Source organism: Lactuca sativa, chromosome 4 (assembly GCF_002870075.4).
Source record: "Lactuca sativa cultivar Salinas chromosome 4, Lsat_Salinas_v11, whole genome shotgun sequence".
Classification (NCBI taxonomy): domain Eukaryota; kingdom Viridiplantae; phylum Streptophyta; class Magnoliopsida; order Asterales; family Asteraceae; genus Lactuca; species Lactuca sativa.
The window spans coordinates 359973674-360117852 of NC_056626.2; the positions used below are offsets into that span (position 1 = coordinate 359973674).

At 36.5% G+C, this 144179-nt stretch overlaps 7 protein-coding genes and 1 non-coding gene across 8 annotated transcripts; 5 read left to right on the forward strand and 3 right to left on the reverse strand.

The window, feature by feature from the left end:
- The first annotated feature begins 38082 nt into the window (after window positions 1-38082).
- On the forward strand, window positions 38083-40323 carry LOC111909897 (uncharacterized). Its single transcript, XM_023905680.3, has 3 exons — window positions 38083-38631; window positions 38767-38873; window positions 39423-40323. The coding sequence occupies exons 1-3, from the start codon at window positions 38251-38253 to the stop codon at window positions 40126-40128; spliced, it is 1194 nt and encodes a 397-aa protein (XP_023761448.1). The 5' UTR covers window positions 38083-38250; the 3' UTR covers window positions 40129-40323.
- A 21-nt stretch (window positions 40324-40344) lies between these two features.
- Window positions 40345-41573, reverse strand: LOC111909898 (protein IRX15-LIKE). The gene has a single exon (XM_023905681.3). The coding sequence runs from the start codon at window positions 41483-41485 to the stop codon at window positions 40553-40555; it is 933 nt and encodes a 310-aa protein (XP_023761449.1). The 5' UTR covers window positions 41486-41573; the 3' UTR covers window positions 40345-40552.
- Window positions 41574-63764: 22191 nt separating this feature from the next.
- LOC122197553 (putative F-box protein At5g52610) lies at window positions 63765-66899 on the reverse strand. Its single transcript, XM_042901766.2, has 2 exons — window positions 66880-66899; window positions 63765-66375 (listed from the first exon to the last, which is right to left on the reverse strand). Exons 1-2 carry the CDS (start codon window positions 66897-66899, stop codon window positions 65529-65531), a joined length of 867 nt encoding a protein of 288 aa, XP_042757700.2. The 3' UTR covers window positions 63765-65528.
- Window positions 66900-68883: 1984 nt separating this feature from the next.
- On the forward strand, window positions 68884-71780 carry LOC111909899 (probable inactive receptor kinase At5g67200). Its single transcript, XM_023905682.3, has 2 exons — window positions 68884-70560; window positions 71017-71780. Exons 1-2 carry the CDS (start codon window positions 69087-69089, stop codon window positions 71595-71597), a joined length of 2055 nt encoding a protein of 684 aa, XP_023761450.1. The 5' UTR covers window positions 68884-69086; the 3' UTR covers window positions 71598-71780.
- A 44-nt stretch (window positions 71781-71824) lies between these two features.
- Window positions 71825-82626, reverse strand: LOC111909900 (kinesin-like protein KIN-4A). Its single transcript, XM_052770648.1, has 26 exons — window positions 82455-82626; window positions 81785-81931; window positions 81544-81693; window positions 81205-81455; window positions 80094-80269; window positions 79856-79980; window positions 78362-78398; window positions 78190-78281; window positions 77989-78096; window positions 77627-77698; window positions 77284-77397; window positions 76832-76892; window positions 76625-76752; window positions 75868-75981; window positions 75685-75795; window positions 75478-75588; window positions 75320-75400; window positions 75178-75249; window positions 74695-74791; window positions 74586-74620; window positions 74349-74440; window positions 74094-74198; window positions 73282-73536; window positions 72930-73206; window positions 72528-72668; window positions 71825-72270 (listed from the first exon to the last, which is right to left on the reverse strand). The coding sequence occupies exons 1-26, from the start codon at window positions 82572-82574 to the stop codon at window positions 72043-72045; spliced, it is 3300 nt and encodes a 1099-aa protein (XP_052626608.1). The 5' UTR covers window positions 82575-82626; the 3' UTR covers window positions 71825-72042.
- Window positions 82627-86496: 3870 nt separating this feature from the next.
- Window positions 86497-89079, forward strand: LOC111908493 (uncharacterized). The gene is made up of 8 exons (XM_052771241.1): window positions 86497-86517; window positions 86608-86751; window positions 86832-87200; window positions 87656-87712; window positions 87824-87955; window positions 88044-88310; window positions 88385-88564; window positions 88666-89079. Exons 2-8 carry the CDS (start codon window positions 86623-86625, stop codon window positions 89077-89079), a joined length of 1548 nt encoding a protein of 515 aa, XP_052627201.1. The 5' UTR covers window positions 86497-86517; window positions 86608-86622.
- Window positions 89080-103029: 13950 nt separating this feature from the next.
- Window positions 103030-105931, forward strand: LOC111909901 (SUMO-conjugating enzyme SCE1). The gene is made up of 5 exons (XM_023905684.3): window positions 103030-103224; window positions 103329-103412; window positions 104272-104424; window positions 105500-105613; window positions 105736-105931. The coding sequence occupies exons 1-5, from the start codon at window positions 103156-103158 to the stop codon at window positions 105796-105798; spliced, it is 483 nt and encodes a 160-aa protein (XP_023761452.1). The 5' UTR covers window positions 103030-103155; the 3' UTR covers window positions 105799-105931.
- Window positions 105932-109641: 3710 nt separating this feature from the next.
- LOC111909905 (U6 spliceosomal RNA) lies at window positions 109642-109744 on the forward strand. The gene has a single exon (XR_002856411.1). It is a non-coding gene; the product is annotated as a U6 spliceosomal RNA (small nuclear RNA).
- The last annotated feature ends 34435 nt before the right edge of the window (window positions 109745-144179 follow it).

Consider the following 144179-nt stretch of genomic DNA (forward strand, 5'->3'; position numbering starts at 1 on the left):
TAAGGTGAGTTCATACCCCCTTGTTTTCTGTTTTTACTTGTTTTTTTTTTTTTTTTTTTTTGGGGGGGGGGGGGGGGGGGGGGGGGGAGAATACAAGTCTTATGTGTAGATCTATGTATATATGCATGATTATTATGTGTGTTTTCTTGAAACATTTGGTGATTATGTGTTGATTTCTTCATTAATCTAAAAATATGTTAAGAAACTTGAAGTTTATCACTAGGATCTTCATATGAATCTTGAGAAAAGTATGTTTTATCACAAGTATTACATGTAAACATGTAGATCTGGGATTTGTACACTTGATATAGCAAAAATAAGTGTTGTGTTCAAAGATCTATAAACTAAACTCACAAAACAGCCATTGACAGAAAACTTTTGGTCCAATCTCGGACTGTTTTGACCATCCAAATGGAAGTATTTTTCAAAACTGTTTTACATGGATAAAGTTCAGATTTATACCTTTAAAATGACTACTCTCACGTTTTCATACGATTTTTCTACAATATTTGGCGAATTTTACAAAACTGCCTAGCATATTTGAAATAATTTCGGACCAACCTGTGAAGATGAGTAATTTCACACTAGTTTGAAGCCATCAAAAATTATGAGAAAAATTGTGAACAAGGTAGACAAAATTTCCAAACTTCCAAAATTTACGGATCCAGATTTCAACTTACGATGAATTTTCTACAAATTTTCTAAAAACTAGTTCGGAAATGCCAAAAACCAGAAAAATATGTATTTTCACAAAACCAAGACAAAAATGATATTTTTGACAAAAATGGGTTTAAAATGCTATTTCTATCACAAAGTAGTCATCAACACAAGTTTTTAACAAAAATTGGGCCTTAATTGTAAACTTTTGGCTTATTGGGCCAAGAATGTCATTTTTACAAAAAGTGGATTTTAGATATCAATTATGTAAATAATCAAGCTAAAATAAACAAAACGATAACAAACAGGTTAAAAACGATATTCATATCCTTATTGGGCCTGGAAATAATATACTTGTTTAGTGGGTCTTAGTGTCCTTTTCCATGTATATTGGGCTCGGGATATGTATTCATATCCTTATTGGGCCTGGAAATAATATACTTGTTTAGTGGGCCTTAGTGTCCTTTTACATGTATATTGGGCTTAGGATAAACATTCACATTCCTTTGAGCCTGGAAATAATAGACACGTATAGTGGGCCTTAGCGGTCCACTTACATGTTTATTGGGCCTGGGAATGAGTTTTATATGCCTTCTTCTTTTTATGCTAGTTTAGTGAACACTTGAACTAAAACCAATGATAAACCAACAAATGGATTTAATTTGATCATTTCTAGGTTATTGGGCCTTAGTGACCCATTTTTATGTGTGAGAGGTCCTGTATATGTTTATTGGGCCTCATTGACCCTTTAACATGTGCGACGGACCTTGGATACTATTCGTGTGCCATTTGGGCCTGTAAATTCTTTACACGTGAAATGGGCCTTAGTTGTCCATTCATATATATTTCGGGCCCATGTTATATAATCTCATTCCCTTTAGGTCTTGAAATGATTTACATTTTTAGTGATGCCTTAGTGGTTCACTTACATGGATCATTGGTCCTGGAATGAGTTTATACATTTTTCTTCGCGTAAATTCGATTAAGGATCTAGCGAGTTTTTGTCGGTTGGCACCTATTAAGTGTACAATCGTAGCCTGTAGTTATAACCAGAGTCTCTTTGAGGGAGAACGGGGATTTGTGTATAGATCTATACGGGGATGACACCCCACACCTCAGTTGTTCGCTACAGTTAGACTAACTCAGTCTAAGGTGACGAAAACCTTATAGTCAAAGTCAAAATCGGCGTCCAACGACGCCAAGACAGGTGAAATTGTCATTATTTAGTATGGTTATGACGACTCGCTTAGAGGAATTAACGTTATGAAGTTTACGGAAAACTTTTTTCTTTTATAGGCAACATCGGGTTGTCTGGGAACATTCTCTTTACATGCTCTTACATTCTCTCTATATTTTCTTTACCGTTTTAGTCAAATAAACAATAACATACATGCATTAATACAAGATCTAACACAAACACACTAAACAGTTTTTCAGAAAATATCGGATTTTCTGGTGGTTTTCAAAGTTATACAAATCATTTTCACAAACATGCTTATGAACTCACCAACATTTTTATGTTGACCGTTTTCAAAATAACTTGTATTCTCAGGAAACCGTTGAAGCAGGATGAACGAAACAAACTAATGGAAATTGTGTTATATTTTGTTTCATCATACTCTTACTATTTTGGCATGTAATATTCAAATACGATACACGATGTAAACAATGAATGTTGTAATATTAGATGTGTGATGATGATGATGTTATGTTTCAATTATATTCACTGTAATGATATTTCAAGATGAAGTCACGCACAATCCCCCGGACGTTTCCGCCGTCTGGTTTGGGGGTGTGACAGATTGGTATCAGAGCATTGTTTATAGTGAACTAGCATATCTAATCATACAGGATGTGCAACTATAAATACAATGGGACTAAACAACTCTGAACATAATAATTTAAAATACATACCTTTGTGTGCATTTTAGAATAATAACACAACAAGAACAATAAAAGTCTTTGGAGGATTTGAACATCGCTATTAAACTTGGGTAGTTATGTAATCGTATTGGGGTGAATGTAGCTTGATCAACTACATTCATTCATAATACGACCAACATGTATTCGGGAGTAATTGTGATGGGCAATGAATCAAAAACTTACCATTTAATTATCCAAAGAGCTTATAGAACCAAACCTAAACAAAATTAAATTACTATAGGAGTAATTGGTATGCTATTTGTTTCTAGTATTTATACCCCTTCGTACAATACACTATTGAAGAGTATCATTAGCCAAGGAACCCCTATCTCCTTAGTCAGGGAATAACAGGGTGGCTCGACTTAGAGAAGGAACCACAGGAGGAACACGAATTAGAACTCGCAGATGGACCCGCCGAGTCATTAGTGGGCCTCGAAGGGGAAGAGCCAGAGGGCAATGGTGATGATGACTCGAATGCAGAATCCGATGTCATCAATCCTCCATGTAAATCCAGAGTACCAACATATCGTGTGGGACCCGATGGCCCCATGCCCCCTTGGGCATACGATATTTGGAGATAGAGTCACCAGCAGGGGATACGACCACACTAGGGTAGGAACCGAGGTCTCTCCGACCATTAGCCATAGAGGACCAGCTGACCGGGGCCTCCCAGTCATGGTCCGACGCGCCCAAGGTATTGATAACCGAGCTCAGGACACCCCAAATCGAACGGAACAAATGCGGTTTGCTATTGAAAGAGACAAGAGACAAACACAGGAAGTGAACGGAGACTCCCGAGCGAGACAGTCAGTTTGAGAGGTACGACTACGAGATACCGAGCAACAAGTAGCTCATCTCCGAGGTGCATCCACTTCATCAGCACGACCACCAGACATTTTCTGCCACGATTAGAATCATCCCTTTTCTTCCCCCCCCCCCCCCCTTACTATCCGATATGACTCTCTTTCGTGTACTAAGATGGTACTTAAGGATATCGAAACCGAAACAATCCATATCCTCTAAGGATAGATATGACGATCGTGCCAAATCTGTGATTACTTACTACCGCAAATACATCATAGGGATGTATATGGAAGCAGTGAGAATTATACAACAAGATGCAAAATTTATAGAGTACAACTAGGAATGACGATCATTACTTGCGATCTGGATTATCAACGTGCAGCAGGAAAATGCCATCCCACAAAAATAACAAGCGCACCCGCGAGACACCGCTCCTGCAGATGGACTCTACTACATTCCAAGCTGCTATAACGGCGACAGTAACCGCTGCGATGGCGCAAATCAATGCAAACAACCCCAGTGGAGGCGGGAACAGCATTGACAACTCCAGCCAAAGGAACGAGCATGGGAACCAACAAGTGACAACCTATCAAGGAACTCCAAACCCTAAGCTTAAGAGCAGGAAGCTGAGGTCTGGAAGTAAGAGAAAGGGACAACACACTCAAGGGTTCTCAAGGAAGAAACATGTTGTTGTTGTTCATGCGACCATGACCCCTATTATACCAACAACCAGGAGACCATATGCTGGAAGCCTTCCAAAATGCAATCAATGCAAATTCCATCATAATGGAGCCTGCCGGGAGATGCATTGTAACAAATGCAACCGAAAGAATCACACCGTCAAATTCTGTAGAACTTATCCATGTCAGAATCGTCAGCTAAATGAAAACGACAACAATCGCAACAACCCTAACAACAACACCAATGATGAGACCAGTCACACCTGCTATGGGTGTGGAGGAACCGGTCACTTCAGGCGCAATTGCCCCAAGGATAACAATCAAGGAGCAGAAGGATCAGAAATGGTCCTGACCTTGGGTCAGGGCGAAGCAGTCCAAGACCCAACGGTTGTTATTGGTACGTTCCCACTTAACAACTCTTTCGCTTACTTCTTACTCAATAGTGAAGCTGAGCGAAGCTTCGTTAGTAACCAATTTCAAACGCTTACTAAAACAACAACCCCAGAATCTAAACGAAGCCTTTACGGTGGAGATGGCTAATGGGAAAAACCGTATTAACCAAAGATATTCACGTACGGTGCACCTTAACACTAAACAACCATTCATTTCAAATAAATTTAATGTCAGTAAATATTAGGAGTTTTGCTGTGATAATCGGCACGGGTGGGTTAAGCCCCCACCATGCTGATATTATGTGTCGCGAGAAGGCCGTTTACCTTCACCTTCCCAATCACGAAACTCTAATAACCCATGGTGATAAACCTAACATCAATCCGCATCCTATCTCGTGCATCAAGGCACAGAAGTGCCTGCACCAGAAGAACTACGTTTTCCTTGCTCATGTTGTGGACAAGACCAAGGAAGAAGTAAGCATACAAGGTATTCCAATAACATGCGATTTTACGGATGTAATTCCCGAAGAACTTCCAAGAAAACCCTAGATAGACCGGTCGGATTTCGAATCGACCTCATACCGGGAACCACATCAATTGCCAATTCACCCTATAGGTTGACTCCCGCCGAAATTCAGAAGTCATCCAGTCAATTAAGAAAATATTTGAGCAAAGGATCCATCAGACCAAGCTTCTCACACTGGAGAGCTCTGGTCTTGTTCTTCAAGAAGACGAATCCTTCAAAAGTACATTGATCTTAGGAAATTGAATAAGCTCCCTATCAAAAATCGATACCCAGTCCCTCGGACTAACGATCTATTTGGCCAGCTCCGAGAAGCTAGTTACTTCTCTAAAATAGATCTAAGAACCGATTATCATCAGCTTTGATGCCGAGAAGACGACATTCCAAAAACTGCCTTCCAAACTCGTCGCGACCATTTCAAATTCATTGTGATACCCTTCGGTCTAACGAATGCTCCCACGGTATTCATGGACCCTACAAACCGAGTTTTCCCAACCATTCCTAGTCATGCTTTTCATTATTTTCATCAATGACATACTCATCTACTCACGAAGCAAGAACAAAACACTGCCAACATCTACGACCAGCCTTAAAAGCATCAAAGTCGAAGAATATCGCGAAGAAAACACTACGCGGATGGATAAAACTCTCGGAGTTGAAAGACGAAGCTTATATGTATGCGAGTTAAATTGGGCGTTATCTGGGTGATTGTCGATAGGTTAACCCAATCTGCCCATTTCCTGCTAATACAGAAATCAAATAAGAAGGAATTTTAGCATGGATCTATATCCAAGAGATTGTGAGACTCCATGAAATATCAGTATCTATTATCTCGGATCGGGATAACAGAATTACTTCAAGATTTTGACAGTCACTTCAGAAGGCCATGGCAACATAGCTAGACACGAGCGTTGTTTACCACCCTCAAACCAATAGTCAAAGCGAACGAACCATTCAACCACTGAAATTCATGCCACAAGTCTGGGTGTTTGAATTCAGCAAGTCATGGGATACCCGTTTGCCCTTGATTGAATTCTCATACAATAACAACTATCGCACGAGCATCAAGATTGCTCCTTTCGAAACTCTTTATAGTCATGAATGCAGATCACTCGTCAGTACTCTCATGAGACCAAGAACCATTTGCGAAACAACAGAGAAGATAATCCAAATCAAAGCTTGACTTCAAGCATCGCGAGACCTACAGAAGAGTTATTCTGACAAGCGGCGTAAGCCATTTGGATGTCAAGTCGGGGATCGCATGTTGTTACAGGAATCTCCTCGGAAAGGAATGATTCGCTTTAGGAAACAAGAAAACTAAACCCATGATACAACGGACTGTTTGAGATTCTTGCTCGGACTGGTCCAAAGACTTATAGGTTGCAGCTATCTGTAGAGCTCAGCAACGAACACCCCGTGTTCCACATGCCAAATTCGAAAAAGTGCTAATCTGATGAAACTCTTGTCATACCTTTACAAGAACTCGGAATAAACAAGAATCTCATGCTCGTCAAAGAACCAGTCGAGGTATTGGATAGGAAAGTAGAGCATACAAAACAATGTCGCGTTCCGATTGTGAAGGTTCGATGGAACACCAAGTGTGGATCAGAATTCACATATGAACGTGAAGACCAGATGACGCAGAAGTACCCTCACCTATTCTACCATTCATGAACCCACCTTTCGAAAGAATTTCGGGACGAAATTACCTCTAACGGGGGGATGATGTCACAACTAGCATTTTTGCTAGGAAATTCTACTCTCATGCAATCATTCACCTAGTGTAATAAATTTTACTCTAAGGGAATATCATACTCCATTCTCATTCAAATATATCTCATATGTTCAAATAAAGGTTGGAAGCCCTAGAAATCGCGACACAAGTTCATTATTGACTAGGATTCTCTTATTGGGCCTACTGGACCAATAAATCTACAACTTCACCATCTTGGGCCTAGGAACCCTAAATGGGCTCTAATTGGACCCACCTTCATGAAACTTTAGCATATTGGGCCATGAGGGCCTAGGATGATCCTTCTTATTTCTAATGGGTTGAAAATTTTTATTGGGCTTCACAAACTCGAGCATAACCAAGATTGGGCCCAAATTAATGCATTTCCTCCTTTCTAATCCAACTCTCGGCCCATCTATTAAAAAAAAGGAATTTAAGAAAGGGTGCTTAAGAGATGACACCTCCCTAATATCTAGAGGTTAACCAAGCACAAATCTCATACATCTAGGACTCTAAACCTTCATGTAATAACCTTATTTCACATCACTCTCCTTCTCCTACATAATCTCAGCCAAGGTAATCCCCCATTTCTACCTTCAAATCACAAGATTTCTCTCAATAACTACAAACAAAATCCATCCATTCTCCCTAAAATTTTCGTGTGTGCTTATGAGAGTCCAAGGATAATCCATCAAAGATCCGTTCATTTTGGTAAGTTATCATCATTCTAAATTGATTTGGTTTCATTTCATGTTAAATCCACACTCCTAAACATTTATTTCGTGATTCATGTTCCTTAGAACACCCTAAATTCGAAAAACCTCTTCAAGGGAGCTTGTAAGGCCGAAAACTCTTCTTATCTTCATCAAAACCAAAATCCAAACCCTAATGTGAGTTCATACCCCCTTGTTTTCTGTTTTTACTTGTTTTTTTTTTTTTTTTTGGGGGGGGGGGGGGGAGAATGCAAGTCTTATGTGTAGATCTATGTATATATGCATGACTATGTGTGTTTTCTTGAAATATTTGGTGATTATGTGGAGTCATTTTGTTGTAAAAGTCGAAGTGGCTATGTCTTTGTAATATTCGCATTTTAGTTATTTTACTAAGTCATTTATATGCGAAACCTTAGTGTTTAGACTTAGTATACTTTTTGTACACTCAGGTTCCCTATAAATAGGGACTGAGGTTAGAAGTAGAGGATAACTTTTGCATCTTAAATATCCTTCTGCTTATTTCGTGTAATCAGTCTTTCTCAATACAAGATCTGATTAATATTTACTCTTTGTGTTCTTATTTCATAATGATTCAATTGATAATTGCATTCATAATCTCGATAACAATTCTCTACAATTGGTATCAGAGCAGGATTCAAACTGCATCGATCTGATTTTCGTGTTAGAATCATTTGCTTTTTGAGTTACAACTTTACTCAAAATTTTCCGCGCATTTTGGTTTTGAAAATCAAATTGATCTTCAGATTTGAATTGATTCTGTCTTTGAATTGTTTAGTCGAGTAATCGATCGGTGATTTGGGATCAATTCAATTGATCAATTCTCAATTTCATCAAGTTTTTCAAGCTTTCTGAAAATTTCTGTGTTCATCAATGGCGAACTTCAACATGAATAAAATGACTTCCTTCTCTCACTTGCTTGGTTCCTCAACCAAAATTCCGATGTTAATTCCAGAATACTATGATCAGTGGGCTGATAGAATGGAAGATTACTTAAATGGAATTGATGAAGAACTTTGGAATTGTATCGATGGAACAGTGCAAGCTCCTGCTAATGTTCAACCAATTGGTCCATCTGCTGCATCTGCTGAAGTTGCTGATCAAGAAAAACGGTTGAAGAATAATGAAAAGAGGTGCATGAGGGAACTAAGAGGTGCTCTTCCTCCTGTGGTTTATAACTACATTCGTAGTTGTAAAACAGCAAAGGAGATTTGGAACACTCTAAAAGAGAAGTATCAAGGTAGCGAAAAGACGAAGATCAACTCTGTGAAGCAATGTCTAGTTGAACTGAAGGAATTCAGACAAAAAGATGCTGAAACTCTTGAAAATTACTATGATCGTCTGAATGAGCTTATGTTTCGCTGCAATAGGTATGGAATCACTAGGTCTCTCATGGAGTTCAATTTAACTTTCATTATGGGTCTTCGCAAGGAATGGCGAAGTGTGAGCATGATGATTAAGAATCAACAGAGTTTTGATACAACTCATTTGAATGATCTCTACAATCAGCTGGAAACACATGAAATTGAAGTTTCGGAAATGTATGAAGAATCAAAATTGAGTATTGGAGGTCCTTTGTCTCTAGTTTCAAAGGTATCTGAAGTTGATGTGAATGAAAAAGATGATTTAGATAATGAAGGATTTCTGATGAATTCGGATGATGAAGCTGTGGCATTCTACTCAAACAATAGAGTTAAGAAATTTTTCAAGAAGCCATTTAATCCAAAAGGAAAGGCTACTGATGCGAAGAGTGGAGTCACAAAAACTGGAGGAGAGGAGAGGAAGAAAATGGAGAAAGCTGAGGAAAAATCAAAAGATGCGAAAGAAGTAAAGAAGCTGAAGGGTGACTCAGGAATTTACTGTCACTATTGCAATGGTGCGAATCACTTCGCAGCCGATTGCATGTTGCGAAAGAAAGAAGAAAAGAATGAGAAAATTAAAGATGAAGCATACTATTCTGAAAAGATTGAAGAGATATGTGCTAAGACCAAAGGAGTGTCTTTGGTTGCGAAAGGTGAAACTGATGATGAAAAGAATGGTACGTATCAGATCTGGTCTTCAGGATCTGATGATGAGGAAATGAGACATCCCACACATGGAGCCATGTTCGCAAGTTTTGAAGATTGCGAAGAGGAAATTTCAGGGAGGTGCTTCGTATCCAAATCCACGGACAAATCACCCATGACCACCAAGGTACGTCTTATACTTGAATCTTTTAATATTCCTTTATCTGCTTATGATGTTGAACTCACTTCATTTGATGATATTGTGGCTTATTTTGATTCTGTAATTGTGTCTGCTAGTACTGAAGCTCAAAAATTAAATATGCAACTACGAAAGACACGAAGAGAATTAGAAATAAAAAGAAGCAGAGTAGACAAACTTGAATTACAGCTCAAAAATGTAAATTGTGATAGGGATAATCTTACAAATGATGTTAGGTTATTGCTTGCACAAAGGAACATATATTGTAATTCAGCCAAAAGATTGTATGCAAAATTAACTGCTTTACATCAGTCTTCGGATATTAGCAAAGAACAACATAGGAAACTTTTACCTTTTCTTGAATATGAACGTGAAAAAGTTGATGTTGTTTCTTATGATTGCGAAAGTACAATTGCTCAATTTGACAAAATACCTGATGATAGATATGCATATGGTATTGTCAAAATTAATGAATTCTTGAATGCTGATGAGTTGGTTGATATTGTCAATGAAAGTTTGACAAAGAGTGAACAAGTGAAAATTCTAAAGAAAACTGAAAGTTCAACTCTTGATTCTCAACTCAATTATGTTGATGTCAATGACAATTCAGATAATGTGAGTGAGATCAGTGAAATTGAAGAAGAAGAAGAGGTTGATTGTTCTAAATTGTCAATCATTAATATCACATCTAAGATCAAAGGTAAAGAAATAATAGTTGATTCAATAGTTAAGGATGAAACTGATAAATCTTCAACTTCGCAACATTGTACCTTTGATAATGTGGAGGTTGAAAGCTGGAAAACTGATGAAAAAGAGGAAAACAATGAAGGTGTGAAGGATTCACCTAAGACATCTCCAAGAGTTGTTGTAAATCAAGTGTTTGATAATACAAAAAAATTTGACAAAATTCTAAATGAAAAAGGTGCACATTATTTGGAAACCAACACAGTGGTCTATCCAAATTTTAAATGTACAGATGACATCATTTTTCCAAATCAAGTTTTTGTCACAACTGGAAATGTTGAGAACATTAAACCTGAATTCATCAAAATGGTTGAAAATGATAATCAAAAGTCATCAACCGCAGGGTTCTTTTCAAATCAAAATACCGAAGAAAACAATTTAACGAAAAAATTTTATGTTTTTCAAGAGAAAAAGCCATCACAAAAATGGGTGGCTAAAGGAGAAAATTCAAACAAAGTTTTTGAAAAAATTGAGAAATCAAAGGCTGAAGTAAAATTAAATTCTCATGAATTTAAATTGATGGTTGGAAATTATTCAACAGAAAATAATATTTCAAAAAGAAAAGCAACAAAAGCAATTTTCTGGCAAGTTATGTCTAATGATAAGCCAAAAGTTGAAAACGAACAAATTTTGAAACCAAAATCATCAAACTTTCAAAGCAAAAACAAACAAAAAGATACAAGTTTTCACAGACCAATAAATTATGTTGATAAAATTCCATTTGTTCGCAAATATGACAACAATCGAACATTTGAGACTTCATAAAAATTTGTGAACAATCAAAAGTTTCGAAATGTTGGAAAATTCACGAATACTTCATCACCTTTGAACAATTCTAACAAAGCTAAAGTGAAATTTTTACCAAAACAACCAAATTTTCCAAATCCTTCAAATTCACAACCAACCAAAGTTTCATACTCAAAAGGAAAATCTGATGTCCATACAATCAATCATTGGCTTGAAGGAAAAGGCAGAAAATATCAAAGTGCGAAGTTTTCAGAGGAACAAATCAAGAATACATTTGACAAGTTCGCAAATAATTCTTCCACTGCTAGTTCATCATCTCATCATTCGCAAGTTCTAGTTCAAAAATGGAAACCAGTTATCAAAAATGCGGATGTTGTGAAGGATAAGATTACAATCAATGGAAATCCAAAACTATTGAACAACTATATTTCAATATCTAGATCTAATGATGTTGATATAACAGATTCTGTCACAAACAAAGTGAAAATATGGTTTTTAAATTCAAAGAATTTGTTTCATTCTACTAATGATGGACCCAACAAGTCTTGGGTTCCTAAATTTTTCCAATAAATGCAGGTGATGTGTGACGAGCAATATGATACGAAATGGTATATTGATAGTGGTTGCTCTCGTCATATGACTGGAAGAAAGGAAAACTTGCAAGATTATAGAAGCTTGGAAAATGTTGGAGTAGTCAAATTTAGGAATAATCACAAGTGTCAAGTGAAAGGCTATGGGAAAGTCACAAATGGACAATTCACTGTAAACAGAGTTGCTTATGTTGAAGGACTTCAACATAATTTGATAAGTGTGTCACAACTTGTTGTTGGTACTGGAAACCAAGTTGTATTTAATGAAGAAGGAAGTATCATTTCAAATGCGAAATCAAATGAAGTACTTCTCAAATCCAAAAGATATGGTGATATGTTTACACTGGACATCAAACCAATTGTGGGAAGACCTGCTGTATGTTTACTATCAAAAGCATCTAATGATGTCAGCTGGCTTTGGCATAGAAGATTGTCACATTTGGACTTTCGCAATATTAACAAACTTGTCACTAAAGATTGAGTTCGAGGGTTACATGTACTAAAATTTGACAATGATTCTTTGTGTGCAGCTTGCGAACAAGGAAAACAACATAGAAAAGGTCATCCGATTGTGATCGATTCAAAAATCGTAGAACCATTGGAACTTCTTCACATTAACGTATGTGGACCGTCGACTGTTGCTACAATCAATAAAAAGCGGTACATTTTGGTTATTGTAGATGATTTTTCTCGATTCACATGGGTATTTTTTCTCAGGTTAAAATCTGAAGTTGCTCAGATGATGATTGATTTTATCAAAAAGATTGACCTTAGTCTGAAAAAGAATGTTCGCAAAATTAAAAGTGATAATGGTTCTGAGTTTAAAAATCAATTTCTTGATTCTTTTCTCACAAGCAAATGCATTTCGCATAATTTCTCATCACCATATACTCCGCAACAAAATGGAGTTGTTGAAAGAAGAAATCGATCTCTATGCGAAGCAGCCAGAACCATGTTAACATATGCGGATCTTCCTCAATATCTGTGGGCTGAAGCAGTTTCAACTGCATGTTTTACTCAGAATCGATCATTCATTCATCGAAGATTCAATATTACTCCATATGAAATAATCAATAATAGGAACCCTAATGTCAAATTCTTTCATGTTTTTGGTTGCAGGTGTTTTATCATGAATCTCAAAGACAATTTGTCCAAGTTTCAAGCTAAAGCTGATGAAGGCATATTCTTAGGATATTCGCACAATTCAGTGGCATACAGAGTGCTCAACAGAAGAACAAGAAAAATTTAAGAAACTTTCAATTTAACATTTGATGATTACTATCTTAAACAAACGGATAGTAAATTTGAAAATAAATCAATACTCGTTGATTCAAATACTCAAATTGATAATTCTGAAATAAATGATTTTGATTATGACTTAATTTTCGGAATTCTTGACAGAGCAATTGATGCGGAAAATAATGCTCCTGATAATCATACATCGGCATCTTCAAAACATACTGATGATTCGACAATTACTACAACGTCAACATCTTGCAAAAGTGTGCCTGATGTTCGTATGGAGGGGGAGCATACGATCAATAATGCAGACAATCAGCCAATTTTCGAGGGGGGGAATGAAAATAGGAATCATTAAGTTGAGGGGGAGCATTCACAAAATCAACAAGAATATCAAGTTGAGGGGGAGCATTCACATAATCAACAGGAACATCATTTTGAGGGGGAGCATGATGAAACACAAACAATTAATCTTGATGAAAATGATGAGTTTCATGAACTAAATGATAATTTTTCTGTTGCAGGATCTGAAAATGAAGATATATATGAAGATGCACCATTGGAATTTGATCCTAATTTTCCACCACTTGAGAAATGGACAAGAAATCATCCAAAAGATCAGGTAATTGGTAATCCACAAGATGGTGTGTTGACAAGAGCTCAAATTCATGCGAAAAATGAGGTACTGAATGCGAACCAAGAACTATGTATGTTTAATGTCTTTATTTCAAAAATAGAGCCAAAGACAGTGAAGGATGCTATGGAACACTCAGATTGGGTTCTTGCTATGCAATCTGAACTGGCTGAATTTGAACGAAACAAGGTTTGGAGATTAATTCCTAAACCTTCTAATGTTTCGATTGTCGGATTAAAATGGATTTTTAAAAATAAAACCGAAAAAGATGGCAATATTATTCGAAATAAAGCTAGACTAGTGGTTAAAGGGTATTCGCAACAAGAAGGAATAGACTATGAAGAAACATTTGCTCCTGTTGCAAGACTCAGAGCAGTTCACATATTTCTAGCATATGCAGCACACAAAGACTTTGATGTTTATCAAATGGATGTTACGTGTGCTTTCTTAAATGGAGAACTTGAAGAAACAGTGTATGTTGAACAACCACCAGAATTCATAAACGAGGAACATCCTAATCATGTCTACATTCTTCACAAAGCTGTTTATGGGTTAAAACAAGCACCGAGAGCCTGATATGCAACTCTTACAAATTTCTTGAAACAATCTAAATTTAAACAAGGATCAGTTGACCCCACTTTGTTTCGCAAGAAAATTGGGAATCATCTTATGATTGTTCAAATTTATGTTGATATTATTTTTGGCTCAACTGACCCAGCATTGTCAATTGAATTTGAAAATTTAATGAAAAGTCAATTTGAAATGAGCATGATGGGAAAAATTAATAATTTTCTTGGATTGAATATAAGACGGAACAAGGATGGAATCTTAATCAATCAAGAAAAATATACGAAGAACTTGCTTGAAAGTTTGGAATGACAAATAGCACGAAACTAAGAGTACCAATGGCAGTGGGTACAAGATTAACTCCTTCGTTAGATGCTCCTACTGTTGATTTAACATTATATCGAAGCATGATAGGGTCTTTATTGTACTTAACTGCTAGTAGACCTGATATTATGTTTTCGGTTTGTAATTGTGCTAGATATCAAGCTAATCCCAGAGAACCTCATTTGACTGCAGTGAAAAATATTTTTCGCTATCTTAAGGGTACAATTTCGTTAGGACTTTGGTATCCTTCAAAATCTTGATTTTTCATTCAAGCTTTTTCAGATTCAGATCTAGGAGGATGTACTTTGGATAGGAAAAGTACAAGTGGTGGATGTCAATTATTGGATGGAAAGTTGGTAAGTTGGCAATCAAAGAAACAAACTAGTGTTGCAATTTAAACTGCTGAGGCTGAATACATTGTTGTTGCTGCTTGAACTTCGCAAATCATTTGGATTCAGAGTTAACTTCGTGATTATGCAATCAATATGAAAAAGATTCCCTTGTATTATGATTCGCAAAGTGTAATTCGCATTTGTCATAATCAAGTACAACATTCAAAGACAAAACACATTGTTCTTCGATATCATTTTATCAAAGATCATGTGGAAGATGGGAATATTGAAATTCATTTTGTTAAAACAACTGAACAACTTGCTGATATTTTTACAAAACCTCTTGATGAAAAATCATTTGTTAGAATTTTAGCAGGGTTGGGGATGATTGATGCGAATTCAGTTCCAAAAACTCAAGCATGAAAGTCTCGTTCAGCAGTTATGAGTCAAACTTGTTTAGATGTTACTGTTCATCCAGAGGCTTCGCATGGCTTCGCATCCACATCTTTTCGCATTTGCGATCATAACAACTAAGGTTAGGTTTACAATTCATTTTGTAGTTTTTAATTTTTGAAAAATCAAAAATCCAAAAAGATTTTATTTTTTTTTTTGTTTTTGAAAAATTAAAAATCCAAAAAGATTTTATTTTGTTATGTTTTTAATTTTGAAAAATTCAAAAATCACAAAAATATTTTTTGTTGTTCTTTAAATATTGTGTGCTGAGAACTTAGTACAGGGCTTAATGCGAAGAGGTCATGCTTAGGTGTTTCTACGGGAAGGTATCAAATTTTTTTTAAAAACTAGTTAGGATGTCCCTAGAAGCATGTTGCTGTATGTAGACCAAAAGCCTCAACAAGACTCTATGTGTGAGAAAAGAAAGCCTTAATGAAATTATCTCATGAAAATTCTTCACAAAAGGCTTATATTCGCATAAGTCAAAAGAGCTACCTTACTCTTCTCAAATGAGTTAAGAGTTTTCTGTTTTGTCCATTATAACAGAGGTACACTTCGATTCTTAACCAATCTTTTTATACCAAACAATTCTTTCAATCCGAATTTTCGAAGAGATTTGTCCTTGAGGTCTTTGATCAAACCAATCAAAACCTAGACAAATCACAAGTATGTATTTATGATCTAACATCATGAGACCGTGATGGAAGTGAAACCCAAATATCATAAACCTTAAGGAATTGACGGGGAACATCGTTCCAGATTTTAACGAAACCTTTGTTTCAGTATCAAAATTTCGAAACTCCAAATCATATTCAATTTGCATGTGTGGTCTTGATCAAACATTCACAACCCACGATGTTTGTTACCCAACAAGATCCAGTTAATTTTTTTTTTAATATGATTTCTGTGTGAGTTTTATTCGCAAATCCTAGTCATGATAAATATTTTCAAAAGCCAACTTGTCACTGACTACACTGGTCAAACAAGTAATTTCATTTACAATTTCTCACCTTATGTTAAGGCTGATATGTAATGAAATTCGAAATCAACCCAAAATATCTTTTAAAAGAAGCCCTTCGATACTTATCAACAATTATTCGATTGTAATTCACGGGAAACTACATAAGCTGTTGATTGTCTCTATTGATGATTAACGAAGCAACCTTTGCCTGGGGTTTAACTGCATTCATGTCAAATTAAATTTTTGACATCACAGAATTCCAAAAAAATTTTGTTTCTCATCTTATTTTGTTGACACAATGCACACACGAAATCCTTGAGGTTCTGAGTAAAACCAACTCAGGCTGATGATTTCGCAAATCTGGCATATGACTTCACTTTACATCCCAAAAGTGAAAGAGCCTTGCCTCCATGCGAAGGGTTTTAACGGTTCAGATTCTATAACAGGAAACTTGACAGGCTGTGTACTCAAGATGGTTGGTATTCTATCTAGTTTTCAAGGAGATAGGACAGTTACTTTTTACAGCATGCTTATCTTTTACAGTATTGATCCGATTTTCAAAGTGCCACATCGGATAACATTAAATGCATCCCGCTTTAATTTCAAATCAATTTTGGGTAACCTATAAAAGGGAGATTAAGAACACTATATACGGTTACGCGAACAAAATTCTCACAAACCTCCAAAGATTCAAACTTCTTCATCTTCATCCTTTCTTTCAAACCCTAGAAATGGCAGGAACTCAATCCAACACTGACGAAGTTCTTTCTCACTCCCTGATGAAAATCCAAAGCACAAATTATCAGGTTGATCTGAATGTTTCTTCTTATCCCGAAGAATTGAAGATGCTTATCGTTGCTTTGAAACGATCCTCTCTGGCCATTGTAATGTTCAAATCTTTCTCAGTTTCGATGACTTGGTTGTCATTGGCTGCATCTTCTGCTTCTCACAACTTCACCACAGATGTCATAACCTTCAACCTCATCAACAACAAACGGGTGAAACTCACGAAGAAGATGTTCGTTGAGTTTTTGGAAATTCCCAACAACCCTCTATTTTTCAAACCCGTTAATTCTCAAATCATCCATATGTTTAATGAAATGGGTCATCAACCAGAGCTTGAGAAGATAAGTGACTTTCGAAAGTCTGGGTTGCCGTGCATATGGAATTTCTTATTTGGAATTTTTCTCCGATGCCTAACAGGAAGAACAGTTGGTCTGGATAGAGGGCGAATGGAAGTATATGCCATGGTTATGGGCTTGTATTACGATATCAGTGTCGATCATGCAACCCAGTTGTGGAAGGAATTTGTCAAGAGTCTAGAAAACACAAACTCTGAAAAAGGAATTTCGTGTGCGAGGTATTGGAGTTTGATTCTAGAAAAGGTGTATGGAAGAGAAGGGATTGTTGTCCCTGAGGATGTTGAAGTTGTTGAATTCTCTTTATATCAATTTCCGAAGGTAATAGAAGATGAAGAGGCAATTTTTACTCATGCTGCTCGCATTCCAGATGCGATGCTTCGCAAGGTCTCTCAAACTCACAAGGTCTTAGTGAGATATTTGAAAACAATTGATCAATCGGTGCAGAATGGAGTGTTATTAGAGGTTGTTGCATCATCAAAGAAGAAGAAATCTACAAAGAAGGATGTGAAAGGTCCATCTTCGCAATAGGCTCCGAATGCAGATGTTCATATTGAAGAAACTTCATCTCAATCAAAGAAAGAAACAATACCTTCCAAGTCTGGGGTATTGAAAAAGATTCGCAAGACTGAGGTGAGCAGTAAAGGAGTTACAATTCGCAGTATTCCAGCTCTGGTCTCTCCATGAAAGAAAAGGCAAAGAGCTGAAGACGTTGCGAAAAACATGCAACGTACTCTAACAAAAAAAACAGAAGCTGGCGGTTCGAAATGAATCGTCTGATGAAGAGATAGTTCTAGAAACTCCACCGGTGACGTCTACGGTAAATGTTTCCTTACCCATCATTTCCGTTCAACCTACTTCGTAAATATCTACCACCACTTCACTCACATAACCACTTGAAATAGTCACTACCGAATCAATTTTTGAGGAGGTACCTATTTCTGATACGGTTGTCAACGTATCTGATACGGGGGCACCTATCACAAGTGTTGATACAACAATGCCCATCAGCCTACCAATTACCTTTCCCATTTCCACTATCACTGTTTCCACCTCATTACCACCTTTTTCACTTCCAACATCTACACTCACCTCATCTTCGATATTTGACCATGTTTTGTAACACCCTTTCACCACTCTTTTTCCTTCGCAATCACCTGAAACTCCTCATCCTACACAGCACATGTCCGATGATGAAACGGAAGGAGGAGGTTTCGGAGGAACCTTTGAGGCGTTACACTTTGACTCTGAAGAGGAGGAAATACCGGATCACATGCTTATGTCTGGTAAACAGTTTAAGATTTTGAATCGCAAGTTGAATGCGATTATTCAATCACAAGCAGACTCGGGGTCTAAATCTTCTATGTCCAGGGTAGAAGTGGAATACTTGATCAAGGAGGCTGAAAAGAATAATCTTGAAAAAGTTGATCAAGTTGACAAAAATACAAAGCTTCGCATTCAAGCTCAAGGGAGTACATTTTCGGGTGTAGTAAAGGAGTTAAAAGCTGTCACAAAAGAACGACATGTTCTCTTTGTACAGGTTGTGAAGAAGGTAAAGAGGACGTAAATTTCAAGATTCATGAATTGAATAATGAGATTGAGAAGGAGCTTAAGGATATTCATTCTAAACATATTGAAGTCCAGAAGCAGGTTGATGTGGTGGCTACTGAACTCAGCAAGGTTGTTACTGCCCCTATTCTTGAAGCTAACCACGACGAGACCAAAGAGAAATTTGATCAACTTATTAAGATGCTAACTGATCTCAAACAGGTGGTTTCGCAATCTTCACCACAACAAATCCTTACCCCTGAGTTCTTGTCTCTGAAGGTTAATAGTTTAGAGCAAGCAATTCAGAAAGCATTAGCACCCATCGCAACTTTCACTTCTATACTCCCAAAGAATGCCCCACCTGCTTTCACAGGGGTGCAAGGGGGAGAGACGGGTAAAGAAGATGCGAAGACGGTTGGGAAAGTTATTTCGACCCAACTCAAGAAAACTCTTCCTACATTCAAAATGCCTGTTTCCTCGACAATTTTGACCACGAGACCAATATCCAAAGGTATATCCATTGGGTCAAAAGAAGGAGAGAGTTCAAGTGCGAAACCTCCAGCTGATAACGTGGGAAAAGGGAAGGGCATTGCATACGAAAAGTCTAAGGAGGAGAAGAAAGCCGAACCTGAAGCAGAGATTGAGAGAATGAGGAAGGTACATAGCATTATGTGGCTCAGGGCTGGTGATCCTCCCACAATGAACAAAGGTGATCCTGAAAATCTTTATTCATATGAAACAATTGAATCAAAGGTTGTGGGTGTAGAGATGTACGAATTTGAAAAGAAGCCTAAGGTGAGCTATGACATTGCTAATTCGGACAAATGCCAACTGGATTTTCCGATAAATGAGATGCTCTTTATTACTACTCAATACAAGATCAATGAGAAGTTTGACAATGCTGATGATTATATTGTTGGATTAGTGTCTAAGTCCATAACTATTTTGGTATGTACTTGACCCGATGGTGCATGGTCCTTTTGGGTTGCCTTCACCAAAGCAACTTGATAGGATGAATTATGGAGAGAAAGGATTAAATATGATTTATTAATATATTATGGGAATAATATATTAAAGGAGAAATCATATTGTTTAATTAATATTATTCAATAATTAATTGGTAATTAGTTTTGTGACTAAAAGAGATTAATTAAACTTAAGGGACTAGAATTGTAATTATAAGATAATTGCAATTTGGGCCATGGATTGTCTTAAATCAAGAGGTGGACGAATTCTTATGGGAATCCCATAAGGAAATCGTCCAAGGGCTTGATTAAAGGAGTCTATGGGTTGCTTAGGGCTTAAACAACCAAATTAGGGTTTCCTTGTTAGATAACCCTAATAGCCTCACTATATATAGAACCCTTAAGGCTCAAAAACGTGGGGAACTTCTTTTCTAGGGTAAGAACATGATTTTGGCAGCCTCCATCCTCTCTCCTCTTCATCCTCTTGCTTATGGTGTTTGTGAGCCATTAGAGGAGTGACACTTGTGACTCTAAGCCTTCCAAAGTCAATTCAAGGAGGAATTGGGATTGTTATTACTACATAACAATCAAGGTAATATCTTAAACCTAATTATATGTTAATATCGATTTCCATATGCTAGAATTAGGGTTTATAGTCTTGGATTCAAAGCATGTACAATAGAGAAACCTAGATCCAAGCATTAGGGTTTGTATGAGCACATAGGATGTTCTTAGGATCAAAACCCATCATATATACACATGAAAATCAGATTTCATGCTGTATTGTCGAAGAATCCGGAGGAAGTGTGGTCTTTAATGAAAATAAAGAAAGTGCTAACTATCAAGAAAGACGCAATGTTCGAAGATATGCTACAAAATTTTCGATATTTTGTCATGCGAGCTGATGACAAACAATACGACTTCACCATTGCTGATTTTCCTCTGATGAATTGCTATGATCTAATTCAAGTAGCAATGATTTTGAAGCATATGGATGATCACAAGCTCAAGGGCTCAGAGACAGAAGTGTTCAGAGTCAGCTTCGCACATATCAAAGTCTTCATTAATAGTTATTACGATTGCTTAGCAATGACTGATGAAGAATTAGCCACGAGCTTGGGGAGAAAGGTGATAGTTCCCTGGGAAACCACATTAACCCAGTCAGTATTATCAAAATATGTTGATGGGGAAATTTTCCTTAAACCTTTTGGCATGGTGTTCTCAGGAAGCGATACAAAGGGTAAACTTAAGAAGTTTTTGTTCAAGGTCTCTGAGATAGAAAGATATACCTCTGCGCAATATACGAACTTTATTGTTCGTATGAACAATTGCAAGAGAAACAATGAAGGAGACAAGAAGGAGCTGAAGAAGGTGATCAATTGGTATTCCGAAGTGCGAAATGCTATCCACTCAGCTGTTTAGAGGCTTATATCTGAATAGCTTCGACTGTTTACAAAGGGGGAGATTGTAGAGTCATTTTGTTGTAAAAGTCGAAGTGGCTATGTCTTTGTAATATTCGCATTTTAGTTATTTTACTAAGTCATTTATATGCGAAAACTTAATGTTTAGACTTAGTATACTTTTTGTACACTCAGGTTCCCTATAAATAGGGACTGAGGTTAGAAGTAGAGGATAACTTTTGCATCTCAAATATCCTTCTGCTTATTTCGTGTAATCAATCTTTCTCAATACAAGATCTGATTAATATTTACTCTTCGTGTTCTTATTTCATAATGATTCAATTCATAATTGCATTCATAATCTCGATAACAATTTTCTACAGATTATGTGTTGATTTCTTCACTAATCTAAAAATATGTTAAGAAACTTGAAGTTTATCACTAGGATCTTCATATGAATCTTGAGAAAAGTATGTTTTATCACAAGTATTACATGTAAACATGTAGATCTAGGATTTGTACACTTGATATAGCAAAAATAAGTGTTGTGTTCAAAGATCTATAAACTAAACGCACAAAACAGCCATTGACAGAAAACTTTTGGTCCAATCTCGGACTGTTTTGACCATCCAAATGGAAGTATTTTTCAAAACTGTTTTACATGGATAAAGTTCAGATTTATACCTTTAAAATGACTACTCTCACGTTTTCATACGATTTTTCTACAATTTTTGGCGAATTTTACAAAACTGCCTAGCATATTTGAAATAATTTCGGACCAACCTGTGAAGATGAGTAATTTCACACAAGTTTGAAGCCATCAAAAATTATGAGAAACATTGTGAAAGTAGACAAAATTTCCAAACTTCCAAAATTTACAGATCCAGATTTCGACTTACGATGAATTTTCTACAAATTTTCTAAAAACTAGTTCAGAAAGGCCAAAAACCAGAAAAATATGTATTTTCACAAAACCAAGACAAAAATGATATTTTTGACAAAAATGGGTTTAAAATGCTATTTTTATCACAAAGTAGTCATCAACACAAGTTTTTAACAAAATTGGAGATTAAAGTGTTATTCTTACAAAAATTGGGCCTTAATTGTAAACTTTTGGCTTATTGGGCCAAGAACGTCATTTTTACAAAAAGTGGACTATAGATATCAATTATGTAAATAATCAAGCTAAAATAAACAAAACAATAACAAACAGGTTAAAAACGATATTCATATCCTTATTGGGCCTGGAAATAATATACTTGTTTAGTGGGCCTTAGTGTCCTTTTCCATGTATATGGGGCTCGGGATATGTATTCATATCCTTATTGGGCCTGGAAATAATATACTTGTTTAGTGGGCCTTAGTGTCCTTTTACATGTATATTGGGCTTAGGATAAACATTCACATTCCTTTGAGCCTGGAAATAATAGACACGTATAGTGGGCCTTAGTGGTCCACTTACATGTTTATTGGGCCTGGGAATGAGTTTTATATGCCTTCTTCTTTTTATGCTAGTTTAGTGAACACTTGAACTAAAACCAATGATAAACCAACAAATGGATTTAATTTGATCATTTCTAGGTTATTGGGCCTTAGTGACCCATTTTTATGTGTGAGAGGTCCTGTATATGTTTATTGGGCCTCATTGACCCATTAACATGTGCGACGGACCTTGGATACTATTCGTGTGCCATTTGGGCCTGTAAATTCTTTACACGTGAAATGGGCCTTAGTTGTCCATTCATATATATTTCGGGCCCATGTTATATAATCTCATTCCCTTTAGGTCTTGAAATGATTTACATGTTTAGCGATGCCTTAGTGGTTCACTTACATGGATCATTGGTCCTGGAATGAGTTTATACATTTTTCTTCGCGTAAATTCGATTAAGGATCTAGCGAGTTTTTGTCGGTTGGCACCTATTAAGTGTACGATCGTAGCCTGTAGTTATAACCAAAGTCTCTTTGAGGGAGAACGGGGATTTGTGTATAGATCTATACGGGGATGACACCCCACACCTCAGTTGTTCGCTACAGTTAGACTAACTCAGTCTAAGGTGACGAAAACCTTATAGTCAAAGTTAAAATCGGCATCCAACGACGCCAAGATAGGTGAAATTATCATTATTTAGTATGGTTATGACGACTCGCTTAGAGGAATTAACGTTATGAAGTTTACGGAAAACCGTTTTCTTTTATAGGCAACATCGGGTTGTCTGGGAACATTCTCTTTACATGCTCTTACATTCTCTCTACATCTTCTTTACCGTTTTAATCAAATAAACAATAACATACATGCATTAATACAAGATCTAACACAAACACACTAAACAGTTTTTCAGAAAATATCGGATTTTCTGGTGGTTTTCAAAGTTATACAAATCATTTTCACAAACATGCTTATGAACTAACCAACATTTTTATGTTGACCGTTTTCAAAATAACTTGTATTCTCAGGAAACCGTTGAAGCAAGATGAACGAAACAAACTAGTGGATATTGTGTTATATTTTGTTTCATCATACTCTTACTATTTTGGCATGTAATATTCAAATACGATACACGATGTAAACAATGAATGTTGTAATATTACATGTGTGATGATGATGATGTTATGTTTCAATTATATTCACTGTAATGATATTTCAAGATGAAGTCACGCACAAGCCCCCGGACGTTTCCGTCGTCTGGTTCGGGGGTGTGACATTCCTCCCTCCACACAACGTCGAACCAGTTCCCTCCGCCGACCACCACCTCTCCCGCTGTTGTCTCAAATAGAGCTGCCAACCTCTGCCTATCCTATTTCAGGTACTTGAACTTCTCCCTTTTATTGGTAAAAATCGGAAATCTGATGTAGGGATTGTTTGCTATATTCTTATTCGATCCCCGATTTCCTGTTTGTTTAACGTTTCCACGTCTCCGTTCTTTCTGATTTCTGACCCACTTCTGTTCGCTACTAACCTCCACTAACTAGATGACAATTTTAAACCACTCATGTGTAACGCCCGTGTTTCTGGGCTTGCCATTTTTTAGCAATGTAATAGTCGAGGTTAACCTTTGTAACCCAATTTGAAATAATAAGAATGTAATATTTGTGAATTATGTGAATTATGTGTTTATTTTCTTAATTATTATAATTTAATAAATTAAGAATAAAATAAGCGTCAAACTTAAAGTGTGAGATATGTCCGATATCTTTGCACGAAGATGTAGTGGTTGAGGCGAGGTTTCCGAATATATAATGAATGCCGAAATCCGAGTTATAACGAAGAAGTTATGACCTATCGAAGTTTCGCGACAAAACCGGTGTGGCACAGCGTGACGTAAATAGTGAATTTACGAAGGAGTGATATTTAGACTTAGTGATCAACACAAAAGACATAGATAATGTTCAACCGAGAGCATGCATAAAAAGAACGCCTAAATCTGACTTCATATGAGGAAGTCATGATTTTTCGAAGTTTCAGCTTAGCTGTAAACAGCCCAAAAGTTCGAATTGAGATCGATCGAGTTTTAGCCAAAACAATCTAAACGAGAATCGAAGATCTCGTTGATAGTAGTGCTTTGGTGAAAAGACAGACGGAAATGGACGTCAGACGAAGAAGTTATGAATTTCTAGCGAAGTTTTTCTGTCCCGGCCTACTAAAAATAAATAATAAAAATAAATTCAAAACTAGCCAACGGAGTCTAAATGAAAGTTGTAGAGTATGGTCTGACTTACGCGTGGACATAAAGAACGTCAAAAACGGAGCTCGTATGCAAAAGTTACGCAATTTAGAAGTTTGACGAGTCAAATTACGCCGAGCGTAATTTGAGTACGCCCAACGTATTCAGAGGGGTGCAAGTTGCCTGACCAATACTCGAGTGCCACCAAATGACGCATGCAGTGACATCGAAGTACGCCCAGCGTAACCAAATTACGCCCCGCGTACTTGGAAATTACGTCCAGCGTAATCCCAGACCCAACAGCCTATAAATAGAACTCGAGATCAGCCATTTTCCTTGCGATTTTTCTTCCTTTCTCTCTAGTTTTTGCCTCGATTTGCATGCCAATCATATCCCGAAGCCCTGGTATCATTCCCGAGCCCCGAAGCAAGTTCCGAAGCCCCGAGGATCCTGAGAAGTGAGATTTCCGAGCCGAAGCCCTGCCCGCGAGGAGCCCGGTTTTTTTGTGAAGATCTTCCAGATCTACCGAAGAATACTACTTCTGCAAGTCGTAGTGCTGTCCGATCATCTTCTGATCAGGTGAGTGTATAGTCCCTTTTCAATACACGATATTATACAAGTAATCGTTGAATGTATTTAAGAATACGGGTTGTGTGAGGGTATTATTATTACCTTCTAACACATAGACTTATATGACTCTCCTTGAAATTTCTTGTTATGTGTTTAAGTATTACTTTCTATTTGGATGGAGTATTGAAAGAGCATGCTATACAGTTTTTCTTTTAAAAATTATGTATAAAACATGTATATTTTTATCTACTAATATGTTGGGTAAAACATGGGTAGACAGTTGGTGTGCAATGAAATAAATTGATGAGAGGCCTCGGTGTTGGTGTTATTCTAGTCATTCAGCAGAGTATGGATGACGACCACAGACTAATCTAGACAGTCATGTGGAACGCTAGCAGGCTCATAATCTATAGGTGTTGTGAACGATGTGTTCACCGGTGTACTCTATCCCCCACATGGTTGCCTTTAGGACACTTATTGTTGAGGAAGCCCCTCTACAGTAATGTCCGTCTCGATGAAAATCCTAAATTAAGTTCCTTATAACAGATGTTGTTTTAGGAACGTAAAGTGAGGATAACGGGAATGGGTAATCGGGTTATTGTTGATTGTTGAAATTAAATATAATTATTTATTGTGGGTTGAAAACCCTATATGCTCACCAGGCCCCCAAGCCTGACCCACTCAGTTTATTTGTATTACAGGAAGTGGCGCAAGAGCATAAAGATGGATGAATCATCAACTTGTTTTGTTTACAAGTCTGTATATATGTATATATTTGTTGAATGACTTGTAATGTTATCGTTTATGCTTTATGGTCTGTATCGGAACATGACATCCCGAGTTTTGATTATATAATGAAAATGCATCTCTTGATGAAATGCTTTGATAAATATTATTTTATTGTAACAGCCCGGAATTCCAGGTATTGTTATATTTATGATTTTGGGTGTTTTAAGAGGGGACTCGGCGAGTTGGAGCTCAGACTCGCCAAGTAGGATCGCAGATCTGGTCGCGGGTTCGCGACTGGACTCGACGAGTCCGGATATGGACTCGGCGAGTCCGTGCTGTTTAGCGAAACCCTAACTGTCCAGGTTTGGGACATATATCAGGGGCCTTATGGCCGTCATTGTTCACCCTAGTCCTTTGAGAGAAACCCTAATTCGATTGTGAGCATCTGGAGCAAGGTAGAAGACCATTATTGATCTTGGAAGTGTTATTGTGCAAGGAGGAAGAGGCTTGGTTAAGAGAACAACAGGAGAAGCCATATTCTGAGGGTTGGGGACACAGAGCAACGTTATTCAGGTAATATTCTGAGTTGTTCCCTTCTATGTTGATGTGCATATGGATTTAGGGTTTATTGAACCCTTTTGTGGCTAGATTGAGTGTTTCCTTAGTCCCCCAAGCGATTGGAACCCTATATTGGGACCCTTGGAAGTCCAGAATGTCCCATGCCTGAGCTTTTCGGGAATCAATGGAGGTTTTGGATTGGAATCCTTATGCCTTAGGTCAAAATGTGAATTATGAGTCATGGAGTGTATTATGAGCACCGAAATGAGGACTTCACGTGATGAACCAGTCTAGGAAGGCCAGACCTATGAATTGTCGGAGCAGATCTGACCTTAGAAAGCAGTTTGAGCGGTTGCATGGCATGGACTCGCCGAGCCCGATGCACAGACTCGGCGAGTAGCTTGAAGATTAACTGGGACTCGCCGAATTGTTCTTCAGACTCGGCGAGTTGAGTCGGGGTGGCCCCGCGATTCTTCCAGGAGGAACTCGTCGAGTCAAGGGGGATACTCGACGTGTAGAAAGGGAATCTTAGAGAATCGGTGAGTTGAGGGCGAGTGGACTCAGAGTTGTTGAACATGGCGAGTCTCAGGGTGACTCGGCGAGTTAGATCGCGGATTGAGTGAAGTTCTGATTATGGGGACTCGGCGAGTCATAGGGTTGACTCGGCGAGTAGGGTCAGTCAGGGGTTGACTTTGACCTTGTCTTTGACCAAGGGTTGACCAGTGATTCCAGGGGTATTTTGGTAATTGTTGTTTATTGTTTGAGTTCAGTGCATTGGTGGCTGTCCAGAGGTGGAGATCATATCAGTGATCGGAGCAGCTTGAGCTATCTGTTCAGTCGGCAGTTTCGAGGTGAGTTATCCTCACTATCTCGCTAGGGTATGGCACCAAGGCCAACCTTTTATCGGATGGAAATTCAGGTGGTTGTCAGTTGTTATGATATGGGCCGGAAGGCGTTATATGTTGCAGGCCGGAAGGCATTACATGTTGTGGGCCGGAAGGCATTGCTATGTGGACCGGAAGGTCATGGCCTGGAAAGGCGTATGTGTGCATTTAGTATGTTGACTGATTCGTAGGGTGATGTTATGCTAGTGACCGGCTAGGCCGGTATCTTGAATAGAGTAATGCTATGTTATGTGGTTTGTTGATCGATTGCTGACTGTGAACTGTTATATGATTATGTGTTATGCGTATGATTGCTAGACCTGGGGTGTGACCTGGTATGCAGGGTCGTTCTATGTCCTGTTAGGTTATGTATGCCTTTATGCTGATATGTATGCTTATTATGCTGTGGGCCGGAAGGCAATATGTTATGGGCCGGAAGGCAATATCTTATGGGCCGGAAGGCATTGCGTTATGGGCCGGAAGGCGATATGTTTTGGACCGGAAGGTCGTGGCCTGGAAAGGCGTATATGTGGTTGGTATTTTGGGGTTATCTCACTAAGCTTTCGGGCTTACAGTTGTGGTTTTATGTTCTCAGGTTCTCAGGAGTCTGTGACAAGGCAAAGGCGTGATCGTACCGTTCCTCGCGTTGATGTTTTATGATATGAACCTGGGAAAATACTCTGTTAAATAATGTATTGAAAACCTTTTTGTAACAACGTTATTAAAATGAGTGGTTTTTGAAAAGTTTTAAATTGTTTTGAAATTTTGGTCGTTACAAGTTGGTATCAGAGCCTTGGTTTGAGTGAATTGGGGGAACATTCGTGTGACTCCAGTCTCAAATCGAGGAGGATTTTAAAAAGAGAAATTAAGATGGTTTTCAAATTTAGTAAAAGGAGGACGCGGAGGTACGATCAGCCGGAGCCAATAAGTAACCCCAAGATACCATACATGATATTTGTTTTATTGAGCTTGATAGAACAGCATGCTAGAGTTAGGCTAGGGATCTTCAGGAATTCATGATAATGTTGTCTGATTTGTGATGCCTGTAGCCTAGGGTCCCTTATGGGAGATTCTCAGTGTTCCTCTAGTGGTGAGGGTTGATAGTCGTTATGCATGTTCTCTAGGGTATTGTGGTAGTACTTCATACAAATATGGGTAGGTGTGGAAGGTAGTATGGGCCCGTACTACTGAAAGCACAGGACCCATACGCGTATCAGGGAAACCATAATCTCTAGGGTTGGGTTGCGAGAGTTGGATCCCAGGTTTGTGGGATGAGTCTGAGTTTTGGTTTGGTGTCTTCCAGTATGGAGATTTTGAGGCATGAGGAGAGTGGATCCGGATCAGGATCGGGAGCTGGAGAGGGAGTTCCGGGTGGATCGGTACCGTCTGAGGTTATCGATCAGATGAGCACGAGCGAGTTGGATGCGAGGATTCGCAAGATCCTGCATGATGAGGTTGCTGCATTGTTCCGGGCTGAGTTGCCGGAACTGTTTGGGTCGATCAAGACCGCCATGGTTGAGTATTTTGATGAGCGCTATGCGGCTCTCGCAGAGACGGCTGCCGCGGCGGCTACATCGGCTGTAGCAGCGGCAAGGGGAGGAGCTAGTCGGGGTTTTCAGTATCGGGACTTCTATTATACGAAGCCTCCCACATTCGATGGGGTTCAGGACCCGATTGTTGCTATGTGATGGTTATCAGACGTGGAGGGGTGTTTCTCCACGAGTTTATGCCCTGCTGATCAGAGGGTGAGGTCTGCTCTGAACCTATTGAGGCTCGGGGCGAAGGATTGGTGGAGATTGACCACGGGGTCATATTTCAATGCGCAGAGGGCTGCGGTTTCATGGGATCAGTTCAGAGAAATGTTCAGTACTCGCTATGTTCCGTGGGATGAGAGAGAGAGATTGGCTCGGGAGTTCCTTGAGCTGAAGCAGGATTCGGAGTCGGTGACTGAGGTCACCAGGATGCGTGTTGAGAGGGCGATGTTTTGCCCTGAGTTCGCTTCGGAGCAGGCTCAGATGTCCCGATATCTGAGTATGCTCAAGGGTGATATCAGACAGTTCGTGTCTGCGCAGAGGTGCGAGACCTTGTTGGAGTTACAGGAGGCCGCCATGCGGCGTGAGTTAGAGGTTGAGTTGCAGTTGTGTGAGCTGAGGCAGGCTCCGATGCAGTCGCAGCCGGCGCCGAAACGGTCCAGGACCGTTGATGTTAGAGTGGGGGATCGGAGCGGCCACACTTGTGGGAAGTGTGGGAGGGGTCACACCGGAGTTTGTTGGTCCGGTGGTGCGTGCCGCAAGTGTGGAAAGGAGAGGCACTATGCGCGGGATTATCGGCAGTCAATGCCGATTCGGGATTTGAGGATTTGTTATCATTGTCGGCAGGTTGGACATTTGAGGGTCAACTGTCCACAGCTTTCTGCAGGACCGGTGCAGGCTCTAGCACCGGCTACCTTGAGGAGTTCAGGAGGAGGACAGGATGGAGCGGAGCCCCAAGGGCTCAGGGTCGTGCTTATCAGCTTGCGGCAGAGGGAGTCGGAGCAGTGCCGGAGGCAGCTGCGGGTATGTTGCTTTCTTGATGTCTTGTTATCTTGCGTTTATTGTGGCGTATTGTTTGTGCTGGTATTTGTGTGGATTTCGATGCGGTATTCGTTGTTTCGCGGGTTTGGCATGGTTATGGATTGGTGTTTCGGGTTTTCGTTTTGGTATCCGTTGTTCCCTGAAGGTTGGTATGGTTATAGTTTGGTGGTTGTTAGTCAGTACTTTAAGTGGGGGAGAACTGGAGAATTCTCCGGGAGATCGAAGAGTATGTGAGGGTGCTTAGCTGTTGGGATTCAACAGTGTTCTGTCAGCTCAGAGAATAGGCTGACGAGAGCGAGCGTCGGGTATGCGGGGCGGGATACAGACCTAGGGCATTTGATTGTGGAGGCCTGGGAGCAGGCCGGGATCAAGTTTGAGTAAGTAACCGGGGTTATGTGATCAGAGTATTTGTATGCTTGATGTACGTGATGGGTTGTACTGCATTAATCCCACGGGATTTATGGTGTGCATGTTTCTAGAGTTGGAACCGGAAGGTTCCCAGAGTTAGAACCTGAGGGTTCACAGAGTTTGGGTGTACGGACCCACAGAGATATAGCCTCGAGTGGCTAGTGTGTGTTATGAGAGTCGGTCCAGTCATGCTGGGGATTCTGATGGTATTGTTGGATCAGTTTGAGATTTCGGATTGTGTATGTTGCAGTGTGATTACATTGGAAGGTCTGGCCCCGGGCTAGTGATTTTGTTTAGTTGAGGTAATGATTTTGTGGAGTGGAGAGAGTGCATGGGCTTGAGAGCCCCTGCAATGAGAGCCAGAGTATGTGAATAGCGGTTACGCAAAAAGGGTGGCGTCGCTTGGGGCGAGCACCGTGGCACCGGTAGGGGGTGGCATTATGGCCAAGAGGGTTCCTTGGAAAAGGAAAAGAGAAAGGTGTGTAACTCCAAAGGGGAGTGCAAGTTCACGAAAGTGAAAGCTGCAGAGCAGAGTTATGGTTAGAGTATTTTGAGTATGGTTTTGAGCATCGTGTTCGCGGCAGTGAAGTAGGAACTCATCCGGTTTGGGATGTCTGTTGAGGCTCAGAAGGGATGCATGGGGAGAGAGAATCTTGAATTTTCAGTGTGATTCTGATCAGGGTATAGGGTGGATATTAGTGGTTCATCCTGGGAGATGTTCGAGGATATCATCAGTGTATCGGGTCTTCCAACCTGTGGGTGTTGGGGCTAGTTCAGCATGTGTATGTGATTGCAAGAGGAGAACTCGTGAGAGTTGCCCTGAGAGTGAGAATGGGTCTCTCAGTCGGTCCGGAATGGACAAAGTGGGCTTTGGATCGGGGATCCGGTGGTTCATGGTTTCCTAACCCTTATGGGTCGAGTGATCGTTGAGATTTAGAGCAGAGTTGCATCTTGGGTAATTCTCGGTTACAGAGAGTGATGGGCAGTACAGAGATCGTGCTTCAGTCGACAGAGCAGATTCAGCAGGTTAGACAGAGGTTATTGACCGCCCAGAGCCGACAGAAAAGTTATGCAGACAGACGTCGGTCCGAGCTTGAGTTTCAGGTCGGCGACTTCGTACTCCTGAAGGTCTCTCCTTGGAAAGGAGTGATTCGATTCAGGAAGAGGGGCAAGTTGGGGCCTCGGTATGTTGGGCCTTTTCGTGTGATTGCGAGGGTAGACAGGTGGCCTACCGTTTGGAGTTGCCAACGGAATTGAGACAGATCCACGACACTTTTCATGTGTCGCAATTGAGAAAGTGTATAGCCGATGAGACAGCAGTAGCTCCATTAGAGGACATTCAGGTGGATGCGAGCCTGAATTATGCCAAGAGACCAGTGGCTATCAGAGATCGGAAGATCAAGGTTCTGAGGAATAAGGAGATACCTCTAGTGTTAGTTCAGTGGCAGCACCGGAAGGGATCGGAAATGACCTGGGAGCCGGAGCGTGAGATGCGGGAGCAGCATCCGGAGCTATTTTCAGAGTGAGACTTCGAGGGCAAAGTCTAGTCCTAGTGGGGGAGAGTTGTAACAGCCCGGAATTCCAGGTATTGTTATATTTATGATTTTGGGTGTTTTAAGAGGGGACTCGGCGAGTTGGAGCTCAGACTCGCCGAGTAGGATCGCAGATCTGGTCGCGGGTTCGCGACTGGACTCGACGAGTCCGGATATGGACTCGGCGAGTCCGCGCTGTTTAGCGAAACCCTAACCGTCCAGGTTTGGGACATATATCAGGGGCCTTATGGCCGTCATTGTTCACCCTAGTCCTTTGAGAGAAACCCTAATTCGATTGTGAGCATCTGGAGCAAGGTAGAAGACCATTATTGATCTTGGAAGTGTTATTGTGCAAGGAGGAGGAGGCTTGGTTAAGAGAACAACAGGAGAAGCCATATTCTGAGGGTTGGGGACACAGAGCAACGTTATTCAGGTAATATTCCGAGTTGTTCCCTTCTATGTTGATGTGCATATGGATTTAGGGTTTATTGAACCCTTTTGTGGCTAGATTGAGTGTTTCCTTAGTCCCCCAAGCGATTGGAACCCTATATTGGGACCCTTGGAAGTCCAGAATGTCCCATGCCTGAGCTTTTCGGGAATCAATGGAGGTTTTGGATTGGAATCCTTATGCCTTAGGTCAAAATGTGAATTATGAGTCATGGAGTGTATTATGAGCACCGAAATGAGGACTTCACGTGATGAACCAGTCTAGGAAGGCCAGACCTATGAATTGTCGGAGCAGATCTGACCTTAGAAAGCAGTTTGAGCGGTTGCATGGCATGGACTCGCCGAGCCCGATGGACAGACTCGGCGAGTAGCTTGAAGATTAACTGGGACTCGCCGAGTTGTTCTTCAGACTCGGCGAGTTGAGTCGGGGTGGCCCCGCGATTCTTCCAGGAGGAACTCGTCGAGTCAAGGGGGATACTCGACGTGTAGAAAGGGAATATTAGAGAATCGGTGAGTTGAGGGCGAGTGGACTCAGAGTTGTTGAACTCAGCGAGTCTCGGGGTGACCCGGCGAGTTAGATCGCGGATTGAGTGAAGTTCTGATTATGGGGACTCGGCGAGTCATAGGGTTGAATCGGCGAGTAGGGTCAGTCAGGGGTTGACTTTGACCTTGTCTTTGACCAAGGGTTGACCAGTGATTCCAGGGGTATTTTGGTAATTGTTGTTTATTGTTTGAGTTCAGTGCATTGGTGGTTGTCCAGAGGTGGAGATCATATCAGTGATCGGAGCAGCTTGAGCTATCTGTTCAGTCGGCAGTTTCGAGGTGAGTTATCCTCACTATCTCGCTAGGGTATGGCACCAAGGCCAACCTTTTATCGGATGGAAATTCAGGTGGTTGTCAGTTGTTATGATATGGGCCGGAAGGCGTTATATGTTGCAGGCCGGAAGGCATTACATGTTGTGGGCCGGAAGGCATTGCTATGTGGACCGGAAGGTCATGGCCTGGAAAGGCGTATGTGTGCATTTAGTATGTTGACTGATTCGTAGGGTGATGTTATGCTAGTGACCGGCTAGGCCGGTATCTTGAATAGAGTAATGCTATGTTATGTGGTCTGTTGATCGATTGCTGACTGTGAACTGTTATATGATTATGTGTTATGCGTATGATTGCTAGACCTGGGGTGTGACCCGGTATGCAGGGTCGTTCTATGTCCTGTTAGGTTATGTATGCCTTTATGCTGATATGTATGCTTATTATGCTGTGGGCCGGAAGGCAATATGTTATGGGCCGGAAGGCAATATCTTATGGGCCGGAAGGCATTGCGTTATGGGCCGGAAGGCGATATGTTTTGGACCGGAAGGTCGTGGTCTGGAAAGGCGTATATGTGGTTGGTATTTTGGGGGTATCTCACTAAGCTTTCGGGCTTACAGTTGTGGTTTTATGTTCTCAGGTTCTCAGGAGTCTGTGACAAGGCAAAGGCGTGATCGTACCGTTCCTCGCGTTGATGTTTTATGATATGAACCTGGGAAAATACTCTGTTAAATAATGTATTGAAAACCTTTTTGTAACAACGTTATTAAAATGAGTAGTTTTTGAAAAGTTTTAAATTGTTTTGAAATTTTGGTCGTTACATTTATCATATTTTGTTTTTGGGAACAAATTCCGCAACTCTTTTAAATCAAAAGAAATTACTCTAAAAATGTTTAAAAAGCATAAATGAAACCGGTCTTTTCTGGCCGAGATTTTGGGGATGTCACATCATGCTTTGATATGTCACCCATTCCTTTATTGTATTGCCCTAATTTCCTCAATCAACTAATATACTTTTGGATTTATGTTGTGCTGTCGAGTGTACTGTATTTGGATGCACGTAAGGGAAACTGTAGTCGCGTATGGTTTGAACAAAGGCGGCAAAACAAAAAAGAGCAAAAATTGTTATTCAATCGTACATGACCATAAAATTACCTTAAGTGGCCATCAATAATTTATTTTTTGACAAATATCAAAGAATACCAAGAGATGGTGGTTATAGCAACAGTGAGCAACATAGCTTTTGGTCTTGAAGCGCATAATAGAAGCTAAACTGATGGGTAGACATCACTTGTAATCAGAGATGGAGGAAGGAGAACCCAGATGCCCTTCTTCAAAGTTTACTACTAAAGAAATTTCATATTAATAGAAGAAACAACACCCCAAAGAAAAAACAGTAAATCATTTGGATTTGGAGAAGTAATTGAGACTTGAAAGTAAATAATATGTAAAAGATTACCTATGTGGGGTTCCGCTGGTAGCACCGGTGGTGTAAGACTTTCTGAAAATCTGATGGAGCAGATGATTTCGATTGCTCTTCGTCTTCTTCGTCGTGAAGGTTTTGAATGTTCAAAAATAAAAAGGATATAACACAAAGTCGTTATGTCGGTGAAAGAAGGAGACAACGAACAAAGCTGATACTCCCAGCTTTGAATCGCAGTAAGAAACCCTAGCCAGACGACGGGTTGGAATTACATACCGTGTATTGGAGTGACGGTCCGACCATCTATATCCAACTTCCCCCATCTTTCTTCCGCCTGAGTTGAGTGAAACGGTGGTGTGGAATGGATTCGTAGAATCTAAAAAGCGGACGTCCTCTGTAGTCAACACCACCATTGGTGAAGATGTTGAGTAGCAGTAAGCGTTGGAGCAAAACGATGGAAAGCAGTCGGTTAGGAATTCGTTGATTCTGATCAACCGGAATCAAGTTGGTAGTGAGGTATAGAAAAAGAACATAATATTTGAGGTATAGAAGAAATACAACAGAGTGAGGTGGTGGTTTTGGAGGCGGGTAGGGAATGTAAGGAATCGTCTCCAAAAGACGGAGTCAGATGAAAGGAATAGAAGACGGTGGAAGCAAGTGTATGTGATTGGGCGAGGGAGGCGGTGAGTAAACGTAGATGAACGGTGATGGGGGCGGTTACCATGGTTAGGAAGGGAACCCAAGGAACAGTACCCTGGTTAGGTATTGTTCCTAAGGATTGTCCAAGTTTAATATGTATATATAATTATGTTTCTCCACTCATTCAATTTGAAAGTAGATTTAAAGGAAAAACTTCCAATTTGAAAAACATTTACGATTTGAATATTTGATTGTATGGTTTTTGAATTTGGGGTTATTAATCATATTGCATAATTCTGATAAACTGTTTATGTTTCTTGCTGCAATAAGCAATGGTTCATTCACATTCACAGGTTAGTTTCATAATCACATACATGAAGCAATTGTTTCTTCATTTTCTTTCATATATATTAATTGTATATTCTTTTTACTTGAATGGATTTGACCGGAATTGGAATTCAATTCCATTCCGAACATGTGTTTGGTTGCAAGAAAGAAAGGATAGATTTCAATTTCTAATTTGTAACTAATTAAAATATGTTTTGATTTTAACAATTAGAACTTTAGTGTCGTGTCAAGATGGTGGTGCCATTGAAAACCACTTTCAAATATTCTCAAAAAATAATTGCATAGTCCACTTTCAACTTTGATGTTTTATATTAAATTTTATTGATGGGAAGTGTTATAATTCATGCTAAAAGGATTGCAAATATATGGTTAATTTGTGTTTGATATATTAGGTTGGATAGATATATGATCATTCTAATTCATAGTTGAAGCAAAGCAAGAAAGTGTACTTTATAAAGAACATTTTAAGAGTATCCTTCTAAATACAAATAACTTTTATTTTATTTATGGATTTTCCAAGGAAATACAGGCTAGAGGCTACCACACCTTCGTAGTTTTCCTAATCAGATAGGCTTTCTGTATTACCTTATTTATTTTCATGTTTTATGTAATTATATAATTGCATATGCTGACTTTTTAGTTGACACTTTTGTTTTGCTGCTTGTAGATTTACACATTCTTGACCATTGTTACCCTTCTCCATTTGATAGTTTGTCTCACAGTCACTATTCAGTTTGATATTTGTTGCAGAGTGTTATGGAGGAGGAGTTGGAGAACTTAAAGGAAGTTGTAATGAAGCGTGATGATGGATCGTTGGGTTTACTTTCATTACTTGTCAATTTTCATAAAAATTGTTGCGCTTTTTCCTCCCTCCTAATCGTCGTTTCAAGGAAACCCTATATATGTAATGACCAAAAAAACTCTATTTAACTTTGTAAAAAAATCCTTCCGTAGTTTTGATATAAAATCTAAGTAAAAACATATGAAATTAAGATGGTTCGCAAAATACATTTTTTTTTCTTGAGAAAGAACAAAATAAAAAAAACTTCAAAGCTTGAGTTGGAGAATCTTAAGATTTTCCTAAAATATCATTCAAATAAGAACTACGAGTCTCATTTATATAATGTGTCGTGTTTTTTGTTTGACACAACAAAGTTTTATATGACACGGACACGACACAACATGATGTCGTTTTTTTTTTCACTAACACGAAAACAAACCGATTAAAACCCAACAGATACGACACAATACGACAAAGATAACATAAAATAACGATTATTTTATTTAATTAACATTTAATCATAAATAACACGAAAACCACAACACACAAATGCTAAATCATGTTAATTTCATATTGAAATTTAAACACAAACAAGCACGATATAACATTGTGTTTTTTACACTTGACGCATATCTAAATTTCTATTCGGTCCAAATTTCATTTCTTGCTGTCTACTTTTATCGTGTCCGTCATTAATTCTCGCCTTTATTTATATAGAACTAGGAAAAGGTCCGTGCGTTGCACGGGTGAAAATTTAGTGGCAAAAATATAAAGAATTAAAAATAAAGTGTAGAAATTATAAAGAGGAAAAGTTTGTTGAAACTTTAGTGGCAAAATTAGTAAAAGTAAAGTACAAAAACTATAAAGAAAAATAGTTTGTTGAAACTTTAGTGACAAAATTATAAAAAAGTAAAAATAAAGTGGTAAAATTATAAAAGAATAAAGAAAAAGGGTTTTAAAGAAGTAAAAATGAAAGTTTAGTGACAAAAATATGAAAAAATAAAAATAAAGTGGCAAAACTATAAAAATGAAAAGTTTATTGAAACTTTAGTGGCAAAATTAAAAAAAATAAAAATATAATGTTAAAAGTATAAACATGGAAAGTTTTCTGTTGAAACCTTCCATGTGCTTTAATATATATATATATATATATATATATATATATATATATATATATATATATATATATATATATAAAATGAGCCACATAAATGGGCTTATAAAATGAGCCACATAAATGGGCTTAAAAGGGTCAGTAATTTCATATTCGGAACACATTGGTTGGTTTTTAAATTATGAAAATAATAGTTACTTTTGTTAAATTTATAAAAAAATAATAATGAAATAGTTAGTTTAATAGTAATATTTTGGTGTATGTGTAAGAGGATATAAAGTTTGAATAATATGATCTAAACCGAACCGAACCCGGTCCACCCGATTTCACAGGTGAAGATGAAATACACCAAAGAGACCTACCAGGCTAACTGTATCCTGGACGGCGTTGCTTTTCCTATCGCCGCCTTCTCATGATATCCGGACCTTTCCCCGGAAAAAGCCATCGTCTTCATTAGCTTACCAATCAACAATCCAGTCATGGCGTTTAGTTCCGTTACTCAAACCCTAGATCCATGCCAACACACCTCGGAATCCATACCCGACAACCCCGACGACCACATCTGCTCCGAAACAACAAACCCCTTTTCTCCAGAGTCAGTAGCGAATCACGAATCTTCATTGTTGGATAATCCGAATGGCTGCTTGACAACAGGTGCCAGAATCGAGAGAGCATGGGCACATTGGAAGAAGCTCGGTGAGCCCAAGCTAATTGTAGCACCGATGGTCGATAATTCGGAGCTTCCTTTCCGATTATTATGTCGGAAATATGGCGCTGAAGCTGCTTACACTCCTATGCTTCACTCTCGTATCTTCAGTGAGAACGAGAAGTATCGATCTCAGGAATTCACTACCTGCAAGGTAAGAACAATCTGCACATACACTCATATTCAACCTTCTTCGTTATTAACATCTGATTGCAACTGTAATTCTTAGAAATTAAGATGCTTGTTATGTAATATACTAATTATGGTTCCTGTTCGCTGAAATATGCAGGAAGATCGGCCATTGTTTGTTCAATTTTGTGCGAATGATCCAGACACTTTACTGGAAGCAGCTCGAAAAGTGGAGCCTTATTGTGATTACGTTGACATTAATTTGGGGTAAGCTTTTCGAATTCTCTTTAAATATTTCATCAAATCTTAACTTTCATTACTTAATCAGAGCAATTTAGGGTACTTGTTTGACTAATTTACCATGTAACATCAGATGCAACAATTCTAATAAGACATCAAATAATATCAGTCAAGAAGATGATCCAGAAATGGTTGTAGTAAACAAGTAATAAGTAATAACCACACATTAGATTTTTTTTTTCTTTTTTTTTGTAAAGATAAGATGTTAATTTGTGGCACTAGGTCTATTAGATCTGAATAATATTTTAGCAAACTCACTTATTTATTAAAACTCCTGCACAAAAGCTAATACATATCCATGAAACTGAACATGTTGTACTGCATTAGACTGAACATGTTGTACTGCATAAAACACGAATAAACCTTCACTATTTATCAATTTAGCTACTAAACTATTATTTTTTATGGATTTAACCACCGTAATTATAATAATCATAAAGAATATAATAGTTAAGTGGCTAAATCGATAACTTTTCAGTATTTTTCCTTATATACACACATTTCTTCGAAATTCAGGTGCCCACAACGTATTGCCAAAAGAGGAAACTACGGAGCATTCCTAATGGAAAAACTCCCTCTCGTGAAATCCTTAGTTGAAAAATTAGCTCTTAACCTCAACGTCCCCGTATCTTGCAAAATCCGACTCTTCCCAAACTTACAAGACACTTTAAACTACGCAAAAATGTTGGAAAATGCCGGTTGTGCCCTTTTAGCAGTACACGGACGCACCCGTGACGAAAAAGACGGGAAAAAAATCCGCGCAAATTGGGACGCGATTCGGGCGGTTAAAAACGCGCTTCGAATACCCGTTCTTGCAAATGGAAATATCCGCCACATGGATGATGTGACACGTTGTTTGGAAGAGACGGGTGTCGATGGGGTGCTTTCAGCTGAAACCCTACTAGAAAACCCTGCGTTGTTTGCAGGGTTTAGGACCGTTGATTGGGTATCCGACGGTGGAGATGGGATTCGTGACGCAAAGTTAGATCAAGCGGATTTGGTTGTTGAGTATTTGAAGTTATGTGAGAAATACCCGGTGCCATGGAGGATGATTAGGGCTCATGTTCATAAGATGTTAGGGGAGTGGTTTAGGGTTCATCCGCATGTGAGAGCTGATTTTAATGCTCAATCGATTCTTAGCTTTGAGTTTCTTTATGGTATGGTGGATCGGCTTCGAGAACTTGGTGTTTCGAGGCCACTTTATGTCAAGGACACTGTCTAGACTCAGACAGGATAGCATTGTACTGCGTTTGGTGTGCATTAAACATTTAAACTAAAACCGTAACTCATGTCGATAGGACAAAAGTTGTATTCTTTGTCCCATTAACAAAATATGAAACAATGCGGGACGTTCAAAATAGACCTAGAAAACTTGTCCAATTTGTCATAATACAATGAGAACTCAATATTTATGTTATATTATGTTTTTCTAGTATCGTAAAAGACTGTTATTTTGTATTTTACTGATATCAAATTTGTTGTAGATGACGAAAAAATCTATGTGCTACAAATGGTTTTTGATTACAAAGGGTCGAACCGCATTTTATGGAGAGCCCTTCGATGCATTATGAGAAAATGACACGATTAATCAAATTTTTACGCCTCTTTATGTCAAATAAAATGTTGGAGCCAGAGTGGTGGTCCGCCTACGATGCCGCCGGATGGCTGTGACAAAACTGGTTTTTGCCACCCTCGTCCACCACTCTCTCCACCACAAAATGAGCCAACAAATCCTTAGAAGACTTGACCAAATTCTCTTTACATAAAAACTCTTCACTAGACACTCTTTCAACTTCTCTATTGTAATCATGCACAAAAACATGTGTTTTATGGTTGCCACCTTTTTTGCTCCGGGCAAGTACACCGGCGGTGAAGATGGCTGATATACTCCCTGGGCCCTCCGGCCAATATCCACGTGGACCATCCACTAAAATCACATCCCAATCCAATTCATATAATTGATTAGGAAGATCATTTAATCCAATTTTACAATCAGAAAATAACAAATTTTGAACCGGGCGACATTCGTTGCGCGTTTGTTCTCGCACGGAAGTGATAAGTTCTTTAAGCTCACTAATTTTTGTGGTGTATTGAACATCATACGCTTCAATCTCCGGGAACTTCTCCTCCACGTAGGCGGCATAGTAGCGGTTTTCATCAATGAACACCGTCCGTCCATGGTGGTTCAAGGCGTTCCAGAGGAGGGTCTCCGGCGTGAGCCCAAATACAAGGAGGTTACACGGGGTTGTGCATTGTTTTAAGACATCGGAGATTTGTTTGATGTCGGTTTGTGACATGTGGTTTGTGGTGTTGGCGGTGGCGGCGTAGTGGATGAGGGCTTTGATTACCGATTTGGGAAGTGGTTCGTGGTGGTGGTTGGTGGTGGCAGTGATGGTCGTGGTAGTGGTGGTGGTGGTTGTGTGGAAGGATTCACGGGTGTAGACTAGGGTTAGCAGGGAGGCTATGGTGAACACCGAGATGAGAGCGATTAGCCAGAGGCGATTTGGATGTGTTTGTTTTTGGATGTAGGGATGAAGAAGAATGAGCTTTGTGTTGCCATTGTTAATGATGTTTTTCATTATGTGTTTGTGTGTGAGAAAATATGATGGAATGAAAGGTTTTTAAGGAAGGATTTTGAGAGAACAAACTAATAATTTAAATATTTTAAAATAATTTTTAATTAACATATATCTAAATATAGGTTGAAAGTATCTATATAAATATGATTGGTTTTTTAGACTTATCATATAAATATTGAGAAATTAGTTAAAATATAGGGATAGGTGATGACAATAAAACGGCACCAATCTGTGATAGTGAGATAGTAGCTGCATTTGGACACCTAATGTTTGCTTAAGTATGTTGACATTTCAAGCTACCCAAATAAATATATATTATAATTTTAAAAGTATATATTGTATAATATTTCGATTATAAGCATTTACTAATATATTACATGCGTATTGGTGATCTTTTTGAGTTCATTGATATATTTGTATATATAATGGAAGTGACAACTGTGAAACATATAAAATTAATTATATAAAAATTAATTACATATGCAAGGATTGATACTTTTTATAGCATATTGGATTTAAGTACATATATAAACAATGTATTTTAAAGTAATACCTAGGGAAAATAGTTGAAAAAAAAAGGTCACATTAGTGTAAAAAAGGTTCAGAATCCGTAAACAAATTGTTTTTTGCGTCTTATAAATAATAATTATATTAAACATTGTTATAAAAATGTTATAACTTAACAATAATAATAATACTTCGATCAATCAATTTGGATCTTTTATGTGACCAATTTTATTATGGCTATAAATCTATTTGATCTGGTTTCATTTTAACTAAATTTTCTAGTGTCTATCAGTTTATCTGTAAATTGATCAATATTATCACCTTTCATATTTTTTTTTTTGATATTTTTCCAAAATAGAATATTGATCAACACTATTTCAATAAATGTACGAATTTAGATTTGATTGTTAAAGGAAAGGTAAATTTTAATTAGAAAATGGTTGAAGGTGTGTTTGTCAAAGCTATCTATAAACCGAAAGCTATAGTTTTTATTTTTGTAAAAATGTTCGTCAAATCAGTTGGAAGTTTTTAAAAATGTAAAATTACATAAAAAACTGAACATTAAAAGTTCCAAAAACCTACTTGAAATAACTTTTGGATTATAAGTTTTTTATTTAAAATAATAACTTTAAGTTTATACTTTCAAACAAATTTTTTTCTTTAATTAGAATTTTTTCTTAAAAGCTAAAAGCTTCTAAACTTTCACATTGCCAAATACACCTGTATAATTATAAACAAGTGGGAGAGAATAGATTCTTTTATGCAAACAGAATTCTTTTAAGAATTAGATGTATTATCGTAAATTCATGTGATATTATTAATGTAAATATGGATTGAGAATAAAGAATGTGAATAGGGAGATTTGGGTGTTTCGTGTCTTGAGGAGCTGCATACTGCTGCATAGGGTAGTTGGGAGGGAGCCGTTTGGCAACATTTGAAGCGACTCCTTAACTAATTGCAATCCTAACATCACTTTCACTCTTTTATTTATTCATGAGTAAATTACAGAAATGGTCCTTTTGGTTTGGTCCATTTTATAGTTTGATCCAATTTTTGAAAATTTGATAGATACTTTCATTGTGGTTTGGAGAAATTACACTAACGGTCCTTTGATCATTAAATTTAACTAGTCAACGGTTAGATTTTCATATATGACATTTTATCCTTGAAATAAATTAGTAAAAGCTAAAAAGTATACGAACCAAATTTGTTAATTACACATATATCTAGCTTAAATCCCTAAAACGTGACATACCTCCCCTAAACCTCCTCATATCAAAAGCACGGTGTCGTCACCATCAGCACCAACTACCATTTCCAGCTCATATTATTGCTTTACCACCACCACCACCACCATCATAGTAACCATTGGCACTACCTTCATCATCATCGACCAAGAACTTAGCGATCGATTACATCATCGGCTACCACCACATCCCTTGTAACTACCATCATTGCCTCATCATTATCATTTGTCTTACCATTACCTTCTCCATATACTTCTCCTCACTCTCATCCTCTCCTTCTTCCCACCGTCGTCCTCTCATTCTCCTCCCACCATCATTGATCCCTCATCCTTCTCGTCGCATAATCCCTCTCTTCCTCACCATCTATGCCTACCACCTTATCTCCTTATCAAGTTGGGTGGGGGGGGGGACCACTCACAAACATACCGAATCAAGTTTTGATACACTTAGAAGTTAGAAATAATTATAGTTTACCTTCGTCTCTCTCTTTCTCTCATCGGTTTATCTAGAACCAACATAACCAGTAAACATCGCTCCCTCTCCTTTTTCTTTCATTCAAGCGCCTCCTTAAAGAACTACACCAACAACTACAAATTCGAGTATAAATCACATAAGAAGTTGCAGGCAGTACAAGATTTTGGATTGCAACCATGACATATTGCACTTTGGTTCCATTTAACATTAATAAAAAAAAATCCTTATAGCAATTAGCAACTAAGCAATGAGCATTTCTTGTGAAATTTTTATTCAACGGTTACACGAATATGTTCTTTTAGATTGTGGATGTGGGTTTCTAATTTGGTCCATTGATTAAGGAAGGAGGTTGTATGGATGTGTGGGGTTTTAATCTTTATCTCTAAATCATTTGGGTTGCTTGAGAATTCTTGTTGCTTGGGTTCTTATTTCTTAGTTTCCGGTTCTTTGTATTTTTTTTATGATAATTACTTGGATCGGTTTTCATTTTAAACAATATATTATGAATATTATAGTTGTGCACAGTAGTTTGGGTGTGGGTAATAGTGGTGGGAGTGCCCTTTATACCTATAAATAACAAAATATAAAAATAGACAAAAGGAAAACGTAAGTTGGTATTTTTACACTGATTTAACAGTAGGTCATGGATGATATTAGCCAGAAGGGACCAATGGTGTAATTTGTTGAAACAATATGGACTTAACCTATCAACATTTCAAAGACAAAACCTGCAAAATAGACCAAACCATAGGGGGCTGTTTATGTAATTTACTCTTTATTCATTAATACTCTTGGAACATTTACATGGAACGTTAACACAAGGATGTCAAATTGGATAGTCCAATAGTTTTTTTAAGTACCACGAAAAATGATTTATATAATAACACAACGAAACTATGTTATGTTTTGCTTTACTAATATGAAAATGACTTAATTAAAACGCGATAAAACGATCAACATTACCAATACCAAAAATATAAAATAAAATAATCATTTAGTTTATTTATATCATAATTAATCATAAAAAAACATGATAAACACATGTTAATATCTTATTAATTTCATATCAAATTTTAAACACAAACACAACATGACATTATGTTTTTCACTTTTGACATGAACAAAAATTTGAAATTTAATTTCATCCTAATTTTATTTGTAACATGTATTTGCGCTATGACCCATGGATTGTGCTGCGCATACATTTGGACAAGACACACACACATACACACACACACACACACACACACACACACACACACACATATATATATATATATATATATATATATATATATATATATATATATATATATATATATATATATATATATATATATATATATATATATATATAGCTTCAAATGTGAATTGACATCTATTGTGCGGACGTTTGGACAGTGTTATTCTGTGAGAATGACAAAGAAAATATGTTGTTTGATAATGTGAATAGGTTCAATCTTACATAATTATTGTTATTATCACATATTCTCACTAATTAAATCGTCTATGATGTTATTATAGACATTTTATTATTATTATTATCATTCTGTCGTAATGTTGTCAGAATATTTATTGAGTCGTATTCTGTAAGAATGGAAATGAGTGAAAAACGATACGTGAAAATAAAAATGAATAAGAATTAGTGAGAATGCATGAAAATGATGATAGTTGTGTGAGGTTGAACGTATTCATATTACTAAACAACCTATTATCTTAGTAATTCTCATAGAATAGCATTGTCCACACGTCCGCACAATAGTTGTCCATCCACATTTAACCTAGCCCTATATATATATATATATATATATATATATATATATATATATATATATATATATATATATATATATATATATATATATATATATATATATAAAATTTGGTTTAATACTTATAACTGCACATCAAATGCTTAATTGAAATTATTTATCTCTGGAAATTATTTTAAACATGCAAAAACATGTGTGTTCAAATGCATAAATTTGAAACAAAACTTATTTAAGACTTTAACTATTTTGGCAATTCATTTGTTAATTGGTAAAAACATTAAACATGCTCCTTGACCACAACCATCATGTGCTCAAAATAGTAAACGAAAAAAAAAAAAAAAAAATTGTTGCATTTTTATTTATTTATTAGTTTATGACTTTACGTGGTATATGGGTTCATTACAAATATGAGGGGCAAGTTTATTCAACCGGGCTATGATTATGAAAACCTATGGACCGGTTCTGGGCCCATTAACCGAACTATACAAATGTGCACCCATGGGATGAGATCTAAAGTTCAACTCAAGGACAAAAGCAAGCCTTGTATAAAATAACAAAGAAAACGCTCGAAAGACCTATGCATGATCATTATTCAATATGTTATTATGTTTCATTATAAAAATAAAGTATTAAGCTTCATTAGTTACTAGTAGTAGTACACCCTTTTGTTTAAATTATTATTTCTTCCAACAACGAGGGCCTGATCCCGTGACCGAATGACCGTAAATTAAGCAATACATTGTAGGAGAGAGAAGGAATAAGAGAAACAAAAGTCTTCACGTGAACACATAAAACATTTCCTAATTGCTCAAATCATTTATTCTTCGTAAAGTAAAAGGTTATTAATTTGATTTTAGTATTAGTTTTAGGGTTTAGGCCATTTTTGGTCATTTAACTTTTGGTTTTGTTTTCATTTGATTACTTAACTATTTTTAAGTTTTAAAAGGTCATCAAACTTTTGGTTTTGTACTCATTTAGTCACTTAACTTTTGGTTTGATCACATTTAGTCACCTAACTTTTAAAATTGTACTCATTTAGTCACTAAACTTTTAAATTTTTTCAAAAGTTTAGTGACTAAATGAACACAATTTTAAAAGTTAGGTGACTAAATGAGCACAAATCTAAAAGTTAAGTGATTAAATATAACCAAACTAAAAGTTAAGTGACTAAATGAACACAAAGTCAAAAATTTAATGACCTTTTAAAACTTAAAAAGAGTTAAGTGACCAAATAAATACAAAACCAAAAGTTAAGTAACCAAAAATGACCTAAACTCTAAGTTTTAAGTTTTTTTTATGGTAAAATAGAGGAAGGAATGTTTTAATGGTTACAAACTAACAGGTGTGGGCCAAGTCTACATGTCGATATATGTCTTTATCCATTAATAATATCAAATACAATTACACAAACCAGATTATTAAAAATATAAATTTTGAAGTAACACTAATTTAAAATATTTTAATTATTTGGAAATTGAACACACCAAGAAATTTTCAAGTTAACTGATTTATTACTTGTATTTTATTTATTAGATTTTTTTTTTTGCTTAATTTGATTTACTACAGATAAATATAAACAAAAGAAATAAGTTCCACTAAGTAATAATCGCTTGAATTTTAGGGTAAAATTTTCTATTATTGTTAAAGAAAACCTATCCCACGTGACACACTGCGTCACTGCGTGTGGTGGGACTGTAATGACTTAAGTGGTGGAATGCAACTCATAATTCGATTTCCGAAAATTCTCTTGTACATATTTTAATCAATCAAAAAAATGATCCGTGGTTTTATTTTAATTTTTTACTTCATTTTTTAATTTAATTATACGAAGGTGTACTTCAAACATCTCATCAACAATTAAACGTTTTTATTAAATCATATCAAATGAATATTCATTTTATTTTAGAACGTTACTAATACATGAGATTGAACCCATAACTTCTTGTTAGTAACATATTTTTAACCAAATATGTTAGCCTTAACTTGTAATATTCTTTTTAATTTAACATTTATATTTGATATATTTGGTTTCCTAACATAAGAGATTGTGAAGCTTCTCAACTTCCCATATCAGAATGTGTTCACAAAAACATTACGTTACATGTATAACAAGTTGAGTGTGATCAAAATCTATGCTCCAAAACTCGAGGTTAGAGGTGCACAAATATGGGTTTTAAATCGGTTTCGGCTTTTAAAATCCGGTTTTGATTTTTTTGGTTTTTGTAGAAGCTAAATTGCCTTTAAATCTTTTTCTTTTCAGTTAAAAAACCATTTTCAGTTTTTTCTTTTTATTAAAAAGTTATTCTTAACTGGCGTTTTAACTAGCCTGTTTTTAAAAAAACATGTTCTAAAAAAACCGATTTGATTTGCTCCTCTACTTAAGGTAGAGGGGAGTATTAGAATGTATATATTAGCTTATCCTAGTTTCTCATTAGTCTATGCGCATAGTAGGGTTCACCTCTATATGTACATTGTTGTATATCGTCTTTTGTAAAATATATATCTATAATATTTCACATTTCGGATTAATTTTTTGTCCATGTTTACATATATTATTATTTATATTTTTTTTTACTTTAATTTTACAATAAAATAATATGTTCTGCCATATAAAATAAATATAGTAAGATTACAGTAATATAATATTCTCTGTCAGACAGGAAGAACAAATAAAATTACAATAAGATAATATATTTGTCAGACATGCACAATACAATAAAATTACAGTAAAATAATACATTTTGTCAGACAAAGAATACTAAGTTGTATTAAGATAATACTCTTCGTTAGACATAAAGAATGTATCATCTTACGATAAAAATAATAATTCATGTAAGACAACAAAAATACAATAAAATTATAGTAAAATACAATAAGATAGTACACAATGTCGTATATGAGTAATATAGTACCCTTTGTCATAATCCTAATTATATAGAATAGACACAAAAAAAAAAAAAAAAAAAAAGTAAGATTACAATGAAATTATTTTGTATAGACAGGGAACAAGATAATAAGCTAATACTATGTTAAAATTAAAATAAAAGGTTAATGTCACTTTATCCCCGTAAAGGTTTTTTATACATTGTAGCTCTTTAAACTTGTAAATGGTCTATTAAAAAAGGTAATGTAATTTTTTTCTCCTAATTTAATTAGTAGTATGCACGTGATTTATGATAGAAACTTGTCTAATAGATAATATTATACACATGGAGTCCTACATTTATTTTTGTAACATCCCGACTCCCATGTATAAATATAAAGCTTTTATATATTCATATTTTTAGACCTACTCGACGAGTTGGCTGCCCCAACTCATCGTGTAGAAATTGATCAGGTCGCATGAACTTTAGGACCTACTTGACGAGTTTGAGGACCCAACTCGACGAGTTGAGGCTATGTTAGAAAACCCAAATTTTTAGGGTTTGCACCCTATTTAAAGGACCTTAAGTCCTCCCTCCAGCCTTCCTTACCGCCTTCACGTCCAGAAACAAACCCTAATCGAGCTAACCTCTTATTTTTAGTGTGTGGGGGGCTAAAGAGTGTGTGTTTGATGCATTTCTTGAAGAGACTTGAAGCTTAAGAAGCTTGGAACGAGAAGAAGCTTGTAGATCCAGTATCTATTTCGTTTTGGCATTTATTTGAAGTTAAAAAAGTTATTACCTTGATCATTTTCTTGTTAGATCTCTCCATTCAAGATTTTAGGGTCATTTCTAGCTTAATCTTGAGGCATTTCTGGTATTGAGCACGTTTTGAAGTGAGGAGTTTAGATCTGGACTCCTCTAGGCCCTCATGGACATAAAGTTCTTGACTTTATAAAGTTTTGTTTTTTATCCATGCCCTAAACCTCTTCCTAAGGCTAGTTTTGGGTGTTTTAGTCTCTTGAGGCCTTGCATCCACGTAAAGTTGGCAACTTTACGTGGTAACTACACCTTAGGAGGCTAGATCTACAGTTTGGATCCCTGGTTTCACTTAAAAGCGTCTGAATGAGAAAAAGGCTAAAGGAACTCGATGAGTTGCATAACCAACTCGAAGAGTTGGTTAGGGTTTTTCCGATCTTCTGGACACTGCATGGACTTGACAAGTTGTTTGGTAACTCGACGAGTTGACTCGAGTTTTCGCGGTTTTCTGAGTTCTGAAGGAACTCGATGAGTCTGTAAGCTGCACTCGACGGGTTGGGTCAACATTGACTGTTGACCTTGACCGTTGACTTTGACCAACTTTGACTTCTAACGGTATTTTGGTAATTTCGGTCTTGATAGAATTGGTCATATGATGATTGTAGGTGGTTGAGTTTAGAGTTGTGTTTGGGAGTTTGACATTATCATTCAGCACTACTTGTGAGGTAAGTTTTCCTCACTATACTAGCAGGGTCGAAGGCACCAATGTCGGCCCTTTTTGGTTTGTTATCCTGGTTATCGCATGATGATATGCTTAGTGATCTGTTAGATTTGTATCCTTGTATATAGGATGTTGTTATGTTTAGTGACATGTTAGGTCGGTATCCTGGTATATAGGATGATGTTATGTTTGGTGACCTGTTAGGTCGGTATCCTGGTATATATGATGATGATATGATTAGTGATCTGTTAGATCGATCTGACTGTTTGTACATACTAGCATTTGGTATCTATGCGTTGATTGTATGCTTGGGGGTGGGTTGAGGCGGACCTGCTTTGTGCTGTATGCCAACATACCCAGGGCGGCCCGGATAGACTGCAGGCCTAATGGGGCATACCAGTCAAGCTGAAGACCCGGAGAACGGTCCATATAGGCTGAAGGCCCGATAAGGCGGACCAGACATGTTGAAGGTTCTAAGAGTGGGTCAGACAGACTGAAGGCCCGATAAGGGCGCCAGTCATACTGTAGACTCTATATGCATGTTGTTTGTTATGATATTATTATGGTTTGTATGACGTTGGTATGTTGGGGGAAACTCACTAAGCTTCGGGCTTACAGTTTTGGATTTTGTTTCAGGTACTTCGAATGATCGGAGGAAGGCGAAGGCTTAATAGCGCACCTCCTCATGTTTTATGATTTTGATTTATGGGATACTCTGAAATGAAACTATTTTGAAAACATTTGCAATAATTAATGGTTTTTGAATGCTTGAAAGAGTTTTAAATTTTCAAGAACTTTATGGATGTTACAATTTTTTATTCATTTAGTTTTCGTTTTTAAACTGAAAAATAATCAAAATCAACCTTATGTATAGGAAATGGAACAACGATTTCATTATCATCCTCATGTTTTCTTCATACTTTCATCGATTTTGGGTTTGAATCCCAGATCGTGTATCCTAATGCTTGGAGAGCCTGGAGAGCCCATAACATGATACCCACCTTCCGAGAACTTTGTCTTTGATTCCTATCTACTCATTCACGCTTAAAACTACATGTTTGCCGAATGGTTCAGTTACTGTGAATATCAAATCCTCATTCCATGATGGTCTTTGGAGACTTTTAGTTCTCAAAACCATGTTCATGACTTGTAACACCAGTTCCAAGTAAATAATTCCCTTGAGTTTATGAGAATTAAAGACCTAAATTATGGATTTTGTGGAGATCACGACGTGGTCATAGCCGGGCTAAATGCACATCATTTATGTGCACCACGACATGGTAAGATTGATGTGGTGGCTGCCAGGGTGCAAAACCTTAATTTTATGGGATTTGGGTCTTATTTAAAGGATGTTGTAACTCCCAGAATCTTGAGGAACAATTGTTGGGAATAAATCCCCTTTTGAGAATTGGACACGACCTGTTGGAGGAACCAACATGACGTATCTAGATAAGAAGAAACGTGGCTTTTATGAAGCTCAACACAACGTGTTGCCCCTTGGAACACGGCGTGTTGATGGCTAGAATGAAAACCCTAATCTTTCGAGTTTTGCTCCCTATTTAAAGGAATAAGATGGCTAGGGTTTGTTCATCCCCAGCCCCTCAAGCCCTGAAAGAAACCCTAATCATCTTTCCCTCCCATTTTGAGCTAGTTTGGTGTTTTCGAAGCTAAAGAATGAAGAAGATGGAGGTTAGGAAGCAAGGATCCAACAAGCAAGCCCTCATTCTTCAGTTTCACACTCTTTTGGACCTTTGTAAGTGTCCAAGACTCGATTTTGATAATTCCAAGTTGTTATATCTTGAGTTTTGTTCCTCTAGCTTTTTATTCTTGAATGATGGAATGGTTAGACCTCATAAAGTTGGCAACTTTATGAATCTTGAGGTCAAGAGGAGTTAGTAGTGTTTTGGATCTGGATTTTAATCAAGTTTTGATGTCATTCTAAGATATTAGGTCATGAATCGCCATTTTGACCTAATTCAGGTTCAAGACATGCATTGGACATGTATGTCTATAAAGCACCAACCTTTGGGATGGGGGTTTTCGTGTTTGAATCACTTCTGGAAAGGATGGACCTCAGACTTTAAGGATTAAGTGCTTGTTGGTTAAGCTATTGCATTATTAAGCTTTATGGATTTAGTTTTGAACCTTTTTGGGAAACTTTATCCATTTAGACCACGTTATGGACTAGATCTGAGCTTTGGAGCTCTTGGAATCGAAGAAAACAACTTAATATATTAAGCTGTTGAAACTCGGGCAAACACAACATGTTGGCTAGGGTTTTACTAACTATTTGGATGATGGTGAAACACAGCGTGGCCAAGGGGCAACACAACGTGTTTGGTCAACATCGACTGTTAACTTTGACTTTGACCAGAAGTTTGATCAGGGTTGACCATGGGATATTTTGGGCCATGTTTGGGCCTTTATGGATTATTAGGTTTGAGCTTAGGTCCTGGTCCAAACTAGGTATGGGGTAAATTGGTCATTTACCCTAGAAATGGTTTGATGGTTTGAATGGAAATCCAATTATTAATTGAATGTTAGTTGATATTGATAGCTCAGGGATCTGTTAGCCAACAACCATGGATTATCTATGTGATTTGGCAGTACAAGGTGAGTTTCCTCACTGGGTTTAGCGGGTTGAAAGGTGTAACGCCCGCAGATTCGGGCTAGTCAATTTAGAGACAATAAGCATCAAAAATGACTTTTTGATAGAAGATTATTTAGACTAAATAATCTTTCTAAATAATCTTAACTAATTTATAATATAGGTCACAGGGGTTCCGTACATATAAAGAACACCAAAATCCGAGTTATAACGAAGAAGTTATGACATGTCGAAGTTTCACGACAAAACCGACACGACATCGGGATTTGTAAAAAGTGAGTTTATGATAAATTACTTTTTAGCCTTAGTGATCTAAAAGAAAGTTGTAGAGTGTGTCTCCACCTACACGTGGATATAAAGAACGTCAAAAATGGAGCTCATATGCAAAAGTTATGACCTTCCGAATATGTAGCTATCTCAGAGCATGACACGCGGTAGAAACCCTAATCTGTCAAGGCTCACGACGTGAGCATGTTTTCTCATTACGTGAGAAGTCATCCGAACACCTTTCGAAGCTAGAAACGCATATGGCAAGTCTACGAGATGATACAGCCATGGCTCACGATGTGAGCATGATTCTCACTGTAACATCCAAATATACAGTCTGAAAATTTCGTTTTAAAATAGTAACAAAACCATATTCATCAATCGTCATATAAGAATCATATATAATGTATCTCAAAATATCTTAACAACTGTCAAATATATCAGAGTATAAACATCCCAGGCTGAACAAATGGTGTGTACACTGCAATCTTCCCGAGCTCCTCTTTTGAAAACTGAGTACCTGAAACCAAAACTGAAAACCGTAAGCACGAAGCTTAGTGAGCCCCCCAAACTACCACATACCATACAATAACATATAAATCATCTACTGGGCCTTGCCCACTGCATCGGACCGAAGTCCGAAAACTAACCAGGGCCTTGCCCTCTGCATCGGACCGGAGTCCGGAACTAACCAGGGCCTTGCCCTCTGCATCGGACCGAAGTCCGGAAACTGCATCGGACCGGAGTCCAGAACTAACCAGGGGCTTGCCCTCTGCATCGGACCGAAGTCCGGAACTGATTGGGACCTTGTCCCCTGCATCGGACCGAAGTCCGAAACTGACTGAACATAACATAGCATAAACATATCAACTAGCATGAATACATATACTACATACTGCATCGGAACATATTCCGGAACACATAACACAAAACATGCTTGAATCACAAAGACATCAAGCACTCTAACTACTGGATCAGACTGAAGTCCGGAACTACTGCTAACTAAACGGGCCGCCATTGTGGCCGTAGACCCGTTCCTACTGGAAGGAAACTCACCTCACACTGCTGAAGTCCCATAGACACAATCCCACACTGCTGAAGTCCCGCAGACTCCACCCCAGCTGCTGGCTGACAGATTCCCGAACTGTCAACACCAAATAACACCCAATTAATAATTGGGTTCTAACACATAACTAAAAAAATACATGCTTTGGATAATTACTACATTACCCCTAGCTTGGCTTACCCAAGCCCAAGGCCCAATCCATAGGCCCAAAGTCAACTAGGGATCAAAGCCTAACATATGGCCCAATTTTCCAAATTGGGCAAAAACCTCTACCTGGACATCCCTTAAGGCCCAATTGATCAGTCCAGTCCAACATGTATCATTCTAGGGCCCAATATCTTACAACCATCTAGGCCCTAACTATGGCCCAATTTTCCAAATTGGGCCCAATCCTTCATATGGGCCTTACCCTAAAGCCCAACTAATTACTCTAGCCCATTTGATTATTCTCGGATGGCCCAACACAAAGCCCAAGTGAAATTAGGGTTTCACATCAAATGATAACTAGGGTTAAGTGTTTCTTACTTAACCCACTAAGGACTTAACACACTAGGGACTTAATCCATTAAGGACTTAATCCATTAAGTCCATTATTGCTTACATTAATTCCTGCCAATGATTATTATTTAATATTCACTTATTAAATAATTCTCGTGTGTGTGCTGATAATCTCTCAAATATTAGTATTTTCTCAATTAGCTCATTAAGGACTTAGTCCATTAAGTTCTTTACTCTACTAGATAAATGAGATGGAGTGATTGGGCTTAATACATAATCCCATCTCAATAGCCCAAAAGTGGGTCCAATAAGTCTAAGGCCCAATACTCATAATTAGGGTTTTCCACCCAAACATGGCCCAATAGGCCCAAAACCAATCTCTAAGCCCATTAGGGTTTGCTAGCGGGGCACCACCCACTACCACCTCGGGTAGTGGTGGTCAATGGCGGTTCGAGGCGGCGGCCACCACCTAATGGTGGTGGTTTACTTCATTTTCATTATTCCAAAATTCAAATTACATTTTACAATGCTAAATCTCAATACCCACACACACACACACACACTAAACTAATCACACACACAGCCACACCATGGCGGCCGACGGTGGCTCGTGGTGGCGGTGGCTATTCCCGACTTTCTGACTAAACAAAACTACATACAACACATACAATATCATAATTGTCGGGATAGTGATAACACATGAATACACACCCAAAACTACACCCACAACCATCTCCCACGGTGGCTGGTGGCGGCGGACAAAGGCAAAAACGACAGCGACGGTTCCTCTTGACTCCCAATAAAGTAGATGTATGTGCACACTCGAAACATGATCTGAAGACCGAGACATCTCCAACTCAGCCACTACGGGTGGCAGGCGACAACTGGAACCCTAGACATGGCGACCAACAGCGACGGCGGCCCAAAACGGCAACCACAGGGCTGCTAGCGACACCATTCGACGTACACAACGTCGATTCACTGAGAACAACGAATGAGAAGGGAGGTAGAGGTGGCAGATAGGCTTTCTAGCGTTTCCGGTCGCTCACGAATCTCGCAGCAACATTTTTAGCTCGGTCGTCGATCTTGGCGGCCATCTCGACTGTACACATCGGTTCCGGTAGTGGAGCTGGAACGACGGTAATCCCCAGCAAAGCAGCGACGGATGAAGGAGCCTCAAAGGGTAGTGGCGGCTGGGGGAAAGGATTGCGGTGGCTGGAAGGGAGGTGGGGTGAGAGCGGCTGCCGGAGGAGTTCCGATGATGGCGGCTGCATAAATGGTCCGTAGGGTTAGGGTTTGGCCGGATGTCAAGCTTTATACCCGACTCCACATACATCTTTCCCATATTTACAGTTCTAGTCACTCCCCATAGAATCTTTTCAAATCTAATCCAATAATTACTCTTTTGACCTCAGCTTCTAAAATTCTTTTCATAATAAGGCCCAAAATTACTAAACAACCCCTCCTCCATAATTAATTCTCAATTTGAATCCAACACTTACACTTTTAGCCCTTGACTCTATAAAATCTTTTCAGTTTAAATCTTTAATTTGCCAATAAATCCTTAAGCCTTCACTTCTTTTCAATTTAAGTCCTGAATTTTCACTTTAAACCCCTGACTTTTAAAATTCTTCATAATTTAGTCCGAGACTTTAGTTTGTTATTTTATTTATATAAACGGGGCGTTACAACTCTCCCCCACTTAAATTAGATTTCGTCCTCGAAATCATTCCTTACTATTCCCTGCCCGCTCACTTCTCAAGTAACATGGCCATAATCCTGAGTACACCCTAACCTTCTCAGGGTAGCTGTGACCAATCATCGCAAAGCCCAACATCTGTAGGCGAACTACTTCCTCGCAACAAGATCACATCTACTTCATCTAAATTCTGATGTCTTGAGATGGTCCGAATCCCTGACAGACCACTCTACTAATTCATGATTGCTAAATCCAATCCACTTGTTACTCAGCTGCCTACTCAACTTCTGGTAACTCAAAGCTCACACTAGAAAACAGAATCACAAATCCACTTATCCCTGTGATTCACTTATACTTGGCCAATGCTTTGATAATCTCGCTGAGGGTGACTTGTCACTTCCCATTAAACCAACTATCCTGTCTGTACTTGCAACTTAGGGCACAATTACTAACATTGCCCAAAAGCTGTAATTGCCTGAAACACTGAACTTTCTGAACATTGAACTACCTGAACACTGAACTGCTCGAAACACTGAATTGTCTGAACACTAAATTGCTCGAAGCACTGAACTATCTGAACACTGAACTGCTCGGAACACTGAATTGCCTGAAACTGTATGCTGCCACGTGGCTGCTTCCTGACATCTACCGAGACCTACCTGGTCTCAATTTTCCGCCAATCATCTAAAATATCGGGTTCCATCCCAACTGCGGAGTCAAAGGACTCCCTACTTAGCCGCCTCGCACGACTTCTGGACGAAATCCTTCTATGGATCTAGCTGCTACTAGTTATCCTGACACTGTGACCCTAACGGCCTTCTGCTCTAACTGATTGGTTCCATGCGTCGAATCCTAATGTCACCGAGCCCAAAGCTAAACACAATTGCTACAGCACCAATTGTAGCCTTATGTCATAAATAACCTTAAGTAGTCCACTGCTTCCTTGCTCTCATCTCTATAGTGGCACTTCTACAATCTTATCACTGGCTTAACCAGGTCTCATCCGTTTGGGAAATTCCGAAATCCAATCCGTCGATTTCCATTTCCTCACTGCTACACCCGAACTGGTGGGTACTACTGTTCTTTCTGCATCCTAACAACGCACTCACGCTATCTACCAACCTAGTGAAGGCTGCGGCTACACCCACAAACTCACATCACTCTAGTACTATCTGCTAATCTTGTGAATGCTATGGCTACACCCGCAGACTTACAACACTCTAATACTATATGACTGCTAGTGAATGCTACGGCTACACCCGCAGACTTACAACACTCTGATGCTATCTGACTGCTAGTGAATGCTATGACTACACCCGCAGGCTTACAACACTCTGATACTGGATCGAACACGCGCTTGCCCCGCAATCAGCTGAACTTGAGTCCTAACTGGAATCCCAAACCTGATTCCCTACGGCTTGCTAGTAACATCACGGGAACGCGATCTCCTTACTGGCAAGCTTTTCCGAACTTCCATCTCACACTATCCTCAAACCATACAACCGCTTGGGTTATCTTCCTTTCCAATAAGGATGCAAAACTTATCCTAGTCTCAAAACTGCTCGTGCTTCTGAATCCTTGGGTGATTCTCCCCCACTTTGATTCAGCTAATGCCCTACAACACACAAAACTGGAAGAATTCCCAATCCTTTTCGCCACCCATGACCAATCTGCTAGAAACCACACTTACCATTACTAGTGTTTCAACACTAGCTAATCCAAAAGATCACACAACTTCCAAAAATCCGAATAAATCTCCGGTAATAACATGCTAAACCCAGGAAGCTCCGAATCTCAGTTGGAGACCTCGGAATTCTCCTCTGCATCACGGCCTCTATCTTGGCTGGATCGAATAGAATATCCTTTTGATTGACAAGGTGCCCAAGAAATTGCACCCCGCGCAACCAGAACTCACAATTAGAGAACCTTGCAAAAATTCTCTCCCTCCTCAATATCTCTAGCACCTCCCTCAGGTGCTTCTCGTGCTGCTCCTCAGTCTTGGAATAAACCAATATGACATTGTACTTCCTAATCCCGCAAGTGTTGCACCGAATTTGGTCCTGCTGGTCTCTCGAAAGCTAATCTGAAATCTACGGTCTCCTCCTGAGACCCCTCACTATAAGCAACTGATCTGGTTCCCTCTTAACAATGTGCTCCAAGTCAATATCCCACTCTCGAGCTCTAGAAGTCATATCATTCAGGGTCTTGCACCCCGAGATACTCATGATCTCCCTGCTATCATTCTACAGTATGTCCTGATAACTTTCCTTCTTTATTTCCTCATCTACTGCATACTGTGGTACCATATAAGCTCTTTCCCGAGGCTTGGCAGTGATCTCTATCACAGTCTCATTCGTCTGGTGAGGATCTAACAACTCTGGCGCCAACTGCTGCGCCTCAATCGCCTGGGCACACTCTGCCCAGAATCTGGTCTGAAAGTCATCCCATGGCATAGCATCAACCACATCATCCCTCAACTCACTACCAACCTCTTCCTATCAATCTCGTGCTCTATCTCTCAGGAGACAGGAAGTAAGTCAGATCTTGTCTCCTTTCGAGACAACTTCTGGTACGAAAAGTGTTGGCAACATCTGCCAACCATCTGCCGCTAACAATGGGGTCCCTAACCCCCATGACAATCTAAAGCCTCACAAACTGTGAATTCCTGAAACATCAACGTACGGGTCTCTATCATGACTGCTATCTCAGTGCAGAATGCATTCGGCCTCTCATCACAAATCTCCATAATGCCCTCCTTGATCACACTGAGGATCACGGGAGTCTGGTCAATGATACTGCGCAAAATTCTCAAATGAAATGAACTCTCTCATCTGATCATCAATCTGCCCGGCTCCAAAGTCCGAGCTTGATCCCCAGTCGACACCAGAACTACCATCTGGTCTACCACGTAGCGTCACTATACTCGACAACATGTCATCACTAACATCACAATACTCACCCAATATCAAGGGATCTCACACACTACAAGTTCCCTGGATTCATCTCAACCTTCCTTGATTCGAGTACGGATCCTCTGCTTTCAGTAGTACGGGCCCATACTACCTTCCACATCTATCCGTACTTTCCTCAAGAACTGCCTCGACTCCACCAAGTCACTCTACTGCTACTGATCTCTGCTACTACCTTCTTAGGCTTTCCCTAGGAAACTTCTGACTCCACCCAAACCAGTCCTCAGCTGCTGAAGGCCTCCTTGTAATGCCAATTAGCCACCACCTAAATACCATCACATGCAATGAGGCTCGGATAATCCTTCGAGTAAAAGTCTCGTCCCTACAACGGTTAGACTCAAACAAGAGTTGCGCAGTAGGGCCAAATCCAGCACTCTGAGATTATTCAACCCTGATCACATGTGATGTGATGTATTCACCTAATGGCTAACTCCCATCACTTAGAGTCCCACAAAGCACAAAGCAAGCAGCATTCGGATAAAGAAAACATACTCAGGCAAAACTATTCTCATGACAAGAAACTGTACTAGCATACAATGCTAAACTCATACTATCAGGCATAACCTACACAGGCTATCCTACTACTGTCTACTCAATACTAGCATGAAATTCTTATCAAGCTGAAACACATAAAGCAGGCACATAAGGCATCCTCCTAGATCCTTAGTCCTATACTAGCATGCTGTTCTACTGAAACTGGAACTAAAACTGAAACTGAAACTATTGATCATAAACTTGTATAGGTAATTTGGGAGTACCTACTTGAGCTCGGTTGATTGCATGCACCACACCCTTTTTCTCTTTTCAAACCTCTTTTCGCTTTTTCTAAAACTCTTTTCCTTATACTTTTTCTAAATTTGTTTTCGTTTCTCAAAATTCTTTTGTAACCATGGTTTTTCTCTTGAAAACTTTATACCACTTCCTTAGTTTGAGTTCAGACACACTCGTGAGTGCGCCCGAATCCCTCAAACCAAGGCTCTGATACCAACTTGTAACATCCAAAAATACAGTCTGAAAATTTCGTTTTAAAATAGTAATAAAACCATATTCATCAATCGTCATATAAGAATCATAAAGAATGTATCTCAAAATATCTTAACAACTGTCAAATATATCAGAGTATAAACATCCCAGGCTGAACAAATGGTGTGTGCACTGTAATCTTCCCGAGCTCCTCTTTTGAAAACTGAGTACCTGAAACCAAAACTGAAAACCGTAAGCACGAAGCTTAGTGAGCTCCCCCAAACTACCACATACCATACAATAACATATAAAGCATCTACTGGGCCTTGCCCACTACATCAGACCGAAGTCCGAAAACTAACCAGGGTCTTGCCCTCTGCATCGGACCGAGTCCGGAAACTGCATCGGACCGGAGTCCGGAACTAACCAGGGCCTTTCCCTCTGCATCGGACCGAAGTCCGGAAACTGCATCGGACCGGAGTCCGGAACTAACCAGGGGCTTGCCCTCTGCATCGGACCGAAGTCCAGAACTAACTGCATCGGACCGAAGTCCAGAACTGATTGGGACCTTGTCCCCTGCATCGGACCGAAGTCCGGAACTGACTGAACATAACATAGCATAAACATATCAACTAGCATGAATACATATACTGCATACTGCATCGGAACATATTTCGGAACACATAACACAAAACATGCTTGAATCATAAAGACATCAAGCACTCTAACTACTGCATCAAACTGAAGTCCGGAACTACTGCTAACTAAACGGGTCGGCATTGTGGCCGTAGACCCATTCCGACTGGAAGGAAACTCACCTCACACTGCTAAAGTCCCGTAGACACAATCCCACACTACTGAAGTCCCGCAGACTCCACCCCAGCTGCTGGCTGACAGATTCCCAAACTGTTAACACCAAATAACACCCAATTAATAATTGGGTTCTAACATATAACTAAAAAAATACATGCTTTGGATAATTACTACATTACCCCTAGCTTGGCTTACCCAAGCCCAAGGCCCAATCCATAGGCCCAAGTCAACTAGGGATCAAAGCCCAACATATGGCCCAATTTTCCAAATTAGGCAAAAACCTCTACCTGGACATCCCTTAAGGCCCAATTGATCAGTCCAGTCCAACATGTATCATTCTAGGGCCCAATATCTTACAACCATCTAGGCCCCAACTATCGCCTAATTTTCCAAATTGGGCCCAATCCTTCATATGGGCCTTACCCTAAAGCCCAACTAATTACTCTAGCGCATTTGATTATTCTCGGATGGCCCAACACAAAGCCCAAGTGAAATTAGGGTTTCACATCAAATGATAACTAGGGTTAAGTGTTTCTTACTTAACCCACTAAGGACTTAACACACTAGGGACTTAATCCATTAAGGACTTAATCCATTAAGTCCATTATTGCTTACATTAATTCCTGCCAATGATTATTATTTAATATTCACTTATTAAATAATTTTCGTGTGTGTGCTGATAATCTCTCAAATATTAGTATTTTCTCAATTAGCTCATTAAGGACTTAGTCCATTAAGTTCTTTACTATACTAGATAAATGAGATGGAGTGATTGGGCTTAATACATAATCCCATCTCAATGGCCCAAAAGTGGGTCCAATAAGTCTAAGGCCCAATACTCATAATTAGGGTATTCCACCCAAACATGGCCCAATAGGCCCAAAACCAATCTCTAAGCCCATTAGGGTTTGCTAGCGGGGCACCACCCACTACCACCTCGGGTAGTGGTGGTCAATGGCGGTTCGAGGCGGCGGCCACCACCTTACGGTGGTGGTTTACTTCATTTTCATTATTCCAAAATTCAAATTACATTTTACAATGCTAAATCTCAATACCCACACACACACACACACTAAACTAATCACACACACAGCCACACCATGGCGGCCGGCGGTGGCTCGTGGTGGCGGTGGCTATTCCCGACTTTCCGACTAAACAAAACTACATACAACACATACAATATCATAACTGTCGGGATAGTGATAACACATGAATACACACCCAAAACTACACCCACAGCCATCTCCCACGGTGGCTGGTGGCGGCGGACAAAGGCAGAAACGACAGCGGCGGTTCCTCTTGACTCCCAATCAAGTAGATGTATGTGCACACTCGAAAACATGATCTGAAGACCGAGACATCTCCAACTCAGCCACTACGGGTGGCAGGCGACAACTGGAACCCTAGAGACGGCGACCAACAGCGACGACGGCCCAAAACGGCAACCACAGGGCTGCTAGCGACACCATTCGACGTACACAACGTCGATTCACTGAGAAAAATGAAGGAGAAGGGAGGTAGAGGTGGCAGATAGGCTTTCTAGCATTTCCGGTCGCTCACGAATTTCGCAACAACATTTTTAGCTCGGTCGTCGATCTTGGCGGCCATCTCGACTGTACACATCGGTTCCGGTAGTGGAGCTGGAACGACGGCAATCCCCAGCGAAGCAGCGACGGATGAAGGAGCCTCAAAGGGTAGTGGCGGCTGGGGGAAAGGATTGCGGTGGCTGGAAGGGAGGTGGGGTGAGAGCGGCTGCCGGAGGAGTTCCAATGATGGCGGCTGCATAAATGGTCCGTAGGGTTAGGGTTTGGCCGAATTTCACGCTTTATACCCGACTCCACATACATCTTTCCCATATTTACAGTTCTAGTCCCTCCCCATAGAATCTTTTCAAATCTAATCCAATAATTACTCTTTTGACCTCAGCTTCTAAAATTCTTTTCATAATAAGGCCCAAAATTACTAAACAACCCCTCCTCCATAATTAATTCTCAATTTGAATCCAACACTTACACTTTTAGCCCTTGACTCTATAAAATCTTTTCAGTTTAAATCTTTAATTTGCCAATAAATCCTTAAGCCTTCACTTCTTTTCAATTTAAGTCCTGAATTTTCACTTTAAACCCCTGACTTTTAAAATTCTTCACAATTTAGTCCGAGACTTTAGTTTGTTATTTTATTTAAATAACCGGGGCGTTACACTCACGATGTGGAGAGAGCCAAAAACAGCCTATAAATAGCAAACTCGACCCTAACCATTCTTACACCAAATTATTTTCTCTCCCTCTCTTGTTTGCTGAAGGTGTTTCGCGTTCTGAGCCCGAAGATCATGAACCGTTGACAGTTTCTAGTTAGATTCTATCAAATCACGCTACTAATGTGAGTGCATGATGTGTATATTCAATGCACTAATTTTTTTATTTATAATTCCTAGTTTATCGCATCTAAACCACACCTTACAGGCAGTGAATCTGATCGAGTATAATATAACTTTGATAAGCAAGGGTGTCGAACACAAGGGGAATGGTGGTGAATTAATTTGGAGTTTTTGATTATAGGTTACATAAAACAAACGAAAGCAGTAAAGAAAGGTTTTATTAAATTAAATCTCAAACAAACAACTAAATAGCAAATCTCGATAAACTGACTGGAAGACACATCTCTTCAGGTACTTTGGTTTAGAAAAATTTCATCTTAAAATCATAGATAATTGCATACACAGATTTGTTTATTCATGTTCACCGATTTCTAAAATGATTAGGTTCATTTTCACTATTACTAATCCTTTAGCAAACAAGTCAATTCAAACAGTGATCAGTTGATTAAACTAACATGTTTCCTAGTGTTCAGTTCGTATCAAACAAAACTTGTAATATTAGTTAACTAAATATGTCAATTCAATCAACTTTTATGTGGTTGTTCATCACATTCACTATTCCTAGGCATATAATCTTATGTTCACAAAACTATATGATTCAAGCAATTAAGAAGATGTTCATGCAACTCAATAACTTGATATTTAACAGAAAATAATTATTATCAACACATAAGGATCTTTAACAAGCTCAACAAGATAAATTAAACATGAATAAAATAATCCAATATAGCAATTAATCCACAAATTCAAGGTTTCATCTAATCATAAACACAAAGCAAAGGGTTTAACACCCAATCAGAAAGTAAACACATAGTGGCATCACAATGGAATGCTAAACATGGTCACGATAACAAACCACATGATTACCGACACAAATCCGCTCTCTAATCCTTCAGATCTTCGCTCCTGTCAGCTTAACGGCCTTTCGGCCGCCTCCTAGACCCTCAAAACGGCTCACCAGAAGTTACTTGTCGACTAAAATAGGTTAGAAGTCGGAATCCCTTTTTTGAACGAATTAAATGTCGATATATAGTAATTTTACACCGCCAAACGATCGCAGCGCGTAGGTCCAAGGAACGTAGGGCGTTCCTCCAAGCGATCCTGTAACCAGCAAGCCACGAACGCAACACGTTCATCCTGGGAACACAGGGCATTCGACCCACTTTCAGCCCAATTCTTCTTATTTGTAGTCCAACTTCGTTTTTCCAGTCTTTTTGCTTCAATTCCACTCCAACAATAATTAATAGCTATAAATTACAATTCAAAGCATTATAAGTACCTTTTAGCTCTAAATATTATAAAAACATAACATAAAATAATAAGAAAACACCTAAATTATATGTATAAAATAAACGTTATCAGTGCATAGTTACTTTCATCTTATGCACAAATATGAAGTATTTAATATAAATTACGTGTTATGTGTGCATATTATATGTGTTCCTGATATCTATGCTAGCTGAACGATTTATACATGTTTAAATGATTTAAACTGTATATGTATTTTATATCTACGCAAATGTTAGGTAAAACATGGGTAAATGAAATAACTGATGTGTGATAAAATGATGAGAGGCCTCGTATGCGTCCCCACGAAGTAGTGATGGGGAAATTTCTTGTTTAAGAAAAAAACAATTGCTCAGTTGTATATGAATCCAATATATAAGGATATTATCCAAACAAATATATTTATGAGTCAATTCAAATCAACATGACCAAAATATTTTTAACATTTAACTGTCTTATTTGACCAGGCTCACCAAAAGGTTTTTAGTGGTATTAAGTGTTGTTGGATTGATATCTTTCAGGTCGGCCACATGGGAGTTCAGAAGGTTTTTAGTGTTGACTAACTCACCAAAAGGTCTTTAGTGGTATTAAGGGGTCGTTTGATAGTTACTGATTGAGTTAGAGCTGACCGGGTTAGAAGCTGATCGGGTTAGAAATTCTGACTGAGTTAACTTCTGACTGAGACTTGCTGTTTGATTTTACATCTTACTGACTATGCAAAATGACTATATTACCCTCAAACAATATTTTTATAATAATACTTTTATGCAATAATCTCAAATCACAATATATTATTAATTAACTCCATTTTTGCTAAGATTTCTTGACCCCATGTTCCTTCATCACCCACATCGTGAATTGAGAATCAAAGGTATTAGATTGACATAAACAACCTTTAAGAACTGCTAAAGTTCGGAAATGGAATCGACTTCTTTGTATAGCTTCTACACGTGGAGATGGGAACAACTTAAATGTCTCCTTGTCAAAATCAAAAGCATAAATCTATTCAAGGGAATCTTGATCAACAACAATCGACCAATGAGCATGGCCGTTTAGATATGGTCCATGGAATCCATTAATCTTATACGGGACATGACCAAGACTTCTCTAGTGACCCATGCCTAGAGTGTAAACCTCTGCTTCCAATAAACTCGGCTACGATGATGATGATGAGGTTAGATTTAGGGGTAATATTAATACCCTTTGGAAGATCTGTATGACTTTGTATTCATGTGAGAGTAAACTGACACCAAAGCAATGAACATTTATAGCATAACCTTTTCCATGGTATTGTTGTCTAGGGGGGATCATATACTCTCTTGTGATTGGATTGCATATGTAAATGTTATCACTTTTAGCAGAAACCTGCCACAAGCAGATCAAACCGTTGACTGAGCCCATTAGGAGTATTTGAGAGTCTTGGAAAATGGGTACAAGGTTAAGGTCAAGGCTCATGACAGGGTCGTGGTGTAAATTGTGGTGATTGACTTTGTCTTTGACCTCCGCCCACTTCAAAATACGCAGTTTAGGGTGACCCATCAATTCTTTTTCTAAGTAATGGTAGATCATGAGGCCTACGGGTGATCTGGAGATGTGAAGATTGACAAAGTAAGAGTCTGAAACGAGATCCAACCACTTCTTGCATACACACTTGCAGTGGATGATTGTCTTCAGAGGGAGTCTTGAGAGACTATCGACCATCACATGTACAAGTAAGTCGAAATTGATAGAAACAGAAGGGATCAATTGCAATTGAAAAGAAATCGACCCATTTGGATCGATTGAAGGAAACGTTGCTTGGATCGATTGAAGTTTCTGGAGAGCTGCGTCCAGGGCAAGGGCAAAAGGTGTCAATTTTTCTGCCGGCCTCTTTATTTCAGCGGACCGAGTACTGAAGTCTGAAGAACATAATTTCGCCGGTGGAGTAGAGGTGATGCATATACGCGATGGAGAAGAATGTGCCTGCAAAAGAAGGAGAAGAACAAGGAGGGAAAAGATAATGCTTGGTCTCGGTCAGGAGGTTTTGAGATGAGGACCGAATCCTCTGATTTCTTTGGACGGAGTCCTTTCTTTGGACCGAGCCTGTCGATAAAACACCCAAATCAAACATAAAAACTTCTGATTGAGGACCGAGTCCTCTTTTCTACTGAGCTAGCATCAATATCAAACAAGCCCTAAGTGTTGTTGGATTGATATCTTTCAAGGTCGGCCACAGGGGAGTTCAGAAGGTGCCTTTAGGCCCCCTCCACTTTTTTATTTGCATGTAACTCATTTAGTCCAAATACTTTTTTAGGTTAATCAATTGGGAAACAAAACACCAAACCGATAGGAGAAGCGAGAATTTGAAGTCTTGAAAACAATTCTATTATCAATGATGAAACGTGTGAAAATAAAAATCAATGATGTCACCGATTTGTCAGTTCACATCGTTTATAATGGTTTTGTCTTCCTCTTCCTCGTAATTAACTAATTTTGGCAGTCGGTTCTTGTCTTCTTGATCAAAAACTATCCTTCAAAAACCAGCATCACTGTTTAGCAATGATTTTTGTTGAATTTGTTGAGTGTTATGTTTGGAGATATAGTTATATTCTCATAGATGAAAGGGTAAATGATTTGCATGGATGTTGTTTGTTTGTGGTATCATGTTCCTCTTCGCTAATGCATCAATTAACTCATCTAATAAAAAATCGAACTAACTTACGTTATATTTAAGTTGCATATTTAGATTTAAACAAATTAGATGGAAATGGATAGATTATGTACTAATGCACTTTCAAGTGCTAAATGCACTTTCAAGTGCTATTTGCTATAAAACTTCTCCGTTCTTCATCTTTGATCTATACCGATTTATGATTTTTTTACTAATGCATGCTGGTTTGAGATTGCTTCTCGTTCCCCTTGATTCCAATATTGTAATCCGAAAAGCATGGTCAGCTTTGAAATGAGGTTGTATTATGATTGTAAAGTAATCTATTTGTTTAATGTCTGTTTAATGTCCGGATAAAATGTATGATTGTTCTTTATGCACCAAGAGTGTGGGTGTTAGTTTACTCCACATTCAAAGCAATAACAGCAAAAGATCCAAATGAGCAACACAAGTGGCTTTTATGATCGGTAATCAATGCTACTACACACGTTTATTTTGACTTGATGAAAATATAGAATTTTACTTTTTATATTTTTAAAATTTACTATAAGTTATAGAGTCTATTTTTACTAAGTTGTTAAATCTCGTGAATCTTGGTAAAAGCAAGATATTTAGACTAATTTTTTTTTATATAAACATGATGTGTAAATTAACCGTTGTAAAAACCTCTTGGACCATTCACCTTGCTCTCTATACTTTCAAATAATAAGATTAATGACTTAACATTTTTATTATTAAATTATAAATTATGTAAAATATCAAAAAGGCAATTCAGTGTTCACATCCTATTTTTTAGCATTTCTACTTTCCTAAAGAGAGATGGCTCCACACTCCATTCATTTCCCGCTAATACTTCCGAATAAGGGACCCCCTCCCCTCACTTATGCCTCTGACTCATATGTAAATATACATGAATTTAAACTAAAATCTTTATGTCATGCTGCAATATGATTAATTTTTCAAGTGCTACTGCTATTTAGTATTTACTACTGAAACTGTGGTTATTTATTAATTTATACCAACTACTGTCTTATTTTATACTTTATATTAAAAAGAGCATCAAACAAAAATACCATGTTGTAACTTGTAACAGTGTCAAAAGTAGCCCCTTTTTAAGGCAGCACTAGATCAGATATATCATGTATGCGCTCTTTCTTTACTGTATCAGTCACTCAAAAAGTATCCTTTCAAAACTCATCAAAATATCAGAAAACTACAATTTACAAAGATAGTTATCGTTTGATTATTTTTTACACCATATAATCAATCACCAATTTCTCAATGAGCATACTATAAAACACTGTTCATCATAAAAATTAAAAAATCGTTTAATACGAAATTGGACTAATCGCTTCACCAACAAAACATAATTTATTTATTTAAAATAAAAATTGTTTATATTAATGTGGAGTTTATAACTTTTTATTGAAGTCCTTTTTTTTTTTTAACTTTATTTTTCAATCCTCAAGAAGCATTAGGTTGAGAGGTATTTAAAAAAAGGTGTGTGAATTTTTTTATTATTTTTTTTTTTACTAAAAAGACATCTTAAATAGGAGAGGACAAAATTGCGTTGTCAAGGCACAGCGGGATCAATGCGAGATTAATGGTTAGTAAAAAAATGTCAACTTTGTTGTAAAAAAATTCCCAAAATTTGGCATTTTTCTTTATTTCTCCTATAAAAATATAAGTATTTCACCTACATTTATTATTTATTATTTATTATGATTATGATTATGATAATTTCTTAGTATAAACATGTCATTTCAATTTCCTATATGTGCTTTTCATTAGTTATTTTTGAGACAACCTTAACTAAACTAGATGTGTTCCTAAAACTAAAATTTGCTATTTTAACATTAGTTTTCTTTTCATTAAGCAATATTATACTAGTTAAAGCATAAGTATGTTTTGTCATTTTCTTGACCTTGATTCCCGTTGTGCATTTTCCCCTGTTTGATGGAAAATTCAACTCCACAAAGAAAAAGAAAAAGAACGAAGCAAACAAAAAGAGACAACTCACTTCTCTACACTCCTCTAGTCCTCTTCCCTAGTCCACTCCTCAAACGATGTGCGCCCTACCAAAACCCTTCCGCCACCGCCACCGCTACCGCCACTATCTATTGTCTTTCTTTCTCCTCCTCACCGCCTCCATCACCGCCTCCGCCGTCGACCCAAAACCAGTGGAAGCGTTACTACCATCTGACGCCGTAGCTCTACTCAAGTTCAAGCTAAAAGCAGACATCGGAAACAAGCTCCTCTACAATCTCAACGAGCGATTTGATTACTGTCAATGGCAAGGTGCGAAATGTGTTCAAGGTCGAGTGGTTCGTTTCGTACTTCAAGGCTGCGGTCTGAGTGGTATCTTCGCCGACAATACCTTGACTCGACTAGACCAGCTCCGGGTGCTCAGCCTCCGGAACAACTCTCTCTCCGGCGTTATACCGGATTTGTCTCCTCTTACCAACCTCAAAACACTCTTCCTTGACCACAATGCTTTCTCCGGGACGTTCCCGCTGCCATTGGTCTCGCTTCACCGTCTCCGGTCACTTGATCTTGCTCGGAATAGCCTCGCCGGACCACTACCTATTGAACTGAACTCTTTAGACCGGCTCACGTACCTCCGGCTAGAATGGAACCGGTTCAACGGTTCTCTTCCGCCGCTCAACATAACCACTCTCGAAGTGTTTAACGTCACCGGGAATAACCTCACCGGATCGATTCCAGTCACGCCTGCTCTCTCGAGATTCGATATTTCATCGTACTTGTTAAACCCTGGGCTCTGCGGGAAGATCCTTAACAAAATCTGCGACTCAAAGTCTCCGTTCTTCGACGACACTCCTCCAGGCGTTTCAGCTCCGGCGCCGCTACTTCAAAACGTAGGGTCTCAAGGTCTGCTTGCTTCTCCGCCGTCTACGCGGAGGCACAGGAGAATCGGCATAATCCTAGGGTTTATAATCGGACTCCTAATCCTTATAGCGATTGTTCTTTTGCTTGTCACTATTGTGAATAAACGAAGGAATCGTCAACATCAAACGAAATCAGTTGACTACAGCTCAGATGAAGAAAACGAAACTGAAAACGAAATCGACAACCGAAACGTTAGCACATTTCATGCGATTTCAACAAACACAGCAAGCGAAGTGCGAATCGTTAGCAAGGAAGCCGAAATCAAAGAGAAGAAACTGGAATTACCTCAACACCACCGAGAGAAAAGCGGCAATTTGATATTCTGCGAAGGCGAATCAGCGATGTACAGTCTGGAACAACTCATGTCAGCATCGGCGGAGCTGCTAGGGAGAGGAGTGATCGGAACAACATACAAGGCAGTCATGGATAATCAGCTGATCGTAACAGTGAAAAGACTCGACGCCGGGAAGACTGCAACAACGTCCGGTGAAGCTTTCGAGAGACATTTGGAAGCGGTTGGAGGACTCCGGCATCCTAATTTGGTTCCGGTGAGAGCTTATTTTCAGGCGAAACAAGAGAGGCTAGTCATCTACGATTATCAACCGAATGGGAGCCTCTACAACCTAATCCATGGTGAGTTTTTCTTTCTCTGTTGTTGTGAACTCGGTGTTTAGTTATTTCGTGACTCACTGGGTTTGACTCGGTTAAACCGGAGCGTGTGTACTTTATTGAAAAAAGGAGACGCATGGTTTGACTATGACTAATCACTGAAATATGTTTAGTAAGCGTGAAGTCATCATGGTGATGCAATTCTGCCAAATAGTTATCTCTAGGTAGTGTTTGGTATTTTCCTATTTAGTACAGTTTCATTTACATTGAAATGAAAAAAAAAAAAAAACAATTTTTGAATTAATTTCAAATATATTAGGATCATTATTCGTATTATAATTCAAGTTTTTGAAGTTGTTACTTGGCTTCAAAACCTCAAAACGCATATTAGAAAAGTAATATTGTGGTTTTTATGTATATCGCAGTAAATTATAATATATCAAATCTCAAAAACTAATTACTTGGCATGTGAAAAAACAGGATCAAGATCAACAAGGGCAAAACCACTTCATTGGACATCATGTTTAAAAATCGCGGAAGACATAGCTTTAGGTCTCGCATACATCCACCAAGCCTCACGTCTCATCCACAACAACCTAAAATCCTCAAACGTCTTACTCGGTTCCGACTTCGAAGCCTGTCTAACCGACTATTGCCTCCTAGTCCTCGCGGACCCCACTTCAATCGACGATTCCATTCCCACGGGCTACAAAGCTCCGGAATTGAGAAAGTCATTCCACCGAGCCACAACGAAATCCGACGTCTACGCGTTTGGAGTCCTCTTGTTGGAGCTTTTATCTGGTAGGCCGCCGTCCCAACATCCACACCTTGTTCCGGATGACATGGCGGAATGGGTGAGAGCCATGAGGGAGAATGATGACGTGGCGGGTGATGATAGGCTCGGGATGCTTGTTGAGGTGGCAGGTGTTTGTAGCTTGACTTCACCGGAACAAAGGCCGGTTATGAGACAAGTGTTGAAGATGTTACAGGAGATTAAAGAGAGTGGTAGTATTGATAATGGTAATGGTAATGGTAATGACACTTACAAGGGATATTCATAGCATGAAGGAAATTTGAGAGGTAGGAGCTTCATGTTTTTTGATGTACAATGTGGTGTTGATTACTGGTTAGCTTGAGTTTATTCATATGAAATGTTTGTAAAGATTAAGTACTGAAATTTGAAGTAAGAGATCAGATCCCTACAGTTTGTTGTTATATACAAAAGATTGTTTCTAACAGAAAAATTGATGAATCACTTCACCAGTTATACTTTTTGTAAACTAGAAAGAGAATGAAAATACCTCAGTGTTTGTTCATCTTTACATGAAAAATATACAAAACCAAGTAAGAACCCTAATTATAGGAAATCCTACATGCCCATGGGTTAATTGGGTCATAGCTAATTCCTACAATATTTACATTCTAACACCTTTGAAGGTCGCAATTACTTTCTCTCTTGGGATGTTCTTCTAATTGGATTTAAACCCATCAAATGAAGGTCAACGATCATGTGGTTTGACCAAGTCTTGTAGATAGATCTTGACCTTTTAATGTCTCATCACTGTTTCTAATCTGATCAGTGCTTCCAAACAATTCCCCAAGCTTCCATGGTTTTTGCCACTTCCACTTAAACTGTATCAGCCATTCATCATGCCCTCGCCTCCACCTCGATACTTTCCCCTTCTGTTCTTCAAGTGGTGCTTTTTTCATCGACGTGTGTGCAATTGGTATCATCTGAATCAACAATTAGTAATATACTCATTCCATTAGAAAAGCCTAATGGAGCATCATACTTTTGTCGTAATTAGTTATCGTGTTGTGGGTCCCATTTTGATGACATGAGAATGGATTATTGGGGTGGGGATTGTAAAGTACATTTTGGTCCTTGAGTATAAACGGTTTTTGCAATTTTGGTCCCAAAAGTATTCTCTTTGAAAATAGAGATAAGGATTTGGCATAAAGTACATTTTGGTCCCAAAAAATTTTATCACCTTTTCAGTTTGTTTATAAAGGACTTTGACTGGCCGATTGCAGATTCCAGCGTTAGAGTCGCTTTCCTTTGATTCAGGAAATGGTAATGGAGGTCCAATACCCATATCTGCAAATATATCCAACGTAGTTGGAGCTTTTCCCTGTTATAACCATCAAATAATTATAAAAAAAAAAAATATAAAAAATGAGGAATTCAAATTGTTTAGCCTAAAACTCAACTCAAATACACAAAAATTGAATGTCAAATTACAGAAAAACCATTACATTATCATCTTTTTACCTAGAAAACCACTAATTTTTTTTTTGTTGCATAACCATTAATGAATGAAATGAAAAAAGAAAGTAAAAAGATAAATAAATGATAATGGCCTTTTAGCTAAATGAACAAGTAATCTTATTACCTTTAATGGAGGAAGCGAGGCGCTAGTAGCAGGTTGCTTCTCTGTTTCTCTTGATTTCCTTGTAGGTGTCTTGTCCCTTGTATTTTGTACAGGAGTATTTTGCACAGCTTGTTCTTCCATTTCTTTCCATTTTTTAGTTAGTGAGCTTAGTTTTGCAGGTTGGATAGCGTTTGTTTGTGAAGAAGGATCACATTTATTATTATTTTGTTGTGACAAAAGCTCCTCAAATTGGCTTTTCGTCTCCTTCAGATCAATTTCCTTTTCCCACAACCGGCGTCTGTAAGATGAAATAATTATATACAAAACTACAAAAGTATATATATATATATATATATATATATATATATATTACCTTGCATCAATGACAATACTGAATAAGTACTGAAGCAAATCCTTAGCGTCTCCTAAAGACACTAAGCCTTTCCAACGTCCCGGAGAGGCAACATCATGTCCTCGCCCAGCCTCTTGAATCTTTGAAGTTATGATGGCAAGGGAAGCCGTACAGGATTTCACCCTGCTTTCAAGTGAAACAATTCTAGCTGCTTTTGCGTTTGGTGACAAGGAACGCGCTCTAGCTGCTTTTGCATTTGGTGACAAGGAACGCCCTCTACAATATTCAACATCGTTATTCAATACTACTTGTTATCTGTGTTAGTTAGTAGATATGTAGAGTTTTAGATTTTCTCTCCAAAAAAGCCCTTAAACAGACAGACGGTGTAGACTTCAACAAATATAGATACAGATAGGACTGTGTCTAGTCGATGTGGGACACAACATTCCCCATGAGACAGGCTCGAAATTTTTATGTGTTTAGCCCATACAAAACTTTTATGTGTTTAGCCCATACAGGTCTAGACGTAGGCTCTGATACCATGTTAGATTAGAGACTAGAGAGTGTAGACCTCAACATATATATGGACAAATGAGACTGTGTCTAGTTGATGTAGGACACCAACACACTTCTAGAGCCGGAAGCTCAATATTTTACTAATATGATGTTAGTTAGAGATGTGGAGTCATAGATTTTCTCTCCAAAAGAGAGAAGGTAGACTCCAAAATATATTGAGGTAGATGGGACTGTGTCTAACCGATGTGGGACACTAACAATCTCTAAAAAGAAGGAAAAATGGAAATTAAAATAATCGATAACAATTTCATATATACCTAGCGGGTTTGGTCTCCTCTGTGGAAGCTGAAGGCTTGGGTACATGAGAAGAAGGTTTATCCATTTGTTTAAGTAACGACAACTCCTCTTTAAGTTTTGCATTGCTGGATATGTAAAAAGAGAAACCGTTATGTGGCTCTGATACCATGTTAAATATACAGTGTCCTTAAATTTCTCCATATAAGAGATTTTTAAGGCCAAAGGGGAGACTTCAACATATATAGAAGTGAATATATGTAGGGTAGCGTACATACCTTTGAGTTTTCTTTTCATGATCGATACGTAGTTTATACACTTTCATGACCTTGTCAAGTTCAAGATGAAGCCATTTCTTTAAAGCTTTGATCTACAAAATGATATATAATAACAGATCTTTTAAAACAACGTAGATTGAATAAAATACAACACATCCAATAGTGCTTCAAAAGCAAGAAAACATATGTATAAAATGTTAAGTGTATTTTGACTAGAAGGTTTATAAAATTAATCACCTGTCCAGATCGATTTTGTCCACTTGGTTTGGAGGCTAGAGAGAGAGGAAATACGAAGTTAGTGAAAATTGAAAGAAATGGTGGAGAAAAGTTGAATCAAGATATTTACCTGCAGTTTCGCTTCGCCTTGCAGCCTTGCGCAATTCAAGCAACTCTTTTAGTTTTTTGGTAGCTCTTGCAGCTTCTTCTGTTTTCCTTTGAAGAACCTACAATGAAAGATTATGGTTATTTGACTTTATAAGTTCTACAAGTTTGTTTTGTTGGAGTGAATGGAATGACAAAGGGTTTGGAATAAAAAAGGTAATGGAATGAGTGATTACATTCCATGATCTCCCCCTTACCCCATGATTATTACGTATATGTAAATACAAGGTATATTTTAACATTTTATTATTATTATTTAATTATAACTATAGAATTAAAAATTAAACATAATAAAAGCTCATTAAAACCCGAATAAATTATAATAATAAAATTTCTCTAGTCATTTGCAAAACTTGGTCTAAAATCAGACCTTTATACAAATACCAGGTGTTGCATCTTATATTAAATTTTAGGTGACAATCACAAATAAATAAAGTTAAATCGTTACCTGTGTTTGGCGTTGATATAGAGCTTGCAATTTATGCCTTTCGATTTCAGTCTTCCTGCTCTCCTTTTTTATCTGATTAAAATGATACAATATAACTACTTTGAATTTTCTTAATAGTTTGTCATTAGATTAATCATATTACCTGCATCATTTGTTTCTCTTGAGAAGCCTTCCATTTCCGAAACTGCTCCTCCTCTTCTTTCACCTTCTGCTGTAGTTGAACCTGTAACCAAAAAAAAAAAAAAATTAAAATAAAAATTCTGTCAACTTTATGAGAACGCAAGTGAGGAATTAAATTACCTTTTGCTTCTTAATAAGACTAATCTCATCTTGTAGTCGTTTCATTGCATCATGACTTTTTTGCCTTAAAACATCAACCTGTGCTTCGTGTTTTCTTTCCAATTCTGAAATCTACATATAATTTTAATAAAACAATTTAGAAGTTGACTAAAAAGAAGTCCATTGCAGCACATATAATGTGGATCACAAATTCACAATCACAATCACCTTTTCCTCCATTGCTTCAAGTTTCTCTGTATTCATTGTTTGCTCATTTGATGTTGGCTCACTCATAGATTCAAGATGCGTAATTTCAGCTTGCAAATCATCTCTTTCTAGCTGCATTTTTACAGAAAAACTATGGAGATGAAACTGATAGGGATCACAGATGGAAAGGTGAAGAAATCAAACCTGCAATAATCTTTTTTCTTCCTCGAGGGCTGTGATTTTCTTCCCAAATCGTTGTTCGAGTTCTTCCATGTCATCAGATCCAAGTTTCATCTCAGACTGCAAACAAGTCGGGATCTACTGAATGATAAGGAGACAGGATCAGTATGATTAACATGAAAACAACGGATTTACCACAAAAACGACAATCAAACTACACGATTACAGAGTAGAAGTATTGTTGGTAAAATGGCCTCAAGGATTCCCAACAACCGTTGAACATCAATAATATGAAATTTGAACACAATCAAATATATTTGCAAGTATTTAATTTCATATTTCTTTTTATCTCTTGTTTTGGAGTGTATAGATGTGAGTTCAATTTGTGTGGGTGTGATTACGGGTGGCTTGAGATATTAGTCTATGTGATTGTAATAATTTGTGGTATAATGAATTACTTTGTCTGGAAGTCAATGGTTTTTCTTCGGTTTTGTAGATTTTCACGTGGATTCTTGTGTTCAATTTGCTTTATTATTTTTCATTAAACGGGTTGTTGGGAATCTCTTGAAATCATACAATTTTCTAATAACGGATCTCATTTGGAGAACGTCTTTTACATTCATACAGTTAGTGAGTTCAAATTGGCACAAGGAATTAATTATCCTTGGAAAAAATGAAAACTATGTGAATTTAATGCACAAGTTCTCAATTATAATAGGAGGAAGACAATTTCTGGGAAAACAGAAAGCAAAAAAGAAAGGAAATGCATAAGACAAGGCACCTCTTTCTGTTCCAAACGTTTGTCCAAATTATTCAACTCTTGGTGCCTCATATTCTGTTGAAGTTCATGCTCGGGTTCTATTGTTTTTTTATCAGGTTCTTTCAGCTTTTTGCCTGAAATATCACCACCTTAAATTCCCAAAAAAAAAAAAAAAATCAAAATTAGTAAACTAAAGAGATTCCATGTAGACTGTTACTAAAAACTTACTTGTAACAGGTTCAGTGATTGCCTCTGGAGATTTCGCGTATTGTGAGCCTCTTTTATCTTCCTGAGATAGAATCAAATAGTAAAATAACATGATTTTATATATAAGAGTAAATTACTGAAATCGTCCCTGTGGTTTGGTCAAAATTGCACGTTTGGTCCCTAACTTTTTTTTTTTGCACTCGGATCGTTTCTGTGGTTTGATTTTGTTGCGTTTTTCGTCCCTTACATACATAAAGTTAGGGACCAAACGTGCAATTTTGACAAAACCATAGGGACGAAAAATACAACAATATCAAACCATAGGGACGATCCGAATGCAAAAAAAAAGTTAGGGACCAAATGTGCAATTTTGACCAAACCATAGGGACGATTTCAGTAATTTACTCTATATATAAACAAAAATCTAACCATTATTAATTTATTATACACATTGAAAGTGTAAATTAACATACTCGAGTATCTGTCTCAGAATGGCCCACAATAGCACATTTATTGCGGTATTCATTAATCTTTTGGAGAAGATTTGAGTTGGTAGCCTCTAGCCTTTCGATTTTTCTCTTAAGATCCTACAAATAATTAGCACAAGAGACAATATGCAACTTATCATAATCCTTTTTTAATTTCTAATAACATGTGTTATATAATATGGTAACTATGAGATATTTGGAGTCCTATATTTTCTCTCAAAACTAGCCTTTGAGGAGAGAAGGTAAACTTTAACACAAATTGAGGTGGATGAGACTGTGTCTAGCTGATGTGGGACTTCAACAGTATCCCCAAAATATAAAATAATACCTTCATTTCAATAATCTTTTCGAGAAGTTCTGTGTTGGTATTCTCTAGCCAATCAATTTTTCTCTTAAGATCCTACAAGCAAGTAGCACAAGAGACCGTGTAAATAGAGTTAATTACATTTTTGGTCTCTAAGTTTAGCCGAATTCGCAAGTTTGGTCCTAGAAGGTTTTTTTCTTGCAATTTCGTTCTTGTAACGTTTTTTTGTTCCTTGAGTATGAACTTTGGTCCAAAAAATAGTCATTTTACTTAGAACAAAGAAAAACGTTATGAAAACCTCAAATAAGGACCAAATTGAAAGAAAAAAAAAATAGCTATATTCTCGGGGACCAAAGATGTAATTTACGCTATAGAATAATATATACCTGGACTTCAACAATTTCAGCTTCCCTCATGTGAGCAAGTTCCTCCTGCAACAACCTGTATTGTTGCCTCAACTTGTGCGTGTCAACAGGAAATACTTCTGTTTGAACCTGAAGAACATGAAAAATATATTTCATTAAAGTAAAAAATAAAAGTACGGATGTCAAAAAAAAAAAAAAAGTGAATAAAAAAAATTAACGTACGGAAGCTTTATTTTGAATATTGCGAGCACGATTAGCATACTTGAGAGTATTAAGAGTTTCCTCAAAATTAAAATCAGCAGGACTGACACAAGCTAAAAATAAACAACGCTCAGTGATATAAATTATAAAATCACAAGATAACAGATTTATAAAGTTAGGAAGATAAAGATACCTATCATAACAGTTTTGCAATTTCCACCAAGTGAAGCCTGAAAATTAAAAATTAAAAAAAAAAAAAAAAAGTGCATTTTTATTTCTTACAATTAACATGATATTTATTCTCGGTAATTATTCAAGCATATACTAAGGTGTTGTTTGTTTTTTCTGAGACAAAATGTCTGCAGTCTGCGGACCATATTTGTAGACCTCTGTAGTAGAAGAGGTGGACCAAATGTCTGTAGTCTAAAAAAAGAAGACTGTTTGTTTTTTTAACATCTGCGGGCTACTAAAATAAATTGAAATATAAATAAACTGATTTTTTTTAACTTTAAAGTGATTTTTTAATATTTTTATGACTTTGTTATAAATAATTAACGAATCTAGATCAACTTTTAGGTATTATTGTATAAAAAATAAAAATAAAAATGGTATGAATTAACGTATATATTTGATAAAAGGGTTTAGGTCATTTTTGGTCACTTAACTTTTGGTTTTTTGCTCATTTGGTCACTTAACTCTTTTTAAGTTTTAAATGGTCATCAAACTTTTGATTTTGTGCTCATTTAGTCACTTAACTTTTGATTTGGTCACTTAACTTTTAGATTTGTGCTCATTTAGTCACCTAACTTTTAAAATTGTGCTCATTTAGTCACTAAACTTTTGAAAAAATTTAAAAGTTTAGTGACTAAATAAGCACAATTTTAAAAGTTAGGTGACTAAATCTAACCAAACCAAAAGTTAAGTAACTAAATGAGCAGAAAGCTAAAAGTTTAATGACCTTTTAAAACTTAAAAAGAGTTAAGTGACCAAATGAGCACAAAATAAAAAGTTAAGTGACCAAAAATGACCTAAACCCTTGATAAAAACCAACAACTTTGGTTGCAAAGTTATAACTAAATATTATAATTAGTGATCAAAGAATTTAATATATAAATGGACGGAAATAAACTTAGATTTTTCAATTAAATCTATTAAAAACGTACCATAAATATTTTCTAGAGAAATTGATGATACTGTATTAAATAATATTTTACAAAATTTGGCAAAAAAATATAAGATTATATTATGATTTTTTTTATATTTATATAAACAACTTTAACGACTATTATTGTAATAAATCTTTATTTATAAATTTGTCAAAAATATCATGATTGTATCGTCGAATGTTTTTTTTAAGTTTTGTATTTTTTTTTTCAAACTGTTTATCATTAATAAAGTTGGAAACAATATAAATTAAAAAAAAACTTAAAAAAATAAAGATATATATGTTTTTTTAGGCTAGAAGATGCCTAAAGATGTTAGAAGACTCTGGTTCACATCTGCGCCAAGAAAAGGACGCGCAGACATTTTCAGGTCTGCAGTCTTTAAAAAAACAAACAGTCTACAAAGGCTAATGTCTATGCGTGGTCTGCGCGGCGCAAACAGAAGAGACTGCGCAGATCTGCAGACAAAAAACAAACACTACCTAACTCATATTCTCGTTATAATTTACCAAATTGCCACAAACCTGCAATAAGCGAGTAAGTTTACTATCTCGATAAGGGATATGTTGCGCTTCTTTCCGCTTTTTATCATCTCCTAGGGCACTAATAACATTCCCAAGTGCAAAAAGCCCCTTATTGATATGAACACCTATTCAAATAAACCAAGAGAGAGAGAGAGAGAGAGAAACAACTGCTATAATCATCAATGAGAGGTTCAAAGTGATCAAAAAAATACTCGATTAATTGTATGTTATCACTAACCTTCTTTGAATCGAACTCCTTCAGTTGCTGATTTCTTAGCTCTCTCAGATCCCGCAAGATCCACCAAATGTAACTTTGCACAACGATACTCTTCACCCATGCAATCGATTGGATTTTCTTCGCCTTTATTTTTATCCTTTTGTTCTAAAATTATGGTGAAGATTGCGTGGGAACGACTGTTGCAAATATACCAAATGTGAAACTTGTAAAATTCATTAAAAAAAAAAAGTAGTTTATATGTTATCTATTATAACTACTAATAAACTATAAACAAATACAAACAAGAAGATGATACTATTATCAAGTTTGAGCTTTAAAAGATATAATACATCAGTAGTTCAGAATTGAGTTTGTCTTTAAAATTCCAAAACATTCAATATATGTTTTTTTTTCGTATGGATTAAAATAATGGGAGGTTTTAAACAATGAAGAAGTTAATATAGAATTTTTTTCAATAAGATGCCTATAATATGGGTTATGCTTTTCTAACATTTTCATTATACTCTACCTTTTCCAATCAAACCATAAAGAGTAAATTACACGAATGGTCCCTACGGTTTGGGGTTATTTGCACGTTTGGTCCCTAACTTATTTATTTAATGCGGAAGGTCCCTACAGTTTGTTTTTGTTGTGCGCTTGGTCCTGTCATACCTAAAAAGACTATTGGCCCTTGATTTTTTTAATTTATTTAAATAAGGTTGGGTAGGTAAGGTAAAGTAAGGTGAAGTGGAAGTGAGGTTGGGGGTGTGTTTATTTAAATAAATTAAAAAATCAAGGGCAAAATAGTCGTTTTAGGTAAGACAGGGACCAAACATCCAACAAAAACAAACAGTAGGGACCTTTCGGGTTAAAAAAAATAAGTTAGGGACCATTCGTGTAATTTACTCAACCATAAATAACCATGCATTTTGACATGGTATAACAAGTCATAATGATTAATTTGGAAAATTATCCATAAAAACCTTGATATAACATGTCAAAATGTTCAATTGTTACACTGCAAAACTGCACAAAAATGGAGAGAGATTTAAGTTCACATGTATAAATTCACTTTCACAAATCACAAAATCAATGGAGAGAAATTTGGTAAGAAAATTCAAAATAGTTATACCTTGATTGAGTGTTCATATCTGTTGAAGCAACTGATCTCTTCAAGCATCCTTGCTCTAAGCAAGCTGTCATTTCCTTCTGTGTGCTAACACTAACTTCAGTTGATCCATTTAGGCTCTGACCTCCATCTGCTGCTTTGCGAACTTGTACAGGTGGCTTTCCAGGAGCCACATTCTCAGGATTTCCATCACTTGTTTCTATTCTTTCAATAACAGCTGAATCCAATAAGTCCCTCACTTCTTCTTTTAGGATCTTAAAATTCAAACACACCCTTTTGTTAAAATCAACTGTAATTAACATCAACATTTGAAGGAATAGTAAATTAGACAATTAGTAATACCTCAATGAAGGAAACATGCAATTGGAATTCACTTTCGTTTTTCAGTGTCTCCATCTTGTTGAATATTGTCTGCATGATTTGGAAAATAAGTCCTTTGTGGGAAGTTTCTTTTGGATTGGTGCCCATTGTGTATGTCTTGCCTGAACCTGTCTGCAAACAATTGGTATATGAACTTCTAAGTTCTAACAAAAGATTTTAAAAAAAAAATGTTTCTCTTCTTAACAAAAAGTTTAAAAAGTACCTGACCATATGCAATAACTGTACTATTGTATCCTTGGAACAAAGCATCTAAGAGAGGCATGACACACTCTTCAAACATATTGATTGATGGAGAACCTCCTCCTCCATAAATATGATCAAATATAAACGAGTTTTTATCGATTAACACCTGCACTTGTAAAACCAAGCTTTTAGTGGTATGTATCAATTCTTATGTGAAGATTTGCTTTTTGTGTTAAAAAAGGGACTTTTCTATTGATTACATTAATCGTTAACAAAAATTGTTAAAGTGGTAACATAGATTGTAAGGTCGCCTGAATCTAACAGAGCATATCTACCTATCTTCCTAGAATCCGACAATTAGTTATGAAAATGGCAAAAAAACGAATTATGTTGAAATGATTGATATCCAGCGTTATATGAAGCACATTTTCATTCAATAAATTACATAAATCGTACGAAAATCACTCGAATAAGATCATACGTTCCTCCATAATATGTATGGAATAACCATAAAAAGCAATCTCCATTAGACGATTACATGTATTGAGCGCATATGGTTAATCGATTTACGAAAACCTAATTAAAAGCTGGAGATCAGCGACATTGATTTGTAGATATGTATTGAATCGATAGTTCCAATTTTGTGCTACATATAAACAAGGAATCGTCGTAATTGTGTGTGTGTGTACCTTAGCTGTCCCCGGAACGACGTCGAGACATTCTTTGCCGCCGTTTTGCCGCTCCAGGCGGCTGAGAGGGCGGATATGCAATGCGACCTTGACGTTGCAATTCTCCGATGAGTTCTCCATTATGGAGAAATTGAATCAAATGAAAAGGAATTTCCTTTGATGATTTTGGCGGGTGTTCGTTATGGGTATTGTTTAATGGGGGTAGAAGAAAGGTATGTAAAAGGGTAGATGAGTAATTTTTCATTACGCGAGCTCTTCTTTGTTGCGGTGCCATCAGCTATTGCGTTAACTTTTGCATTGTAACTTTCCAAAGAGGTCAACTTCCGATGCACATGCCGCTTGAATGACCCTTTCAATGTTGCAAAAATAAATTTTAGTAAAAATATTAAGAAACATAAATGGTTATATATTTAATTATATCTTTTAAATATATTAAATTAAAGATAACTATAAAACATTTGTTAAAACAACTAAATCTAATGTATTCTTAAACTAAATATGTCCTATATGAGATTTGAATTCTGGCTTAAAAAGGAAAACAACATCATATATTACAGTCATTAGCAGTACTAGAATTTTGAATCATATATAAAAAAAGATATCCACATGAATATGTTTTCAATAGTTTCTGATATGAATAAAATTAAATATAACTAGAAAGGCTACCCCGCGGGAGGCAGAAGCTTTTAATGTTGTTTCTGAATCGATAAATATGACAGACGTAGAAAGTGCAAGGATGAAAAGTCCGGGTTTTGCCCCGGACGGTTTTTTTCATGTTTTTATGAAAAAATGTAAAAGTTTTGACTGCAAGGATCAGAAGTGTCAAAATGGCTAAATAATTAAAAGGGTAGGAATTAACAATTTTTTAGAAAATGGATCCAAGTTGTCAAACTGTCAAAGTTTTGTGGCCAAACTTTAAATATTAAAAGGTTCCTAAAAAGTAAAAATATTGATTGCAAGGATAAAAAAATGTTAAAATAGGTAAAGAATGAAAAGCAAAATTGACAAAAAAAACATCCAAATTTACTATTTCTAACTTTGAAACCCAACAATAATATACAGACAAATTCTGCCAAAAAAAATGGCAAGTTCACTATTCCTTTTCTTGAAAACTTTAATATATATATATATATATATATATATATATATATATATATATATATATATCAAATTCATAGACACAACATGGGATAATACATGTATATGCAATCGTATTAAATCCCACAAGGGTACATTAACTTAGATAATACACATATGTGTGGTCGTATTAAATCCACATAGTTATGCAAGTAGCTAACCCGTTCGTATCTAAAGACATGTCTAAAATGCCAATGGTTGTCATCGCACCCCAACGACGACGCACAACAAAATAAGACATTGTAACCTATGACATGGAAAAGAACACACCAACCACATCAACAAGAAAGCCACAACAACCACATCATTGAGTAAGGACCAACAATGGTCAAGACTTCTATTATCTATGATGAAACTATATGGATGTTTGTGCTCATATAAATTCCATAAATGCCTCTATGGTCATCCAAAGTGAACCCACACCCTGCTATGGAATAACACTACATGAAGCACTATAAACATCAATCTAACAATGCAAGTTAATAGTATAAAAACAAGTACATCAACTCATCAAGCACAATCCATGACATGCAATAACAACACTTTACATACAATATATTATATATGATAGACTTGGCACATAATACATATAGTAAACAACCAACGCATGGAATACAATTACTTTTATATGGACACGTGCTTAATTAAAAAACAACTATATATTCATATTACGTTAAATGAAGATTCACCTCAAATCCAAACCTTAATCTTTAAGGCAAATTTTCAGACTATTAATAATGTCTATTACTCTTGATAATAAAAACTACCTTATCATTGAAGTCCATTAAAGACCATTATCATAAGTTTCGATACGATATTTTGAAGTTTTGCTATTTATTTGTTGACTATCATCATAGTTCATAACCAATGATATAGAGAAAATGACAAAAATAGTCATTTACACTAATAACATTACAAAAATAGCCAAAAAAAATCGAAATTACAAAATTAGCCCACAATTTCGCAGATGGAGATGCCCCATCTGCGAAATCAGCATCTCATCTGCGAATGTACAAACACCTAAAGCACAGCTGTGCTTTAGGTGCTTGTACATTCGCAGATGAGATGTTCTATCTGCGAAATTGTTGTCCATCTGCGAAATCCCCTTCTCTTTCACTATATAAACGTTTTTTTTCTCCATTTTTCACCCTTCTCTACACAAAAACTCTCTCTATCTTTGGGCTTCTCTCGGAATTTTGGCTAGTTTTTGAAGAAAATGGAGGATTATGTCAACAATCCCGCAAATATGGTTAGATTTTAACTCTTTTAATGTTTAAACTTTTTTTTATTTTATCATTTATTGTATTATTTAGTTTTAAAAAAAGGGTAATTTTGTTGTGTTTGATATTTTTAATATTTCTTTAGTATACTTGAAGTTTAAATGCTATTTTGTTAGTGTTTGTTTGAATGTACAAGTAGAGACTGCGTAGATAATGTTTACAATTTGTTATTTTTGTTATTTGTTTAGTTGTTGTATAACCTGAAAACTTGTATATTCTTATCGTATAATTGTTTATATAAAGTGAAAAATAGTTAAATTATAGTATGTGCAAAATAGTCGTTTGTATATATATTTGTCGTATAAGTATAACATTTGTATAAGTTGAAAATTTGTCGTATATATATTGTTAGAAATTGTTTGTGTTTGTCGTATAAGTTGAAAATTTGTATAAAGTTGTCGTATAACTTGCAAAATTGTTAATTTGGTTGTCGTTTTATTTGAAAAATTGTTTGTTTATATGGTTATAAAATGTTAGTTTTAATTAGAAAGATAAAAATTGTTTATATATTTGTAGTTTAAGTTGAAAATTTGTCGTTTATATATTTGTCGTTTAATTTGAAATTTTGTTTAATAAAATGTTTATATAATTATGTATGATATTGTTTTTTATCGTAAATATATTTGTTGTATAACTTGGAAAATTGTTTATATATGTTTATGTTATTGTTTTTTATCGGAAATATATAAATTATTAATTAAGAAATTGTATTTGCATTACTAATTGTTTATGTACTTATTGCAGTTCGTAATCATATATTTTAAAAACAAAATATTTTTTAGTTCTCTAATTTGTTTTTGTGTTTTTTTTTGTAGCATGATTTTAGTTTTATCAATATGAAAGCCTTTGCGAACTTAAAAGGCTCGGGCGGTAACATATGGGAAATATTTGAAGTTTTAGATGATGCCAGACGTGCCATTTTCAGAGATACCGTATTTGGTTATTTTATTGATGTCCCTCGTTTACAAGGGGACGCATTGTTGTTCCATAAAATGTTCCTTCATCAGATCCGGCCGGATCCTGTTTAACTGTTTTATCTCCAGATGGAATAAAACGATTATATTTTCGAGTAGGCAATACGAAAATGGTTTATGGGCCGGAAGAGTTTTGTTTGATAACCGGCTTCAATTTTGGGGAGTATCCAAAAAACATTGGGAGAAAAGGGTCGGAAAAATTATTAAGCAGTAAAAAAGATGTTTATTACGTGAACGGCTATTTTCGGACCATACTAATAGTTCGGTGAAAATCGGCGACCTGAAACGTTTAATTTTAAATCGAACATTCCTAGCACTTGACGACGTTGATGCAGTTAGAGTATGTTTGATATACATTTTGTGTGAAGGTTTTTTGGGAAAAAAAGTTAATGATCGGGTGCCACTAGATTGGTTTTCTTTTGCTGAGAATTTGGATCTCTGAAACAGGTATATTTTGTTTACCTTAAAAGTTTTATTTTATTAAAGTTATAATTTATATAAAAACCAATTTTGTTTTTTTGTTTTGTTAGTTTCGCTTGGGGTAGCTATCTTTGGGATTTTACTTATGTTGACATTGAGGATATATGGAACAAAATACATAATTATTTATCACTTTCTGAGCCTCGTCAAACTTTAAAGTACTCTGTCTCAGGATTTACGGCTCCAATAAGGGTATAAAAATTTTCTTATATTTAAATTGTTTTATTGTTATGTTTTTTATTTTAATTTTAACTTTTATTATTGTAATTGTAAAAAATGTAGATATGGATATATGAGATGATTCCGGCAGTTCGTGCATGTGGATTTGTATTGAGAAAAAATAAAGACTTGCCTCGGATGAAACGATGGAGTGGAACAAAAAAATTGAAATGGGTTGACGTGAACAAGATTTGGTCAAAGATACAGGTTTATAAATTTTTCGTTTATTATTAATAAACTTGATTATTATACTTTTATATGCATTTTTAATATGTTTAATTTTTTAGGAGGGGCAACCACCAAGACAAAATATATTACCGGGTGATGGTGAGATGACATCTTGTTATTATATGTCATTTCAAGAGTATGTATATGGTGAAGGGAAAGCAGTTCCATCCCCAGTACGGGATCATTTTAGGAGACAAGACGAATTTTCGTCTAGTATGTCGTGCAGTGGTCGCTCTCATGGTAGAGGTAGGGGCAGTGGGAAACACAACCTAGACGAGGTGTTGAAACAGCTATATGCACTGGAGCAGCATGTGTTTATGAACCGACAACCTACAGAGGTTTTTGTTGAAGAAGTGAATACTGAACAATTTTGGAACGACATTACTTTTGATGATCCGATAGCGTCACAAAGAAAATATGATGAACAGGTTAGTTACACGCTACATTATTTTTTTTAATTTTATTAACATATATGAATACCTGTGTTCATATTTAATATTTGAAAATATAGGTTGTGCAAGATGAAGTGATGAATAAAAACAATACAACTGAAATGTTTTTGGTGATATTCAAGACGACAAGGTTGTTATAGATATTACCTTTACGATTTTAATAATTACTTTTTAATAATGTGTCTTTCGTTATTAAGTAAAAAGTTATATTTTTAATGTAGGTGTTGGAGGAGAGGAATGACTATGCAGGGAACAAATTTGATGATGATGTGTTTGATGTAAATGATTATAGTGAAGTTAAAGAGGTTCTTATAGTTACATTAATTTATATTTTGTTTTTAGTAGATTAAATCATTTATTTAATTAGATATTATTGCTTATTAAATTATGTGTATTTCGTTATTAAGTATAAAGTTTTATTTTTAATGTAGGAGTCGGAGGAAAGGAATGACAACGCGGGGAACAAATTTGATGATGATGTATTTGACGTAAATGATTATAGTGAAGCTAAATAGGTTCGTATACTTACATTAATTTATATTTTGTTTTTAGTATATTGAAACATTTTTTTAATTAGAGATTATTGCTTATTAAATTAGGTGTCGGACGAAGACGAAATAATAATAACGGGAATTGTAGATTATTTTGATGAGTATGATGACAAAGAAGTTACACCCGATAAACCGAGGACTCGAAAACCATCACAATATTTGTGCCCTCCTTACACCGAGGTATTCGTTTTATTTATAAACTCATGATTTTATGTTTATGTGAATTATCTGAAAGATATAGATTTAAACATTTGAATATTGTTTTTAGTTGCACACGACACCGAAGCAAAAAAGAAGAACAAAAAAGAAGGTTGATATCAAATCAACAAGCCCCGTTCCTCCTCCAGTTTTTGGTGTTGTTCATGACTTCTCCATGTTGCGCTTGCAACCTTACGTAGCAGGCGGTGAGGTTGCCATCCAAAATTATTTATTTCATTCATATGATGTCCAGCATCGTTTGTTTAATTTCGTGTTAGATAGAGATTTTTGGAGCTCATTGTTTGGGCATACACACGACGGATGGTTGGAGTCAGCGGTAAATTAATTGTTATTTTATTATTTTAAAAGTTAATTGTTTTTTAGTCAATAACAAAAGTATCATGTGTGCAGCATATAACCATTTGGTACCGACTATTGATGGAGAGACGGTTTGAGAGCGACCGACATACAATAATGCCTCCAAAATTTTTTGTTTCTCATGCTTTGGAAGAAGGACATGACTGGAGGGCGTTTATGGCTGGTATTGCTACGTACCCCGACTTCATGGTTGCTTGGTGGGATGTTGATACGGTAAACTTAATTGTTTATATTGAAAATAATATCGTTATTTTTGTTATGTTTTTGTATTGTGATGTAAAAAAACATAATTTTATTTTCTGATCCTTATACAGGTCTTATTGCCGATTCATTCATCCCCTAATCATTGGCTATTTGGGGAACTACGATTAGCGTCAATGGAAGTGCATATTTATGACAGTCTTGGTAGAGGGGCTTATGAAAAATTCAAATATGAAGGAATCTTTTCCAAATTTGAACGTCGGGTGGCAAATTATTTGGACAAGATTAAGTATTGGGCCCGGAGGAACATCCCAAGGATTCCATTGAATATGCAATTCATTTATGAAGAAAATGTTCCCCAACAAAGTAGTCATTTGGAAGATTGCGGTGTTTTTGTTTGTATGTTTATGGAGCAATTTGTTTCAGGTCAACCAATACGTGTTCTTATTGACCCAAAGAACGCAGCTTTAGAGTTCCGTCAACGGATGACAAATTTTTTTTGGGGGTCTAGTCTTGGTCCTATGTAGTTGGATTATATAATTGTATATCTAAATTAATGTTGGATTTGATTATTAGTTTATTTTTACAGTTTACTCAACGGATGGCAAAAAATTTATTGTTACGACAATTACAACAAATTAATGACCTACTAATAACTTATCAATACATACAACATAAGAACAACTACAACATTTGTTTTAACGTTACAAATACAGTAATTTATTGACCTAACAACTTCAAAACCATAAAAACAATATTGAAAAGCTTACAACTTGTAAACAAGAACTGCCAAGAACAACACCCAACTACAAACCAACGTTATCTTTAACTTCTTATTTTCTGATTGAAAAAGCTTATTAGAGTTAGCTACTTTAGCTATTACCATAGATGATTGGTCCTTCTCTTTATCAACCCAACTGATAAACCCGTATTTTGGTCCCTGTTAAATTTAACATTGACAGTAAGAAAATAAATTTTTGTCATGTAAACACGAGGGTTTAAATTTGAATGACGTTAACAACATGATACCAAATATGGGCAAGCGTAAAACAATCTTCCTGGGTTTTTAGCTGTACCCGAAACCCTAACGATACGTTCTCCTCCGCAATTGCAGTATGCCATTAGCCTTCTTTTTCTTTTAAATCAGAGTTACTTTCTCAGTTAAAATTTTCATACTGAGTGACACCCATTTATAGAAGAAATCATATTACAGACAATTCTTTTTGATTATGAAATGAACTGGTTTGACTATGAATTCAAAAAGTTGAACTACGAAATGCAGACAAGTACATTCTGTAGTATTGTCATGTCGGTCAGTGAAATTTGACTATGAAATGAACTAGTTTGACTATGAATTCAAAAGGTTGAACTACGAAATGCAGACAAGTACATTCTGTAGTATTGTCATGTCGGTCAGTGAAATTTGACTATGAAATGAACTGGTTTGACTATGAATTCAAAAAGTTGAACTACGAAATCCAGACAAGTACATTCTGTAGTATTGTCATGTCGGACAGCGAAATTTGACTATGAAATGAATTGGTTTGACTATGAATTTAAAAGGTTAAACTATGAATTTTGAACAGTAGAGATACAATATTTTCTATTTATAATTGCATTTGTTTCATATTGCATTTGTGTGATGATTGTAGAGCACTATCATCGGTATTGAAAATGAGTACTTACAGTGAAAGAAGCTTTTCTCAACTATCAATTTTCTTGCATAACCTTCAAAGAACAAATCCTAATACCTTCACAGCCATTAAGAAAACCGATACCAACCGCTTTCAATTCTGTTTTGTGGCTTTAGGTTGCGTGGTATAACATACTTCTTTTATTGAGTTATATAATATTTCATGGTAATGTATCTCGATTAGTTTTTACTTATCACTAATATGTGTTCGTTTTTATGTAGATTTGTACCTTCCTTAGGTGCATGATACCGCTGATATATGTGGGTTATTTACCCCTTCTTGGGAGCTATCTGACAACAATGTACTTCGCAGTGGCTTTAAATGGAAATCATGAACCACTACTCTTAGCAATTGGTTTGGGAACTTTAGAGTGTGAAGAATCATGGAGATGGTTCATGATGAGGTAAAAGATTGTTTAGGTGAGGACATAGAGGTTGGTTTCATAAGCAACCTATGTGATAAAATAGACTTTGGTGTTCAGAGTGCCTACCCGGATTCCTATCATGGATATTGTCCTAAAGATATAGCTCGAAAGATACGTAAGTTTGTCGGACATAACAATACGGAAGTCGAATCGTTGTTTTGGAAGTCATGCAATGCATATAGCGTTGATGATTTTTACTTGTGTTTGGAAAGGTTGCAAAGTACATGTAGGAAACCACCTTTCTGCACCTTGCTTAGGAGTCCAATTTACTGGCTTAACAATATACCGATTTCAAAATGGACACGAGCATTTTTCCCAAAAATACGTTACAATGTTAAATCGATTGACGTCCCTGAAATTTTGCAAATTATATCCACACGTGAGTTTCCTATAACAACGATAATTGAGTTAATCACCACGTCGATACAATCAAAGTATGTTGAACGGGCCGAAGTGGCGGGTAAGGGAGATTGTTATATTTAGTTTTTTTATTGTGCTACTATTTTTATTAAAATATCAAATTTTACAGGGAGGTTGTCTGGTGGGTTGACCCCTTACATTAAGAGCAAGGTTAAAAAATGTCTTAACAAGTCTTATAATTGTAATGCAAGACGTTTGTATGGGGATACATTTGAAGTCGATGACAATTTTGCCACCAGCAACGTACAACTTGAACGAAGGGTATGTAGTTGTGGTAAATAGCAAAAAAGCAGTATACCATGTGGCCACGCTATAGCATGTCTAAGAACCCGTACATCTGAATCCATTCACAGAATGGTTGATTACAAGTTCACTAATTATGTGTATCGAATTACATATGGATCTGAGTTGGTGAATACTATACCATCACATGTGCATTGGGAAATACCAAATGAAACGGTGGTCCTGTTACCTCCCTCAATGCAGTAGTTATTCATGTAGCACCTTTATGTTTTATGTAGTATTATGTATTAGTTTTTTATGTACCCCGTTTTTATTTTAGTGTCGTGTTACGTATTAGTTATCCATGTACCCTGTTTATATTTTATGTCGTATTATGTATTAGTTATTTATGTACCCGATTTATATTTTATGGCGTATTATGTATTGGCTATTGAGGAAACAACATACATTAAAAGAAATGGACGTTTATTAAATAGTAACGACTACACACATACAACAACAAGCAACTTAAGTAACGAAAAACAATTAACTTAACCAACATGCATATTAAAAGTAAGGGACATTCTTTACAATATTCCATGCATCTAAGTGGGTAAACTCGCTACCATCATATTCAAAACGGTATAGTTCCAAAGCCACCTGCCGTAGAATGTCTTCATCCGTATTTGCATGTTCGTTATCCAACTCGTTATAAATATGTTGAAATTGTTTCACCTTTATTTTCAAATCCAGAAACTTCGCTTTGACATCTCTTCTTCTTCGATATTGAGTACGCCTCGTTAAATGGTGAAACAAATGACAGACACGAGACCAAAATGATCCAGCACGAACTTGTGGGGGACCCGGTGGAAAATCCTCCTCTACAATTATAATCCAAGCTTGAACCAAAGCGACCTCCTCTGCGTTCCTCCATATATGTGGTGAGTCCATAACTGCAAGGAGGGAAGTAATACGATACAATTACAACGGATATTAAAATCTATTTATAACGACTCCTTACTTTCCTGGTGCAATGGCTTGTCAATTCAAGCAGCAATGTATTATGTTGTCATTCGACCGGGGATGACTTGTCAACTCGAACAGTGATCTGTTGTGTTCTAAGTATAGTACACTACATTCGTCAGTTAATTTTGACTATGAATTGCAGACATATTAGAAGATTGGACTGCGATTTTGTGTAGAAACTACTATAAATTGACCTTAAGTTACATAAATACTTTATTAAATAAACCAATACAGCTGTTCAAATATTGTTATTTAGATTCTACTCTATTTGTTTCAATCAAAATGAGTTCTATATCATGGAGCAATGAAGAGTTCTTGGTTCTTACACATGCTTATATTCATGTGTACGAGACAAGCAAGTTGAACGATCCAATGTTTTGGAGCCGTTTAACCAATATTTTAAATGCTGAAAACCGAATGGCTACAAGAAACGATCGTGACGAACTAGACATCTTAGCAAGATGGTATGAAATGAAAACCGAAGTTCTATTATTCAACGATCTTTATACCAAAATTGACGACACCCATTTAAATGCTACTGAGGAGGTCATCTTGGAAGCTGCTAAGGAGGAATACAAGTCATTAAGTAACGGGTTGCAATTCCAGTTTGAAGCCCCTTGGAATATTTTGAAATATATCCCGTTTGTTTAAAATCTATTTTAGTTTATTATGTGAGTACTAGGTTATTTTAATGTACTAGGTTATTTTCATGTATTTCGTATGTATTTCGTTTGTTTAAAATCTATTTTACTTTATTATGTAAGTACTAGGTTATTTTCATGTATTTCGTATGTATTTCGTACGTATTTCGTTTGTTTAAAATCTATTTTAGTTTATTATGTGAGCAACTCGTATGATTAATTTGAATTAATAAATGGTCATTGCATTAGTTTTCACAATACATTAGAATACATTAGTAACAAGGATTCCATGAACCATTACAAACATTACAACAATTACATGAAAAACAACGACATAATACGAACAAAGCATTAACGTAAAACACAAGTCCATGGGTTATTCTTAACAGAAATTAGAGCGGTCTACATGAAATACTGTTTATCTTTAACAACCTTCCAAACTTCCTCATATTCGAAGTCTCTGCCGTCATGCTCACAGATGTAAAAATCTGTAACAACTTCCAAGAACTCTTCTTCGTCCCGATAACGAACATTGTTACTTTTTGCATAATTACATGCTCGATTGAACCATGTCACTTCTTCCTTTACATCCATCCACTTAGTAACAACATCTGATTTTTCTCTTTTTTGTCCTTCTCCCATCTCATGGTTAAGATGTTATGCGAGTCCATTCATCACCAATTAGGCAATGCGAGGGAGCAAGTAACGATACACCATCCTTAACACTTAGCCAGCATCGTGTTAGAACTAACACCTCGTTTGTCGTCCATGACCGTTCAGAATTGGAACTAGGTACTTCATTCGAAGAACTTGTTGCATTCGACGACATTTCTAATAATGGGAGTTCGTTTTGTTTAGGTGATTTGGGTGTTTGGTTTTTAGATCTTAAACATCTATTTATATAAATAAATAGACTATGAATTAATATTTTGACTACGAAATGGTTATATTTGGACTACGATTTTCAGCTTTATGCAGTGTTTTATCATGTCAAACTGTCATTTATCTCTTGTCACTTAAGGGTCCCACTACGATGTGCAGGTTACTATAGTGACTTGTCATTACTGTCTAGTCATTTCAAAGTTGGACTTGTCATTACTGTCTAGTATGTATAAATACCACTTATAGCTCCAGTTTAATACAATATCGACTTTATTATGAGTTCCTCACACAAATTCGAAGTTTGCTCATGCAACGAAGTAGATTGTTACTACTGTGATTCGGTAGACCCTTTTTTTACACCCTCTAGCCGGGCCATATATGTCACATGAAAATTTTGAAGAATTAAAGAAGGCTGAAGCACAACAAGAAGAGGACAAAGAGTCATCCCGACTTGTCACTCAACTTGCTAATGATATTGAATCGGAATGCAAACAAGCTCAAGAATGGATTGACCTCAATAAAAACAAAATCAAAGAGCATAAAGATTGGATAAAAAAGAGTAAGAAGGCAATCAAAACGACTGAAAAACGGCTTGCTGAGAAGGATGAGCAGTTGATACACATTATGGTAAAAAAGGATCGTTTGGAAGACAAAATGAGAATTAGGGATGACTATATAACAATGGAGAAAGAGAAGTACCCATTGCAGTTCCATGAGTTTAAAAATTAGTTACAAAGTTGTTGTAATATTATCATGAAACATATTAGGTTGCAAAAGGATCGTTTGTTGTTTTTTTAAATAACATGTTGTAACTGTTAAAAAAATCTGCAAACTATATTTTATAATATAAAGGCTTCATTCATTGTTATAATCAACAAACTTAACTAAAATATGAAAGCATAGCAATGTCTTGTAAGAGTTAATAAAAATATTACAATACATAATAAGTAAACAAGTCATCATTACTCTTAATTTCAAGGTTGTTTTATATCAAAATCAGCGTTATAGGTTTGTGAGCAACCCGCTGAACCACCTATGTCATTTCTGCAGTAGAAATTATGTGACCTGCTCCGCTACCGGACGCCCTTCTAGTACAATTATTTCTCGTGTGTCCTAGTTGACCACATGTAGAACACTCTTTTATAATTGGACCCTCGCCTTGGGATGGAATGCGGTCTGTGTTTCTTGGCCTGCCTGGCTGATGTTTATCCATTATAGGTGGCTTAACAATCATCAAATCATCGGGGATCTCCCATTCGGATGGCTTTGGCATAGGGTTTATTGATTCCTCATATGTTTTCCTCAGTGTTTCGGTAAAGTAAGCATTTAATGCAAACCTCGAGCAGTCTTGGTAATTGTTCACTATTAAACATCTTATGACATGACCACAAGGTATCCCATCAAGTTGCCAATGCCTACATGTACATGCCATATGTTGAAAATCAACAATCACATTTTGTGCCCCCTTTTTGACCTCGCATTTCGTATTTGAGATCATGCGAACATCCCATTTGCTAAAAGTTTTCTTGTTTTCTTTTACAACTTCATCCGCCCAAGGGGTAAGTATTGTTGTTGCTTCCGCTAAAAAAACAGCCAAAATGAAGAAGTTAAGATCAATAACATCAAAACTAATAAAACATTAATATTACAAATTTACTTAATACCTGCGAAGTTACGTCTTTGAAACCACCATTGTTGCATTGTAGCACGAAAAAAATCGATCAACATAAGTATTGGCACCTTACGTGCGTGTCTAGATAATGCATTTATAGACTCCGCACTATTGGACGACATAAGATTGTATCGGTTCCCTTTAAAATGTGCCCTTGACCAAGTTTCTGGATTTATACTTTTTAAGTACTCCCATACTGGTTCTTTTGTCTTTTTCATAACATCCATGGCAACATCAAAAGCATCAACTGTGTACGCCCTACACGCCTCCTAAAAAATTCCTTTAACCGTCTTACTCTTGCCGAATCTAGATACTATGTTGAAATACAAATGGACACCACATATTCCATGATGAGCGTGAGGAAAAATGTTGGCAACGGATGTTGCTATAGATGTAGACCTATCAGATATAATTGTAAGCTCCTGCATATTTCCTATGCAATCATGTAGTTTTTGAAAAAACCATGTCCAAGAATCGGTACACTCATTTTTGCATATACCATATGCAACCGGTAATATTTGGTTTTGTCCGTCCTTAGTAACTGCAAGTAACATGGTACCTTTGAACTCGCCCTTTAGGTGAGCTCCATCTACTACTAGGGCCGGCTTACAAAAATTGACAAAAGCGCGTACCTACAATACATTGTATATCTATTCAAATACACCAAAATAAATATTAAAAAATTAATATAATATGATAATACTAACCGAGCAACCGAGTGCGACGTACAAAAACTGAAAGCGATCATCAACATCTGTTTTAATATGTGTGACAGTACCCGGATTATATTTGGCCAAGTTGTGACAATACGCCAGAAGTTTGGTAAAAGAATCCTCTTTCGTACCCTTTAACGACAACAATGCATATTGCTTCGCACGTCATGCCGGATGGTATGAGATATTGATATTCAATTGAGCATTCATATCATTAACAATTTCTTTTCCCCGGTAAACTCTACTATAGTCTTCAGCCAAAACATCAGCAACATATTCACCCAAAACATATTTGTTTGCTTGTCGATGATTTGGTTGCAACAATGTTGAAGAACATGTGTGCACATCAACAAATTTATTCAATTGGAAAAGTCCATCAGAATTTTTAATTGCTTTTGCTCTTAGTAATCAAGAACAATTTTTCGAAACACACACAACTTCATACCTTGATTTGGTGGATCTACTTGTCCTCGTCTGGAAACCTTCTCGAAGACATTTTTTTACCAATACACCGCTTTAAAAGTTCTTTGTTCTTAAATATACTCTCACATTGAATCTTTTGAAGATTCATGTCTACCATCTGTGTTGGGATATCTTCATTAATATCAACTGGGCATGCTGGTACAGGGGGCATACCGTGAAAAAGGTTATCGGGAAACTTAGCTTTAACTTCATCACCCAACTCATCTCTATCGGAATTGCTTTGTAGCTCGGTTATATCTAAACATACATCACCAACATCAACATAATGCCCGTAAACATGATTTTTTTCATTTTTTTGACTTGAATTTTTTTTTTCTTTTTAGTTTTATCTACCACACGCCTATTCATAACTTTAACTTCTTGTTCGGCCTATTCATAACTTTAACTTCTTGTTCGGCCTATTCATAACTTTAACTTCTTGTTCGGCAACATCATCACAACGACCACCCACATCATCAAGATAACTACCAACATCATCATCACCAACATGCTTGTAATTCTCAGGATCCACATAGTGAATAGGTGAATAACTAACATTAACATTTTCAGCAACACTGTGAAACTGAGGTACACTAGGAGTATTGAAAGTACCTATCGGATCGTTGCTCCCTTTATAACTGCATAAATTACCAACAAGCTGGTTTCCAATTTCACTACCCCCATTAACCTCCTCAACTTCATCAACCACCACAAACACTTTCACAGCCCTTCCTCCACTACATTTGATTACGTTTATCAACATTCTAACATCCATGTCTTCAACTATAGCTATATAATAATTTAATTCAGGATGGTGGAAACGAAGACTAATTCTATATTTGTCTAACAAACCAATTTTGCTTCTTACTAAAGATACAAAATCAGTATAACTAATATACTCAGAAAATATCAAAGCAAGTTCAGAAATACCTCCCTGTGGACATATGTATTCCAGATTAGTTCCATTAACTTGCCATCTCCCACTGGTTACAAGACAAACCAAATATTTAATCATTTTTTGAGCAAATTGTAGAGAAAGTTCCTAAACAAATAACAACCAAAATGATATTTTTCTACAAAACTTTTTATATAGCAACATGATTTCGTAGTCAAACCAATTCATTTCATAGTCAAACTAAAAAAAAAAAAACACACACATAAAAAAACCACAAATTCGCAGATAGAATGAGAGTAAATCGCAGATGGACCTATTCCATCTGCGATTTTACCCCTATATATAGAGAAAAAAAATTAAAAAAAAAAATTAAAAGCACCTGCGAATGTACAAGTAGCTAAAGCACAACTGTGCTTTAGCTGCTTGTACATTCGCAGATGGGGCATCTCCATCTGCGAAATTGTGGGCTAATTTTGTAATTTCGATTTTTTTGGCTATTTTTGTAATGTAATTAGTGTAAATGGCTATTTTTGTCATTTTCTCAATGATATATCATAATGCCTAATCAATTGGTAAAATATGGTTTTGATTTCATAATAACCGACCTACTAGGTACATGTAGTGTATATATAATTATCTAGATAAAAATATATACATTGATTCCATAATATATGAGCAAGTTCCTTCGTAAATTAAGTTATCATAAATGCTTGTTCGACACACAACTTTTTAGAACTTCTAGCCTTTAGTTGTTAAGAAAAAACTTTGTTCGGTAATTGGAGTTTTTAGCCTTTAGTTAAAACAATAAGCTCCAAACTCAAAAGCTACTTCAAGTGATGTTTATCAAAAAACTTTATTATAATTTTACAAGTCAACTTAATTACCTTTTTTAATTAAAAGTTTTTAATTATTTTTTCCGAACACTCATATACAAATGTTAAACTCTTTTATAATTTTACAAGTCAACTTAATTACCTTTTTGTTAATGGGTGATTTAGATAAGCCCTTTTATGTAAGTTTATATATTTTAAAAGTTTTCATCTATTTTTGCGGAACACTCGTATACAAATAAAAGTTACAACTTCTAACTTTGTTTCTAGCTTCGAGTTTTAAACTATCAACTACTAACTAGTTTTGCAAAACATACCGTACTCTTCAACAACAAAATCTGACTATGTAATCATTTATTACATGGATACTTGAAAATTTTAAATTGTTAAAAACCTAAACAGTAACATTTATGTGGTGAATAAGATGACAAATTCCTTAAATTGCACAAAACGTTACGTAATTAAAATTTGAAGTGCAATTGGTTAACCTATATCTCCCCATAAGAATTTTAATAACAAAAAGTTCGACAAGCAAAGTTTCTGGGTTTCTTCATCTTAATCACGGGTAAAATATAAATTTAAGTTTACATTTTCTTGGTCAACATTCGTGTGCCATGCTTCCTTTATGCATGTAGGAGACACCCAACACTTAATTACCCAAAATATTATTCTACAATATGATGGAAGGCATATTTACACAAATAAAGGATAACAAAATTACAAAAGGGATCTACCTCCTTAATTACTAGTAACCAACTTAGCATTCGCTAGCTCATTGCTTTTGTCTTCTTCGTAACGAGCCATAAGCATTTGATGATGCCCTTGTTTCTCACCACGTCTAATTCATAGTTGAATTTTGTGATTAGGAATCCCAATGGAACCCTAATTCGTGTGTGTGTATATATATATATATATATATATATATATATATATATATATATATATATATATATATATATATATATATATATATGAGTCCGTATAATACGTGATCAAAAGAGGAGATGGTGCGTGTACGTTTTATTTAGAGCATCCACAATGGTGAGTTAGTTGAATGAGGTGGAAAGACTATATGTCATTCAATAGATGAAACTTTATCATTATGAAATGCCACCATGACATTCAACGGATTTGGAGTTCAATGGTCATTGAACTCTTCAATGGGAAAAATGAAAGTTTGTAATTCATAAATATTTGCTATAAATTACATTTTCTTACATTCTATTGAACTTTGTAGAAATCAATGCATTGTAGGAAAAAAATGATAGAGTTGTATGGATTGTAGAAATATGATATGACAATCCATTGAACTCTATAGAGTTCAATGCATTGGATGCCCTTACATGGATTTGATTAAATGCGAATTTACAACATTGACCCCTAAACTTATCTTCCTTGTTCCTTAATCATCCCTAATTCCGATCTCTTTTACAAATTCAATTTTCTAAAATTACCATCTAACCCCTCAAGTTTCCAAATTTCCATTTGTATCCTTTTAATTAATTTAATTATATTAACTTCCTTCTATGATATTTAACACTTTTAAATTAATCTAAAGTATTATCTTCAGAAAAAGGCCCTATTATTTTGGTCTAGTTTATGGAAAAGTCTTAATTTTTATTTTTTTGAACGAAAAAGTCTCGATTATTGGGGTTTACCCGATAATTTATCATTTATGTTAAACAAACATAAAGATTTTTCTGTTAATTTTGGAAAAATATTATAATTTTGAAAAAATATTAGGTAATCGAGAATTTTTTGTTCAAAAATAAAAGTTTGGACTTTTCCATAAACTATATCAAAATAGTAAGTTTTTTTTTAAGATAACACATTAATGTTTGAAATAACCACCTCTTTTGTAACATCTGATTTCAAGAAGCTTCCTATTAAGGTATTTATGGACATTAATGGATCAAGTTAGGGTCCTAGAATTTAAGAGTATAATGGTGAAAGTGATGCTTCAAGCCTTTTATTGAATTCAAGATTTATGTTCGGATGATTTTAAGTTGAAAGACATTAAATGAGATTGTAGGGTTTCTCATTACCTTTCCGAGCATATAAAGAACGCCGAAAATGAATTAAGGACGCAAAATTTGCGACCGTTAGAAGTTATGAAAATTTTGAGTTAAGCCGAGTATGTTGGGCGTACAGGGAGTACTGGGCAGGATTGATCGTGGAGGATAACCTGGTACGATGGGCGTACCAGGAGTACGCTGGGCGTATGCGACCCCGACTTAAACCCTAATTTTAAGTCTTGGACCCTATTTAAAGGCCTTGACTCATTTCTAAACCTCCTTACCTCCAGCCTCCATCCTCTTAAGTTGTCTCCTTGAAACCCTAGCCTCATTTGAAAGATTATTGAGCCTTTGAGTGATTTTGGTGGGTTTGGAAGAAGAATAACTCATTGGAAAAGTGTTGGTTGTAACACCCATAAAAATCATGCTAATTTAAAACTTTTTAAATCATTCAAAAACCAATAATCATTATGAATTGCTTTCAAAATAGTTTCATATCAGAGTATCCCAGAAATCAAGATCATAAAAATGTGAGGAGGTGCATGATCAAGCCTTCGCCTTCCCGCGATCATCCGAAGTACCTGAAACCAAAACTGAAACTGTAAGCCCGAAGCTTAGTGAGTTCCCCCAAAATACCCGCACAACAAGTAACACACATATAATAACAACATACTATGGGCCCAATCAACCATCGGGTTGGAATTCCCCAGGCCCTCAACCGTCAGGTTGGAATGCCAACATATTATCGGTCCAGTCATCCTTGGGATGGTATACCCTTGGCCCACAACCATCAGGTTGGAATACCCACATACTACGAGTCAAATCATCCTCATGATTGAATACTCACGGTCCACAACCTTCAGGTTGGAATGCCCCGGTCTGTTGGCTCTCGCACGAAGCAAATAAGCCTCAACCACCAATCAACCATGTGCACATATATCAGATAATTACACAACAGTCTACAGACAGACAAACCGATCTACAGGTCACTAAGCATAGCAACATCCTATCTACCAGGATACCGTGGGTCCAAGGCACCAATGCCGACTTACTTGGATATGTTATATGCTAGTTTTCTTTGTGACTCTTGCATTGTATGTTAGGCTAGGCCCATGGTATGACATGCTAGATCCATTTATATGTTGGGTTGGGCCCATTAATTAGGAAGGGTTAGGCTCATTATTATGGGTTAGACCCAAGGTTATGTATGGTATGTGGTATTTTGGGGAACTCACTAAGCTTTGTGCTTACAATTTTATGGTTGTGGTTTCAGGTACTTCCAGTTCGAAAAGGGAAGGGGCCGGTTTGATCGCAGTGCATCTACCCATGTTTCCGCACTTTATGATTTTGGGATTGTACTTGATAACTATTTTTACTCTACCATACTTTTGAATGGTTGATAAGAGTAAATGGTGTTTATGTTTTGAATTAAAAAATAAAATTTCTACCCTATAATTTTTGGGATGTTACAAGTTGGTATTTGGTTTGAGGGATTCAGGAACACTATCGGATGTGACTGAACTCAAACTGAGGAATTGGTAATCTTTTGAAAGAAAACAAATTCTAAAAAGATTTTTATAAAGAAAAAAAAGGGGGGGTGTGATGCATGCAATCAGCCAAGCTCAAGTAAGTAATTCCCAGAATACCCATATATGTTGATATGTCATATGATATAAATGTTTGCATGCTAGGATAAGGCTAAGGATACTTTCAGGAATTGCACGACAGATTTGTCTGGTATTTGATGCCTTGTAGCATAGGAAGCATTGGATGCTATGCTTGATTGGGAATATGTATTTTTTTTTGAAACGACAAACTATCCTACTCCTAAGTCCTAATGTAATCCTAAACACCACCTATGCATCCTAGTGAGGCTTGAATCCATGACCTCTCATTTAAGAGAGTTACTCCTTACCGCTAGGACCATATAGCCCCATAATGACTGATTTAGCTTTACTTCGTGTTTCTTGTCTAGTTGTGGTCCTAGGGTAGAGTCTTTTGTTTGACAATCTATTTGATCATGTATTGTGTATAACTTTCATGCATAAGGCAACCGACAATGAGAGTAGAAGATCCTAGAATGGTAGTAGCAAGTGTGCTTGAGATGTGTTTTGATTGGTTTATGGCTTGGACTGCTACTGCACGAATGCTGTTTGATTTGTGCTTCGTAAGACTCTCGATGAGGTGAGTTAACTATTAAGTAAATATGTTAAGTCACATGCTGCATAGATTAAATAATCTCACAGTGATTGATTTGGCCCTACCGCACATGTTAAATATACAAACATTTTTTTAGCTTATTAGCTTTTTAAAAAAGCTAAAAAGCTAATAAGCTATTTTCAAAAGCTATCACAAACACCACTTGGTGAGAAGATAAAAAGCTCATTTAGCTGATTACATTTAGCAATTTGATTTAAACGGAATTAAAATCAATTAATAATTAACTATATGGGATTAACATAAAACAAATGAAGTTGTTTGGACTACAGATGTAGATCTAAAATAGATAAGGGACAAAACTTGCATAAAACTCAATTTATCTTTTGCTAATTTATTTTAAATATTTATCACATAATCAAAATGACCACTCTCCCAAAAGCCAAAAACCCATTCAGTCTTCTTCACCCAGCTACAGGAATCGAGGGGCTGCAAATCTTTCGCACTCAATAAATTCTACACAGAGGGAAATCGATCGAAGCTGTAAATCATGTCTGGTGGAATAGCTCGTGGTCGTCTCACCGAGGAACGAAAAGCATGGCGGAAGAATCATCCTCATGTTCGTTCTATTCCTAACCCTAATCTACATTACACAAATCATTTACACTCGCACCTTGCAGATTTCGTTTCATTGATTTGATTTCATTTGGTTTAATGAACTAGGGCTTTGTTGCGAAGCCAGAATCTCTTCCCGATGGTACAGTTAATTTGATGGTTTGGCAGTGTACGATTCCTGGTAAGGTTGGGGTAAGTTATCACGATCTCTCACTTTTTTGTTACTAATTTGTTGCAATTGCTAATAGGCTTCCGTAATTACTCGTTATCTTTCTAATAGACTTGAAACCCTTGTTTCTGAAATTCTCTTTAAGGTTGTGTTTGATACCACTTCGCAGAAGCCAGAAAGCGATTTCGTGTCTGTTAATCTTTGTTGTGGTTTAGAATATAGGGTTCTCTTAGTTTACTGTCGAATACAACATTGTTTACACAATTAATGTGATCTTAAATCTTAATCAAGTAGGTCTAGGGTTATACAGTAATTTGTAGTTCTCAGACTGCATTTATTAAGTCGTGTATTAAGAACTTCTTTTTCTTCATTTTTCTAAACTGGATTTTATCTATGATATAACTTTTGGCATTTTCAACTGTAAGAAAGTTTATTATTGTATAGCTACTTCTCTAATAGAAGGAAGAAACATATTCCTTTCAATTCAAGAGTCAATTTTGATGAAAACAAGTGCATCCTATTCATCGAGTTACCCATTTTCCTGCTGCAAAACTAAACAAAATAATGCTCAAACTAAGCACAACTAAAATCAAGCAACATATATTTGATCGAATAACTTCCTTCCCCAACAATTAAAATCACCCTTAAACAAATGATGGACATTTCAGTAATTTGACACTTCCTTGTTTTATTTACCCATCTATATTTCTTTTCTCTTGCTTGGGTAACTATCATCACATGGCCCATGACTAACTATGGATCTTAGCCTTCTTTGTAAAATATAAAAAGACAGGATGAAATCTTCAAGAAGAGAATAATCGAAGGAAATAGTTAAAAAGTTATAATAAATTTTATTTATTTATTTTTTTGTGGGAATTGCAGACTGATTGGGAGGGAGGGTATTACCCCCTTGCTCTTCATTTCACAGAAGATTATCCAAGCAAGCCACCAAAGTGTAAATTCCCTCAAGGATTCTTCCACCCAAATGTTTACCCTTCTGGAACTGTTTGTCTTTCAATTCTTAATGAAGACAGTGTAAGAGCTTCCAATCCTAATTAGTTATTATATATACAGAAGGTTAAATCTTTTTCAGTAAATTACATTATTAGTCCTTGAGTATAGTTGCTTGTTGCAATTTTGGTCCCATAAAGTTTTCACTTGCAATTATTAGCCCTTGTTTGAGATTTTTGCGATGTTTTTGATTTCTGTTTCAAGTAATATGATCTAATGAGTTACATTTTTGGTTGTTTTTCCAGTTTGGTCTTTATTCGAGGTTTTTGTAACGTTTTTGGTCCCTGTTTTTAGTAATATGACCATGAGTAAGTTACATGTTTGGTCCTTTAGTATAGTTGATTCTTCAGTTTTGTTCCCAAAAAGTTTTCGCTTTCAGTTTGTGGTCCTTATTTTGAGGTTATTGTAAATTTGTAACGTTTTGCTCCATGTTTCAAGTAATATGACTATGAGCAAATTACAATTTTGGTCCCTAAGACCTATGTGTAGCTGATTTTCACAATTTGTGTCTCAAAAAGTTCTCTTGCAATTTTGAATTATTATTTGAGGTTTTCATAACGTTTTTCGTCCCCGTTTCAAGTAAAATGACTATTTTTCGGACAAACTTTGCAAAAATCAAGAATATCCAGGGACCAAAAATGCTCATTTTTTTTACTTGGAATAGGAACAAAAACATTTCAAGTACCTCATATAGGGATCAAAAATGCAAAACGAAACTTTTTGCAACCAAAATTGCAAAAATCAGCTACACTTAGGGACCAAAAATGTAATTTACTGTATGGTTATATTTTTGGGACTAAAATTGCAAAAATCAGCTATACTTGGGACCAAAAATGTAAATTACTCTATGACTATATTTTTTGGACTAAAATTGCAAAAATCAGCTATACTCAGGCATCATGGACCAAAAGTAGTCATTAACATTATACTTGGAACATGGACATTAAAAATTACAAAAACCTCAAATAAGTACCAAAATTGCAAGAGAAAACTTATCGGGACCAAAGTTGCAAAAATTAACTATACTCAGGGACCAAAATTGTAATTTACTCAATCTTAATAATGATATTTGATGTGTATTTGTCATTTTGTTTTATAGGGTTGGAGACCAGCAATAACAGTGAAACAAATCCTTGTTGGTATCCAGGATTTGTTGGATTCCCCCAACCCCGCTGATCCTGCTCAAACTGATGGATATCATCTCTTTATTCAGGTATTTTTTTTTATTGAAAAAATGGAATTTAATAATTTCATTTTCTAGTTTAACCTTTTTGTTACAATTATACATATTATTAGTAGTTTCATACAAATGATGAAAGTATGAATTTTGTGCAGGATGCTGTGGAGTACAAGAAAAGAGTTCGCCAGCAAGCAAAGCTGTATCCTCCACTTGTCTAAGATATTCAAATGCAATCAATCCGTGGTTACTTTTTGTTGATATTTTAATTTAATACAATATTGATTGGTTATGTATTTTGGATTAAACATGTTTCTTGGTTTCTACTTTCTAAGTTACTATTTTTTAGTCGTATGAATGTGTTTGCAAAACCATATTTGGATCTATACATGTAACCTTTTAGACTCGCTTGAGTTCAGTTTAAAGACCAGACCGTTCTGAGACAGACAGACAGACAGACAGGTCTTTTTAAAGACTGGACTTGAGTATCGGAAAAGACCAGAAGCCATAGTTTATTTCGTCTTTTATATTTATTTTTCTTTTGGTATCTCCTTTGCAATATAATATATATAAAGTACTCGTTTTAATCTTCTTTGTTTGATATATACAAATCTTCATATTAATCTTCTTTGTTTATTTTTCTTTTGGTATCTTTGTTACACAATATGGGGATGTTTGAATTGCTTTTCAAAACAGCTTATTGATTTTTTGAAAAGCTAATAAGTCAAAAGAAAATGTTTGACAAACTCAAAAAGTATTTTTCACAATAGTTTTTCTATAAGGCCATCCGTTATACCCACCATATACCACATATGTGGTGGGTGCCACATCAGCACCACATTCCACTATCACATACATGGGGTATTTACCACTAAACACACCATTCCACCTTATTTTTTTATTTAAATTTAATTCAAAAATACATTAAAAACATTTTTTTAATACTATTTTTTCCATTAAATTAAAATACCAAATTACATTGAATAAAAACTAAATTAATTGAAATTAAAAAATAAAATAAAAATAACAATCAAAATAAAAATTACATTAGTTAATTTAAAAAAAATTAAAAAAAAAACATTAAAAAAACTAAAAATTCCAACCATACATAAAATAAACTACCCCCTACGCCTACGTCGGGCTCGAACCGACTCTTTCATTGCTAGAAAAAGTTCCAAGTCTTCGCCCTCAAGGTCGTCCGCTTTCATTTTCAAGATTTCCATATAGGTTTTTGTTTGGAGTGTCTCTTGTGCCTCTTGAAATGATGTTTGTGCTTCGATTATTTTTTGTTCCATCCGAGTCATCACCTCGGCCTTCGTTTCTTGAAGCTGCACATATCGATCAAATTTATCGCCGAACATATCCATAACACTAGAATTCGAAGATGTTGACGCCGCTTTTTTTGCTTTATTTCTTCCAACGGGCCGAGGAAGAGGTTGGTCGGTTTCAAGATCTATCGGATCGTCGTTGATGTCGATGTGTGTTCGGCCGTCCGATTGTTGAGAAGTTCCATCGGGGTTTCTCGAACGCTTTGAACCGGAAGATTGGGAACTTCCTTCCGTTTGCTCTTTCCATTTTGGGGAGTCTTTCAATTTTAGCCACGGCTTCATATACGGAAAAGCTTTGCGTGTAGGCGTTGTTTTTTCATATTGGTCCATGGCCGCCTTGAAAACATCAAAATCGTTCGAGCCGCTTTTGCGTATGTTTAGGAGATTGTTGTAGATTCCTCCAAAATCGGTGCATTTTAATCGAATATCTCGCCATTTCGATGTAATTTGATCGGCATTTCGAGCTTGAATTTCCATTAACTCGTAAAAAATGGCTTGGACTTTTTCCCAAAAACTTCCGTACGTCTGGCTATCTCCTACAATTGGATCTTCGGAAGCCGCCACCCATGCCTCCGCTAACTTTTCTTCTTCTTCTTTTGTCCATGGGACCCTTTCTTGGTTGGTAGTGGGTCGGGCCGGTTTTTTTCCTTTTTTCTTTTTTGGTTGAGGTGGTGGTGAAGGTTGCGTTTCCGGAACAAAATCCGGCGAAAGTGGTGGTTGTGAGCTTGGTGGTTGTTGTTGTTGTGACGATTGTTGTTGGAGTTGTTGGAATTGTTGAAATTGTTGGTATTGTTGTTGCATTTGTTGTTGTTGGAAAGCCAGAAAAGGTTGATATTGTTGTTGGAAAAGTGGTGTTTGTTGGATAGGGGAACCACTTTGAAGTAGATTGATAAAACCGCCTTGAGGTGACTCCATCGTCGGGAATTGTCGAGGTGTTGTGTCTAACGCAAAAGCGTTATCGGGTTTGCGATTTCGGTAGTTTGGAGGGGTATTTTGGTTGGGATCCATGATTTTTGGTTGTGAAGATGTAGTGTGTAGTTTGTGTATAGAGAAAGAAAAGAATGGTGTAAAAAATAAGGAGTAAAAGTATGGTATTTATAGGTAAATAAATTATTTATTTATTTATTTATTTTTTTTTTATAAATCTAGCCGTTGTTAAACGGCTACACAAGAAACGGTCGAATTCTTTGCGCATCGGAGGTTATTGGTTCGTTTGCATTCGTTGTCCGGGCCACGAAAGGCCACGACCACGACCCACCACGAACCACCGGGGTGGTGTGCACGGCCGTGGTTCGTGGCCAACTAGACCACGGACGGCTTCGTGCTATGTACACCGGGTGGTCTAAGCTTTAAAAAACACTTTTTAATAAACATATAAAATTTGGTTTTTTTAAGCTTTTTAACCAAAATAATTTCAAAATACATTTTTAAGCCAATTATTTTTTAATTTATTGACTTATTGGTTTTTTCACCATAAAAGCTAATTCAAACACTTTTTAAAAAATTTATTTTACCACCACTACAAATCAATAAACACTTTTATCTTAAATTACTTCTAGAATTCAAAAAGCACTCCCAAAGAGTCCCTATATATTCTTGGAACTGCGAACATATATTAAGCTCTTTATACCCAACACATTGTACGCATTGTACACTGAACATATGCTATGCCCTGTGTGCACTGAACATATGTGGTGTCGATATATTCTCGGAACTGCGAACATATATTAATCCCTTTACACCCAACATATTGTATGCATTGTACACTGAACATATCTGAACATATGCTATGCCCTGTGCACTGAACGTATGTGGTGTCGAGTTGCACTCAACACAGTTGGTATTGTTGAAAACGAAGCATTATTTGTAAACAATTTTTTATACAAATTGTTTTCGTTAATTTAAAGGATATTTATGTTTGCACATGACATAAAATCATAAAGCTTTTTGACTTATACTCGAGGAAAATAAAATCAAGCGGATGTAGCAAATCTTCTTTCTTGTGAGCTAACAAATATGTTCTCGATATGGTGAGAGTGGAAGATGTTATCACCTATGTTGATCACAGTATCAAAGAACGAATAACTTTTTTTCAACGCTTGGATGATTGATTCACTATGTTATGGGGACCCTGATTATTTGTTTTATAGTTGTTTGTTTTCATGTATCTATGTTGTTTTTCTTTTGTATAATATGATAATTAGTTAGATATCAATTCAATAAACTCTGTGTAGTGTGTACTAGGAAATTTTATGCACTACATGACAAGTTGGCAACTATTTTGTTTGACCTAACTGGTTATTTTATAATAATAATAATAATAATAATAATAATATTTTTAATTTTTTTTTTTGGCAAATGTAGGTTGTCAAGTTAAAACTTAGTTTCTTTATTTTAAATAATCTATGAAACTCAATTATTTTTAGCAAATATAGGTTGTCGAGTTAAAATTTAGTTTCTTTGTTTTGAATAATCTATGAAACTCAACTTTTAAAAACTTATTTGGAAGGTCAATATTTACACGGGCCATGTACTTTATATAATATCTTATTTGTAAGGCCAATATTTACACGGGCCCATCACTTAGTTTATATAATATCTTATTTAAAATAATAATATTTTTAATTTAACATAAAAATAATTTTTTTTATAGTTAATAACAATAAATTGATTAACTTCAACATCATATTCACTTAGCATACCATACAAGTTATCAATCCATCTACGTAATAAGAGGTCCCTTCGGGGACATCCGATAAAATTGGAACGATACAGAGAAGATTAGCATGGCCCCTGCGCAAGGATGACACGCACAAATCGAGAAATGGTCCAAATTTTTAGTTGGCGAACTCAAACGACAGATGGATATCTGATTTTGAAGAAGAGGGGGAATTATCTGTAGCATTGTTAAGAACACGGCTCGATAGGGCATCCCACCCGGTACCAGATGGTGAATTCACATGGTCTAACGCGGTTCCAAAAAAGGTCGCGTGCTTCGTATGGAGGGCAAAACAAAATCGAATCCCATCAAAGGTGGCGCTAATCAAAAGAGGGGCCCATGTTAACGCCATTACTTGTGATGTGTGCCAAGTAATTGATGAAACAACGGATCATTTGCTGATAGAGTGCCCGGTGGCGAAAGAAGTGTGGTCAAAGATGGAACAATGGTGTGGTATAGCGAATTCCATCTTGGAGTGTACTACAGTCAAGGAGGTGCTGGCGAAGGACAGAAGATGGGGAAACTGCCCAAAGGAAAAGAAAATTGCTGAAGCTATAAAATATGGGACAGTTTGGTGCCTCTGGAAGGCAAGAAACGAAAGAGTTTTCAGAAACATTAGAAGTCAACCGGCGAAGATAGTGGATAATATCAAAACGGTATTATTCACTTGGATAAAACATAGAATCAAAAAAGGTGTCTTGGATTGGAATTTATGGTGTAACAATCCGCTAAAATGCGGATAAGTGTATGTAGGCGTTATCTTGTAAAACTAAATTATTTTGTACTCTTTCGCTTCTCTAGCATCTTGCTAGTGAAGCCTTTATAATATATTTGCCGGTTCCAAAAAAAATCTACGTAATAAGAGGGCATTTTTTTTTTCATTCATATAATTTTAAACAATTTACCAATACATTTAAACCAGTTAAAATCCAACATATAATCAATCGTATCTAGTCGGAAAAACATATATGTCAATGTCAAAGTGTGAGGGCAGTTGGAAATCACTTCCTCCAATCCACATTATTAGTGCCTAGTTTGACTTTTTATGTCATTAAGGTGACAATTAAGTCCCAATTTGTCAATCTCATTCACTCTCTATCCAAGGACATTATCTAAGATTACAAGATAACAAGAAGCACGAGAGCAACTTGGACAATTAAGACAAGTGGGGACGACAGGTTTACTCGTGTGTAAATAAAGATATACGAGGCGTTAACTTTTAGAGATTCAATCAATAACATGTTTTGTGATGGATACAGTTGATAGGCTTAATTACATGCATTGTATTATTATAAGAGTATCCACAAAAACAAAAGTTTTTGGTTAAGTTATTTTCATGTCGTCTCAACAAAATATAAAGTCAAAATATCTCTATAATAATAAAACTTTTTGGTTAATTCTTTTCGAAAATTAAAAATGAAAAAAATAGGTAAAAGAATCAAAAAGCTTTTGGTAATAATTTGTAACTACCCAAACTTTTTGAAAAAAAACTTATAACATGAAAAAGCTCCTCTATAGCTTGTTTAATTTAATTGAACTTATCTGACCTTAAAAGCTCATATTAATGGATTGATTGTTTCTTGTATCATCAAATACTAATCATCTAACCTTCTTCCACCCATGCATCTTTGTTTATGATACATACCATTGTCAAGAAAATCACTGGCACCACCAACTCCTCTCATGGCCTCATCCAATGTGAAGATTAAATACACCATCTCTGATGAGTGTTTAACTCATGAATCAATTCATGACAAAGATGTAAATAATTATGTTTAATCTTAATATTGATCAGGAATATATGTTGGTTACAATAGTCAATAGGTAGCATTGTGTTATGAACGTGTGAAAGAACGATCCAAACTAACCAAATATACATCACTATATATAGACACGTATAAAGTGCTATCAACTGATCACAAAAAGATACATGAACTAAACGATGACGTATACAAATAATTCCATGTATGATAAAAAGATATATCGAAGAGTTGACACTTCGATATAGAGAACACTCTGTTACTCCTTCAAACTTCTCTTCAACAAATAAGTAGACTTTGGATATACAATTAGCACTTCAACAATCTTCACAACTTCGATAGCCTCTACAATCTCCTCTCCCATCCTCTGTAGTGAGGCATCCTCACCACTCCCATTCCCATCCTTTTTCGTGAGCCATCCCCACCCTACCCATTCCTTAAATCGAGGATCCTAATGAATTGAAACACAATGGATATGAATAAAAAAAAAATCCCAATTGAATCAACGATTTATAATATGATGATTAACCTTTGAAACACAATTGGTGAAGTTTTCTCTAACTTTGTTTGACACTTTAAATCCAAACAAAATATTTTTTTGTTAATCATTAACGTATAACTCCATTTCCCCCGTCAAGCTTTACGGGAAGCCGACATCTCCCACACAAAGATATATACATCAATGAACTTTTATGAATAGCAAAATCAAAAGCTACAACCAACGTAAAATGAAGCTAAGAAGTTTGATCGCAAAATGGGCATATACGAGGACACATTGGCACATTCTATAATTGGAGGATTTTTGATCCATTATGGTTGGAATTGATCCTTTGAAAGTGTATGCCAATGGGTGCACATGTCATGTCACCCGTTTAGTAATGATCAACTTTTGAATGTTATGTATTTGAGTAATATTGGGAAGATGGGTTTGGAAATCATTGTGGAGAGTGGGAAATCTTGAGGGCAATTAAGAATGATAATTTCTAGTTATGTAGCATTTGGAAAACTAATTTGTTTGAACTTAACAAAATTTAATTCTTTTGAACACATTGATTATTGTATTATCTAGAGAGATTCGTAAAAGAATATTTTTTTCGTCTTAGGACAATGCATTCACATGCCTCAATATAAACTTATTTTATTGTGTAATCATCATATTCAAGTACGTTTACCGATCGATTTGTTGAAAATTTATATTAGTTATCTATTTTTTTTTTATTGTTTTAACTATATATTTTTTGATTATATACTCCTGTCATAACATTCTTAGACAAACCAAAGAGCTCAAGAATGAATCAACAATCCATCATCAAAACTCATGTGGAAAAACTTAAGAAATCCAAAGGTTCAAATTTAATAAGATGTTTTATCTAACAACTCTTCATGTTAAGAATGTTTTTAGTGATGAAATTCTACCATATCCCATTGGTGAAGGACAAAATCCAATCACTGCTGCCCAAATGACTAAACATCAAAGGACTGTGGCATCTTGGAAATTGAATTAATATAATTATAGAAATTATATTTTGAATGCCTTGGATGATTCTTTATATTATATCTACTCTACTTTTGCTCCTGCAATAGAGATATGAGAATTACTAGAAATGTAACACCCGGTTTTCGGGGCTAGAAATTTAAGGTAAATTTAAATTTTTATGGAAATAAATTAATAATAAATAAATAAGTAAGTAATGTAATAAGTTAGAATGACATGAGTAATAAAATAATAATAATAATTTGCTAAATAAAATAATTTAAAACAATAATGGTGTACACATTGGATTAATATAAATGAGATTTTAAAGACTTAAGACGTTAGGAAATCATGGTTACAAGTATCAAACCAATAAAGTTCGGTTTGACAAAGATTTTTTTAATCCACTTGGATGATTTGGACTTAGTAAGTCACATTTAGGATGGAGATGGAATTAGGATTTCCTTTCTTAAAGTAAAGTCAAACATATTGGACTATTGGGCTATTTTTGCCAAAATGCAAAATTAACGGGTAGGAGTTGTAAAATCAGAAAATAAGAACATAATCTCTTCTTATTTCAGAACTTTGATCGATTGGAGAGGAAAAACAAGGAGGAAATGACGATTTTCATGAAGATCGCCTCCTAGATTCGATTCCAAGTTTACTAGGGTTCATTTGACATCAAGTGTGACGAAAACTATGATTCTAAGGTATAACTCTACCCCTTTATACCTTGATTTCAGGTTTCATGTTTGAAGTATAATCTAAAACCGATTTTATGTTGAAATGATAACCATGTCTTCGATTTCTAACCCTCTTTAGATGTTTTTCATGATATTAAGCTTAAATCCACGATGCATTTAAAGGGTTTGATGATTTGGAGGAAATCTATCAAAACAAAACCCTAGAAAATTCATATAATGTTTATGGGGTTGTCAAGTTATATCATATATGATTTAATGATCATTGTTGTAGCTTTGTTGTAATAAATGAAAGAATCAAGTTTTGATACATTGAATTTTGGATTTATTAGTAGTCATTGATTTCCTTTTAGTTTTATGGAATATGTTGATGTAAAGGATGTTCATATTCATGAATAGATACATTTGGGAGTAAATTAGATGTAAAACATGAATAATCTCTTGATTTATAAGTGGTTCTAGTGATTGTTTGACCATAAAGGAAATTTGGGAAAATATGGAATGGATTTGGTGATTCCATAGTTACACTAAGTTCCTAGAATCCTTAGAATGTGTTTTAGCATGGTGTTGTGCACTTGGAACATTCATTTGGATATTTACTGACTTTGGAATAATCATATTAGATCTTCCTCCCTTTATGTACAAATTCTAGTTTCACATGTTGTTTGTAAGTTGAATTTGATTTTCATCTCATTTGAGGACTAGGGTTTTGTGTTCTAAGTAAGTTAAGATGATTATGTTGGTTTCTAACTCAAATCCATCATCCCATGGTAGATTTGATGTTGGAATTTCTAAATCTCCACAAACTCTAGATTTTCTAATGATAATGAAAATGTGATAATCTAACTCTTATATGATTCCATTACCACTAAGGAATGTATGATTGCAAATCCTTCTTAGAAGAGCACAATTCAAACAATGGTAGAATCCTTTGTTTAGATTATGAGATTTAGGGACAAGTATGAGTTATGAACCTTGATGGTGATTGATGGTGTTATAAGGAGTATTTATTGTTTATAATCATGGTTCTATGTTTTGGTTTTATGAATTTAAGGTCAACATGAAGAATCATCACATCCTAGTGCACTTCTAGTGATTGTCGGGGATAAAAAGGGCAAAATAGGAATAAAATAGAAAAATCATGTTCTTGATTTCAATTTTGCTATTTGGATGGTTGAGAAGATCATCATACTCAATTATGTTGTTGTATTAGAATCGGTGTACAAGAAGTAAGTGCTTGGTATAGTCATTAAGTCATTTAGTCAACTGAGTACTTATCCATACATTGGAGCTTAATGACCAATTGATGCCAAAATCATTGGGAAAGCTTTATGGATTAAGTTAAGTTAATGTATGTGGATTAATTATTTCATTAGGACCTAATTAAGTATAGGGGAAGTAAATAGTCCTTATTATGTTCATAATAACCTTGTGGTGAAGTTGGTGGCAATTGGAGGTCTAGAAAGCATTTTATAAAGTTTTTAGTAAATTTTTGCTAAAATAGGTATACAATAGGGTTGACACGGGGGCATGTCATAATAGGCATAAGTGACATGGGGTCATGTCAGGCATGACACGGGGTGTGTCACTATAGTGTAATGTGACACGGGGTCGTGTCGGGTGTTCTGTTAAGTGGATTATTTTTGTGGAAAACCTAGTAAATGACCTCCGATTTCCCTTAAACTTTATATATAAGCTAAGTAAATAACCTTATGGGGAAGGTCTAAATGATAAAAATATTATAAGGCTATTTTGTTCATTTTAGTAATTTGCTATAATATTTATAGGTAGTTATTGAAGGAAGTCTACCATTAAAGAAGAAGTGATTGTAGGAAGCTAGAAGTTGAGGTGAGTTACCGAGAACATACATCCTCTACTAACTTATTTTATCTGATAAATTTTACTTGATTTTCATTGCATGGTACTTTATATACCCATTGATTGCTATGTAACCTAATTACGTATTCATGAAATGTGTTTTTTGAAATGTTTTGATAATTGAAGCCGAAGAGCTTGAAATCTTGGAAAATGTTTTCATCATCCTATGTGTGCATATTCATACTAGGATGGGTGTAAGTTTGACATCCAGGGTACCCAAATTGACATTTTTTTTATTGTTGTTGTTGTGAGTAGATTTCTATATAATCCTCATGTGTACGAGTAGAGGCTCGCTATCCCTCATGTAGCCTAGGTAGGATGGCCCCTAGCGCCTTGTTTGTGGATGTAAGGGAAAACTTGACACATTTGCATGTCATTTTTTTTTCACATTTGCCCATCAACTTGTGAGTTGGACTTTGAGATTGACATTATGTTGGGAATAGATGCATGCATAACATTTCATTCATCAAGAAATTCTTCCTCACCTCTTGACACTGTGTCTGCAAAATGTTTCCATCTTTTGAAATTCAAATATTATTTATAAGTTTTTGAGGCACTGCAACCCTTGATATTTTGGATTATTAAACTCTAAGTATTAAATGTTCTATACTTTTTTTTGAGGATCAACTCGAGTATTGGAATTGCTATTCCTTATTCAAAATGAGTTGATCATTGGGTAACTCACTAGATATTTCATTGTCTAACTTATTTTGGATGTGTGTTCTGATTGAAGACCCTAGCTTGAGTTAAGGATTGGCATGGACTTTTAGAAGGCCACAATTTGTATGGTGAACTTAAATCTTGTTTTGATATGTTTATTGTTAACAACCTCACTACTTTTCGAACTTGAATTAAGTTTAATATTTTGGGACCAAAATATTTTCTTCTACAAACTTAAACTCTGAATTCTTTTGGAAAAACCTTAACGGATGATTTTCTTAAGTATGATTTCAAATAGGCCCTAACGACAGGTGTTACAAGAAAAGAAATAAAAGACAAAAATAACATGTTCTAAGAAATTCGTGGTTGGGAAATTTCTGAATTTCAGAATGGTAGACACCAAATTTGACCTCAAACGAGTAGAGGAACTTCAAGTAATATCTGATTATCTTGAAGTCGAAGGCATGGGAATAAACTATAACTTTCTTGTTGGTTAAATTATTGAAAAACTTCTTACTTTCTAGAAAAGTTTCAAGCTGTAACTTAAATATTTGACTGATGATATGAGTTTTGAGAAACTTGTATTGAGGATCATGGTTGAAAAAGATAACAAATTGAATGGGAATGTTGATGCTGATGCAAGCTCCTTGGAAACAAGTATAAAATTTATTGGTGAAGCGATTACATCAAAGTCAAAGAACAACAACTAGAAATTGAAGCATGAAGGCTCCAAAAACTTTTCCAAAGATGGCGAAAACCATGACCTAAACAAGAAAAACTTATAGAAATTGTTTGCCATGTTTGTGGAAAAACTTGACACAAGGCCAATGATTTCCACCACAAGAAGGGTCAAAGAGGAAATGGTGGAGGAAACAATAGAGGAAACAATGGAAACATAGGTGGAAATTATGATGGAGGAAGTTTTGGTCAAACCAATGTAGTTAAATCACTAAATCAGTTTGTTACAATGATTCAAACCAACTTGGTTAGAAATTGTGTGGATGGGTGGTGAACTACAATGCAAATTTGTAACTCTCTCACCATGTGGTTGAATCACCAAATTAGTTTGTTTCAATGATTCAAACCACAAGACAAATTTGTAACTCTTGCAACCATGTTCTCTACATACAAGAAAGTTGGTGATGTTGAGCCAATATGTATAGGAAATTCTACTACTGCCAATATTGAAGGAGAGGGAAAAGTGGTGCTGAAATTGACTTCTGAAAAAAAAAAATTTTGTTTTTTTTTTTTTTTGTTTTTTTTTTTTTTTTTTTTTTTTTTGTGATATACTGCATGTTCCGTATGTTACTAAGAATATGATTTCATACCCACTTCTTAGTAATAAGGGATTCAAGTTAGTGTTTGAGTTTGATAAAAAAATTTCACTAAGGGTCGAACATATGTTGGAAAGGGCTACCTTAGGGAGGGGATCTTCTAGTTAGTGTCTTATCTTTGTACTATGATGTTAAAACACAAGACAATGATGATGTAATGCTAATGCTAATGTAATAATGAATATTAGCCATGCTTCCATGTACATGCTTGAGCCTGCCTTTTTGTGGCATTCTCGATTAGGACATTCCAATTTTTGTTTTATTCAAAGAATGATAAAACTTGGTATGTTACCAAATGTTCATTAGATAAGAATAACAAAAGTTGAGGTTTGTGTAGAATCCAAATTCTCTCAACACCATCACAAATCTATAAGAAAATATAATGAAATTCTAGGTTTAATCTACTAATATGATTTATGTAATTTTAGAGAAGCACCTACAAAAGGAGGAAAATAATAATGCCATAAATTTTATAGATGATTGTAGTAAGTATTGCTGTATTTATTTGTTAAATACAAAAGATAATAATTGAACTCTTTAAAAAACTATAAGGCTTGAAAACCAACTACACAAAAAGATCAAATTTTTAAGGTTGGATTGAGGAGGAGAATATGAGTCTAAAGACTTTGCTGAATTTTGTTCTTACATGGTATTATGCATAAAAAAAGTGCTCTATACACTCCTTAACAGAATAGAGTGGGTGAAAGGAAGAATAGACAATCAAAACATGATTAATTCAATTTTGATCACTTTGGGAGCTCAATATAATTTATGGGGAGTAGCATGCTTCAGAAATAATATAATGCTTAATACAATTCCTCATAAAAGAGTGATAAATCATCTTATCATAAATAGAAATGAAGATTATACTCTTACAAATCTATGAAAGTGTGGGGTTGCCTTGCTAAGATATAAGTATCACTTCCCAACATGAATAAACTTGAACTAAAAACCATATACTTCATCTATCTTGGATCTACTATGAATAGTGCATCCTATAGGTTCTTAATGTATAAATCACATGTTGATTATATCCATAATTATACCATCGTGGAATTAATAGAAGTTGAGTTCTTTGAAAACATATTTCCTTATAAAGATAAAGGTAAAATGGTTTCCTACACAAGAAAAAGACTTGTGGATGATGAAGTGAGTGAAACCATTCTTGACAAAAGTTTACAATCAAATGAAGAGAGTTATTTAAAGTTTAAAAAATAGAACTTAGAATGTTTTATTGTTGGAGTTTGAATAGAAAATATGAGGTATTGTTAGAACTTTGTATACGAAAGATAACCTTGTGGGACTTTTCTCGTATTGGAAGCAAGAAAGAGAAAGCTCTTACTTGTAAGCATTAGTTCTAGTAGATTATCAATATGGATAAATGTTTTGAGCTAAGGTAGATGAGTTTGGTGTGTGGTGCTAGATTAGCCTGATTATGCATGGATTAGGATTACATTAATTAATATTTAATTGTCAAATATAGAGCCATGGTCCCCTTTTTGACTAGTTAAAATATTTTTAAATTCTTAATTACCAAATTACTTTTAATTATTAAATTAATTTATGAATTCGTAATAACTAAAATGACAAATTTTAGGCACTTAACTTTTAGCTTTTGATAGTTGATAATAATTGTCATATGGAAAACCTACATATATATATATATATATATATATATATATATATATATATATATATATATATATATATATATATATATATAGACTTTTCGGGATCATCATAAATATCAATTCACCACATTTATTCATGCAATTTTGTTTTCAAGAAGATGAAAGGAACATAGAAATTTCGTTAGAATAAAAAAACACCACTTGATTGAATTGTTGTATGCTCTAGACAAATCCATATCAATATAATTTATGTCTTTCATAGATTTTAAATTGAATTTATTTCATTGTGTAATCATCATATACTTTTTTGATTGATTTGTTGAAAATTTATATTTGTTTACTTTTTTTTATTATAAAGTTTTTGATTGTATATTTTTGTCGTAACGAAACAAATGTAAATTTATAATTTAGTTGTTCCTTAATGAAATTTAAATAAAGGTGTTAAGTCCATAGACCAAATACACAATAAAACTAAACCAAAATAATAATATGTGCAATTTTAAAAACCAAATAATCAGCCAATCATATGGATTAAATTTGTAATTTTGTCAAATGATAATTTAGATTAATATGATATTTTGAAATTTGTGAATGATGTAGATGATATTTTAAATTTGACAAAACTATAAAATTGATCGATGTGGTTTTACTAAAACTGTGGATAGGGTCCAAAAAGTTTTCAACTTGTATAGAAGGTCCAAAATCAAGAATTTCCCGTGGTTTTGGTCTTTGGATTACTTGAAAAGACTATTTTGCCATTGTAATTTCTTTTAACACTTTATTCAATAAAAAGTAAAAATAAAATTATTGAGTCCACCCCACCCATTTCTCTCTCTCTCTCTCTCTCTCTCTCTCTCTCTCTCTCTCTCTCTCCACCATGTTCTTCCTTCAATATCAAACCGCGATTGTCATAGCAATACCAGATCCTCCACCTTCAGGACCGACCCACACCCTCCACCATCGATGAAAAAAACAATCAAGAACCTGCAACACCTATTTGATCAACTCTTATCTCCATGTCAACACACACACACACATACACACACACATGCACACACACACACACACACACACACACTCTCTCTCTCTCTCTCTCAAAACCTCTTTTTTCTTTTCACCTAGAGCCACCCATGAATACTTTCAAAAAATTGGAGTTTCACCATTGTAGGAGCAATCCCAGATCAATTATAAATAAGGATGGAGGGTTATACATCTGCATACACCAGATAAGGGAGGCAGGGGGTTCCGGATCTGCATCCTTTGCTACCACTCCTGCTTTGATTCTTAAAAACATTATCAGTGGCCATGAGAATAATTTCTCAGCTCTTCCAGAAATCTCACCCTTTTCACATACATATCAAAATCAAACATAGACACACAATTAGGTTTAATTTTCTCACTTCTTCCAAGTTTTAATATCGATTTCACAACTATGTCTTGTTTGAAAGCTTAGGTTTATGAGAATCGAAACAAATGGAGAGGTACAATGACCCTCTAAGAGAAAGTTATGGACCGAGGTTGAGAGGAATGATAAGTGGGCGCATGCTGGTAGATTAGAGACACATACTTTCTCTTTGAATTTCTTTCTCTTTCCCTTCTCCTGCCTGTCGAACAACACGAGATCATTATGTATCTATTTTATCTCATCCACTAAATAATCCATGCATTTGGGGAATTTTGGGTAAACGAGTCTAACACTTTTGATTTGGGAGACATATTCGAGGTCTTGCGGATCTGGGTCTTCTTCGAAATCGTCGTCATCATCTTCAAAATTTGGAGATTGCATGAAGTAGTGAGAGTTTTGAACAAATTAGAAAGAATTTTACTGTAAAAACCAAAATTTTTACAGAAAATTTCAACTTTTAATTTCATAAATATCAATCACAAGATGTCCAAAAATCACATTACATATCCATATCATTTTAAAATTCAGAGTACAAAAACTAAATATGAAAACACCGGGGGAATGCATGCTGTGCCATCAAGCCTGACTCTTGCCCTTATGAGAAAAAGTACCTGAAAGATGCAGTAAAATTGTAAGCACAAGCTTAGTGAGTTTCCCAAAACACTCAAATCATATAATCACATAATACCATGCACACACATAAACACATATAAGTTTTCCATGGACTCCCTCCATGGTCTTTATTGGAATGCCATATGCTACTCCCATAGTCTTATATCCCTGGGCCATAGGCTCCTCCCATGGTTTTGCCAAATGTCATGGGCTCCTCCCATGGTCTACACATATAAATCCAATAACAAACAATTGCATATTCCCATACAAATCATTTAGTAACCATTAATGGGTCAGCCTTGGTGCCTTCGACCCATGAGTGTGGTGAGAAGACTCACCTCAAATACCGAACGATAGCTGACTAGGTCCCGACTCCGAATATCAGCTCTACTCGACCCCTAAACAGAAACAATTACTTAAATACAACCCAAAATGCCCTAAACCCCTTAAAATTCAAACTTGGTCAAAGACTAAAGGCAAAGGTCAAAGTCAACGGTCCAAGTTGACCCAACTCACCGAGTTGTCCTTCAACTCGTCGAGTTTCTTCGTTAACCGTATAGATCGGGAAAACCCTCATCAACTCGCCGAGTTCACTAATGAACTCGTCGAGTTAGCCAGAAATCCAACAGCTTAATGCATTAAGCTGTTTCCATCGAATCAAGGAACTCCAATACTCATATCTCCTTCAAAATGATGTCTAGAAGGGTAAAGTTTCCAACTTTACCCTTAGAAACCACCACAACGAGCCCAAAACCGAACCCTAGTCTCAAAAGAGTGAGACTTAACCCATTAAGCCCTTAAACACTCAAAACATAGTCCTAAAACACAGATCTAGCATCCCAAGGCTGGAAAATCACGTAAAGTTTCCAAATTTATGTCCATACATGCTAGAAAGGAACCCCATGACTCAAAATGGCTTAATAAAGGACTTTTTGCATGAATGGGACCTAGAACCTAGTAAAGCTTGCAACTTTAAGCCAAGAGAGGTCATGAAAGGGTCAGATATGGGTTAATAACCCCTGGAACCCTCAACTTTTTGGACAACCCAAACATAAACCCAATAATCAAGATAAAACATCAAACCAAGAGATCTAGATGATAAAAAACGCAAGGTATCGACTTTATACCTCAAAAGGACTGCAACAACTAGAGAGTTTATGGATCTAAAGTCCTCCTTCCAAACTAGGCACCTCCAACTTCAAAGCTCCTTCCAAAGAATAACAAAAACCAATTCTTCAAGCTCACCACAACCTCACACACTCAACCTTGGAGGATAATGCATGGAAATTAGGGTTTCTGGACAAGGAGGCTGGTAAGGATGCCAACTAAGGGACTTAAGGTCCTTAAATAGGGGCAACACCCTAAAAATTAGGGTTTCTTCACAGTCGCCAACTCGTCAAGTTGGGACACCCCAACTCGTCGAGTTGGTCCGCAAATATCCACATGCAAAATCCCTCTTGACACGAAGAGTTGGAGCTTCTAACTCGTCGAGTCCCAATTGAAAAAATACAATTAACTAGAGAATTAAGCTTATACCAGAATTGAGTGTTACATTTGTAGGTGGGTTTGATAATGAAAGAAGATGAAGGATCGAGTTATATGTGTATGTGTATATATATATATATATATATATATATATATATATATATATATATATATATATATATATATATTTTTTTTTTTCAGTTGCAGGTGTACGTGAGTGTGTTTGAGAGAGAGAAGGTGGAGTGATTGGGTGGGTTTAACTCATTTTTTTTATTATTATTTTTAAATTAAAAACGTATCAACATAAATATAGAAAATAAAGAAAAGAAAATAAAAGGATAATACTCTTTTTAAATATTAAAATCACAAGAATTTTTTGATTTTAGACCATCAATACAAATTGAAAACTTTTTAAACTTTATCTATAGTTTTTTGAAAACAACGACCAATATTATAGTTTTGTTTATAAATTTAGATTTATAACAATAGTATAATAATCAATAGATAAAAGTAAAATTTTAAAGAAATTATATAATATATTTAAAAATCATAAAATTTGGAAATTGACGCACAAATAAGAACCAACCCCCCCCCCCCCCCCCCCCCCCCCCCCCCCCCCCCGTAAAACAAAGTCGATCACATAAATAAGAAATATCAATTGACGCAAAGTCGATCTCATCGACACAGACAGAAATAAAAACGGTGTTATCCAATGGGGGTCATCGTCATGAATTCGCAATGATCAAATGAATACGAAATAACAATTGACAAACTCACCCCTGGAGATTCAAAACGAATACCAAACAACAATAGACAAACTTACCCTTGGAGGGAGGAGAAGGACAAAAGAATGACGTTGAATGATGGGTCATAAGTGCGGTCACAAAACGGTATCTTTCCATCCACCGACCACCGACCGACCTTCCAAATTTCCCTCTTTTATTATGATATTATTTAATTATTATATTATATTATATTCTTATTTATTTATTTTTTACATTTACAAGAATATTAACTATAAATATATTTACAAACAACAAAAAGTTAATTGATTTGGAAAAGTTCGTTAAGCATCACATCACATGAACGTTATTCAACAAACAAATTGTAAGAAAGAAATGTATTTTTAATTAACTATTATTTTTTATAGGGAATATTTATAAAATGATATTTAATTATATATGTTATAAGATTATAAAACACAAACATTCTTTTGAAATCTTAGGCCTCATTTGTTTTTCTACAAAAGTACTTTTTGAGCATTTTTCCCTTCTGGCGGGTAGATGTTTTGCAAGTGCACGTCTTCTTCCGCAAATTTGAAAAAAGACAAAAGACATTTAACCACTTCCAAAACAAACAACACCTTAGTGAAGTAAATATGGTTCATTAGATATCAAATTATTTGTAAAATAGGTTTGTTGCCAAATAGGAAAACAACTTCAGTGTTTACTGACGGAGAACTACAATGACATATTGTAACTACGATGAATGGTCTCGAAACTGCAGTGAACACTTAGATGAGAGATTAGCAACAACTATAATAAAATGACAACAATATTAGACTAATCAAAAATAGTTAGGTGAACAAAAGTTTACTGAGATATAATATATGAAATTTGTGCTTAATAGTTAGACTTAGAAAGATAAACTTAAAAATTTAGACAAATTTATGTACTTCAAAAGTTTTAAAAATCACCTACAAGGTTCATCTGATTTATGATAAAAACATAAGTGTTTAATCAATTGATCAATACAATTGAAATGCTTATATTTGTTAGTTATGGTGACTCAAAAGTTTGTCATCGAGGTTATTTATCAAAGAAAAACTGCAAGTTAGGATTCATTATTCCTAACATTTCTAAAAATACATTAAGTTTTATATAATCAAGTGTTTTATTGAAGACATCGACTATTTCTTCATGCGAAAGAACAAAAAATAATTCAATGTTACCGGTAAGGACGTGGTCCTTGATGAAGTGATATCACAATTCAATGTCCTTCGTCTTGGAGTGTTGGATCGGATTGTGAGAAGTTGTAATTTCGCTTTCAGAGTCACAATAGATTGGCATGCGAAACATTCTATAGCCATAGTCTACGAGTTGAGTTTTTATCCATAACACTTGAGAACAACAACTGGCTGCAACGACATATTCTGTTTCAGTGTTGGACAAAGAAACACATGTCTGCTTTCTGGACGACCAACTAACCAATCTTCCGTCGAGGAATTGACATCCTCTAGATACGATTTTTCTTTCAAATCTACATCCCGTATGGTCTGTATCTGTGAAAGCTTGCAAATCGAAGTCATCTCCTGGTGGGTACCAAAAGTGCAAAGGTTTTACTCCCTCTGAGATTTCGAATGATCTATTTAACTGCGATCAGATGCGATACTTGGGATCTTCCTGAAAACTGACACAAAAACTGTCACACCCCTGACCAGCTACTGAAACGTCTCGTTGTGCGACATTATGGATCACAATTATTGAACATACTTTGAAGAGTACAAAAATATAACATAAATAGTAATATATTATTACTAAAAAGGATATTACAAGAATTTCAGAGTTACAACCATCTAATGTTTTAAACAGTAGACTACTAACTAAAGCGACATCACTGATCCGTAGGTGGTTGTAACAACTTGACTTCAGGGAGTGCGAACTTCCATCTCTTGGTTTTCTAAGTATACATGTGGTTTTGAAAACGTTAATATAATGTTAGTGAGTTCACATGTTTTAGCGTTTTATACCGAAAATTATAAGTATTTGTTTTATAAGTGTTTTTAACTTATGTTACTTGTATATTGTTTATCCGAAGATAGTGATTTTAAATATTGTATTAACTTATATAATTAGTGATGAGTTCTTACTTCAACGTAGTGTTTTACAATATATATATATATATATATATATATATATATATATATATATATATATATATATATATATATATATATATAAAAGTATTATCTCGACTTATATAATTTGTGGTGTACCTTTATCCAAAAAGTGGTGTTTTACTATGTATAAGTTTCATTTAACTTATTTAAGTGTTTGCTTAAGATGTGGATATTAAGGTTACAATGAGTTCTTAATAATCAAGCTGATGATGTGCTGCAATGCCCCTCACAATGCTTCATCGGGTGTTGTAATGATTAGACATTTATCACCCACAAGACTCTTTTGTCAAGGTTGTAGCTAGCAACCACAGTGGAGGTGTCAACCCGTATAGATCTATACATAACTCTCTTGCTCACTTAAGATTTAACGATTATGGGAATGGATCTTTCTAAGTGTTACCAGTTAGTTTGATGAATGTGTCTCATTTAACCGTTTAGAGAGAGAGAGAGAGAGAGAGAGAGAGAGAGAGAGAGAGAGAGAGAGAGAGAGAGAGAGAGCCTTAATCGTTATAGCCTTAACTTTATAGTTTTAAGTTATTAGACCAATGTTGCAATTGTTTAATTATATTTATTTATAATTATGGTGTTTAATTATCTTTGTAAAATTAAATGGACTGAGTAACAACAAAGTGTAATATTTTCCATATTATTCGAGCATAGTGCCAACTAGGTATAATATTACTATAGTATTTGAGCAGAGTAACGACATTGTATAATATTATTTGGATAGAGTGACGATAAATTTTTCCAAGACCAAGATACTTGTTCCCATAAGGCCCAACAAGAGCTCATAAATCCAAGCCCACCAAGAGGCCGAAATCCTTGTCCAAACTCGTAAAATCCCTTTGACTGAGTATGCGGGGCGAAATCAGCTGTATGCTAAGCGTACTCACTACTTGGCTTCTACGTTGCGTGTATGGGCTTGTATGACTAGTGTACTCATCCATTAAGCCAACTTTACATTAAGCTCTTATTACTTAAGTCTAAGGGTCCAAACCACAGATCTGAGTCATAGTCAACATCTAGAACCATAAAGTTACTGGATTGGTGACTTTGCATGCCCCAAATGAACCCAACTCGAATTATAACATTCTACTTCCATGAAATGAACTCTAACTCATGCATGGGTGAGTTCTAACACAAAAGATGCTAACTTTAAGGCTTAGAAACCTCAAAAACGTCAGGAGGGGCAACTCATAACTTTTGGTATTGCATCAAACCACCAAACTCACTCATGGGACCAAAAGTTAACCAAAATCAAGCTAAAACTAGATCTAAGCTATAATGCACCAAGTTCATAACTTTATACCTCCAAAGAGTGCGAAATGATGATGATATTCTGGATCTACAAGCTCACACTCTTCCAATGAAGCTTCAAGATGATCTCCTTCCTTCAAAAGCACCAAAATACACCCAAAATGACCTTCTAAGTTCAAGAACACTTGACAATGGAGTTAGGGTTTTGTGGAGGCTGATTAGGGACAAAAGGGAGGCTGATAGAAAGGATCCTTGGGACATTATGTTCTTTAAATAGTGCTCAAACCCTGAATATCAGGGTTTTGGGTCTGGACACGTACGCTGCGCGTACCACTTTATATGTTGCTCGTACGTGCATGATACCCGCGATCCACTTACCTGTGTACGCCCCGCGTACATGGGTGGTACGCCATGCGTACAACACCCCCAAGTCCAAAGATCAAGTCCAAGGTCTTCAAGCCTAAAATCACAATGAAATAAGTAACCAAAATAAATAAATAATACCTTAGAATTATCAGGAGTTACACTTCTCCCCCACTTTATTCAGACTTCGTTCTCGAAGTCTGTTGCCCCGAATAACTCTGGATAGTGCTCTCTCATCTCATCCTCGGGATCTGAAGTCCACTCTAACCCCTTGCGATGCAGCCATGACACCTTCACTAGCTCTACAACCTTGTTCCTCATGGTCTTTGTCTTCAGATCCAAAATTGCCACCGGTCTCTCAATATAATTCAGGCGGTCATCCTTCTGAATATCCTTTAATGGTACAACTGCAGAATCATCCACCAAACACTTCCGAAGCTGAGAGACATGAAACGTGCTATGAATCCGACTGAGCTCGGCTGGAAGTTCTAGACGGTACGCAACTCAGCCCACCCGAGCCAAAACCCTGAAGGGACCAATATACCTGGGGGCTAGCTTGCTCCGCTTCCTGAATTGGATGACACCTTTCTAAGGTGACATCTTCAGGAGAACCATATCTCCCACCTGAAACTCCAAATCTGACCGACGCTTGTCACCATAACTCTTCTGCCGACTCTAAGCTATATGGAGCCTGTTGAATCAGCTCAGTGGTCTTGAGCACCACCTCAGTAACCCCATGAATCAGTGACTGACCTCACCCCAACAAATCGGGGTCCTGCATTTCCTCTTGTAGAGCATCTCAAAAGGAGGTTGATCAATGCTAACGTGATAATTGTTGTTATATGAAAATTCCGCTAACAGAATATACTTATCCCAACTCCCACCAAAATCCAACATACACGCACGCAACATATCCTCAAGTGTCTGGAAATGACATCCCAACTCTGCAAAAGTTAAAGAGTTTGGCTTTTCGAGGAGCGAAGATGAGTCAGGTGTATATGTCAAGACTAGTGGGAGTATAGTTAGCTTTTTGGTATTGTATGTGGATGACATACTACTCATAGGAAATGACATCCCAACTCTGTAGGAGGTGAAGTCCTGACTTGGGAAGTGTTTTGCTATGAAGGACCTTGGAGAAGCTACCTATATCCTAGGGAGAAGGATTTTGAGAGACAGGAGTAAGAGACTAGTTGGACTTCGTCAGAGTACCTACTTGGATAAGGTGCTACATAGGTTCAGCATGCAGAATTCCAAGAGAGGAGAGTTACCGATCCAGAGTAATGCCAGATTGAGTAAGACCTAGACCCTGACTATAGAGGCTGAGATAGCTGAGATATCTAGGCCCCTCGATGATTTTTTTGTGACCTATGTACCGGGCCCGGTCAGAACTAAATTGATGTGTTCGATTAAGTTCTATGTCAAACAAATCGGAAATCGGGAAACAAACTGCTGGACAATAAGTACGCCATTGTTCCATGTATTTATCTGGCTGATATATAGAACAGAGGATTATATGATCACTTATCTTAAATGGTGTATCATCATCATCTCAGTTCCGTGAGACTTTGAAAGAGCTACGATTGCTGATCGGTTCCTGAAGTCATTTGTAGTTATAGTTATTAGACTTATCCAAGTGGGAGACTGTTGGATTAGGTGTCTAAGTTCATAACTATTTCTGGAATGTACTCGACCCAGTTGGCATGGTCCATTTGGGTTCCATGGCATTGCAAAACTTGGATATACTAAATGAGAGAAAGGACACTTATGGTTTATTAATATATTATAAGTTCTAATATATTAATAATATTTTTAATTAGTATTGATCAATATTTAGAATTATTTTGGTGATCAAAAGGAGACTAATTAAATATATCGGGTTGATTGTGTAAATCATTCATTCTTATATAGTGGGCTAATGATCCATGGTTTATTAAGTTGGGCTAAAACCCATAAGGTGCTCCATGGATAGTCCATGGAGGTTATAAACCCATGGATCATGGAATATGAAAATCTATGCACATTAGGGTTTACATGGAGTAACCCTACATGTGGCACACTATATAAGAAGCTCCATGGCTAGCAAAATCGGCGACTAAGAAAGAACAAGAGGGCTAGCCGATTTTGAGTGTGTGTGGATTTCTCTCAAAGTTATTCCAAGAGTTGTGGTGTTGTGTGAAACTTTTGAGGCATCACACTTGAGGTGCTGGGCTCACAAGGTTCTCAAGGAATCTAAGCAACAAGAAAGGTATGTTCTCCTACTAGCTTTTATGTTTCAAAGTTCCCCAATGCCATTCTAGTTAGGTTAAGAACCTTGGAAAATTAAATTTGCATGTATCTTAGTAAAACATAGATCCAAGTTTTCTAGGGTTGCATGTACACCTTTGGAGTGTTAGAATGCTCAAAACCCTTCAGTGGTATCAGAGCCAGATTTGTTTTCTTGATACTTGATGTAAATTGTTGAAAAAACTCAAGATTTCTGCATTATGTTGAGTGAACTCACCGAGTCCATGAGGGGACTCAACGAGTCCATGTGTTATTTTATCCTACTCGTCGAGTAGGTTCTTGCACTCAACGAGTAGGAGGCCCCGAATGCAGATTTTCGAGTTTTGTTGCTGGAAATGGACTAGGAACATTACCCTAAACTTTTTTGGTCTTATAAAACTTGTTTTAGATGGTGTAATGGTTATGCTAATCCATTTACAATGGCTATTGTAAAAATTTCAAGTTTTATATGTGTTTATATGATTCTTGAAATTGTTGATATGAATGTTCATGAACTTATGAGTTTTAGTAGATCATAGGAATTATTTGCAAATAGTTTGTTAGTTTAATTCTTGATCTTGATGTGATTTAATGGAATCCATAATTTGTCCTCAACTTATGGATTACCAAAAGTCTTTCTTTTAAAGTCCATTAAAGAACACATAAGTTACATGAAAATGAAGAGTCTTCATTTTAATAAACTAATAACTCCTAAGTTATGAAGTTGAAAAGTTTTGAATAGTTACAAAACTTTCCCTCAAGTTTTGAAACATGTAAAGTCACTTTAGAAAACTTTAGTTCCAACCCCTAGAATTTTAAAAGTTAAAATTCAAACCTTATACTTTATAAGATTTTTTTCTTATATATATATATATATATATATATATATATATATATATATATATATAAGTTCAAGTCGTTTACCGTTAGTAGGCCTCATTGACTAAGCCAGTCTATAAGGGGGTATAAGGTTGTCGCCTATAAAATGGCAGCTTAATGGGTGTCCACTCTCACCCACCGCTTCCTTGACTGGTGGAGGGTCGTTAGCCAAACGGGTAAGACAAAGACTTTAATCCTCATTAAAATTATGATGGTTATAAAGTAACTAAATGTTTTTATAAATTCCTACTCTTAGTTACTTTAGGAAAATGTGAATATGGTGCTAGCCCATGAAATTACACTTTGCACTTTGCTTAAGTCGTTAGTGGAGCGTGTGTACTTAACTGACACACTAACCTTGACTTAACAAGGTAGGAAAAGGGTGGCTCAAGGTTTATCATAGATCGGTGGAGCGCGTATGGTTAACCGACACATCGATTAGGTGATAAACATTAAGAGTACCAAGTAATTTGCATGGTTAATACACACCTTGTTCTGTGATCCTCGGCATCCCAGTAACAAAACTTGAAGGACACATTCGAGATTGAAACATGCCATTGAAAAGTTCAATTTATCTCAAAAGAATCTAGGAGTTTCAAAACCAATTAAAACCTAATAATTTATTTCTTTTTTCATGGTGGAAATTGGTGAATCGTCATTCACCTACCTTCAAATATTTTATAGCTTGGATTACGACATCCCTCTTCTAAGTTATAAAATTTTGTGTTGGGTCCTAGCCTTAATATTACATTTGTGTGTGTTATAAAGGACTATCTTTATATCTAATCTAAACTTGTCCTTCTTTCTTTTAAGATGTCTTCCAACAATGCTGCTTCTGGCTCAATGTGACAACCGGCAAGCTTCGAGTCAAGTCAAAGTCAAGTCAAGGTCAACAAGTCAACTCGGTTAACTCAACTACTGTTATATGTTAGGAATTTATTTATGTTTTTTAATGTATGACTATAATTTCTAATGCAAAGTAACACTTGAAAGTCCTTTATGTACATAATTTAAAACCCTAATCTGATTTAGGGAAGTAACAACTCTATAAAGTACTATTAAGTACCCTTCGGGGGTGTATGGCACTCAAAATAGAATGTAACTAAGTCTAAGGACCTTACACTATGAAGACAAACATTAATAAAGGCTCCTGGCAAAGTCTCTCTCAATCTCTCCCACTATATCTCACTCTCTCCCAAATCTCTCCAAGAATATGAAGTCTCTCCTAAATCTCTCTAAGAATATGAAGTCTCTCCTAAATCTCTCCAAGAATATCAAATCTCTCCCAAATCTCTCCAAGATTGTGAAATCTCTCCCAAATCTCTCCATGAATATGAAATCTCTCCAAAATCTCTCCAAATATATGAAATCTCTCCCAAATCTCTCTATGTACCTTCCTCAGTCGAAAACAGCCCAAAACCGGAGGAGAAAACTCAAAAGGACCCTCTTGGTCCGGAACCCTTTTGGTCCGAAACCCTTTTGGTCCGGAATCCTCTTGGTCCAAAACCCTCTCAGTCCGGACACCTTCTAAGGAACCAAGAGGAGTGCATTTTTGGAACCCTTGTGCTTCGGACCTTATCGCATGACTCCGGAAGAACTTGCTTAGGGCTACTTCGGAAACGTCTAGACCCGCTCTAGAATTTTGAATCGCTTTGCACCTCGGTCCGGACTGCTAACCTTGCGCGTGCTTCGGATCCGAGAATATGCTTCGGAACTTCGCCTGTTGACTCCGGAAATTGGCAGATGAGTCTGGAATTTCTCTAATGGCTTCGAAAATGCTCCTTTGCTCCGAAATTTTCATAAAGACTTCGGATTTCGATTCTAAACTCCGGATTTTCATCATTTTCAGACCTTTTTTTATCATTTTTTTTGGCATTTTGACACCGGAAATCACACCAAACTTGTATTTTTCATGTCCTAAACCCCTTAAACCACTATTTTATGCCAAAATTGATTATTTTAAACATATTTATATAAAATAATATCCAAGATTTTTAAAGAGTTTCTAAGAAGATAAGGAGTTTGACTTTGTGATGTGATGCAAATCCTCCATTTTCCCATGCAAATCCAAGTTAAACACATATTATCCTTAGAAAATAAGCTTTACCCACCAACCTTCCAAGCAAATGTCAAGTCACTCCTTATCCCTCCATCTAGAATACGTGAACTCCTTCTTCCCCCTTATTCCACTTCTCACTTTCACCTCCAGCAAGCTCCTAAGAAGTGCTCTCAACTCCTTCAAACTCCAAGTTCATTCCTTCAAGGAAAATTCCTAGAATTCTTTGGTAAGTGTTCATCTTCTTTGAATAGTGATTTTCCACATCATTCCTAAGATTTCACCATATTTACATATAAAATTATTCATAGGATTTCCTAAAGTTCAAAGAACCTTTCTAGTGTTGAAACTTGGAAGCTCCTTACACCTCTTCAAATCTCCAGTAAACTAAACCAAGGTGAACTTCATACCCCACCTTTTTCAATATTTTAGTGTTTTTGGGGGAGAGTACAAGTCAAATCTTGTTTAAATACTTGAATAATTGCATGTATACGTATGTTGGGTATGTGTGTTGAATATTATTATTTTATTGTATCTCTCTGTGAACGTGAGGCTTCACAAAACACATGAAGAAAAATAATATCTTAATCACCATATGAAGAATACTATTTACAAAAGGAGCCACCTAAGTTTTTGGGTATGTCCACTATACCCGCTTGATCCATCACTCTTTGGCTAGAAATAAAAGGTGTTGAAAGATATCTTGATATGTTGACACTGTGTCTAGGAACTTTCGAAAATTTGGAACTTAGGGTCATAGTAATGACTTTTTGTAAACTATTATTAATTATTTATAAATATTTGAGATAAGTAATTCCACTAAGGAAATATACACATAAAGTCTTTATGACAGAAAAATCTACATGTCATAAAGTCGCTGTCATAAACTCACACAAGTCAAAGTTATATATATATATATATATATATATATATATATATATATATATATATATATATATATATATATATATATATATCACCACTTGGTATTTTCCGATAATTTGAGTCGCATATAGTCTTTTATAAAGAAAAATGGGCTGTTTTGCCGGCCTTGATAATATTGGGTCATTTTGATAAATACTTCAAAGCGGATTGATTCCAATAAACGAAACGAACGAAACAAAATATCTAGTTACAACTACAACTATCATTATTATTTATTTAGTAAATAAAGATTTTTCCGATTTATTCAAAGATCGGTTTGTAATCTAGTCAGACAAAATGTTCACGGTACATATATTAATACAATATTGTACACTTTAAGTCCTGTAAGAGTTATAACTAGAGTCTCCTGTAGGGAGAGCAGGAATTTGTGTATAGATCTATGCGGGGTTGACACCTCGAACCTTCGCTGTTCGTTACAGCTAGACCGGCCAGTCTAGGGTGACAAATGTCTTGAACAAAATCGACGCCTGAAGAACGTCATAACAGGCTCTCCGTCATATTAGTATGGTTATAACGACTCACTAGAATACATCATAAACGTATTTATATAGATTTCACCCTCGGTCGAAAATCAACTATTTTTGACTATCTCAATGAGACTTTTCCACACAAGTGTTATATTTTTTTTTTATCGAAAACTACTATATACACATAAGAAAATATAAGATTTTTTGGGGGTCATGATTTGTACGATTTCAAAAACAATGATTTAAGACACACATGCAACCATACTCGATTTTAAACAAGAATTACAACTATTTGATAAGAAAAATATTGGATTTTCTGGATTTCTAAACTATCATCAAATTTTTTATACGCAAATGATTATGAACTCACCAACATATTTATGTTGGCGCTTTTGAAATGGCTTGTATTCTCAGGAAATCAATAAGCAGGTTATGGATCGAGGACTGAAGATTATTCTGCTGTATTTTGGAAATTTCTTACTGGAGTTTCTTTTGTGTACACTTGAAAACATAAACATGATGTGAAAAAATGTAAGCATGTTATATTAATGTATGTTGTTTGGGTTGCTATGTTTCGATTATATACAACTGTTATGATATTGCACAATGACGTCACCCGCCTCCGGACGTTTTCGCCGTTCTGGTCCGGGGGTGTGATAGATTGGTATCAGATCATTGTTTATAGTGAACTAGTATATCTAGCCATACAAGATATACAACTATAAATACAATGGGACTAAAACACTCTGATTAAAAGAACACATACTACAGTTAAACCTGGGCAGCTATGTAATCATATATGACCAACATGTGTTCGGGAGTGGTAGTGGTGTTGCAACAAGCCTAAAGCCTCCCAACTCACTATCCAAAAGTTTTAAGAACCAAACCTAAGATAATTAAAATATTATAGGAGTGTTTTGGCATTCTATCTATTTTCTCGTACTCACTCATTCTTGCACAGACGACATGGCAGGCTTTCACCTCGCCGGAGACCCTTACTTTCCCAATCAAGGGAACGGGGGTTCGATTGAGGAAGACCCAGAAGAAGACCCAGAGGAACCCATGGAGGACCCCAAAGAACCGGTGGAGTTTGAAGAAGAAGACATTGATGAAGAAGTCGAGGGGGATGACGAGGAAGAGGTGGAGGACGACGAAGAATCGGACGTAGAGTCCGATGTTATCAACCCTACCTACATGGTAAGAGTACCACCGCATAGGATGGGGTACAATGGCCCTACACCTCCTTGGGCTGACGATATCGAGAAATGGGGCCGACGCCAGGGTCAACAGCCACCATTTGGGATGAACCAAGGTTACTACGATCTTCGGCATGGAGGGCCAGCAGATCGCGCACTGCCTGTCGTGGTCAGACGTATTAGGGACTTTGGTGACCAGGCTCAAGTGACCACCGACCGAGTAATGCAGATGTTGGCGGCTATGCAGGTTACAGATGCTCTCACGCGAGACCTAGAGCGAGACTTCTACCCAATGGAACAGCTCATAGAAGATCTGGCCACTGCACGGGCGGAGGTCAGAGAGTACCAGGAGCGCCACGCCGCTTTGGAGGAACGTGTACGGATCACCGAACACAAGTTAGTGGAGCTTCAGGGCGCGTCTACCTCATCTTCAGCACCATAGGGCCCTACTCGTTACGACTAGTATCTGGTTATTGCTACCGTATCGGTTTTCCTTTGTTCATTTCCCTATGTATTATCGATGACATGATTAAGTGATTACACTACTCATGGAGTCGTTACTCTGTTAGATTTTATCGCACTTCATGTATTTGTATGCCTTATGAAGGCAAAATTTTCATGTACTCAAAAAATTAACATCAATGAAAAAAAATGAATATATATGTTTCTTACGATATGTTATCTGTGATTTGCTCGATTACTATTATTGCATGTTAATTCTATGTCCACACTTGCTTATATGCAACCAAATCACCGATACTATTCTATAAGGTCATGAAATAAAATACATTGGAAATTCACCGTCCTTCTGATCAATGACAGAAAGATGCTGAGGAGACTGATCCGAAAGAACAACAACACAACGCCGCCCCCGCCGGAAATGAACTCTACGACCTTCCAAGCGGCAGTTTCAGCCGCAGTGACAGCAACTCTAGCCCACATCCTAGCCGGAAATAATGGTGGTGGACAAGGCCAAGGGACAGGAAGCTCCCACCACGGGATGAATCAAGGGCCCGTAAAGGCCTGTACCTACAAGGATTTTTCCAATGCGAGACCTCGCACTTTCAACGGAACTAGAGGAGTCATAGCTTTGAAACAATGGATCGAGAAGGTAGATTCGGTGTTTGAGATATGTGAATGCCCGGAAGGAAGTAAGTCAAATTTGCGACTTGCACTTTCATCGACCAGGCACTGTCATGGTGGAACGGTCATATCGAGGCCACGACACTTCCCGATGCAAATGCTCTGTCCTGGGAAGAACTCAAAGAAATGTTAATCGCTGAATATTGTCCCCTAGGGGAGGTACAAAAACTCGAGTAAGAATTGTGGAACCTTACGGTGCAAAATTCGGACATTGACGCGTACATCTCAAGGTTTAACGAGCTATCCCTTATGTGTCCAGGTATGATTACATCCGAAGGAAAGAAGATCGAGAGATTTATCTGGGGGTTGATGCCTCCCATTCAAGGTAACGTGATTGCCTCAAAACCCAAGACCTACGACAATGCAAAGCGCATGGTCAAAAAGCTCTATGATCATGGTGACAAGAAGGGTACCAAAACAACCGAGGGAGGGAGAAAAAAGAAGGAGAGAACAAGAAGAACCGGGACAACAAGTGTAAAGGACGATAGAATTCTGGGTCATCTAGGAAACCACAGACGATAGCAATCCATTCTGCTACCGCCCCAGCAGCACCAACTTCAACCGCCCCAGCCTCAACCACAACCTCGCCAACAAAGCCATACGCGGGATCAAATCCTAAGTGTGACAAGTGTAACTATCACCACTAAGGGGCATGCAAGGATTTCCAATGCACCAATTGAAATCGAAAAGGACACACAATCCGGTATTGCAAGATGCCCATACAACAAAACAAACAGCCCAATGACAACAACATCGGAACAAGTTGTGCATGTTACGGGTGCGGGGAAATCGACCATTTCAAATGCAACTGCCCTAAGTACAACAATTAGAACACAGGAAGGGCCTTAACCATGGGGAAAGGAGAGGCGGTGCAAGATCCAACATTAGTGATTGGTACGTTTCCCCTCAACAACTCTTATGCGTGCATTTTATTTGATAGTGGTGCCGAACGAAGCTTCGTAAGCCATAAATTCAAGCACTTATTAGATCAAAACCCTCACAAATTGAACGAAACTTATACGGTCGAGATGGCCAATGGTAAAACTGAATCAACCAACGACGTCTACGTAGGGTGCACACTAATGTTAAATAATCAATCCTTCCCAATTAGTTTGATGCCTGTTAATATTAGGAGCTTTGATGTGATTGTTGGCATGGATTGGTTAAGCCCCCCTCCATGCTGAAATTATGTGTCACGAGAAGGCCGTTCGTCTTCACCTACCCAACAATGAAACCTTAATAGTTTATGGCGATAAACCTGGCTCAAACCTCCGACTCATTTCTTACATCCAAGCACAGAAGTGCCTGCATAAAAAGAACCACGCCTTTCTTGCCCATGTCGTTGATAAAACAAAGGAGGATAAGAACCTTAATGATATTCCTGAAGTACATGATTTTCCCGACATATTTCCCGAGGAATTGCTTGGAATACCTCCCGAGCGCCAGGTCGAATTCTGAATCGATCTTGTACCTGGAGCCACTCCAATCGCCAAATCATCCTACAGGTTAGCTCCTGCCGAAATGCAAGAGCTATCTAGTCAACTAAGCGAGCTTCTCGACAAGGGATTCATCACGCCGAGTTTCTCACCTTGGGGAGCTCCAGTTCTGTTTGTCAAGAAGAAAGATGGGTCTTTTCGAATGTGCATAGATTATCGAGAATTAAATAAGCTCACCGTCAAGAATCGATACCCGCTTCCCTGAATCGATGATCTATTCGATCAACTCCAAGGAGCCAATTTCTTTTCCAAGATAGATCTGAGGCCTGGATATCATCAGCTAAGAGTCCGAGAGGAGAATATCCAAAAGCCTACTTTTCGTACCCGTTATAGGCATTTCGAATTCGTAGTCATGCCTTTTGGTCTCACAAACACACCCACAACTTTCATGGACCTGATGAACCGAGTCTATCGGCCATTTCTCGACAACTTCGTAATTGTTTTCATCGATGATATACTCGTCTACTCTAAGAGTAAGGAGGAGCACAACCAGCACCTACGGTAAATTTTGGGGACACTAAGAACGGAGAAGCTTTATGCAAAGTTCTCCAAATGAGAATTCTGGATTCGTAAAGTAGAATTTATGGGTCATGTAGTCAGCGAAGAGGGAATACATGTGGACCCTACCAAGATTAAATCCATTGAAGGCTGGAAAACCCCAAGAACCCTAACATAAATTCGACAACTTTTAGGCCTTGATGGTTATTACCGAAGGTTCATCCAGAATTTCTCCAAAATTGCCAAGCCTCTCACCGCGCTCACCCAGAAGGGTGCACCTTTCCTTTGGAATGACAGGCAAGAAGTTGCCTTCCAAACCCTGTAACAAGCCCTCTGTAGTGCTCCAGTGTTGTCTTTGCCAGAGGCAACGGAGGACTTTGTAGTATATTGCGATGCTTCTAACCAAGGCTTAGGTTGTGTGCTTATGAAACGAGGAAAGGTGATAGTGTACACATCAAGACAACTAAAGACCCACGAAGTAAACTACACCACCACGACCTCGAATTGGGAGTTGTGGCCTTCGCTTTAAAGATTTGGAGGCACTACCTATATGGTATAAAGTGCACCATTTTTACAGATCACAAGAGCCTCCAACATATCCTAAATCAAAAGGAATTGAACATGAGGCAACGAAGATGGGTCGAACTGCTAAACGACTACGAGTGTGAAATCAAATACCACCCAGGAAAAGCGAATGTAGTAGCCAATGCCTTAAGTCGAAAAGAGTACTCGGATCACCAAGTAAATACGTTGACACTGACCATCGATTCCCATCTATCCTCACAAATCAAAGAGGCCCAACAGGAAGGCTTGAAGCCGGAAAACATCACCAATGAGGCATTGCGCGGAATGGAAAAGAGTTTGACGGTCAAAGAAGATGGAGCCTATTACCTTAGGGACCAAATCTGGACACTGAGGTTCGGTGGATTTCGGGGCCTGATAATGAATGAGGCTCACAAAACAAGATACTCTATCCATCCGGGTTCCGAAAAGATGTGCCTAGATATCAAACAACATTATTGGTGGCCGAATATGAAAGCGGAGATTGCCACTTACGTTGGCAAGTGTCTCACTTGTGCCAAAGTTAAGGTGGAGTATCAGAAGCCCTCGTGTCTACTGCAACAACCCGAAATACCCAAGTGGAAATGGGAGAGGATAACAATGGATTTTATAACCAAATTACCCAAGACGTCAGACGGTTTGGATGCTATCTGGGTGATCGTTGATCGACTAACAAAATCCGCCCATTTCCTACCAACAAAGGAGATGAACAAAATAGAAAGACTAACACGGATGTACCTGAAAGAGGTAGTGAGACTTCATGGAGTCCCTATATCTATTATCTCGGATCGGGATAGCAGATTTACCTCTCGCTTTTGGCAGTCGCTCCAGAAAGCATTGGGAACCCGATTGGATATGAACACTGCCTATCACCCTCAAACCGATGGCCAAAGTGAGCAAACTATTCAAACCCTAGAAGAAATGCTCCGAGCATGTGTAATAGATTTTGGCAACGCTTCGGATGCTGACCTGCCCCTGGTTGAATTCTCATATAACAATAGCTATCACACGAGCATAGGAGTCACCCCCTTTGAGGCCTTGTATGGCCGAAAGTGCAGGTCACCCCTTTGTTGGGTTGAAGTGGGTGACACCCAGCTGGCGAGAGGGAAACTACCGAATAGCACCCTTATAGGGCCTGAGATCATCCGGGATATAACTGTGAAAATCATCCAGATCAGATCACGACTCCAAGCGTCCCGGGATAGACTGAAAAGTTACGCAGACAAAAGACGAAAGTTGCTGGAGTTCCAAGTGGGAGACCGCGTGTTACTGAAAGTCTCTCCCTAGAAAGGGACGATCCACTTCGGGAAACAAGTAAAGCTAAACTCGTGATACGTCAGACCATTTGAGATTCTTTCCCGAATTGGTCCGATAGCCTATAAGCTGCAGCTACCCTCCGAGCTCAGCAACATACACCTCGTATTCCATTTATCGAATTTGAAAAAGTGCTTATCGGATGAAACCCTCGTTATTGATGGGTTTAATACAAACAATCCTATGTGTGCATGCAACCCTAATATTGGATCTATGTTTTCACTATTAGTTATACAACTTTATGAACACAAAAGGAAACCTGGCATCCTACTATAATTTTCGAAATTCATATATAAAACTAGAATACATACCTTTTGTTGTTATATAGCAATAACAACTAGTTCCTTGAATTTCCTTAGCTCTTGAAAGCAAGTACCACAAGTGTAGTACCTCTAGTGGAGTCACAAACACCATATGCAACTTGGATGAAGAGGAGAAGAAAAGGAGGCACCAAAAACGGCTGGAAACCCTAATGGAAGACTTGTTCACGTTTTTGGGGCATAGGGGCCCTTTATATACATGTAGGCTATTAGGGTTTACAACTAGGAAACCCTAATTTGACTGCTTAGGCCCTAAGCAGCCCATGGACTCCTTAAACATATCCCTTGGATGATTTCTAATGGGCTACCCATAGAATTCGTCCAACCTATATATTATTTGGTGATCCATAGCCCAATTATAATTATCTTATAATTACAACTTCAGTCCCCTAAGTTTAATTAATCTCTTTTAGCCACAAAATTAATTAACAATTAATTCTTGACTAATATTAATTAAACAATATGATTTCTCCTTTAATATATTATTCTCATAATATATTAATAAATCATATTTAAACCTTTCTCTCCTTAAATCATCCTACATATTGCTATAGTGAAGGCAACCCAAAAGGACCATGCTCATAATCGGGTCAAGTACATACCAAAACAGTTATGGACTTAGACACTAATCCAACAGTCTCCCACTTGGATAAGTCTAATAACTATTTTCCGTATGACTTCAGAACCTAATCAGCAATCGTAGCTTTCAAAAGCCGCTGTCAACTCTGATCTTATCAGATAGCGTGTCCTCTAGATAAGGGATTATATATTCCTCCATTCTCAAGATATCGTATAGACAAAAGACATGAATTTCAATCATTCTCTCTATACCTTTTCCCGACTTCCGATTCATGACGACTGATAACAGACTACAATTGAACACATCAACTTAGTCCCGGCTTGGCCAAGCGCTTAGATGTCATCACTAAATCATCGAGAGGCCCACAAATATCGCTTTTATCCCACTTTGGATAAAAGGAATGGATAAACTTCGACTCAAATGCTCGCTTGCATTTACTGATCGAATCACACACAACAATAAGTTTTATAACACCAAGTTACTGGTGCGTTTACTTATTATCAATGTGCAACCGACCAGCAAATAACAACTCACACGTCTCGGTTTCAAGAATATACAATATTATCGTCTCACTAATCACTCGTGATAAAACCGTGAAGTGATCCAAGTGAGCGTGGGTTTAATCCAATACTTTAATCTTATCAAAGCATTCACGAACTCTGCAGCAAACTTGTGCCATGTCTAAACACTTCAGACAATCTACAGACAGATTCATGACAGTCTTTATTCATACCTACTCCCAACGTATGACCAACTGTGGATGTTTGAATAACCTAGTTATTCTGGAAGTCAAAACATGCAAATTGAAACATGACAACAATACTTAATCCTATATGGCCCCAAACTTGTGAGAGTAAATAAAACCCTTCTATTTATCCACCATATTGATTACTCATTATTTATCATTTAATGTTTCGGATAATCAACTCATTACTTGAATCATACCAACAATTGTCCCATGCTCTAAACATGCACACTTTGTTTCCTATGGTCCATGCTTTGTGAAATAGATCACCTGAAAACTTTTCCAATGATGCTCATTTCACAATTCCTTAATCCTAATTATTAGTGTAGGAACACAAGGTTCTTGCCACTACTAGAATATGCTAGATTCTAACATTTTACGCAACGATCCTTTCGTAAAGTCATAGCTCAAAAATCACCAAGACTTGGCTAATGAAATTACAAAGTGCTTTCTTAGAAATTGTTACAAGACAATTCCATAGATGTGAAGTCTCACATTCAAAGTACATTCCTTTGAACATCCTTCTTGCATAAAAGTTTCTAATCTAGGCATAGACTCTCAATATCCAACTCCCAATATGGAAACATTTCCACATTTGCCATATGACAACTCATTCTTAATAGAATCTTATCTATTCGTAATAATGTCGATATGGTCCATCCAATACCATACTTTCAACTACTTACAAGCGATCAATCCTCAGCGAACTTTGGATCATCCTTTGATAGTTGTTAAATTGTTTCAGTCAAAACCAATTCTATTCCTTTTTCCCTCTTAATGCGCTAGACATTTGGAAAATTTTAGAATGGTAAAATACTATAGCATTTACAATCGATCCTATACCCGAAGCGTATGGGACACGATGCATAATGTCTTACATAAAGATATGATACTTTACCAATCTTTTGCCATAATATTTTATGTGTCATGTTCTCACAATTCGAACTATGAAGAGGGATGCCATAATCATAATCGAAATTTGAGAACACACAATGTATCCTTTGATTGAAGATATTAAAATTTCTTAATCTAAGCTTTAGATTTTGAAACGAAGTATAATATTCTCTCCCTTAATTATAGCAAAACAACTTTTCAACCCATGCAACTTTGCAAATGGAATCTTTGTTTTTCTATAATTAATATTGCTAACTTGCAATACTCGCCATAACAATCATACAAGCATAACACTTATGCTCCCACTATCATGATGATTATCATATAAGCATAACATTTATGCTCCCACTAGCTTTGACATGTATTCAGAAAACAAATGAACTTTCAGAAAACAATGCCTATTGAATCTCTGAAATTCATATTTCTAATACCAGATGCTTCGATAAGCCTTTATCTAAGCTTCTTAACCTTATACACCTTTGCCTTAGATAGCTCATATGTGTGTTTAAACAATTCATAACTTATGTTACTAAGTTCCAAATGTTGAAACTAATTGCCAAATCTCACAATTCGAACTATGGAAAGGGATGCCGTAACCATAATCGAATCTGAGAATACAATTTTCACAATTGCTATCTTCTTAAAATCTCTCTTAGTGAAAGCATTTCCTCACAGTCATTTTCATGAAGGAGGGAATCTTATGACACTTAGATTTTATGGTGTATGAGTTCCTATCCATGTGAATTTGCCAAAAATAAGGTTTGCGACAAATCCAAACTCATATGGACTGAACTTTCTTAATCTTGATTTCTTGCCCTATGGTAACACGAGTGCCCACCATGCCTTCCAAGTAGTTTAGTAACTTGTCCTTACATATCAATTTACTTTCCATCGACTAAGGCTTTAGTGTGTATTCAAATGAGAACTCATAGAACTCATATACACAATTAACTCAATTGGAATGGCACAGAAACAAAACAACGTCAGCACGATAGGTTGTAAACCTCAAGTCGTGTGCTAGTGATGATCGATAAGGTTTATTCTTGATTTGTTCTTGAAACCTTTTCAAGACCATTAAGACTCCCACTGACTTCTTGACATATAAGATTCTCTTGTCAAGAAACATTTCTTGACAAACAAATATTCAATAGTTAGTGAAGCATTTATCAAGACAAAACACTTCACACAATTGGTCCTAGTTGGTCTTTGTCTTATCCAAGACAGCACAACTTACCAATTTCAAATGTGCAAGAATAAGAAAACTTTTCCAAATTCCACATTTGATGAGTGTTATAAACCTACTTAAGACTTTTCACTCAATGTCACAATCTTGACTCTAAGACTTGATATTGGAACGAAGTATGATTGACTCTTTGATTTAACCATTTCTACAATTCTCAATTCCTCTTCTTAGACATGCAATCGCACTAAGACTCACTTAGAGGATCAATTGAGACATGGTTCTTAATCATAAAGACTTATCATAAAACACAATAAAAGGTACTCTCCCTTCTTCTTAGAATAGAGAAACTTTTATCTTTCTGCCTACTTGATTCTTCTTTATTCGTTCTACTATTCATTGAAACTCTTTCAATCAACTTAGAATTATACTTAATCTTATAAGTATAACCATATTTACTAAAATTTAGTAAATCATGACGAATATCTTTGTCACTCTTGTGGTAGACTTGATCAACGTACGACCTAGTGTACTCGATCTCCTAGTCCTTCAATTGACAC

What these genes read in the sequence shown, in the direction of transcription:
- LOC111909899 (XM_023905682.3), top strand. Translation starts at nt 69,087, where the DNA reads ATGTGCGCCCTACCAAAACCCTTCCGCCACCGCCACCGCTACCGCCAC. An exon ending in CCTCTACAACCTAATCCATG is followed by an intron (nt 70,561 to 71,016) that starts GTGAGTTTTTCT and finishes GTGAAAAAACAG; the next exon opens with GATCAAGATCAACAAGGGCA.
- LOC122197553 (XM_042901766.2), bottom strand. Translation starts at nt 66,899, where the DNA reads ATGCTGGTTTTTGAAGGATA. An exon ending in ATGCTGGTTTTTGAAGGATA is followed by an intron (nt 66,376 to 66,879) that starts GTTTTTGATCAA and finishes ACCGAGACCAAG; the next exon opens with CATTATCTTTTCCCTCCTTG.
- LOC111909897 (XM_023905680.3), top strand. Translation starts at nt 38,251, where the DNA reads ATGGCGTTTAGTTCCGTTACTCAAACCCTAGATCCATGCCAACACACC. An exon ending in AGGAATTCACTACCTGCAAG is followed by an intron (nt 38,632 to 38,766) that starts GTAAGAACAATC and finishes TGAAATATGCAG; the next exon opens with GAAGATCGGCCATTGTTTGT. An exon ending in TACGTTGACATTAATTTGGG is followed by an intron (nt 38,874 to 39,422) that starts GTAAGCTTTTCG and finishes TTCGAAATTCAG; the next exon opens with GTGCCCACAACGTATTGCCA.
- LOC111909898 (XM_023905681.3), bottom strand. Translation starts at nt 41,485, where the DNA reads ATGAAAAACATCATTAACAATGGCAACACAAAGCTCATTCTTCTTCAT.
- LOC111909900 (XM_052770648.1), bottom strand. Translation starts at nt 82,574, where the DNA reads ATGGAGAACTCATCGGAGAATTGCAACGTCAAGGTCGCATTGCATATC. An exon ending in TATATCAACGCCAAACACAG is followed by an intron (nt 74,792 to 75,177) that starts GTAACGATTTAA and finishes CTTTCATTGTAG; the next exon opens with GTTCTTCAAAGGAAAACAGA. An exon ending in GACAAAATCGATCTGGACAG is followed by an intron (nt 74,441 to 74,585) that starts GTGATTAATTTT and finishes ATCATTTTGTAG; the next exon opens with ATCAAAGCTTTAAAGAAATG.
- LOC111909901 (XM_023905684.3), top strand. Translation starts at nt 103,156, where the DNA reads ATGTCTGGTGGAATAGCTCGTGGTCGTCTCACCGAGGAACGAAAAGCA. An exon ending in CGATTCCTGGTAAGGTTGGG is followed by an intron (nt 103,413 to 104,271) that starts GTAAGTTATCAC and finishes TGGGAATTGCAG; the next exon opens with ACTGATTGGGAGGGAGGGTA. An exon ending in CAATTCTTAATGAAGACAGT is followed by an intron (nt 104,425 to 105,499) that starts GTAAGAGCTTCC and finishes TTTGTTTTATAG; the next exon opens with GGTTGGAGACCAGCAATAAC.
- LOC111908493 (XM_052771241.1), top strand. Translation starts at nt 86,623, where the DNA reads ATGATTCCGGCAGTTCGTGCATGTGGATTTGTATTGAGAAAAAATAAA. An exon ending in TTGATGATGATGTATTTGAC is followed by an intron (nt 87,713 to 87,823) that starts GTAAATGATTAT and finishes TTATTAAATTAG; the next exon opens with GTGTCGGACGAAGACGAAAT. An exon ending in CTTGGTGGGATGTTGATACG is followed by an intron (nt 88,565 to 88,665) that starts GTAAACTTAATT and finishes ATCCTTATACAG; the next exon opens with GTCTTATTGCCGATTCATTC.